This window comes from Chroicocephalus ridibundus, chromosome 6, assembly GCF_963924245.1.
Source record: "Chroicocephalus ridibundus chromosome 6, bChrRid1.1, whole genome shotgun sequence".
NCBI lineage: Eukaryota > Metazoa > Chordata > Aves > Charadriiformes > Laridae > Chroicocephalus > Chroicocephalus ridibundus.
In genome coordinates this window covers 36585022-36727834 of record NC_086289.1, presented here as the reverse complement: position 1 = coordinate 36727834, position 142813 = coordinate 36585022, and the positions used below count along the sequence as shown (strand labels likewise).

The 142813-nt window shown below is 49.2% G+C and overlaps 4 protein-coding genes across 4 annotated transcripts; 1 reads left to right on the top strand and 3 right to left on the bottom strand.

Moving 5' to 3' along the window:
• Positions 1-50735: 50735 nt before the first annotated feature.
• NEUROG3 (neurogenin 3) lies at positions 50736-51290 on the bottom strand. Its single transcript, XM_063340084.1, has one exon. The coding sequence runs from the start codon at positions 51288-51290 to the stop codon at positions 50736-50738; it is 555 nt and encodes a 184-aa protein (XP_063196154.1).
• A 13374-nt stretch (positions 51291-64664) lies between these two features.
• TSPAN15 (tetraspanin 15) lies at positions 64665-82443 on the bottom strand. Its single transcript, XM_063339680.1, has 8 exons — positions 82214-82443; positions 77323-77508; positions 75080-75154; positions 72563-72658; positions 70974-71090; positions 67683-67730; positions 66183-66299; positions 64665-65594 (listed from the first exon to the last, which is right to left on the bottom strand). The coding sequence occupies exons 1-8, from the start codon at positions 82307-82309 to the stop codon at positions 65442-65444; spliced, it is 888 nt and encodes a 295-aa protein (XP_063195750.1). The 5' UTR covers positions 82310-82443; the 3' UTR covers positions 64665-65441.
• A 5331-nt stretch (positions 82444-87774) lies between these two features.
• TACR2 (tachykinin receptor 2) lies at positions 87775-98670 on the top strand. Its single transcript, XM_063338692.1, is given in 6 exon segments — positions 87775-87882; positions 87885-88288; positions 91966-92160; positions 95334-95490; positions 95828-96024; positions 97542-98670. Coding segments are annotated over 6 exon segments (1257 nt in total). The 3' UTR covers positions 97738-98670.
• A 2927-nt stretch (positions 98671-101597) lies between these two features.
• On the bottom strand, positions 101598-139362 carry HK1 (hexokinase 1). Its single transcript, XM_063339935.1, has 18 exons — positions 139215-139362; positions 132277-132439; positions 127316-127464; positions 121980-122099; positions 119418-119513; positions 118093-118192; positions 117818-118001; positions 117492-117647; positions 115361-115594; positions 113466-113770; positions 112771-112919; positions 112548-112667; positions 111260-111355; positions 110158-110257; positions 107645-107828; positions 105371-105526; positions 104126-104359; positions 101598-103409 (listed from the first exon to the last, which is right to left on the bottom strand). Exons 1-18 carry the CDS (start codon positions 139275-139277, stop codon positions 103265-103267), a joined length of 2754 nt encoding a protein of 917 aa, XP_063196005.1. The 5' UTR covers positions 139278-139362; the 3' UTR covers positions 101598-103264.
• Between the last annotated feature and the right edge of the window lie 3451 nt (positions 139363-142813).

Here is a 142813-nt window from a genome sequence, read left to right as displayed (position 1 = left end):
GGTCCTGGGGGGAGCCATGCACCCCCTGTCAAAAGCTGCTTCGCCGACACCTTTCCAGCTCTTCTCCTCCAACATTCCCTCCCTGTCCTGAGAAACAATAAATAAATAAATAGAATAAATAAAGCCTCACTCCTACTCCAAGAAGCACAATCCAGAAGGCATAGAAAAAGAGCATCCAAGGGGATCCCAGTGCCAGCAAATGACAAATAACATCAATAGTGACAAAAGTGGACGGGGGGGGGGTCTTTAAAAAATAAAAACAAACCACACACACATAAAAGGGGTGCAGAAAAAAAGGATCCAACTGCAGCAAAGAGTAGAAGGAGGGGAAAAAAGTCTGATCAGGATTTTTCTTTTTTCCTCCTGTGTTTCAGTCTTTTGGTTTGCTGGTAGGATTTTCTTTCCTTCTAAGCTGCCAGTTTCAGTTCCTTCGCAGACCAGCCAGGAGCTCGCACATGAAAGTCCCCATTAGAGAGAGGTAGTTCTCGGCTGCTCCGGCGACGTTGTGCTCTGGCTGATTGTGGGTCCCCTGTAACATGACACACTCCCTGCGAACTACGGGGCTGGGATGAGCGAGCTGCGCGGCTTCCCAAAGTAACCTCCTCTGCTCACCCTCTCTCTCCACCTCTCCCTTGCTGCATGATTTATTTATTTATGCAAAGCACCGGGGTGGGATCCAGCAGTGGGACGCCCCTGTCCCGCTCAGTCCCCAAACCACATCTCTGCCGCCAGCCCTTCCCTTTGAAGTGACTCTCGACGAGGTTATTTATAGCGGCAGGAAAGAGATTGTAAAGCAGAGGCTGGGCTCACACCAGCCTGCATCTTTCTTTCCTCCCCGCAGCTGAAGAGCGCTTTATGGGATGGTACAAATGGGCTGTCGTGTCCCCCGCGCAGATCCCAGGGCAGCCCTGAGGCGGGGTATTTTTGATCCCGATATTTTGAGAAGAGCAGCCAGGCAGGGTGAGAACCAGAGGGAAACATCTGGAAACAAGAGCTGGCAGCTGAGGGCTCTGCAAAAAACAAGCAAAGGGCAGCAGGGAGCAACATCCCAGGCAGGCAAGCTGCAGTGCAAGGGGGGAACCTTTTGGGCTCGATTTGGGCGTACAACCCAGCCTGGGGGTCACTGAGGGCATTCAGAGGAATTAACTGCTGAGGCCCTCTAGTGAAGCAGAGTTTCCCATCACCTCCTCCGTGTCCCGCCAGACTCGGGGCACTGGATAGAAAACGCCCGTGGTGGGGAGCGGTCTCCCCAACACGTGCCAAAGGGCAGCTCTGAGCCACAGGTCTGGGAAACAAAGCCTCTTTCTGTTCTTCGGAAGCAAGGGAGGCCCACCTCTCCCATTTTTTCCGTGCATGACATACAATATTTTATCCTCCAGGGTGACACGCAGGCTCTGCTGAGCCCTTGCCCATCCGCCTGTCTATCCTTTGATCCCCTTCTTGAGCGCACACAGCAGCAAAACAGCACAGGGTCCGCTGTGGCGCACAGTCATTAAAACCAGGGCAGCAAATTGGTCTCTTAAAATCTGGCTCCCTTGTGGCTCTTTTGCTGTCATTTACACATTTTAAATGAAGATTTTGCATGCAGTCTGTGCTGGAAATTACTGGCAGAGAAAACTCATATTCATCTCTCGCCTAGTCTCCGTTTCAGGGGGCTGTAAGGAATAGACCTTCTGGGAGCAGGTTAAAGCAAGCACGAGCTGTTTCTTCTCCATCAGACAAATCCTTGGAGGGCCCAGTAGCACACAGCCCCAATTCTTTGAATGGCCTCATGCCTTTCACAGCCACTCGCTTCCCGAAATGGGGTTTTAGCGTCTGCGAGGCAGGAAATCCTTCCTTTATTTCTTTTAGCAGGTTTCTTGTCATCTTGCTGCTCAAATTCGCATTTCTGCTCCGGCGCACATGGAAAACACCCCTCTGATGGCTGCAGCCTTTCAACAGTTTCTCATATGAGCAGGGCAGAGCCATGTAACCCATAGACCCAGCGCTCGCAGGGTGTCTATTCGTTTGGGAGGTACAGGCACCCCCATCTCCTACCCCCTGCTTGCTCTCTTCCCAGCTATGCCTGTGTTAGCAGCCTATTTGGGAAAGAAAAGGGAGTCTGAGGCTGTGGCTCTGCCAGAGAGAAATGATGGTCTATGGAGTCACCTAAGATGCCATCTGCCATCACAGCAAATAAGCGGACAGTGAGAAACGAAGGCGAGATACTTAGAGGCTGATAATACAGTGTTTGGGAAGGGAAATAGCAGTTGGCAACTGGGATGCTGGGCATTCTAGGAGCTCTGAAGCACATTACTTAAAGGCTGAGGTTGAACTACTGATGACGGCAGCAACCTGCCCGCGTTATACGCGGCTTCTCTCTCTCCTTTATACCAGCCCAAGCACTAAAATCACAAAAATGCACCCTCTAAGCTGGAAACGGAAATCTGCTGGGTGTCTACATTTCATTTCCCCACAGTGGCTGGGGAGAGCTCTCTGCTTTTTTGCTCTGATTTGTGATAGAGATCCTGCTGTCCAGACACGAGCATCGCCTGAATGACTCTGTAAGTGCCTTTTCCTGCCTCCCCGCCAGCCCCTCTCCAGCTGATCCGTTCATTTAGGGGGTGTATCATAGCTGCTACAGGCTGGGGAGCTGCACTCAGCCAGGTTTCACGTGGAAGCCTCAGCTGCAGATGTGCAGGAGGGTGATTTTTCTATCCGTGAGGCATTAAGGAGCCCTGTCATCCTGTGCCAATACAAATGGACTAATTTAGCAACGAACCTGAGCCAACTGCGCATGTCAAGTCTGCAGCACTGCTCGCCAAATGAACTGCCTCCAGAGACGGGCCCCGGCATGTGGAGTCATCTCATCACTCCTTGCATTGAGTACATCAACCTTCATCTCTCGGCAGCCCCAGATGAGGTGGGTGCCAGCCTGAAACCAGTCCTCCTGCAAGTTTGTGACTCTCAAGGCTGGTCAAGTAGAAGGAGATGCTTGTTTGCAGTCAAAGGGAGTGATTTCACTGACCAGTGACTCTTAAAGCAGACTAGACTGCCTTCAATACACTGAGCTTGAGGCTATATCCCTCTCTCCTCAGGGAGGTTGATGCAATTCCTTACAAGGACAGCAACCACACACTTCCACAGCTTCTAACAGGTCCTCCAGGGTGGTTATGGACCTCAGCACAAACATGCAATGAAATCTGGAACAAATACAGAGCAATATATACCTCCCAAAGCCGTTGAACTCCTCTGTACAATGAAAGAAAGCGTTTCACATCTAGCATGTGGCACTGGGTCAATTGAGGCACTGGAGACAGTTATGTATGTGTATGCAAGCCTCCAGGTTTGTCAGTCTGTAGCTGGAACTGGCACTTTGTCCTTATCAGGGGGACTTGCACACGGGCAAAGTGTCTTACAGAGAGGTTGCCCAGTGCTGCTCTGCAACAGACAGACAGTGCTCACAAAGGGGCATGGACCACTCCACACCACAGGCCAGAAATAGAAAAACCAGGCGTGGATGAGGTTCTCACCTCTATGCGCATCATGCAAGCCAGCAAGTTATCTAACAGCAGGTCTTCATTTGGCCTGGAAAGGGGTGGGCTACAGCAGCAGGCCTTGCTCACTTTCCTTTGCTTTAACCAGAGCCTTTCATAAGGAAAAAATAAAATAAAAATAAAATGTGTCCTTCCTGACACTAACTGGAAGTTGAAGCCAACTGCATGGAGATGGCCATGCGCTCAGTCCCATCAGTAATCTCCAAAACTGCCTGAGGACAACTTCCCCTTTTCAGGACATTTACTAGGGAGAAAAACCCCACCCCAGTTCTCTTTTTCTTTCTGTTCTTTTTTTTTTTTTCTTTCTCTCAGGAAACGTGGGGGTCTTGGTGTGCTCGAACGAGCCATTAACTAGCAGCCGACATCTCCAGCTATTGTAAATATATTAACTCAAGGCCTTTCACTGCGTTTATTAGACTCAAGAACAACATCTGGAAACAGATGTTTTTTGAGCACAAAGGAGGGCGGGGGGGGGAACAAGGGGAGGGAAAAAAGGACTCTTGCAAGTGGAAGTGTACGGGTCTGCAGACCATCCCTTTGCAAAATGCTGCTCAGATGGACCATTGCGAGGGGCTGAGGTGAGTGCTCCTGTGCAAGGAAGCAAGAGCAAGATATCTCAGGGGTGCCTGTCTGAGAGAAACAGCGATGGGGGGGGATAGAAAAGCTCATGTCTGCATTCAGCACCCTTGTAAGGAATGGTCATAGCACTCTCACAAAAGTGGGGTATTTAAGGGGGGAGAGATTTGGGGTTTTTTTCGCTTCCTAGCCCTCAGTTGCTCTGTGTCCCACAGATTGCCAGGCTCGTGGCGGGGTAATGTCACCTCCCTGGCAACTTGGCAGCATCTGCCACAGGGACCCACAGAGTAGGCAAGGTCTGGGGCCCCCCATGGGACACCACCACAATGTCCCATCTGCCCCAGGCAGCCCTTCCTCAAAGGGTAAGCAGAGTGGAAACCTCCCATCACAAGGACTGTGAAGGACCAAGGGGTCCTGCTCTGACTTGACTCAAGTTTAGACAATATTTAGACAATGACACAGCATCGCTAGGGACAAAAAGCAAGCAGGCACATATGTACTTAAAAATATATCCCATGACATTATTGGTGAAACTCCATTCTCAACTAGGTACATCTTGGCTTAAGTACTAGGTATGCTTAAGGTATGATAGAGGTCTGAAATCAAAGCTTCCCTGCATTTCTTTTGACGAAAATGCAGTTGCACTCATACACATATACTTGCTTTTTATAAAAAAAGGGAAAAAACACAACGGGTATTTTGTCGTCTTTAACTCCAGGTTCACCTCTGACATCTCCAGCCCTGTGCCTGATATGCAGCTACGAATACTTTGCTGGTCAGGTCAGAGTATTGAGTATTACCTACCTAATTTGGCAGTTGTTTATAGGAAGTATTAAGTAGCCTATGGAGCAGAACAATTCCCGCCCGAAGAGCTGCTCTAACCCATTGTGGAGTTATAGAATAAAGTCACATTTGATCCTTTGGGAAAAGGGTTATGAAAATACATGGAAAAAATGTACTGTCCGCGCATAGTAACATCATGGCTGTTTTCAATCACTTGGTCTCCAACAAAACAAAAGGGCTCACTGCACAATATAAACTCCTAGCCTTAACAACAGCAAGGGCAGAAAGGAAGAAGCAAATCTAGTAGTATCTGGTTGGGGCTTTATATTTTCATAACCCTAAGATGCTCATGTTGCATCCCTCCCATCAAAGCCAAACCAGCTTCATGCAGCTGCAGTGGTGGGAACCCATCCCCGGAGCTGCGTTAACGGCACCCAAGCGGAGCTGGGCTGTGCTGGGGGAAGGAGCAAGAGCCCGGCCACCAGCAGCTCCTGCAGAGGTTGGGTCAAAGCCTCCAAGGGAGGATGAAGCAAACCCAGGTTTTGCATGAGTTTGGGGCCAACTCACCATAAAGGCTGACCACTCCTTCTCCCTCACCCCCTGCAGAGGGAAGGCTTTGCAGAAGAGCACCAAACAGCAAGTAGCGGACACACAGTTAAGCTGCCCACACTCCTCCTCCTCCTGTTTTCAACCAACCTTTCACCTTTTGTTCAGAACATGAGGGGAATGGCTCTGAGCAAACCAGGGTCTGCACCCTTCTTCATGGAGGAAGGAAATGTTCCCCCCTCAACAAAAGCATTTCATGGCCAAGTTTGGGGTGGGGAGAAGTTTTACTTCTTTTCAGCAGCAGTTTTCGTTTGATTTTTTCCCTCCTGGTCTGGAGCTGATTTTTAATGGGTCATGCTCAGTGCCATTGGAGTCTATAGAGATGGTCATCTCTGCTGGCCTGATTTTCACTGTTGTCTTGGTTCTTGCAGAGCCTAGGTGGGAAGAACACATTGCTACAGATAAGACCACAAAAAGTCTCCAGCCCTGCAGCGCTACTCCCCCATATCGTGCTAGCCTAAAAATACACACAGCAGCCTGTGGGAGATGGGTTTTGCTCAGGTCTGAGATATACCGAGCCCAGGAAAACTCCTTTGCAAACACTTATAGCATTGGTGAACCCGGAAGATCCCTGGTGCAGACCGTTACTACATGCTCTCAGCATGGCTAGAGCAGCGCAAAGCATTAGCCATAGCAAAGAGGCACTCAGACTGAACGCTCAAAATGTGCTCAAACAGATGGAAAAAAAAGGGTGAGATTTTCAGGCATGAAACCATCAGAGCCAGCTCCAAGGCTGTGGGGCAGCTATCCCTGGAACACAATGCTCTCCAGCAGAAGGCTGGAGCTCTGGGGAGTTCCTCAGTTCCCCACTGCAACTCCCCTCATCCCCTTGCCGAGCAGAAAACCCGCCTTTAATAAAGCCAAGCTCAGGCATTGCCTGCTCAGTTAGTTACTCATGCACCGAGCTGCTCGCCACGATGCATTGTCATGCATGGGACTGATAAGTCAGAGCACTGATTTGTGTTTGGATTTACCATTAAATAGTTTAGTGAGAAGCTACTGCTGAATGCCTTCAGCCTTGCTGCCCAGATGGGATATTGCATCCACCCCAAAGCCCATCCTAGTCCTGCCTCCCCCTCACCTCTGCCAAGCACAAGGTTCCTCTTCATCCTCCACTGCCTATTTACACACACGTGGCTAAGAAACGCCTTTCTCTTCACCTCTGGCATATGCAGATCAGGCTTGTGGCCAGGATGCCGGCAACCCAGGACAAACAGCTGGTCAACATATACGTGTTGGACATGCTATAGGGTGAGCTGGAAACCCCAAAAGGCCAGGGCCAGGCAGGCCTGCCCCAGGGAGACCTGGTACCACATGCACACCTGGAGGCAGGCAGAGCTCTGTCTAGGAAACCAAACCCTCCAGTGCTGGGGCAGGCGCATGTCCCTGTGCAAGCAGCTGGGGAACCTGCAGCAGCTTTGTACAGATTTTGAAGCTAACGAATCAGGGCTAGAAGGATTGGGAAATCCAGGCTAAGTGTCAACTGCAATGGGGGGAAGCAAAAATAATGAAGCAAGGCTCCCCCAGAAGACTGATTGTTTCAGAGTCCAGGAGTGAAGGGGAATGGATACAGCAAACTCAGGAAATTGAAAACAACTTTTGGTAAGTACTTCCTCTCACTCCAACACTTGGTCTTTTATCAAAGCTTGTTCAGACCCTGACAGCAGTGTGCAAAGTGACTCTGCTCCGTCATAATGCAAAAGACAGGCCCAGCGGCCAGGAGTTCAGCAGCTAGTGGAGCAGAGTTGGGTTCAATTTCCCTGGAAATTGCTCACAGAGGAAAGCTGTGAGATGAGGAGCACAGCTAACGTCCTTCAGTGATGCCACCACTTCCCCTGCACAGGGCAAAAACCTTGCTCGTGCCCTCTACCTCTCACACCACAGCTCCCCGCAGCTCGTTCCTGCACTCCAGCAAGGATGGAAAGCAAAGCAAAAGTGAAGCAGGAAGGACACGAGCCCCCATCCCTGGAGCGGATTGATGGTGTCAGAGAGCTGATCTCTTTTTAGCAGCATCACAAGGGGATTGTGGGAAGATGCTTTTCCACCCCAAAGGCATCCCCTGGCGAGGCCAGTTCACATGTTGGATGCGCAGGGCACACCCAGGGCTGCAGTATCCCATTGCAGCACTGCATCCCCATCAGGCTGGGCACCAAAGGGGCATGTCCAAAGCAGAGTGCCAAGAAAACAACTTGTTTTAAGAGAAAGGGCCCAATTCCTCTCACTTGGGACTCATTAAAGTCAATGGAAAAAAGCCCTTTTTAGCTTCCCTAGGCTTCACCACTTATGTCTCACGCCAGCCAGACGTCACTATAGTCACTCCAGATTTATGCTGGTTCAGAAAAAGGGAATCCGTTGTAATAGGTCCCAATGAGAAGAGGGGAGAGCTGGGTCCTCCAGACACAAAACTCAGTATCCATGTGGAGAAGCCAAGCCCCTCATTTATACCACAGGCATCTGAAACCGCCTCTTGCTGCATTATAGCATTCTCCCTCTTTCTCCTCAATAAATCAGTGCTATCCACTTCGTATGCACGAGAATAAAAATAACTGGAAGTTACACTTGAGCACTGGTACCTGATTCAAATTTGAGAGACCTGTTGCTGATTACAAACAGCGGGGAGTAATGTATATATACTTACTAGATCAATATTAAGAAGTAGTAAACACACCCTTGCAATTTCCCTGTAATGGTTCACATCCTTCAGGCTCAGGCTCAAAATACTTTTTTTTTTTTTTCACCCCAAATGCTGCTACCAATGCAGAAAGTAAAAACACACTTTTCTGTTTTAAGCAGGGAAGAAGAGTGAGAGCCCTCCCTTTGCAGGCACTGCTGCCCAGCACCCACCTTGGCAGACACCCATCCTGCTCACGTCAGGCAGCATCCTGCACAGGTAACGTACAGCACCGCAGACTTCGTGATGATCAGGGCAAAGCCATCATAACCCATCTCATCCGTGGAGGTTTGGTTTGCCTTTCTCGAGGGCTCTGCTGCATGTCAGCGAGAGGAGAGCTGCCTCCCACCGGTGACCCTCCTCGACAGCAGGGAACGGTACTTGGCTGCTTGCACAACTGTCCCTGCATATTTGGAGCGCAGGGGTTAGCGCAAAGGCTGAAATATCATGCCTATCAGTTAGGGCCCTGTGAACAGAAAATAGCAGAGGATCTGGTGGCAGTTTCCTTTCAAGACATACAGGAATAGCAGCAACATCTCTGCCGGATCATATGGACTGAATTCCTCAGCCCGAATCCTTCAGCTTTGAATTCTTCTGCAAACCATTTTTCCCCCCTTGGCTTGTTTGTTGTTTCAGGACCACTAAACTACCGAGAATAATTACCCTGTCCTTATTGCATTTCGGGGAGGAGACTCTGACAAACAGCCAGATCTAATTTGTACTTTAAATTGGCTTCTGGGCCAGATAGTCATGCCTTCCAGATGGAAAATCTAGTTGCACTCAACAGCAGATACCCCGGTGCATTCAGGTCCCAAATCAGCTTTGCCCAAAGCATGCTGTGGCATGCAATTTGTTTTTTTAGAGCCTAAGAGAAGCTGATGGTCACCGCAGCCCCTGGTGAGGCAGCATCGCTTTCCATCACCTGTACCAGTTCAGCTGTCAGCCCTGCCTTGCTGTCCTGTTGTTTTTCCTAGAAGCCTATCTGACAGCTGTAGCAGCTTTATAACTGCCAGGTTTGGGATTTATCTCCCTGGGAATGTCCTTTCAGGTTGCCTTTTCCAAGGATGACTCTCTGCTATGCTTGCTCAACCTGTTTAACGCTACCCCAAAACAAAATTAATGTTAAGAAAGCAAACACCATGCTTCTTTTCACACATGCAGAGACTGGGATCGCGCGGGATCCTCTTGTCTCCTGCCAAGGCAGAATCAAGGATACATTGAACCTTGGTTTAGGTTACAGGCAGGGCCTGGCCAGTGGCACATTATGCATGGGACACTAACATTGCTCACAGCCACAGAGTGTTAAAATGCTGCCATTGAAGTGTCAAGTCTGAGCTGTCATTTGCTTTGTTGAGGGCTAGCGAGGCGAGATGGCAACTGCCTTGAGGCAGCACCCAAACGTGGCTGGGAGCAGGTCTCTGAGCTGCCCTGTTCCACACGTCCAATTTGGGGACCTGGTGGGAACAGCAACCCAGCCTGAGACACACAAACTATATCTCAGGCAAGTGTGATGCCTGGCGCCGGCCACTTCCTTGTATTCCTCCACAGGGAAACAGCATTGGAAGATGCCCATCATCTGCACAGGAGACAGATATAAGCCTGGATCAAGGGTAAGCCTCAGATAGAGGCTCTGTGGCTTCCTCACAGTCCCTGTGAGTTTTTTGGGGTCTTTTTTGCCTTTCTCTCACAAGCCACATATAATTCTAGGGCTGTACGACCTGATAGGTAAACGAACAAAACTAACAACTTGGTCCTTTTCCCACCTCTGCCGCTCTTCTACTTGGTGGCCTTGGGCATGGCTTTCATTCTTCATGTCTTCATCCCTTTCCTCCACAGTGAAATGAGACCACTCTGTAAATTGCTTTAAGATAAACTGCTGACCAGGGTTATCATTCGAGGAAAAGAGATTAATACACTGCCAGCCGCAAAGCATTTCAAGCTGGAGTTATCAAACCCTTACCTTGCAAGTCCTGAATCTCATGCTGCCCATGAACACATCCTCCTCCTGGTCTGGAAAGACTCCTGTCACCAGGACATCATTTAAAAGCCTGGTCATGTTCATCTCACACCTCCAACAGACACATGCCATGTATCATCCAGGGAAAGGCAATGAGTGATGCTGAGGGAGACGTGGGAAATCCTTAGGGGCAGCACTGGGTGAGCCTCCCTCAGTCTTAATGCTTTGTCTGGTGCCAACAGAAGAACAACCATCCCATTGCAATCCCACTGTGTCCTTCCTGAGTTTCTCCATGTTTTCAGAGTCTTTGTCTGCCTAGCAACAGCAACATGCATGGGACTACAATGAGCTTTTTGGTGTTCAGCAACACACAGCAGCGACAGGCAGATCCGCTGCCAGGTCTCCTCACATAGCCTGAGTCTCCATCTCCCAGCACCTCTTGTAGGGACACACATTTAGCAAAGAAGTGTAAACCACCATCAAAATCTGAGTGGCTGCACTTTACAGCCACTTCTGCTCAGGCCCAAACAACCGCACAGAGTCCACAGTAGCGAAGAACAGGCCCGTGTATTATTTTAAAGGAGTAAGTTTGTTTTTGTTTTGGTTTCACTCCTCTGCCCACATCTCTCCGAAATTGCCCTCTGTTTGTTTGGGATATTCGCAGGCATGCAATGTTTTCCCGGCCAACTAAGTGAGGGACATTGTCGTCCTAACAGGCTCTCCCTTTGACTCCTGTGCTGCTGTGGCCAAGTCCTTGGACTCCTCTGCAGACTAAATCAAATGACATGTGCAAAAGCAGACATGAAAAAATAACATATGCAGAAGGACAAGCATGTTCAACTATGAGCAATACCTGCAGGTGTGCAAGAGAGCTCCAGGGCTGATGCTTATTGCTTCCCCGGATAAAAAAAAAAAAAGGTCTCAAGGACCAGAGAGCTACACAGCAGGATCCAAGTCAAACTCATGCAATTCTCCCTAGAAACTGGCATTTTGGAAAGTGGGGAAACTGCAGCACAGTGAAACCAAAACTGTTCCCAAACACTCTCAGGTTGTAAATAGCCTCGTCCCCCTCTCCCCAGCCCCTGCCCCTGTTTGATGCTCCCCTCGTGCAGCATCAGGGGGCCCAGCAGCAGGGACTAGTGAGAACTGGTTTCTGAAAAGTTGGAAAACAAGTTTCCTGAGGGAAAAGAAAAATCAGGTTTGTTTCACTTTGAAGGCTTGTTTGTTTGGCACCTTTGGAAAAAGGAAAGAAAACAGTGATGTTTCTGATAAAAAAAATAATGCACAAATGCCAGAAGAAATAATGAAAAATGAAATAAGACAGTTATGTCTTTTGACAAAAAAATGTTGGCCACCACACTGCTATGTATAAGTCAGACATGGCTCAGCATCGCTCAGCAGCAGCAAGGGCCCTCACAGACCATTGCTGGCAACTACCACTGCAAAATCCTGCCCCCTCCCGCTATTTATATTAATTGTCTGCAATCCGTGTGAATGGTGTGATCTTAGGAGCATACATCTTTCTCTACCTGTTAATGCTGTGCTGTTACCTGCTGCACACTAGGGTCACTGGGTCTCTCTTCTTGCTCTGCCTCCATAAAGACAGGGCTAGGTTTGCAGCAGCAGACTGATAGTTTTTTCTACTCCCGCCATACTGTACCAAAAAGCATCCATGCTGGATCAAGGCCTCTTTCCCTCACAGAACTTCTTTCATAAATACCTTCATAAGCTTGATTTCTTAGGGCTGCCCTTCCAAAGAGCCACGCGAGGGTTCTTATGGGAAGCTGGTTCTGGAAGAGCAGACAGTAAGCAGTTAAATATTGTTCCTGGTAAAAAGCTAGGGCTGCCCCATGCTCCCAGCCCCACTAGGACAAAACCATGAAAAAAGATCCAGAGAAGTAGTCCTCAATACTCCCGTTTAGTAGGAGCTAATCTCCATAGTCATACACAAAGTACATGTGATCCTACAATAAGCCAAAGGGAGGGATAACTTTCTTGGCATAGCTGTGTCTGAATTCACATCACAATAGCCATTAAATTACGTTATCTTCAGTTATCTTTGCACATATCTATCAGATGTCCCATAGTCAAAACAGGTTGTCTCATGAAATGCATTATCAGCTGCAAGTATCAAAGCAACTTTTCTTCTTCCTTACTTAGACAAAACATATTCTTGCCCCAGTGAATTAACACATTGTGGGGTTTCTTACACGATTATAGAAACCCAGGAGCTCTGGTGCCAAACCTGCGCAGCCCCGTATTCATCATCAAAACATCTCGTGGTCTGAAACTGAAAACCCACCCAAATGCTTCCCTTAACTGGCTTTCAACACAGCAAAGTAAAAGCCTTCTGTGGACTCAGCAACCTGAACTAGCGACTGCAGGGCTTGAGCCCACGCCTCACGGTCACGTAAATGAAACCCACGTTTCTGTGCTTGCTTTCCTCCTCTTTCTCGCATAAATAATGTGACCCAAGAGCAGACTGTGGTGGGTCAACCGTGTCCTTCTGCCTGTCGTCCACCCAGCTCCACTCACACACGCATGTCCCCTCGTCAGCAGGTTGGGGCGCGGGGAAACGGAAGAAGGTTGTGATCCCCCTCACCAGTCACTGTCTTAGGCAAAACAGACTCCACTTGGGGAAAATTAGTTGAATTCATTACCAATTAAAATAGATTTGGATGTTGAGAAACACAGGCAAAATTAAAACCGTTTTCCCAGCTGTGCACTCACACCACACACACACCCCCACACACGGCTGTTCCTCATTCCACCACCACCCCCACCACCCCCATTCCTCTCATTTTTCTAGCATTTTTTCCCCTTTCTTACCTCCATTTCCCCAAGGCATCACACCAATAGAGCTGAGGGGCTGGGCTCCATGTCGCTGACAGTACCTTCCGGAACTGGCCACACCCGGGGCAGCCCCTGCCTCTCCTCACGGAGCCCCCCTCAGCCCCACTGCTGCCCCTGGGCCCAGGCACCCATCCCCAGGCAGAGGGAAACCTGCCCAACCTCAATGGTCTGTAAATCCAGGATAAACTGGTGCTGGCGCCCATGGAGTAGCCCCCCCCTTTCCTCACAAGGGACCACCCGAGGGCTGCGGTGCTTCGCCTCCGGCCAAAGCTGCCATCTCTGAGGGCCTCATGGCCCCGTACGCACATGCACTCCTACACTCGACGCACCTTGGCCCACGTTTCCAGAGATGACAGCAATTAAGCTGTAAATGCTGTGCTTTCTTTCTCCCCGCCTCCATCTGTTTTCACTTAAACAGCAGAAATATTTCCTGGCAGCTGTCTTCAATTGAGGGCAGGGAGGAAGGTAAGCTGGTGGAGAGGAGAGACCTGCAGAAGGGACACACTCTTAGCCTTTTTGGAAGGGGAGAAAAAAAAAAAACAGGGGTCAAAGGAGGAGGAAAGGTGTCATTGCTCAGTTTTTCATGTCAATGAAAGCTGCAGAGGAGGCAGGGAGTGAGTACCTCGGGTCTCGGTGACAAAAACCTCACATCCATCATGCCCTGCGGAGAGCTGCCCCTGCTCTGAGCTGCAGCCTACCTCACCAGGGAAGGTGCCCGTGGCTTTGAAGCCCGGAGGTGCTTCGTAAAAGGTGGAGCGACTTTGCAGAAACCCATCCAGAGTAGCAACCCACTGGCAAATCCCTCCAAGATGCCCAATTGCAAGAAATGGAAATGCTGGGGAAAAAACAGCCCAAATCCATTCCTTCAGCCCCAGTGGCTGCAGCCATGGTGGTTTCATGCAGAAAAACTTCAGTTATCCTTTGCATTTTGTAAACCAGCCCCCTCCAGCTCCCCTGTCCTTTATAGCCCCTTGCATCAAGGGCTGTGGAAGGCAGGGCAGCACAGTGAGGATGGCTGAGCACCAGCTCTCTGCTCTTCCACCCAGTGGGGCGATCTGGGGACAGCAAACAAAGCTGGTGGGCAGCTGGCTTGGCATTGAAAAGAAAGAAGCCAGTCTTTACCCAAAGCACAGTCAAGCTGAGGGAAAATTGCCTTCACCACCAATGGCCAAAAGGGCACGATGGTTTGCTGTACCTTGGGAGTGAGGGGGCACTTTCACACACCACTTTCCAAGCCCTGGAAACCTGAAGTGTTCTCTGAAATGCCTCCTCAGGATTGACAGCCTCCTACATTAGATCTGTAGAGCCCATGGCATTGCTGGCAGCAAGGCGTGGAAGATGATGCCGTCTTGGCTTTATTCATGCTTTCTTGCAATAAGTTCACGTCTCTTCCAGGGATCTCTATTCACTTCTGGGTGTTGAGAAAAAGGTCCTTATCTTCGGTTATGTGCTTCCTTGCCTGAAATCAAACAAGGAGAATCCCTTCCAGAATTAGCACAGCAGATATCAGTGCAGAAGCCAAACCAGGAAGAGTAACATTAGCAAACACCGCGCTGGCCCCAGCACAACACTCCTGCATGGGAAAGCACAGAGGCACCACGTACATCCCCACTGCTGTGCACTCACAAGCAAGCTGCAGGGCCAGGAATTAACCTCCTTGGCCAAGACCAGGAGCAGAAAACAGGAGTCACAAGCTGAAAATCAGAGCTGGAAAAAATCAGAAACGACGGCAAGGTGGAGATCAGGATCCAAACCCGCTGCATGTTGGGGAGTGCTTGGAACTGGGTTCAGAAGCCAAGCCCTGGCCAAAAAGCTCGACAGCTCCTCTTCACTGGCAAAGACTGATGCCATCGTGTTGCTGGGCAGAGCTGCCCTGTGCCATGTGAACAATGTAAAACGGTGTGGTGAATTATTGCCTGTAAGCAGCTCTTACTCTTACAAGCTAATTTCACCTAACCTCCATTCGCTGCACGCACACACAGAGCTTTTTTTCCCCTCTTTCCATCTGCAGGACATGATGTTTTCTCTTCAATATTATAACCCTTCCAGCAGATCCACTTGTACTTTTTTTTTCATATGCTTGCTGGGATATATTGAAAAAAAAAGCTAATGCAAAGCTGTTTTCCATGGCATATCCTCCAGTCTGACCAGTTCCTTCCCACAGTCTCAGCCTTTCTCCCAAACCCACCTTGTACCAAAAACTAATGTTTATTTACACTTAAAACACGCTCCTGCTGTGTCGCCACCCCTATGTTGAAGTACCTGCCGCTTCCAGAGGGAAAGCCCAGTAATTAATGACTACCGCAGCCCCCCTAATCATTCTGCATGCGTTACCTTTGCACAGAAGCCAGAAAAGAAATAAAATCACCAGGGCCGGTGTGAACTACTGCATTGCCCAAAACATAATCACCTGCTGCTACGGTATTTCCATAAAACCCCATCCCCTCTCCTCCCAGCCCATTCCACCCCCACATTTATTTTGTTGCACCATGTCCTCAAAGGGCAAATGTCCTCATGCAGGTTTTGTCACATCCTAGGAAAACACCAGAATATCTTGACTAGGTACCTGCTTTTATTGTTCACCTCCATAGCCTGCAGAAAACCTGAAAAATGCTAAAATGAGCATCACAATTAGAAACCAGGCAAATATAGCCACATTCAGTGCTCAGAGCTCTGCCTTGCATAGAAATACCCAGAAAATCCTAATTTTGCAATATCCTCTTTACCGTTCAGGTTACTCTAGGTCCTCAGTCCCACAACGGGACAAGCTGAGCCCCACCTCTTGAAGAAACTGCTCCTCCTTAGCTCTTACAACCACGTGCTATCAGGAAGATTGCTCTTGCTGCCACGCTTCCAGGTGGTCTCAATTAATCCCATGGAGTACAGCACACAATCAGGAGCTTGCCCATGCAGTTGGCAACTGGGAACCTCAGACATGCTGTATTTATCTGTAAATCAAAGTGAAGCTAAGCAGCTCCCTGGCCCTAACAGCACTGGTGTGTCTCCCAGAACACATTACAAATGATATTTATGACATGCTATGTGTCTTTCCATGTTGGACAACATGTTTACTCAAGAGTTTCTTCCGAAAAAATGCCAGGGGCTGTGCACCGGGACCAGAATAAATTCAGGAGGATATGCTGTCCTGTTTTACTTTTTATCCATCAATAGCCATTGTGCTGTTTAAAGAACTCAGAAGAGTTTTGTTAGGGGAAAGCTTTTCAACGCTTTGATTTCTCCCCGCCCTTCTTTCTCTGCAAAACGCCACTTGCAACTCACCATTATTTTTTTCTCTGGGTGATTATGTTAAAATTTCTGCCCAAAGGCTTCTGGCCAAATTTTTCCCTCAGATATGTGTATTCAACTGCTGGTGAAATTAGTGGCTTCTTTGCGTGCAAGTTGGAGGAAGGAATTTGGCTCCAGCAGCAGCATTTTCCGAGCGGCCACAGAGTGCACGCACACCAATTGTTTGGACCCACGCTGCAGACACCATGGCCCAGGGGCAGCCAAATTTCCAGACTCCCGCAAATCACATACCAATATCTCCACGCTAGTGAGCTGCACAGGAAGCATACCTCGTCCCTCAGCACTGGAGAGGGGTGTAGCACACCCATGTGGCACACCAGAATGGGAGCTGGGTGCCGGCTTTGCTCTCCAGGACCTCTCCACCTTCTTGGCCACGACCCTGCTCAGCTGCAGATAGGGTCAGCATGGAGGACAATTGGTGTTACGCATTAAAAAAATGTGCATTGTCCATGCATTGAGAATCTCCCTGGGGTTCTGGTGGACCTCTGAGTGGTTCAGTTTATGTAGGACCTCACTTGCTCTGCACCAATTACAGAGGGAGATGGGCATCTCCATGCGCTGCCTGGAGTTATGTCACCAGACACCCACAGGCTCAAGTGTCGCATCCTATCTGCCACCCCACACACAGACAGGCTGCTGCCTGACGCAGATACTGCTGAAGCTCGGTCATGGGTTTAACACCTATGGGACATCTAGAGGGATGTTTGAGACAGGCTGGGTCCTCTGTAGCTCTTGCAGGGAAATCAGCTGCTTCCTGGTGGAGGGGAGTTTGCTTTCACCCTTCCTGGCATCTGGAGTGGTACAGCTACTCTTCCATCACCTGCTCCTCTTCAGGCTGGTACCTCCAATGTGTGGTGGCGGAACGAAGGAACCTCAAGGGTGGCTCCTCCAGCTCTTCTGATTGACCCTGGCAGAAAGGAACAGCAGGTCACAGAAGGGCTGTTTTCAGAACTGTAGCAGACTCAGATAATGACTCAACCAACGTTGTGCCCAAAAGTCAGACCTTTCCCCCAGACACATGTGCATTTAAATATGTGCATACGCATACATACAGGCAAACATGAAGTTAACATCTCTCAGCCTTTCTTGATTCTGGTAAAAAGGAATTATGATGGATGCTAGCCTTATGTTTTGGGATCCTAGCGTGACCAAGCTGTCTGAGAAAAAAACCCTGTTTTGGAGAAGTCTGGCTCCTTCTTTCCTCTGCCCACGTGTGTGTGCATGCGTGTGGTGGTCTCTGGGGGCAAATCTGACAGTATGGAGAAACTGGGACAGAGGAAGAAGTGCTGTGCGTGGCTGGTCCCCATGTTATTTCAGTTAGTGGCAGGGCAGTAATGAATTCCCAGATGGGTGGAGGGTGGAAGAACAAACCAGCCCAACATTAATCTCTCTTGTTCTAACTAGATTAGCTAACAGCATAATCTCCAAATGTCCACAGACTGTTCTTCCGAAAAAGAGGATAAAGAGCAAAGAATGTAACATGCCCACCACATTTCCAGCCCAAAGGCCTTTCTGGTATTTGTGTCTATCTCTGTTCCAGTCTTAAAAACCCTTCCTCCATGCTGAGACACATAGGGAGACAACAGCATCCCTGACCCAGAACCCAGCCAACATCCTTTAAAAAAGCGGTTATTACCTCTCTTGGGTTTTGGGAGCCAACATAAACACACATCAAACCAGGCTGTTCATAGAAATCTCCCAGACTGGCTGTTGAACTGAAGACAAATAAGGTATTTCCAGTCTACAGAAGCTACCTTTTTGTCAACGGGATTGCTTAACAGCTGTGGACCAGCACCTTCTTCCAGAAATGCGTAACAGTCTCCTGACGGTTAAAGGCTGCAAAAGCTTTCAGTCATTCAGTTGACTTTCTTGTCCCTTATCCTAAGGTTCGTGTTCTGCAACAGTCCCACTGACATCCGTGAAGCCGATCGTTGAACAAACACTCCTTGCCATCAACAAGAGCGTCGGGAGGTGACTGTGCGGGAACAGATGTGACTTACACACCTATTAGCATAGTGCAAGAGTTTCAGACCTTCTACCCAGACGGCACCCACAAGTGATGGGCTTCCAACAGCTTTGCTTTGATTTTTGACCTGGAATATTTCTAACCTTCAAAAGTCTCTGTACCTCAGTAAATGCGAGGGGTTTTTGGACTGAACCTTTTCTCCGGCATCCAAGTAGTCCCAGTGGGGCTGAACCAAAAAAAGCCCAATAAACTGCTCAACTAAAAGAACATGAATAATTGTCCCCAAAGGAAGAACCTCTCCAGTGTCTTGGCTACATAATGCAATGATAAACCTGAGTAAAAAAATAGTCTCGTTTTCAGTTGACTCCAGAGACCTGGACGGATTTTGTTGCCGTCACTTTGAACTGAAGGACACAAAAGACCTCATTTATTCTTCCTTCTTCATTCCTGACATAAAAGCCCAGGAAATGCAGTAATATGGCATTTCCAGTGCCGTTTCATTCACTTTGTGCCTGAATTATTTTTATTTCCCAAGTCAAACAGAGAAGTGAGACAAGCGTCTGTCCTTAATTCCAAATTTCCTGTCATTGACCAATTTAAACCATAGATCTAATGTTGTTAGGACAATATTTTCTTCTATATGTGTCTTAATAGTGATGTTAACCACTTACTGTTTATTTCCTACAGCAGCTGGGAACATGGAAACGTGTACTGAAAGGGCTGAGTCATCCCCCATTGTCTAATGTTAACTTTGCAACCTGGACACGACTCCGTAAGGACGTTCTTGCCTCTGAAACCAGGAGACCCCCATCAGGGTCGAGCACAGACCTTCAAAGAGGAGAAACAAGTAGCACGGCCGAAGTGGGAAAGGCCAGACAAACGGCAAGCAGGGATGGACGGTCAGACCTTAATCCCGCTAAATGGAAAGCGGGTAGCACTAAAGGGAGGGGAACTCCAGCTACTCTGTCTCACTGTCTGAACAGCCAGGATTTCAGCTCTTCATTTACACTTGCTGGCTGGAGGCGAGCCCCCAGCAGCAGCCCCTGGCACCAGCCTGGGGACCCCCCATGGACTCAGCTTGGGTTAATAACATCCGTCTTCCCTGGGAGCCAGGGATTTGTTGTGGAAATACTGCCAGAAGGACCTAACTTTGGCTCCTCTTCCCAAACATTTGTGGAAAAGCTGCAAAGCATCTGCTGGGACCCCAAGCTGAAGGGAAGCCAAAGGCAAGTGGGGAGAGATGCCCCATCGAGGCTGTGGTTCCTGCCAGAGACACGGTGCAACATCAGCCCCTGGCTCTCCAGGGCAGGGACAGGGAGAGGGTTCTCTCCTTCCTTTCTTCCTTGCCAAAATCATCTTCCAGAAAAACGGGGAAAAGCTGGATCTGAGGGACTCATTGGCACTGGGGTGAGAGCATGAGGGCACTCCACCTTTGCACCTCTCCATTGGTAAGGAAGGTGACATTTAGGAGATAAGCAGGGGTGCAAGAAAAAAAAACTGCCTTTCTACTTTTTTAGGAAAATAAACGAAAACAAAGATGGAGGACATGAGACTTCCAGCAGGAAACCAGGTCTTAGCAAAGTGAGGTGTAATTAACAGAAAACACCAGTCCATAGGGCGCTCTGCAGGGGACAGTTCCAACCATAATGGAGCCATCAAAAAAAAATTGTTTTCCTTGCAGTAACACCTCAAGCCCAACTTACTACAAAGAGGAGAGAGCTGTAAAAGAGTGGGAAGTCTCTTCATCCACTGCTGCTTCCCAGGCACTCCATGAGGACGGTTCAATTCGCACCTTTTATCACCCCTGCCTGCATTTCACTTGTTTGCAGGAACCTTCTCCCCAAGGCAATAAAATCAAAATTACTGCAGAAAGCAGGCCATGGAAACGGTTCGCCTGGAATTCAAAAGGGCTTTGCTGGGGCAAAAGCTGCCAAAAGACACTATCGGACCTCTCTGCCCCAGGGCACCCAGCAACCCTCGATCCAACCAGCTCCCTTCACAGAGCACCAGCTGCCCGTTCCCTGTGCTGAAGTGGTACAAGCCGAGCTCTCCCATTTCTGTGGATGCTCTCTCACCCATGCATTTCCTTCTACCTCCACTTGGAAGCCCCAGCCTGGTAGGAGCTGGAGACTGAGCCCACCAGCAAAGGAATACTTACCAGCTCTGCTCAATTTTTCAGCTTGCAAGCTTTCCCCCAGCTTGGCTGCTTGCTCCTGTCATGGAAATACAGATTGACCCTCCAAACTACAGCCCATTTTAGGGCCCAGCTGCTAACTATGAGAGCAGAAAGCCCATCTCAAAGTATTTTCCATAATTTTTTTTCTCCGTTTCCGGGAAATGAGGGTCCACGCAGGTCTCTGCCTCTGTACTGCTGTGGGGCCGCTGAGAACGAGAATTGCCTTGAGGAGCACTAAAACAAAAGGAGCTGGTGCAGGCACCAGTCAGGACACACAGCACCTGTGTGGAAAGGCAGCAATAGGGGAAATAAAGATTTTCCCAGGGGGGTTGATCAGGGAGGATGTTTAGGTGCCTAAATGCATTCAGATTCACGGGCAGCCAAGATCCTCACTGCTGCCAACCCCCAGTTTGCTCCAACCTGCAAAGGGCATCTTTACCCATCATCTGCGTGGCTCTGCATAGGCAAGAAATTGGAAATACAGGCAGCCCTGCTTTTGTGGGCTGATAATTGCTGTGAGCTGATAAACTGCAGCTCTTCTGCACAACTGCTGTGACCTGCCGAGAACCCCCTCCCGGACCCAGCCCTCCTCTCCCACTCAGCTTTGCTTTCAGGAAAAATTAGGCTGAGTTTCAAGCAAACCTGGGCCGAGCTTCAAGTGAGCTGGAGCCAACTCCTAATTTAAGCCGTCAGCATATTGTTTGGGGTCAAAACCATAAGATACATGGAGGCTTCGCCTTGTTTTTGCTCCAACCTGAAAGCACATCTGACACATCCTGGCTGCGTCTCGCTGCCGGGAGTCACCTGGATCACAGCACAGGGCAGGACTCATCTGGGAGCAAAAGGAGGCAGGTCTCAGAGGCCAGGCTGGAGCAAAGGGTTAACATGCAGGGTCCCAAGTCCGGCCCAGGCAGTTATTTCAGGGTCATGCTTCTGAGCGATAAATTCACAAAAACACATCTCGCTGCAGTGGAAGATGCTGTTACTCTTAATTAGGCAGAGCTGCATCTTAGCAAGTAACCCTTTGCGTGCAAGGGGGCTGTGCATGAGGTGACACGGGAAATAGGTTTCTGGAAGGTGCCAGGGGCAGCATGGCTGGACATCACCCCTGGCTATCAGGGTTCAGGGCCAGGGCATGAAGGGTAGGGCTCAACTAAGGAAATGCTCCTTCATTTAGGAACACCCCAGAGAATAATTTTATTTTATGGATGCTGGTGTACAGGGTAGGTCATCATACATGTCTGTCACTCTGCAGGCACAAGACACTGATGACATTTAGCTTTGCCCCCTTCTCTCTCATCCCAGCCTCTTTTGAAACATCGCCTCTCTCTGCGTCCCTTTTTCCAGGGCAGGAATGGGGAGACTTGCACTGGGCACGAGGGCCAGAAAAGCCACTGACCCATCTCCATAGCAAGGTGAGCATCACAAGCCAGGGGCACACATCCAGAGCCCCCCTGCTCCCCACATGCTGACTGAGACTACTCACACCACACCACCACTGCCAGAAAGGCAGCTCACAGTGCAGGAAAAAGGCTCACCTTGTAACAGATCTGCCAGGCAAACTGGAAGGTAGACTTTCTCCCCAGTCCTAACAGAGTCCTAACCTCACAGAGAAAGGTTTTGGCAGGTTAAGGCTTTGTCTGCACCCAAAAAAAAAAATCAAAATCACCTTGAATTAGCAAGGGGAGTGGTAAATCAAGTCAACATTGAGGTGCTGAGATGGGAGATTCCCCCCATTCCATGAGTTTTAGCAGCAACACTGGTGGAAAAGTTGGCCAAGCTTCACCAAGAGCCTTTACCCCACACAAAAACTCCCATATACATGTGGCATATAGGTATGACATACAAAGTGCGTACAAGCCACCTCTTGGTCTTGGCATCAACACAAGAGGCAGACCATGGTCTGCGGTGGCTAAGCAGAGGGTCTGTATTTGCTTTGATAGCAAATGTTGGCCTTGAAGCTGCCACTGAGATGACATAGAGGCCATCATCTCAGTGGAGGAGTACAGAGGAGCACAGCTCTTCTTCTCTGTGAGTTTTGCTCTCTCCTATGGGAAAGTTTAGTCTTGCTGGGAGACTACATTTATATTGTGGCTGAAGGAGTCACTCCAAACTGGAGACCAGTAAGTTAAACAACCTCCCCAGCTTGTCTTTGCGCTGCAAACACGTTCCACAGCACTTCAATAGTTTGGGCAATGGTGGGGCTGTGCATCATGTATTATTTCTGGCCATCTGGAACAAGCATTAACCACAAATAAGCAAATTTGCTTGTTCTTTACTGCAAAGAATGAAGAGCCTTGCCAGAGAGATGCTCATTTCCACCAATGACAGATGTTTTGGGCATGCTTGGGTACCGACTGCTGCATGTAAACCAGAAGCAGCCCTCCTCCACCCTGAGGAACCCTCAAGTTTTGTGGGCTGAGATTCTGAAAAACTAGAAAACAGGGGGGAAAAAGGGGAAGAAAAAAAAAAAAAACCACAAAACATTTTAGGTTGACTCAAGTTTACTTTTTCCCCTGGGTTTTTGACCCGGTGTCCCTGTGGAGTGAAGCGTACCCAGTGGCTCTCTGCTTCTCCTTGCCCTACCAATTTTTGCAACCCTGAGCAGCTTGCAGGCAAAGCGGCACAAGCTGCCCAGGACAGCCACGTGGTTGAGGACAGATAGGCACGTAGGGGCAGGGCCCCCCGTGGACCATCTGAACTGGCGCCTGGAAAAATCCCCAAACCTGGGGATCGCAAACTTCCTAAAGCACCAGCCCCACGCTCTCCGTATCCGTACACACACGCCTGCTCCCCTTCCCTCTCATATACACATGCACGCAGGCAGCTGCTGCCTTACTTTCAACCTCCCACATGAGCCAGAGGGACAAAATGAAATCAATAAATAACCACTGTTAGCTCCTGCATTTTCAAAGTAGTGCATGGGGATTTGAGTACATGTAACTTCCATTAACCTCATTTAGAGTCAAAAACGTAACACCCTGGCCCACCACTCTGCAAACGCTGAGACCGCTTCAAGCCACTAGTGCTGGCAAGCCCTCGCTGTTTCTTTGCCCAGACCGAGGTTGGGGTTTGGGAATTTATTTTTTTATTTTTATTTAAAAGAAGAGCAGCTGCTGTCCTGAAGTTCTCATTTTCTCCCTGTTACTGTTTTCAGTTGCTGGCATTACTCAGAGCAGGTCTGCGATCCAGGACCATCACATCCCCATATGTCAAGACTTCAGCAGCAGGCTGCCGAAGTGCGCTGCGCTTTACTGCTAACCTGCGGGTGCTTGGAAGAGGTGCCCAGGCGGTCCCCTTTCTTGCAGAAGTTGCCTTAAAATGCATTTGTCAGGAGATCCTGGCTCAATGCAGGAGAGGTTTTAAGTACACACTCTGCTTTCTCTTTCCAGGCTTATACATATGTGTATGTTTATTTCAGGATAGGGCCAGAAACCAGCAAGAAAATAAAACCTGCAGGAGGTTGAGGCCACCCCACTGGTGCTCAGAAGCCTCTGGGACACCCCACCATCAGTTCTGTTCTCCCGCCAGCCAGGAGCAGATACAGGCACATAAGCATCACAGTGCAGCTTTAGGAGGGCGCATCCCCTACATCATTCCACAAATCCGGAAGATTTCCGTGAAAAGCTGTAACACTGCAGAGCGCTGACAGCAAGCGCTGCCACCCAGAGCAGGGAGCCATATCCCGCACCCCTTTGGCAATCAAGACACCACTGCTGCATCCCAGTGTTGCAGGCATTTGTCATTCCTTTGATAAACAACCCTTTACACCAGGTAAAAACCAAAAACCAAAGGCTCGCTTGCTGCAAGAATTACTGTGGCCTGAGAGCAAGGGATATCTTATTTTTGTATTTTTCTAGCCTTGATAAGCAATGGATGTAACTCGCAAACTAAAGCGATTGCAGTCTTCCTTGCCTTTGCTCTGAGTAGCACCGAGCAATCCAAACTGTGGCGCAATAGCGCATTGCTGTGCCTTTACACCCCGATCAGCCCGGACCTTTGATTGTGTATTTTTAGAGAAGCCCTAGGAGACATAGCAATTGTCTTCCTTCTTAGGAAATCCTTTCCAGGAATACTAATTTCTAATCAGGGCTGGGCACAGAAGAAAATGTCCTTCCACAGGAAAGGGCCTTCAAAACGGCCTTCAAAATGTTCGGCAACAAGTTTGGGAGGCAGGTGAATTGTTGCAGGGTTTTGCTTTGTACTCCTTTTCTCTTTTTATCTACTGGAAAGAGGACAAAAAAAAAAAGTCTATCTTTTCTCTATGACAAAACTTAAACTTAAATATTTTTGTAAGAAAAATGGAAGAGAGAGGAACATGTACATTTAAATTTCATGTAACCGAAAACCCCATTTCAGGTAAAGACACTTCCATAAGTGTTTGCTTCCTATGAAAAAAAAAAAAATCCATTTGCAACACTCAAAATGTTTTTAAACAAATGCCTTTTGTTTAAAGAAATTCAGCTGCACCTCAAGCAGTTTAGCACATGTAAAGAAAGTGTACATGCTGCTGGCAGAGACATTTCTCCATCAGAGCATTTGCAAGGCTTTCTTATTAGAAAGAGCAGCTATGGGCTCTTTTCCTCTCCCTCAGCACCACCAGCGTGGATGAATTCATGAGCTGAGTAAGTAGAAAAAACATCATTATGTTGGCTAAAAAAAAAAAAAAAAAAAGCAATGCAAAGACTACTTTTGTTCAATGAGTGCCTTGTCTTCGGCTGCCTTTAAGCAAAGCTTTCAGGTCACGCCTGGAGACAAGCAATCAACCCCCGAAAAGCTGTATTTGTACACATGGATGCACTTCCATACACCTGGTCATAAAAGAACAAGTCCGTGTATGCAGAACCACTGGCACAGGAAGATACGTGCCATTGTACACAGCTGTGGAGTTTATGAAACCCCATTTACTTTCCTCTGACTTGGAGACTCTGGTGTCTGATATGAGCTGTGCTCAGACACAACCTTCCCCTCAAGCAGCACATGGAAAGATCTCGTTTGTTTGGTAGGGGTTTTTTTTCAACCTGTTTGCAAAGGCACCTATTTTCCCAAACACTAAAAAAAATTTAAAAACTCTGGGGACTTCTCCCTCCCTGCCCTTCTTTCAGGCTGAAGGTAGCCAGTGGGGAGGGCACACAGCAGACGCCTCTGCGCTGCAATCACATCCCACATCATTTCTGCAAGAAAGCTCAGCAGAATCAACTGTGTGTAAATACTGAGTCTCTGCTCAGTTACGCACCTTCACTCAGGCATGAAGCGGTATAAATGACAGTAGAAAACACTACCTGTGGTGCAGGAGTGCAGGTGAGGTCTGCCTAGAGGCACACACAAGTGTCCCCACACACCCCTCTCTCTCCATCAGCTTTCCCCTTGGATAGCCCGGGATCTGCCACCCTAAAAATAGGCAGCTGGCCGACAGCTGATCCCCACACAAAAGACCCTCCGTATCCCAGGAATTTCACATGGCCGACAGACAGGGGAGTAGTCCTGCTTTGTGCTCCCAGCCCTGAAATACTGCCATCAGCCCGTTTGTCCATCCCTAGGCCCGCAGCATCCTCACAGCTGAGCTCACTGCAAGCCCCAGCAGCCCCATGCACGCCCCCACAGATGCCTCTCCTCATGGATTTACACTGGGATATACAGACCCGGGCTTTTCTTATTCTTGCAGGCTGGGCTGATTTTCCATCATGTGGATTTTGTGATGGGTCTTTCCACTCATTACCCTTCCTCAGCCTAAATCTGTTCTTTTCACCCTATTGTTGCCAAGTTCTCACAATCTTTATGGTAGCGCTTTACAGAGCCCATGCAAGCTGCTCAGGGCAGGACACACACGTCATGGGAGCCAAAACCTGCCAGCCCCAGCAGCAAACTACGAAACAAACCCAGACCCAAAAAGCTGTCGGAAAGACATTGGCAGAGTGCTGCCACAGGTAATGCTCTGAAAAGTGTGGTGGTTTTGAAAACGGTCAGCAAGGAGAGGATTAACTGCCTACCGATACACCACTCTTGGTATTTTAAGAGACAGCAGTTTTCCCCCCATACCTTTGGTGTTGCTATGGCAAAACCAACATTGCATCAACCCATCGTAACTCTATCACTGTTAGCCTGGCAGCTTTGTTCACGCCCTGACAAGGGGTGAGGAAGTGGGGTAGGGGGAAACACAGCCCAGCCAGGAGGGCACAGGACAGGAAAAGCCCAGGTGAACCTGGAGGCTGCCCAGCAGGACAAACCAACCCCCGGCACAGAGGCCAGGCACCCTGCAGGAGCAGTGTTTAGAGCTGGATAAGCTCAGACATGGGGCAGCACATGGCAGGTGTCACTGTAAATTACCAGGGATAGAGCTGGGAGAAGCAGAGCACCTTTTTAGGACGGCAACAGCCTCGTGTAGGAGAAGCCTGGGCAGGCGAGACAGGAGCCAGTGGCTCCAGGCTCTGGCTGGAGGGTTAGCAGACATGAGGACCATCCAAGTGCACCTGCTATGGCCAGTCAGTGTCACAGGGCAAGCCCGCTGCAGATGGACAGAGGACCATAACAGGCTGATAAATCTTGTCATTACATTATCCATATGCGCATAAATCCCAGAGCAGATTTCACTGGCTCAGCTCAGCTGCATTTCCCTGCTCACGCCTGTCAAGCTGGGCAGCAGGAAGGTGCAAGTGCTGCTCTGACACTAAATCCCTTTGTTGTCTATTTATACCCTGTTCTCTGGAAGCAGCTCGCTAGCGGCTGTCACTTGGCATCTTATCTCTCCTCACTTTGCAAACTGTCTCCTGGCAGCCCCACTGCACCCCTGCCACCTCTTGGGACGCTGCTGCCATCCCACTAGCTCTTTTCTTTTAAAAAAATAATAATAATAACAATAAAAAAGGACTGTAAGGCACCCAGATTGCACTGTTTGGTTAAAAGGCAGGGCTTTCTCTCCTTTTCAAAGGCATAAGGATTTGCCGACGATACCAAGATGCAAACCATAACCTTAATTTTTGTTCCTGGCATGCAGAAGTTAATGCCTCCTGTTGCACAAGTGGGTACAAAAGGTGCTGAATGATATTCATTACAAACTGTAACAGTCCCCCTACTTACAGAGCCTTAGATCTCAAAACCCTTTAAAAGAATTTCCATATCATTATCCTGATTTTGCAAAAGGGATAACAGGGGCACAGAGGAATTAAATGACTGCACACGTACACCCAAAAGCCACAACCCCAAATCTTTTGAGCTTGTAAGACATGGAGAGCACCAGGCCAGCAGTGATCAACCCATGGATATCTTTCCCTTCATGTCCATCTCTGTCAGCATTTGAGGCTTATTCTATTCACATCTGCTGGGATTTAAAAAAAAAAAAAAAACCAAAAAAAAACCCACTAAAACATATTGCCCAACCACGATCGCTCCAGACAGTTTCCCATTAAACCACATGCCCATGAGGCCTTCACCCCCCATGGACCTAGGGCAGAGTGGATGGAGGAACTTACCTCCCCCCAACTCTTTCCGAAAGCCACCATGGGTAGCACCACAAGCTCTCCTTGCTGTGGTGCAAACACAAATCCGAGGAGCTCTCTACCCTCCATCATAGCAAATGCTCAAGGGCAGGGAGGGGGTGGGCTCAGGGTCACGCCGGCTCCTGGACCATCTCTTTACAAAGCATTGTAAACCAAGGTCAAGAAGGATAGTCTAGCAGTTGCGAGAAGATACTGGTCTCTGGCTGGTGAGGCCAACCTCCCCCACACAAGAAGCCCCATCCCAGCCCCACATGGGGATATACCCTGGGGAAGGACTATAGTGCACCCAGCAGGGATGCTCTGGGCACCCTGCTGGAGACCAACCCCCTGTTCATCTCCAATTTTTCCCTACTCTGAGAGACAGGGCAGCAGACAGACCCCCAGGCAGCAGGAGTAACAGACAGGGTTTATTTATGAGCAGTGCATGTCTCTGCAGCCCAGGGAGCTTCCAGCTGTCCCTAGAGCCACTCACAAAGCCATCAGGCCAGAAAGTGTCAGCTGGGACTGGAGAAGCCCTCCCTCCCCAGGTCCTGTTGCACAGTCAACTGGTGGGGACAGAGGAGGGCACCCATGGGAAGCAACAGGTCTGTTGGCACCTGCTTGTCACAAAAAAAAAAAAAAAAAAAAAAAAAAAAAAAGCAAAAGCAAAACAGCCAATGCATGGAGCAAGCAGGAGCAAAGCAAAGCTGGGCTCTCCAGCCCAGATGAAGGGAAGGCAATGGAGTGCCAGAGATGCACAACCCCACCACAGTGGCAGGGATGGGCATGACAAACGGGGGCACTTCACAGGAGGCTTGGGGAGAATGAGAGCCTGCAGACACCATAGCATTCAGCAGAGGACAGTCCCACAAACGGGTTTTGTAGGTTATGTCCCAGCAACGGCTTGTAGGGGGCAGCCTTTCTGCAGAAGGAGCACTTCTGTGTCTGGAGGCAGACTGCAATTTTCAGGGAGGGGATGATTTGGCTGGACTATACACATACCAAATGAGCTTAAAATCAGGCTGTAGAGGCTTCAAGATGCAGCAAACTTCACCTCCACAAAAGCCTGTGAAGACCAAAGTGCTGTCTATAAGTCATCTCAGACCACCTTACACCCTGAAACACAGCTGAGTTGTTTGCCATGTGCAAGAGCTCCTTATTTAGCCGAGGCCACATCTGTCCCAGCAACAAATTCCTCCTGCCAGGAGGAGCCCAGTGACAGCAAACTCCAGTCACTATGACCAATGTCCAAAGCATTTTCCATTTGCTCTCACAAAACCCCATTGCCTTGTGCTGGTCGGCTTTGGGGCAGCCTTAGAAGCTTTCTGCCTAGGGCTAGATGGGGTTTTCACTCAGTCTCCTTCAAATTAATCCAAAGCACTGGTGAAGCTCCGAGTGCTGCATTGTTTCCTAAAACGTTGGTCCTCTGGCCCAGAAGGGCTCATGAGAATGAAGGAAGCAAGCACTGCCTTCTGCTTGCAAACAGATTGCTTCCTGGTACCAAAAGCTAAAAGAAATCACTGCAAAATGCAATCCTGTGCTTTTTGTGCTTTTCTCTTTAACATTTTCCCTGGAACTGGGGGGAAGTTGGTTTGTGCAGAAGCTTTGCATTTCAGCTCTTCTCAGCAGCCCAAATTTGTCCCAAAGCCGGGATTTGCTGAGCTCTCTGAAGAAGGATGGCCCATAACTGGACTCCCTCTCCCACCCCTGGGCTAGTTTTTGGGCAAAGCTTAAGCACCATCCTCCCAGCAGGCCTGGGGTCTGACAGCTCGCCTGCTGACATGCTTTTTCCCCAGCTAGAAGAGAAGCTATAACTCTTTCCCTCCCTTAATAGCCACATGACAGCTTGGTCAGAAGATCAGAGCATTCATCCCTCCACTCCTACACCTTTATGAAGGTGCTTATGTGCCTCAGGGGCCGATAGGGACCTCTCAGGCAGCACTCGCCATTGCACAAAAAATTGCTGCCCTATAAAGTTTCCAAATAGTTCATGCGCACAAAAATACAGAAGCAAAATCATCTCATAAAGATGTTCAGCTCAGGCAGAAATCAATCCAGGCTGTAAAAAAAAAAAACAAAAAAAAAACCACACAAACAAAAAATCCCAAAAAACAACTGCAAGCTTTAATGATGTCTCCTGTGAGACAGAAGCCTGGAAAAGACACGTTAGAGCCCCAGGAGCATTGCTGGGGACAGGCTCACCACCAGCCCAGGTTGCCCGCTGCCACAACAGTGGCTCCCCAAGCACCCTCCCCATTTCACCCAGCCAGGTCTTCTGTCCTTTTTATTCCTCCTGCCTCCCAGCTGCCGTCTCTCAGAAATGGGCTGGAAACACAGTCCCAGCTCTGAAAAGCTGCTGCCATCTCCTGGAAAGAGGCTCCTTCCCTGGAGAGAGGCAAGAGCGTGCAGGGGGCGTGGGACGGGTGCCAGAGGGGACCTGTGGCCACCAGGCACCTGCTACTCTGGGGATGGCCTAATCCTCCCCCATGATGTCATACCTGTCACCCTGATGACAGAGGGTTATATAGGAAAACAGGATTACGGGCTTGTACTGCAGAAAGCAGGTGGGGTCCGTGGGGACGAGGTCTGGGGCCACCCTTGATTTCAGCACAGGCTTTCCACAGGCAGGAGCACGGTCCTTCCCAATACCTTTTTAACCAGCGTGGGCAACACTTGGGCTTTGGGGCTGCTTTCTCCCCCTCCCGATTGCAAAACTAGAGCCTTCTCTGGAAGGAAACTGCGGGGGATGGCTCCCCGGCATCAGGACCCCATCACCATCAGGAGGCTGGGGGGGGCGGGGAAGAAATTGTAACACTGCAATTCTCCTTCCATCTGCAGCTACCACACAGCTGCCCAAAATATAACCTGCCACTGCCATAGGTCCACACAGAGATAACTTGCAGTCCTAGGAGCCTGTCTCTGGCACCGATACACACTTTCGTAAACACACCTGTCAAACAGGGTTGGGGTGGATTTCCCCCCCCCCCCCCCCCCCCAAAAAATAAAGAAATCTTAACCATCTCTCCCTGATGCTGCAAGAGTGAGGGGTTCAAATTGCCTTCCCTGCATGGCCATGCCTGCCAAGGCACAGCTGATGGCCCCGCAGCAGGCTGCGCGTCACCCATGAGCCGGCCTGTGTGAGCGTCACAGCAGTATTTATATCCTTTTATTATGCTTTAAACCACTGGGGAGAAACAGGTGCAGAGTTGTCTGTGAAGGAGTGGCCAGCAACGTTCCCCCAAGCCTCAAGCTGTTATATACACCAGCATGGACATGCACATGCAGGAGGACAAAGTCGGACCTTTTAAATCCCCACCGAGTGCCGAAGTCGTGGATAAAAATCAGTCCTGGAGGAGCACCCACGCCAAAGCACAGTGAAGATCTGATGGGTAGATTAAACCCTCACAGGCAATTCCTCTGATAATGACACCCTGCTTCAGCTGATAGAGCCATTCAGAGGGGGCACAGCCGGCTGGGGACACCCCCATGCACCCTGGGGAGCTCTTTCTGGCTACTTCAGCAAATAAATCACTGCTGCCCTTCAGCCGCTACCCCAGGATCACAGCCTTAGCAGGAGCTGCTCTCCCAAAGGTACCTAGAGCAGGATGCGCAGCTATGAGGCTGCATAAAGGCCATTTGCGATGTATGTTCGTCTTGGACTGTGCCTCTTACCTTGTTTCTCTGATTGCAGTTGCAGGGGAGATGTGCTGTGATGCATCTGTGTCCTCCGTGGTGAGGAGGTGTTGTCTTCTTCAGAGAAAACCAACTCTTCTGGACACAGACCAGGCTCTGCCCACTCGAGATCCTCCAAAAACTCCCCATCTTCTTCATTACGAGCAGGTTGGTTGGCACCTTTCCTGGGAGGATCCCCCAAAGAAATCTCCTTTTACAACCTGGAGTGGAGCCACGGTATCCTCCAGCAAACCAGAAGAGAAGCGTGGCCTGGGGTGGGTTTTTTGCCCTCACTGCAGGCAGGGTGTCACCATCTAATCAGGGATGAACATGAACCAAACTTTCCCAAGGCAAAAATCAAGTGACAGCAGGAATACACCAGCAGCTTTATAGGCCCAGGTCAGCTAAAGCAAGACAAGTGTCCTCCCCAAGCAGGTCAGAGGTTCCGCTACCTGGGCTGTTCAGGGACACCTCCCAGCCCTGTCCAGCCACATAACACCTCAGGATAAACCCCATGCAATGGCTTCAGGTTCACAGCTGGCTAGCAACAACCCCTCACTTCTCCTTAAAACAGGTGGAGGATATTAGGGTTAGCAACGTACTTCCCCAGTGCCTTGAGCTCACCTGTCCCGGGGCAGCAGGTTTGAGTCAAACCTCACCAATGCAACTTGCATCAGGACATGCCTGGTCTTCATGGGAAGGAGGCAGGAAGCCTTGGGTTGATTGATACAGCATTGACACTTCACTGCTAGAAATCAAAGCTGAGTTTAGCTTCAAAACCTGTCTTTTGTGGGTGGATGCATCACCTGGGGCTGCATCATACTGTATTACCCCAGACCAGGATAAAGCCAGCTGCCACGGTCACAACTGCTATTCAGCCTTTACCAAAAGTGAACCCTTTTCCTTCCTTTCCTTCCCAAGCAGGGGAGGAGCAGAGGCAATCGGTGTCAGTGTCCCCTGCAGTCGAGCACCTCATAAATCTCCCCTTTGGAAACACAGGGCAGCCCTGCTCTGCTCCTGGGGAAGAAAGCGGGTATTGTTCAGCCTCGGGCTCAGGTACACCACAGGGAGCATCTGCACTGAAACCCAAACGCATGTGCTGTGGGATGGGCTGCTGCGACAGCCAGGACAACCCAGGCTGATAAAAGACCACAGATTTCCTCCCCACCAGGCTCCAGAGAACAGCGCTTCCAATTTTTACATCGCTTCGAAGAATAATGGTGCACTTTATAATGTACGAAATGGAAATACTGAGATCAGGTTCGCCTCCACTGCTCCTCCCACACACGTGCTGGGGGTACGTGTTGCTGGATGAAGCTGGGAGGTTTCTGTTTCCCCCAGTACCATCCCCCAGCAGCACAGAGCAAAGCTTTCATAGCCCGTTTGCCAGCATTCTTCGCTTTGCCTTCAAGGCAAAGCTCTGGGCTCCTTTCCCCACTGACAGTCTGGGTTTGCGGATCTACATAACATCTGGCTCTGCAAGGGGAGACCCCCGTCCTCCGTGTCACTGCCATGGGGAAAACGCTTCCTCTCCCTCCACACACCTACCCTGGGAAACCAAAGGTCGGGGAGCCAGAGGGAAATTTATGGGCTTCCCCTCCTAAAAGACTTCTCCAGATGGGTCTCCAACACTGGGTTTTTTTCCAGGTGAAGGGAGAGGGGAGGAAGGAAGGAGAGGAGGGGAGATGGGTAAGGGCAAGACTGCAGGTCACATTTTTCTGCTCACAGCAAATGCATCGGGCAGAGGGGCCAGCGGGTGGCCAGGCCGCTACTCCTGCTCGAGCTGCAACAGCATCAGATGATGTCAGGCTCAACAGGGAGCACGAAGCCAGCTCAAGCTCCGAGTTCCCAACTGGTACCCGACCAACAGCAAAAATCTCCATAATAGCAGCCAGCAGCTAGAGCAGCCCCCTGGAAAAGCTCCCTGTGCAAAACCATGATATTTTGGTAATTTGATGCAATAGCCCACACTGGGGGCAATAGCCCACAGTATTTTAAGGGGAAGAGGCATGGCAGATATTGTGCAACACCCTGCCACCCCATTTTGGCCAGACCTGCAAGCACCAACCTCACCAAATCCCAGTGCCGCCTTGGGCAGCAGGGTCAGGGGTGTGACATTATTTCAGTGTCCCTGCTTTTCATACCAGTCACCTGTGGGCAGGCAGACGGTACAGCAGGACCACTGGCATCATCCAGCCTCCCCAGACCGCCTGTCAGGAAGAGGAAATGCCGCACGTTTTCCAGCTGCTTGTACCCACGCCAAGTCTAAATGCCACCCCTAAAAATACCAGCAGGAAGGAGAGGCACACCACCGGCCGCTCACCCCCCGAGCCAGGCCACCACAGCCACCCAGTTATTTTTGAATGAGGCAGCAACATGAAGCAGCTGAGCGAGACCCAGCCTGCACTTTTATACCTCCCCAGGCGGGTCAGAGGGTGACAGCCCGGTGTCACCCACCACAAGGCAGCAGCAGAGCCATAATAGCGCACACAAAGTGGCCGTGTGCAGGGGTCAGCATCCCGGGAGCTGCTCTCAGCATCCACTTCAGGGCTTCAGACATCGCTCCCAACAAAATTAAGCTCCTGCGATGCTTCTGTCTGATCAGCAGCCTGTCCCACGTGGCTTTAGCTCAAGCAATTTTGATCCCAAAAAGCATCCTTTAGCCCTGGACAAGTGCACCCAGCAAACCACAAGGCCCCAGTCACAGCCTGACTGGAGCAGCTCTCCTGATTTATTGTTTTGTTTGTTTTTTTTTTTTTTAATTGAACAGTGTCTTATTTCAAGGTCTGACTTATTCTGGGTAAATCAGGCTGAAACCATCCAGCCACTGAGAATTACCTTCCAGTTTCCCACTGCTTTCCTGCCACTAACAAGCAGGAGGGGGTGGATGGGACAGTTCGGGGAGGCATGAGACACCCCAATGCCTCATGGCTCTGCAGCCCAAACCATTCCTCTGGGGGATTTGCACCTCCCAAAAACTGGCATGGTCCAAGGGCTATCGCATTGCTGGCGCTGGGCAGGGACAGCTCGGCAGCATCTCTCACCTCCCCATCAAAACACCTCCCTGCAGCCGATGGCGCCCACGCAATCCTCCCCAACATCTGCCTGAAACCAGGGGGGAAATTATACTGTTTGCTGTTAAAGAGCTGCCACCTCCCACCCCAGCTCCACATGCATTCCAGGGTGCAATGCTTCAATGGCACCCACACACAGCGCGATGGGCAGACGACCCTGGGAGTCCTTCTGAGGGCAAGAAATGCAGCAGCTTCAGCTCTGCAACCCCTTTGAAGGCATCAATCTGCAGAGCCCACCTCTGCCTGCACCCAAACCGTAGAATAGAAACAACTTTCCTGCCAAATTTATATAGACAATTTGCTTAAATATCAGGCTGGCTAAGCAGGACTCCATGGTGCTTATTTGGAGCTTGTTTGGATTGTGATTTCTTTCTGTGCAATGCACTCTGATCACCTCTTTGAAGCCACCCCAAGCTCTGCTTAGACATCTGGACCGGGCAGATCCACCTGATGCCTGTGAGCATCCCAGGACAAAAGGCCTCTGTGAGGATGAGGCGGTTGTCCAGGGTGGGAGCACAGAGGCCACCAGCGGCACAAGTGCAGCTGCCCCAGATCTGAAGGGATGCACCGGCACGGCAAGGAAAATTGATGATGATGAGGGAAGTCCATCAGGCCGCACGCTGGCCCCACAGATTGATGGCCTCCACAATGAGCCATGCATAATGGCCAAGTTCAGGCTATGGTGAACAGGAGCTGAAAGGCAATGGCCATAAATAAGCTGGGGAAAAGAGGGAAGACAAAAGGCTGGCAGGGATAAATAAATACTCGCACTGCAGCAGGGCTGGGGGAGGCACGAGGAGAGGGGCTGCAGCACCAGGATCGAATGTAGCCCACATTGGGATGGAGATGTTGCCCCAAAGGTGGCTGCTTTAGGGTGAGAGAGCTTCCCATTCAATAACACTGAGCTGTTTTCCCCCAAAACCATCTTCCCACCTTAAAACCATGGCCAGCTACTAGGAGGGCCATGTCACACATCCTCTCCCAAAATACACCAGGAGGACAATAGTAACTAAAGAGGCTTGGTACGGGGGATCTTAGGGTTATAATCCCACCATTACCAAAGATCCAGCTCACTCTGATGCTTCCCCCACAGGACCTTTACACCTCAGCAGGTTTCTCCATGACCAACCTGGCCAGCTGGGCTTCCCTCATCACCTTCCTCAGCCAAAAGTACCAACCTCGCCAAAAGTACCAACCCTTAGGCTTTTTCCTCTTTCAGTTCTTGGACACCGAGGATTAGGGGAGACAGGGGGACCGGAGGGCACAGAGCTGGAGGTTTCCCTCATTGTCCCCCATCTGCTTCATTCAGGCCAGTTACTCTTCTCCGGCTTAAATAAGTCCTTTGCATTTTGTTGTGGTCTCTTCTCTTTTTCTCGCCTCCACTGTTTTGTCAAGAAAAACCTTGCCCAAAGAGACACTATGATTTACTGCGGCGTTAACAAATGTCAGAGCTTGGGAGCCTTGTAGGAACCGCTCGCTGGCAGCCTGCCTGGACAAACATACTAAAAGTCAACCCTGGCATGGATACTTGAGGAATTAGTGTCCATACAAAGATGCATTAAATACAGGGAGAAAGACGGGGATTTTTACAACGGAGGCTTGAAAGCTTCCTCGGGGCTGTTTAACATATGGCGCTTCTCCTCTGCACCTGCCCCACAGCCCCTCACCAGAGCAGCTCCTGTGTCCCCATCCTTGTCACCGGACCCAAATGCCACTGGAGTTATAGTTCCCAATGGGTGCTGCTTGCCTGGCAGGGGCTGAGCCCACCTGCAAGGTGGTGTTTTGTGCACGTATGTTTTAACAGTTAGTTTTTCCCCCAACCCTCTCTGTCAGAAGGTCTTTGCTGGTGGTGTGCACATCACAGAGCAACCCCTGCTTGGCCAGGCAGGGTTCCCCGCTTGCTACCAAAAATGTATTTTTAAAACGCAGTAAGTTGGAGGGGGAAAAGAAAAAAAGCCATAAATCCAATTTTTTGCTCATGAAGTCCTTACATCCAGCTCAGCCACAGGGGAACACATCAGATCCAGGGCACCCAGGCAGGAAGAATCATCGGGAAACCAGAGACACACTGGTCAATATCATGATTTTTAAAAACTCTCAGTGTTTCCTCGGTGGCTGCCAGCAGCTCCCCAGCCCTGCCTGCGTTGGCTAGACCGTTGCTGCAGGCAGGCCAGGCCGGCCATACATCCCACACAGCCCCACTGTTCTGCTATTGTCGTTTGCCCCGATCCCAAACGCTGCGTTAGGGAGGAATATTTCACACATGCGTTATGTGTGTTTTAAAGGTTAATTCCTCCTCCAGCACCTTCTGCTCAACAGATTTGTCCAGCATTGTCCGCACCATAGAAAGCGGCCCTGTGCCAGAGAGGCACGCTCAGCCTTGCAAAGCGCAGCCAGGCAATGTTCCTCCGCCGATGCCAAATCTCAAAAAAACCCAAAAACAGAATATAGAAAAATATCACGTCCTAAAATAAAAAAAATGAAATAAAAAAATAAATACCCCCAGGAGCTCTCAATACAACAAAACATTTTTCCCAAGCAAATCCATTCCCATATATGCACCGCCTGCCTCTGAGGAGGGTTAGATGGGGAAGGCTCCGGAAAGGCAGTTATGTGAACTGATGCACTGTAAATCTCCTGCATTAAAGGGGATATCATAACCCATGGTAATTTAGCAACTTAAGAATCATTGTGTTGACCCAGCTGACATGGCATTACTACAGTTCACCTCTACGTCCTTCTTCCCAAGCGCAGCTCCTCACTCATCAGGCAAAACCCACAGGAACACACCAGGGACCGAGGGATGAGCTGCTGGAAACCTCTCCCGGGTATTTATGTAGATGGAGGAAACAAAAGGAAATTTGGAGGCCACCAGCCAAGCGGTACCTTGGCAAAACCACCTCTCAGGGGAATGCCTGGGGTCCCTACCCATCCCGAGAAGAGCTTTCCCGTCTTCAGTGATCATGGTGGAAATGCAGCAGCACACCAGATCAGGAGGGAGAAAGGCTGCCCAGCCCAGCCGCCCAGCGCTTCGCCCCACAGAAGACTCCCCAGGGACCTTCCTCCTTTTAGGGCTGCAAACGCATGACCCGCTCGTGTTCCTCAGTGCAAGGAGCAGGCAGACCCTTTGCCAAGCAGGGTTGGGGAGGGAATGGAAAAAACAGAATTTCCCCTCCCCACCCCATCCTCACTGAGCAGGGCCAGCAGAAGTAGAGCCATCCTGCTTCAAGCCTGCGCCTCGTGTCCTCACCCCAGAGGTTTGCCTGCACAGCCACAGCCAGGAGCAGGAAGATCCAGTCAGAGGGTCCCTCCTGCCTGGTCCCACAAGCCACTGGCCTCACATTAGGCACAGCTCAACTTTCCCCAAAATGCATCTGCTGGAAAAAACCCTTCCCTTTGCCCCCCGCCCCCCACCTCCACGATGACTTTTCCCTACCCAGCCTCTCCCTACCAAAAAGCTGTTCCTCCACCACATGGCTGCCAAGGACCCAGGAAGAGGCTTTAATCTTCAAAACAGACAGGCTGTAGGAGGCAGAGGGGCCTCACAGAACGCTCTTTTGGCACAGTAGCTGACCCACCTCTGAGCAGCAGGAACGAGGGACTGCTCAGCTCTCTTCCCAGACTTCCACCCTTCCACACCAAACCAGAAGCAATAAAAAGATAACAACCCCAGGCTGGGCTTAAATAGACCCAGCCTATGGATGTAGGGAAGCCCCAGGTGAGGCTGTTCAGGGCCACTAAGGCCAATTAGTGCCCTCAAGGCACACACAGGGATACGCAACTAATAACTAATCCAGGGGCCTTGTCCCTGTTGGGGCTTGTCCCTGGTGGGAGGGGGGGTGCTCACAGTACCATCTATCCCCGTGCTGTGCATACCCACTGCACTTATTTCACCGTGCCCTGGTTAATCCTGCACCCAGAGTTAAATCCAGTACAGGATTAGTGCACACAGCCTTTCTTCGCCCATGCACAAAGCATAGCCCAAAACTCATCCTTGCACCGCAGCATCCTTGCACCGCAGCCTGAGCCTGTTGCAGTAACCGCAGGGCAGGGACTCAAAGCAAAAGGCCTCATTTTTTCACCCTGCCAGGCAAATAAAGTTTGGCTTGGTTATGAGCTGAGTCCCGAAGCACAGGGAAAGCGGCTTCCTGCCACAGGAAACTCTGACACCACCACAGGGCCACCAGCTCTTCCATCATCCGCTGCCGATTCAGTGGATACGAAGCCCGGTCCCAGCTGGATCCAGCACATCCCACCATCCCTGAAGATGCCTCTCCACCCAGCCCGGGCTGCGGCACCTGCAACAAAGCCCAGCCTGTTCCTCACCTTTCCACTGGTGCCGCGTATATCACCAGGCTCCCCTCTCGGCTTTGCCGTAGAAGACGGCCCTGCAATGAATGGGTCCCTGTTTCACCCTTGTTGTGGGACGAGCAGGAGGGTTTCAGCCTCCACAGCACTTCGTAACTCGGGATTTTATTAGCCCCTGGCCACTCTGATTCCGAGAAGTTCTAAAAAGCGACTTTGATTTCCAGGGTCTGTTTTTTTCTTTGGGAATTAAAATACTTTTCATCCTTGCAAACAGCACAGCAGAGTTACAGAAAAAGGGTGGGGAGGAAAATTAAAGTAATTGGGGGGAATTACTGGAATGCATGGGGCCTCTCCGAGCTCATCCTCCCCCCCTAGGAAAGGAGCTTTCACCCTATCTTGGCAGGGCAGGAAAAGTCTCCGTAAGCATTTCTCAGCCTTTTGGGCACACAGTGAAGCCCCTCTGCGTGAACCCAAGGCAGAGGTGCAATAGGGAGCCCTTGGCAGAGGTTTGGTGCAGCCTGCCGTGGGGTGCTCAGCCCTGAAACCCAGCCAATTGGCTTGTGAGAGCCTTTACAAGCCCCCAGACTCCCACAGAACAGGAGCAGAGCCATTTACTGCAGGTGAAATCATTTTTCTGTTGAAAAAGTAAGAAAAAAAAAAGGTGCTTAAGAATGCTGACTGGAGTTAATAAAGTCAAGAAAGTCATATGAAGAGTAATAAGAGTTGAGAAAGGGCTCTTTAACTTCTATTTTAATACAAATACTAGATCAAATGTGTGTTGCTGTGCATTATTGGCTGAAGTACACCCATCTTACTGATTTCTTCTTTCAAAACCATGAAGGTTTTAAAGACCTGCCCGGCTGGCCTAGGGAGCTCTGCTGTGGTGGGAACCCATCCCACGTTGCTCTGGTGAAGCCCACACAGTTTGGCCCCGGAGAGCTGGGTCCCATGGCCAAGACCTTTTTTTTTATTATTATTTTTTTATGTATATATAAAGATCTGGGAAAACAATCTGGCTTCTAGAAATATGAAAATGCTGGGCCAGCCCCTGCCTGGCCGGTGCCTCTCCAAAGTGCCCTACGTAGCAGGGCTGTGCCAGCGTATCCTGGAGGAGCGCAGGGGTTCAAGGATGGAAACGGCGCGTCACTGCAGAATGCCCTATAGCAAAAACCCCTATAGACACTGCTCTCTGACCCCACTTCAAGCCTTGCCAAACCCTGTTTCCACCAGCAAGGTTTTCCTGCAAGGGGTTACACCAACAGTAATCAAGAAGCCGCAGGGATCCCCTGTCTGTGTTTTACGGGGATGACCTTGCCGGGGTGAAAAGTACATGGGGAACAGCAGGGAAGGCAACACAACCCCCTCCCCTCCTGCCTGCTCGTAGTTTTAATTTGTTTTGTGCAAATCCCTGCTTCTGCAGCAAAGCTGGGACGTCGCCACGGCCTTACCGAGAGGCCAGTGGTTTGGGTACGACAACGGAAAATGAGAGTTGGGGAAGAGTTGGTGGCAGAGGTGCCCCACGGCAGACACTGGGGGGACAAGGGCAGGGCTTCAACCACTGCAGCCCCATCGCTGGTCACCCGCATGGCATTTGCAGGTGAATGCAAAAGGGTCTCGGATAAAGGCTGAGCATAACGTATTCTTCTCCTGGTTTTCTGCAGTCTTTAAGGAGAAGATCAGGCGAGGGGCCAGATACACTGCTCTCCCGCAGGAGTCCCCAGGTAAAGCCAAGCTCAGGCGAGTGGCCATGGGAGAAAAATTTGGCCAGTGCTATAAGAAATGCATCATTTTTTCCCCACTCCAGGCACCTCTCCAGGTTTTTCTCCCTCTCCAGTAGTGGAGCTCATTTCCCTGTATGGGCCAGGCTGCTTGGAAATAGCATGAATGCAAAAAAGCAAACAACCTGCTGAAATAATAAATAACTGGCACATAAGTAGCTTAAGAAGCACGCAGGGAGCTACAAATGCTCTCACTCGGCCCCTCCAGAGACGGGTACAACCACGACAGCCACAGCCATGCTGTGGCACGGACCTTCAGGCCAGGAAACAGCCTAAATCAAGCTTCTCCCCTGCAGTATCCCAGGCTGCTTCCTGAGATATTATTGTTTTCCTTTGCTTTGCTGTCTTGATATATTGTCCTGTAGCATATTCGGGGTTTCCCAGAGTGTGCCAAGAAACCACTGACTGTGTGACTCATCAGCCTGTTTGTAGGTTGCCGGCAGCAGCCTAAAAAGGTGGAGGAGTGGGTTCCCCCACCTTCTGCTCCAGGGGAACCAGATGCATTCATTTTTAACACAGTTAAGGGATGGGAAAAAACAACAATCTGGGGGAAAGAGGATGATGAGCAGCGTCTCTGTGGATTGCACGGAGCTGTCTGCAGAGCAGAGCCCATCACGCCGCTCCAAAACGTAAGCTGTCCCCTGCTTTTTCCTGCATCCAGCCAAATAAAGCAGCGAGGGGAAGGAAAAAAAAAAAACGACCAGGCCACACCTTTCCTCAGCCTGGTTCCCAGGCAATAAAAATATCCCGGAGTGGGAGCCCCGGCTTTGCAGCTCGACCACTGATGCAATCGGGTTGTGGGCCAAGGCAGCAGGGAGCTTACCTGCATTGCTTGGCTTTGCTTTTCCGTGGGGTGGTTTTTGGGGACCCCAGTTCCCAAGCAGCATTGGCAGCAGCTATTTGAGTATGGAAATTAATGGCCTGCCCTTCCTGACGCTCCCTTCTCCTCCTCCTCCTTGCAGTGGTGAGCCCCTGCAAACTTGGAAAGCTCCCCTGGGGACCCCACGCCCTGGGCCACGTTTTTCCAAGCATCTCTCCAAATATATATGTCAGCAGCAGAGAGGGGAAAAAACATTTTGCAAGTATCCGTCTGCTTGCAGATCATTAATTCTCCCTGGGGAGTCCCAGAGCTCTTTCATCTGCTTTTCGCTAAGTTTAGGTTAGGGAGGGCTTTGGGTGCAAGCGGGGTTGGGGAAAGGCAAAGCTGCCCTGAGCTTTAGCAGATCACTGAGGAGGAATTTGGGCAGGCAACAGGAAAGCTCTTTCCCCGGCTGGGAGACATCCAGTCAGGACAGAAACAATCCTGGACACTTTACACTCACACGCTGAACATTTTTATAAAAGTAAGAAGAATGGATGTTTACTCACAGGAAAGCGAAGAACGGAAAAAGTTATCAACACCATTGTTTGCCGCAAATAATTTCACCTTCTCTAGTCATATGGTATATGCAAAAAATACCACTCTTTCGTATTTAATGCTGCATACTGGGGACTACATAGCACCTACGTAGCTGGGCTCGCCCCCAGCTGGCCCTGAGGGCTCAGCTCAAGCCCACTTCACAGCAGAGTCCGTTTCCCGTCACGTCTACATCACTTTCTCACTCCCAACGCCTTGTGGCCAAGAAGACCTGACCCGAGCCCCACTTTGAGAGCTGAGCTGCCACTCTGCGGCTGCATTTATGGGGCTGACAGCTCTTTAATCACCTTTTATGAAACACCCTGCCGCAGCTCAGAGCACAAAAGCTCAGCTAACAAACCATCTCTAACCTATGCTGGCCACAACACGGTTTGCCCAGGGTGTCCCTCCCCAGCCACCCCAGTGGGGTTTGGGGCTTCACAGGCTTAGGCATAGTCAGAGCAGCAAAGGACACAAAATCTCCTCAAAATATTGCTCTTTAGGAATAAGTTGTGGTTTGTTCTTCCAGCGACTGCTCTGCATTTTTGTTCGAGTCCTCTTACTTTTGGAAAAACCAGAAGCATCCCACAGATGCCCTGCATGAGGTTGGCTTGTTTCTGCAGGCAATTTGCGGGGACCAGAGTCAAAATCAGCCGTGTTTCAGAGGTAACGAAATGCTGCAGGCTTTTGTTGTGATTTCACAAAAGGTGTGCAAGGAGGATGCTGGAGTCACACCCCCAGGCACCAGGAACAGGGCATGCTTCTCACGGGGAAGGATCCTTCCCGGTGTGACCCATGGCTCCCTGGTTTTCCATCTTGACCTTACCAGACATGATCTAGCGTCGCCTTCCCCACTCTCGCTGCCCCTGGCAGCCCCCCACAACTGACAGCTCCCTGGAAAACCCAGCATGCCTGAAGCCCGGCATCCTGGCCTGTGTCCAGCCAAGGCCAAGGGCGCGGGATCCCAGCACCACCTCCTGGCAATGCACTGCCGTGCATAGCCCACACACCAGCAGTGGCAAAAAATCCCCCAGCGAGCCATGGGGACCACCCAGAGAGAGAAACCGGGGGCCATGCGGACCCCAGCCCCTCTTGTGTCATTCCAAGCCCAGGTATTTTCCCCTTTCCCAAGGGTGGCTGCAGGTGCAGGACCCGCAGTCACATCCCCCGGTGAGCAGCAGCTGCCTGCTGCAGGGTGATTAGCGGCGTGGCTCGCGCGAGAGGCGACTGAATTTAATTCGAGCTGAATGGGCACCTTCCTGCCACCCATGACATTTTCACTGCAGGCTAACAAGGGGAGAAAAATCCAGTTAGGTGACAAAGAGGGTCCCTAATCAGCCATGCAGCCCAGCATGGGGCAGCCAGGATGGCGCGGAATCCCGCGGGAGAGCACGGGAAAACAGGAAAACCCTCCAAAAAGCTCCTCTTGCAAAGGCCAAACTGCAGGATGGCAAGGCTGCTGAAGTGCACCCAAAAAAATGTATTAATAAATAAATACGGTTACTATTTGCACCTTCAGGGTCCCACCCATAAGTCTCCCAGACCGCTGAGATAAAGCTAAAGTGGCTCAAAGCAAGCCAAGCAGGGCAGGAGCACCTCCCAGCAGGATAAATACCCTGCAGCCACAAGCACGCTGCTCCTGATAGAAAATACTAATAAAATTTGGCAGACTCCTTCTGAGGCACCCACCCACCCCCAAATATTCAACAAAATCCGTTTCCAGGAGCAGGTGAGGATGAACCGCATCAGGGTTTATTACCAGAGGAGCTTTTTCAAACCACAAAAGATTTCTGATAATCCTGCATTGCATTTTTTCCAGCAACAGGTGCCCTTTCATAGCTTTAACATGCGCAGCCGGAGTTACCATTTGTCTCCAAGCCCTGACGCCTAAAGCAAGGGGGGGGGGATTGATGGTGGGTCACCCTTGGGCACAAAACCCCCTCCTGCCCAACTGTGGGGACATTGGGGCATCACAGGATGCAGCAAGGGCATAAAAGCACACTGGGAAATGTGAGGGGGGGGGCACACATATGAATAACTGCTGGGTTTTTAAGGAAGGGTGATAAATGGGAACGCCGTGCTCCCTTGGGAATTATTAACAGTGGGGGAGGTTGAAACCTTGGCTTTGCCCCGGGAGGAGCCAAGCTGTGCCGTGAAAGCTGGTGGGCGGGAGCAGGTAGGGGGAGCAGATGGCCAGGGGAGGTCAGGGTCCGGCTGGGAGCTGGGGCTCCCTGCTGGCACAGCACAGGGGGCTGTGGCAGGGTATGGAGGCTGCATGTCCCATGGGACACAACTGGATGACGTGAGGGGAAGGACCACCAAGGTCGTCTTCTCCCTGGAGCCCCTCAGGTGGCTCCAGCCACAGCTCCAGGTGGCCACCGCTGAGTATTGACCCAGCATTATCTCAGCTCCCACCTTATCAGGGCAAGGGCCAGCTCTGGGCACCAGCACCTGCCCCATTAATCTTCCTCCTGTCCCATGGGTGCGAGGTCTCGGCGGCTGAAACAACCTGCCCGAAGAAGGGAGCGGGAGGGCCACTGGTGCCTGGGGATGATAGATTGGTACCCAGGAGGTGACGGGGTTTTTCTTCTTCCCTTTAGCTCCTGCGAGTGCCTCTGCCTTGGGGAGGGGAGGGTGGGAAGGCAGGTGCCTTTATACCCGGCTATATCAGTGGCCATGTTTTCCACTGAAATTTGGGTAGACTTAGAGATGTGGTGCCCTGAGGAGGAGAGGAAACAAGCTTCACTTGCATACACAGGGTGGGTAGGGGAGGGAGAGATAATTTCCCTGCAATTGCTATCTGAAATAACGAGCTGAGGCTGGGTGAGGAGCCCAAGCTTCACCCACATCCTTCAGGGTGAAGATGGAGATGTGATTCCTCCACGCTGGGACCTGCTCCAGGCAGAGCTGCACAAAGACCAGGCAAAAATCACATCTGAGGCCCAAGAAAAATGAGGTAAAACCTCGCAGCTCCAGCTGAAATGAAAGCAAAAGGCTTCGCAGCATCTTCATGGCTGCAGCTATGCAACTCCTGGCTGTAGGGGTCAAACGCAATCAAAAACGTCCATGGGAACCATTAAGCACAAAAACCTGCGTGCGTCCGTCAGGGAGGGAAGCCCCATATTTGACCAGGACAGGGGACCCAGTGATGATGGGGGAAGCTGAGACGGTCCCAGATGCCTCATCCCAGATGCCGTGCCCTGGCGGGCACCACTAGGAGGGTGCATGGAGCTGCGAAGGGGCCAGCAAGCACACGGGGGAAAACTCATGTCTCCTGCTTGCCCTAATATAGGTTTTCTAGTAGCAGCCAAGGAGGCAGGATAACCCGAGCAAAAACAACACAGAGCTTTTGCCATAAAACCGACCTTAGGACACTGTGTGTCTGGGAATGAAGACGGATGCCGTGGATGTTATCGTGCTCCTTTTCCTCCAGGGAGGCAGATCATCACTAAACGGTCTAAGCTGGGAAGACTTTAACTTTGCCAGCCAGGGACTTAGATTCAAAAGCAGATAGGACCTGCTCAGAGATTAGTTAGCACGATCTACCCCAGTTCTAAATACAAATACACATTGATGTATCCTTTTCTTCTGCACTATGAAGCTCACAGCTCCAAAGGGGAGATGTGCACCAGGTCGGTCTTGTTAGAAAGCAGGACTGCCCCATCAATCACATGCGGAAAGCCCCTGAGTGGAGGAGAGGACGCTGTGGGGAGAGAAGCCATGCTGGTGGCTGCCCCTCAAAGGAGCTCACTGCTTGGGTGATACTTTTGCTCTCTCCTTAAAAGCCCCTTAAACCCTAAGGTTATGTTTCCTTTGACACAGAGAGGCCCAACTCTTTTGGCAAAGGTGCCACGTGAAACCCCGGCAGGCCTTGAAGGCAGCTTGGGGGCACTGGCACCCAGCGCCGTCCCCCCCTCCCGCCCTCTCCATCTGGGCAGCATGTGCAGACCGGGGACCAGACAGGACAGAGTTTCCCCTTTCCTTACACAAACTTGGGATCTCCTTTCAGCTATTGCTTTTTTTGTATTGATTTTTAAAAGGGGGCACTGCGGCTTTAAAGAGCTTCCCAGACTTGCCTTTGTGACCGGAGGAGAGGGTGGAGTGGTGGCGGAGGTGCGGACCCAGAAGAATGAAATAAAGAGAAGTACAACAAAAAGAAGTTAAAAGTGTGAGTGACAAGTTTTCGGCAACAGGCTTCAGCCCCTGTGGGGTCGTTTGGGCGAAGAATGGCAACAAATGAACAAATGAGCTGGATTTTCATGCTTGGTGGACAGTGAATGAATAAGCATCTTTTAAAACCCTATCAGGAACTCTTTGGATTGTCATTATAGCTGGGAGGAGTGGGGGGGGGGGAGGGAGGCAGACTTTTGAGGGCTGACCATGTGAAAGAATTCCGATTCTTCGCCTTTTCTCCGCCAGCGAGTGCAGCTACACCGAAACGTGCGGGAGGACGGGCGTGCAGCCGCAGACGAGCATCCTGCCACGGGCCAGTGGAGGAGCACCTCTGGGGGACACGGGGGCACCCCGATCCACGTTGGAAGAGGCGAGAGGGTCTGCTGCGCTTGCAGGATCCCCCGCTGATTCCCAGCAGCACAGAGGGGAAAGGCAGCCCCAGCTTCCTCCTCTGCCAGGAGACCTGACTGCAGTGTCAGACGCAGACAATGTGAGAGGACAGGAGGCAACTCACTTAAAGCCATACTTAGAGTGCAGAGTGGAGACCTGAGGTCAAAGGAATTGCCCTGGGTTTATGGGAGTCACCTTCATTTTCTCATTAGCCTTCAGACACAAGGAGCGGTCCAGGAGCAAGGAGGAGGTGGACAAGTCTGTCGTTGAGGAAAGGACCCTAGTGTTTCCCCTTTCCTAGCCCTGGCAATGAGCCTGGCCTCTCTGAGCCATGCAAATAATTTACAGGCTCTGTTTTCAACTGTTTGTTACCCTCAGTCCCCGATTTTAACCTTGAGCAGAACAGAGCATTGTTGAGGAGGAGACTGTGCTTTGGAGGCACAGACAGAGTTTGCTGAATATCCCTACAACCAGAGTTCAGCAGTAAAATGCAGCTACAAGGAGAGGGAAGGTTCAGGAGGAGACAGATTTAAAGCCTTTTTATTTCTGTAATAGAGGATAATATCACATACTCAAAAATTTTCTTGTTGAAACAGAAAGAGACCTAAAACTTTTTGGGGTCTGAAAACGTCATCTTGTAGCTATGGGGTCTCCCCTGTCTGCAAAAATAAAAGTCGAGTCTGCTTTGCGTGGGATTTCAGCAAACAAACCTGGCAGCGCCCGGGCTAAATTTGTTTCCAACCCATCGCCTGCAAGTACGCGAGGGCACAAGCCTGCATCTCTGAAACGGTCATGGTCCCAGTGGCCACCTGTTTCTTCCATATCAAAAAGTCTGGAGGCCATTACAGCAGCCGTGGTTATAAAGGCCAGGCGCTGGCGCTGGGACAGCCCCATCAAGAGAAATGAGACCATCATGCACTAAACATAGAGAAAAGATAAATGGAAAAAGAGTCTTTCAGTCTTCATTATCAAGTTTCCATGGGTTTGCCAAAACCATAGCAACCAGTTCAAGCAATGATTAACCTAATAATGTGGAGGCAAAGAAAAAAAAATGCATTCAAGCCCCTAAAGAAGTCACTAGTTCTCCAGAGGTAGTAAATCCGCCCGCCTCCCCCAACGTATAGCCCCACGGCTGGAAGACCAGAGGCATCCTAAGTTTCCAGATAAAAGAATCTGCAATGCGGTAAAACCCACTAAACTGACCACTTTCCGAAAATTCAGCTGTATAGACATCATTGGGGACTTTTGTAGTACGTGCTCTTCATGGGACTCTGGGGCTTTTCTTGCCCTTTTTCTTGCCTGTATAGACCTTGAGCTCCCTTTTGCAATTTTTTTTTGCTAAAAATGCTACTTTTGCAGACAAAGTGAGTGTGTTGTTATCCTCTTCAGTCCTGCAGCACACGCAGATAGCTAGGGTGAGGTGACACCTCCCGTGGAGAGATATCAGAGTGGACCTGGGCTAGCAGGGAAAACATTAAATGATTTTATCACCCAAATAATCATGGTGTTTCGCCTGTGGCCACACACGAAGGCCTTGGAGCACTTTGCAGACTGTTAGAGTACGAAAACAATACACAATTCAGCCAGAAAGGGGGGAAGGGGGTGGAATACTATTAGGTCTTTCATTCTGCCTATCTGATCTACGACGCAGATAGATCACGTCCAGGACTATAACAGTACACACAGAGATAGCACACACAGCCTTTTCCTAGCCCTCAACCTTGCCCCATGGCCTGCATTTCTCCAGAAATGTGGATATTGCTTCTCAAAGCAATGAACAGGCAAAGTAGTGGGGCTCTGCGTGGATGAACAGGTCCCAGCAGGCAGCAGAAAAAGCAGATCTCCAAAAAAGCTCAAGTAGGAAGTGAGTGCTGCTCGCCTTGCTTGTCAGCACTGGCACCGTGGTGCCCTCACTCCCTTCTCCTCGGTCCATGGGCCACCTGTGGCAAGGTTTGTTGACCAAGGCTGGATCAAATGCAGAGGAAGAGATCACTGGTTCTCCAAACTCCACCAAGCCCCGTGTGTTTTCTGAGCTGCAAAGAGTCCTGTTAGCACTGGGGCCAAGCCGTCCTCTCCTTTCTCTTCAGGACTGGGTGATGTTGCCCACAGCCCACCTGAAGGCACAGCTCTCCGCTGTGCCTGGGGCTGAGTCCAGCAAAGCCCCAGGAGAGACGCACCGGGCAGGGGGGCTTCCACACCAGGACGGATTCCCCACAACCCCGTGCCTAGCCAGGGCAGACCCCAAAGGCCGAACGCCGGCGTGGAGAAGGGGGCCGAGAGACCTGGGGCGGGGGGGAGCGCCGCGCCGCGCCCCCGTCCCTCCCCGGGCCCGGCCGCCGCCTTCAGCACCATGGCCAGGGCCCGCGGCGCCGCTGCGGGACGGGGCGCGGGAGACGCTCCGCGCATCGCTACGCGCAACCGCCACCCCCCGACCCCCTCCCCACCCCGCTGGGTCTCCCCCTCCCCAGCCCGCCCCACGGCTCCCGGGAAGCGGGAGCATCGCAGAGTGAGGGGGAATAGGGGAGGATGGGGGGGATGGAGGGGGATGCCCCCCCGGCCCGTCGGTAGGACGGGGAGGGGCGCTGCGGGGCAAGCCCCCGGGATCCCGTACCCGGTCAGGTTTCACTCTCTCCTCTTTTGTTGCGGTGCGGGAGAGGTAGGGGGTGTTGCGGGGAGGTGGGGGGGGAGGGGTGTTTGTGCGTGCGTCTTTGTTTCCAGTAACCAAATTTCTTTTGTTCTACAAATTGCCTCAATAGCGTCTCTTTGCCGCGGGCAAACGGGCTCAGCTGAGAACAATTAGCATCACAATGGGCTTTTGGCCTCGCGGGCCGCTTTGTCTAGTGACTGCCGCCCCGCTGGGGCAGCGCGGAGAGGGGAGGCGGCCCGGCCGTAAATCTACCGGCTACAAATTGAGTTCCCTGGGAGGAGAGGGCCGGGAAGGGCTCGCGGGATTCATGTGGCTTCTCTTCTCTTCTCTTCTCCTCTCTTGCCGTGGCGTGGGAGGTGTTGCTTTTCCCACCTGCCCGTTTTTAACCGGCTTGACGCCCCCCCACACTTCCAGCCCCGGCTCAGGGCTGCAGGGGGCCGAATGCGGACACTGCCCCCCAGAGCCCCGCGCCTGCCCCGGCTAAACCCTCCCTCGGGGAGGATGGATGGGGTCGGCCTGGGGTAGCGGTGCCCCGGGGACCCGCACCGCCCCAGGAGCTGGAGCTCTGCGCCCCGGGGAACATCCCCAGAATAGCCCCAGGGACGAGCCCGGGCGCTGGAAGTCCACCTGCGTTGGGGAGGGCTGCAGCCGGGCGCACCTTGCCGGGATGCAGCGGGCAGAGCAGGGCGGAGGGACAGAGTATCACACGGACCGGTCGCAGCCCTGCGGGAACAGGGCGTCGGCAAAGAAAGGCCGGTTTTAAATCCTTGCGTGGGCCCCGACGGGCACACGCCGGCGTGCGCACAGGGGCAGGACTCCACTGCGCCGCTCGCCATCGCCGCTCTTCCCCACGCAGGGGAGCCCCCCCCCGCGCCAGACACACCGTCCCCGCACCGGACACATTGTTCCCGCACCGGACAAGTCCCCGCAGGGCCGGTGCTGCCCTCCCCGGCGCGGGTTGCGCGCGATTTTGAAACCCCCCGGCAGCTCTCGATGGAAAAAACACGGCGAAGCACAGGTCTGACCGCGACACACTTTATTCTACTCCTCTTCTTCAAAAAACCCCCAAAATACAGCCGCGGCTCCCCTCCCCGGTACAAACAGCTGGATCACCGCTGCCAAAAATACTCTTATATACAAAATATATATTTGTTACGAAATATAATCAATAAATACCGATAGCGACAAATTAATATAATTTACCGTTTCCGAGTACAAAACCGTGATTTGTTTTTGTCCGCCCGCTCCCGCTGTGCTTCAGCCGAGGGGGACGGGGCAAAGAGGGGAGAGGGGCGCCCGCCGCCCCCCGGCGCGCAGCGCGGGGAGCCCCCCCTCGGCTCCGCCGGTTATTTGAAGGCCAAAAGCAGGGGGGAAAGCAGGCGGGCGGCGGGCTCAGAGGAAGGCGGGGAAGGCGGCGGGGCCGCGGCGCAGGGCGGCGGGCGGCGGGGCGGCGGGGCAGGGGGAGTCCCAAGGCCCGGGGGAGGCGGTGGTGGCGGCGGCGGCGGGGGGTGGCGGCGGGATAGGGGACTCGGGCAGACCCTGCTCGGCCAGGCGGAGGCTCTGGGTGAGCGCCCAGATGTAGTTGTGGGCGAAGCGGAGCGTCTCGATTTTGGTGAGCTTGGCGTCGTCGGGGAAGGTGGGCAGGACGCTGCGGAGCGCGTCCAGGGCGGAGTTGAGATGGTGCATGCGGTTCCTCTCCCGGTCGTTGGCCTTCATGCGCCGACTCCTCTTCTGCTTGCTGAGCAGCCCCTCACTCCGCGCCTTGCCGCGGCCCCGCCGCGCTTTCCCCTTCCTGCGGGCCGCCGCCTCCCGCGGGGCCAGGGCGCTGCGGGCCGGCGAGGCGCCCTGGCTGCCCGCCGAGCCGCCGCCGGCTGCGGAGGGGGGGTCCTCGGCGCCGCCGAAATAGGGCTGCCCTTCGCCCGGCGAGCGGTCGCTCTGCGGGGCCATCCTGCAAAGCCAAGCGGGAGCGGTGCGGTGGCCGGCCCGGGGGAGTCCTCTCCCCCGCGGCTGTACCTGCTGAGCCCCTGCGAGGCTGTGGGGCAGGAGAGCAGCTCTCGCTCCGCTGTCCGCCACCCCCCGTCGCCGGTCCCCCCTCCCCGCTTTCCCTCGAATGCGGGCAGGAAAGGTTGCGCGTCCGGCACACGACTGCCGTTTAGCCCCTATATATATAGGGCCGCCAGACAATGGGGATTTCCCGGCCGGGCGGCGTGTGCGCCCCCCCGCCCGCACCCACCCCTTGGCACGCTTTTATCTTATCAGCCCGGCGGGAGCGTGCCGGGACCGGCACCGCCCGCCGCCCTGGCCCCGCCACCCGGGACCCCGCCGGCTCCCACGCCGTGCCGGGACCCCCCGCCACTGCCCGCCCCCTCTCTCTGTCCCGGACCCCGCCCGCCATCCCCCGGTACGGGACCCCCGGGCCGAGCCGCCGACCCCGACAAGCGGGGAGGGCTGCACCTCGGCCGGAGCGGCCGCGCACGCCGGAGCTCCGCGGGGGGCTACGAAGTGGATCGGGGCGGGCGGTCCTGGAGGTGACAGGGGGCTCCCGAGAACACGGTTGCGCAAAGCGGGGCAGCGGCGGGCCCGGCGCCCCGGCATATCCAGGGACGTACCGCCGGGCCCGGCGGGGTTCCCCCTGGTGCCAACTTTTGGGGATCCCCCTGCCCCGCTCCGGCTCCGCTCGCTTCGGCAGAGCCACGACCACCTCCCGCCGCCTCGGCGCTGCGGGGCGCTCCCAGGACCCCCCGGGAGGAGCGAGGGGGCCCCCCCCGCCTCGGGTGGTCCCTTTCCTCGCCCCCGCAGCGCCGGGGACAGCCCCGCGCCCCCCGGGCACCGACCGGCGGAGCTGCGGATGCTGCCCTGCGGGCGGCGAGCGCCGGCACCGGTGTGGGGAGGGGGCACGCCGTTCCCTTGCCCCCCCGCGCCGTGTCTTTGCTCCCCGCAGGGAAACGAGCGCTGGGTCCCACGGGGGAAGGGCCTCCCCTCACCCCCCGGCCACCCTCGCCCCGCCAGCCCGGCGCTGGGCCCGGGGAGGACGGCTCCGCCACCAGCACTCAGTGCGCAAAACGTGTCGGGGACTTTTGCGCACCGGCTGCGGCGGGCGGCGGGGACCAGCCCGGCCCCGGGGCACCTTTACCCGGCGGCGGGCGAGGGGGCCGGGGACGGCGGGGTCGGATCTCCCCCTGCACGGCCCGGCGCTCCCGGGGATGCGGGCAGGGCCGCCGGGAGGGCGCAGCCTCGGCGGGGCGGGAGCCCCCCGCTCCTTCACCAAAGCGGCGCGGCGGACCCCGGACGGGGATACCGGCACCGGGAGCGGTCGGATCGTCCCGCTCGGGGCCCTGCGGTGCGGGGAGCATCTCCCCCGGCCCGGCCCGAGCCCCGAGCCCCGCAGGGCGGCCGCGGTGAGGGGCGGTGCGGTGCGCGCTGGCTCGCCGGGGAGCGCGGCGGGCGGGCAGCCCCGCTCCCCCGCGGCGGCGGCGGCGCTGGGAGGGCGGGGGGAGCGGGGCCGGCCACGGCGGCGGCTCGGGCGCCCCTTCTCGAGGGCCGGCTCGGAGGGCAGGGGAGGATGAATAGGAAGGGCCCGGCGGGGTTTGTTGGGTGTTTTTTGTGTGTTTTTTTTTGTGCCTGTGCAATTGGATGACAAAAAAATCTGGCGAGCGAGTTTCCAAGCCTCAGACTGCCCACTTCAAACGTCCTTCAAACAAAAGCTGAAGAGGAAAAGAAAGCCCCACCTGGTACCGCTGTTTGCTAAAATAATAATAAATAGATTTCGTTTAATAAATAATTACAAGAGATTGTAAAGTGGAGTGCTTTGGGAAGCATTAATCATGGGTCTGGGGGCAGACATCACCTGCTGGCAAACAAGACAACTTTATTGTTAAATCACCTTCCCACTGCCACTTTCCGATAACTCCCTCCCGTCGCCTCAAAGCCCGGCCGGGTATGTTTACCCATAGTTAGCATAACAAGCACCATATTACCACAAACGTGATAAAAATCTCCGGGGGCACCGCGGCGGGCTCCCACTCACACCTGGCCGGGCCGCCCCGGCGCGGAGCTGGCACCCAACCGCCCTTCCAGGAGGGGCCCTTCTGCCGTTTACATTGGCCTACTTTATGCTCCTTTATAACAGGTTTACTGCAATCCCTATCTCCCGGCCCTATTTGTCTTATTTTATTGAAAACATATGGTAACCAGCCCAGCCCCGGCGCATCTCTCGCCTGCCAGGCGTCGGGGACGTTTTGCGAACCGGGGCTCGGCCGCAGCTCGCCTGCCCGCCTGGGGCTGTTGCTCGGGAGAGGGGAGGGTAGATAAGGCCGGGCCCGCTCCCGAACCCTTCTGCCCCCATGGGCCGGGGGACCACCGGCGGCTCCGCTCCCTCCGCCCGCCCCGGGGACCGCCGGTGCGCGCGGTGGCGGGGGGCGCACGGCGGTGGCACCTGCGGCGGGGGCCTCCCCGCTTTTCCCCTCTCCCCCCGCGGCCGGGGGCTGCTCAGGAGGTACCGTGATTTGCGGTGCCATATGTCGAGCGGCTCAGAGCCGGAGCAGCTGCTGGCCCGGGCCCTACCTACCCGGCGCATAATACCTGGGAGCCGCAAGCCCCGCGTCCCCACCCCCCCACCCCTTCCCCGCCCCCGCCCCCCCCGCTTTTGAGAGGGCAAACGCGGCTGGACCGGCTCCGCGCCTCTGTTTTCTGACTTTATTGTGGCGCCCAACAGATGCACGCCTGCCCCTCCTGCCCCTCGCCCCAGTGCGAGCGCGCTGCTCGGGACACAAGGAGCACAGATGCCAGGCGCAAGGTGCACCAGATGCCCCGCTTTGTGAATTCAAACAATATTTCTCCCTTCCTCCACTCCCCCCCCTTCTTCCTCTTCCGACAAGAGGGAGAGGACAAGGGGCCGAAAAAGAAAAATATATTTAAAAAAAAAAAAAAAGAGGAGAAGGAAGGAAAAGCCCCGGCAAGCGGCGCCGGGAGCGCGTCCGCTGGAGCCGCCCGACGGGGCGCACGGCCGGGCGCAGCGCGGCGGCCCCGGACAGGAAAGCGGCACCGGGCAGGGAGAGCGCAGCGCCGCGGGGACACGGCGGAGCATCCCCGGGAAATCATTCATTACCCGGGGAGCTCTGAGGAAGCGTCCCCCCGGGATCGGGAACGGGCGGAGAGGCAAAGGCTGTTCGGGAAAAGGAGGGAAAAGCCCGTTTCGCCACCGTAAACCTTCCCGGCTTTTGTGACCGGGGTCCGGCGCAAAAGAAAGAGTCCAGGGCAACAGGTACACGCACTGAGGGCTCGGCTAGCAACATCTCTCCCTGGTATGGGGCCAGGGCCACTGGAAAATACGTTCCTCCCTTGGGTGTCCCTCTCTGCAAAGTGAGTTCTGGTCAAGGCTGTTTAAGGAGAAACATGTCCCTAAGGTTAGAGCCCCTTTCTGCACTTCCTGCACAAATCCCACCAGCTGCAAAAACCAATCCTGTCCATAACCATCTGGCAGCCCTCTCCCTCTCTGTGCTGCAGAAATCTTGCTCAAAAGCCCAATCCATGCCAGAGCTGGTGGGTTTTCCTCTAGTCCCACTGGGAGCTAAGCTTGCATCTCACAGGCTCCAACTTACTAGAGCTGGGGGCTAATGCTACGCAGGGGCAGGAATAACCCAATGGAGCCCTGGGATGAGGGTTGCCATCACTGCACCAGAGGAGGAGAAGCCCTGATAGCCCACAGGGAAAGAAAACCCAAGAGTTTCCAGTGCACAATCCCGCTTTACGATAAGCCTCTTTCCATGCTTATGTGCTCTTAAAACAGCCTGGCAGGAGACAGCTTCATAAGGCTGCAAGAGCAGACAGCTGTTCTGAGACCAAAATGTATTTTGGGTCAGAATGCAACACTCTCAAGTAGAGCAAAAACCTGGATTATCTCTGGATAGCACAGAGGAAAGGAAAAGAAACACCACAGAAGTGAAAGGCAGGGAACAAACACCAAATCCAAAAGGGTCAGTTGGATAGTGGGCTGTGATGCCTGCAGGTGGGTGCTTTGAAACCTCTTACCTTAAAGTCAACTATCCAAGTATCTCAACTCAAGTACTCAACTATACAAGTATCTGCGCAGGTAGGGAAGGATGGTCCTCACCTCTCTGTGAGTCAGTTGCCTCCCACCATTCCCAGTTCTGCCAGGCTTGCTCCCTTCTCCACTTGTGGCAGGTGGTTCTTCACCCTCAACCCATTTCACCTGCCAGAAAGAGGGTTTCTCCTTTACCCTGATGACAGCCTGGGCAGACAGGATGGGTTACACATCCAGCACACTCTCTCATTCAGGTTGTCCAAGTGCTTTAATCTTTAGAACAAGTTTCTGGCGAGATCTCGCAGAAGCCACCGCCACCACGTTCCTCTGATGGTTGAATGAAACACAATGGGGGCTTAACAAGTGTTCAAGCGCACCTCCATCTTTAACTTATCAGCAGCCCCAGTGGCCCAGAGTAAGCCCGTACTTGTGTATCTGCCTGCACCGAAAGCTCAAAGAATAACTGTAATTAGAAATTTCCTGTCTCCACAGCTACAATTCAACAGGACGAAAGTTCATGGCAGGATATCTCCAGCACTCAGACTTTGCCAGCTGGCAGGGGTCGTCTTCAGGTAGCAGTTGGACAACACAGATTGAGGCCTCAGTATTTATTTGCATCAGCCCTCCTTTAGCCATCAATAAATAGCCGAGGATATACTGATCTCAGACTACCATCTTCCTGATTGGCACTTCTCTCCTGTAAGGGCAAAAATCTAACTTCTAGCATTTTGATGCCCAGTGAGATTCTAAGCACAGTGTGGACTGGCCATATTAGCGCCCTCTGAAACTCCTCACCTCCCAGCTGCCCAGCAGATAGACAGCACTTCCCAACCTCCAAAAATAACGTGCTTTCCTCTCTGACTTAGAGGCTCCACCGGTCAAACTTTGAACAAGCCAGAAGGCACCAGCGCTGGCTTTTGAAAAGTGAAAATGTTACTAAAAGCCAGGAGTCTGAAAGGAAATATCCTGGAAGCAAGGGCAGAGGTGCCCTGAGGGACACACACACACCACTAACACCTCTCCGGATTTTCATCGAAGCCCTCAACGCGAGAGGAAGCAAGGCGTGGGCACTTTGACGTTTCCTTTGCAAACCGACATTACTGCCACTGCGATGTGCCCAGCATGGTGCTGGGGTCACCGCTCCAGCTGGACCACTGCTAGCAGAAGGGATGTGATGTGACCCATAAAGGTGTGGTGTGAATATTTTGCCTGCTGTCCCAGTGACTTGCCCAGAACCAGCTCATGCTCCTCCCAGTGCCATTCCCAGCTGTGCCATACACATCTGGCACCCTTCAGTGCTGTGATGACAACTCTGGTACTGACCGTCCCAGGGGGCTGAATGCAGTTGCAGCCCCACACAAACCCAAACAACACCAGCTGCATAGCTCACCTGCCCACACCCCCAGTGCATGACCCCATCCCCTACTTGACCATCCCTGTACCAGCCCAGTCTCTTCCCATCTCCTTCCAGTCTCAGGAAGAAGCATGCCTCCTCACCCACCTTCCTCCGTCCCAGCCTCGCCATCCCCTCAGTCCCATCCCTGCATCTTCGTGCCCCTCTCCTAGCATGCCTTGCGCTGGTGTCCCTGCCGGGCAGCCTTGTCACCTCCTTCCAGCTTTCCCGAGCTATCCCTGCCTATCTGCACACACCCCACCCTGCCTCCTGATGCTGATACCCCTCTCCCAACCCTTCATCCAGCATTGGAGTCCATCTGCTGAGTCCCTGACTTTGAATCAGAGCCTTCTCCTGCCCATTACTGCAGCACTGAGAAGACAAATTTAAATACAGAAAGGATCATTTTATCCTCCGAGTTGAGGCGTATAACAAACCTGGGGAGCCCGTGAGTGGCACAGCCTCTCCTGCCAGCCTATGCCAGGACCTCTGGGAAGGTGAGCAGCAAGCCTGACTTCTGTACCTCCATGAGAAATGATGTATTTTCAACAAAAAGGAAAAAAACCCTCTGGATATTTTCACACAGAACACTGAGCGATCATAACACATCCTTTTAGCTGCAGCCCAGCTCTGCAAGGCAAGTTGTGACCAACCTGTACCAATCCATGGCAACGCAATTTTGTTGAGCCAGGACCAAACCTCATGGGGACAGGTTGTAGCAATGGGAGCAGTGATCTCATGGCAGGTAGCATCAAGGAAACCTCAAAACACTCTACCCACCTGGATGCATCCAGAGCATTTTAGCCATTTGTGTGGCAACACCAGCCCCCATCTGCAGGGAGGGGAGCACCAGCTTATTGCTGGCCATGCCAGAAAAGCCAGGCTTAAGCCCAAGGCAGGGAGGGATGCTCCTGCCCAGAGCCCAAAAGGCAGCCTGCAGGGATGGGGCTCTCGCCCACAAAACCCCTCAGGGATGGAGACCATGCCCAGCCACCTCGTGAAGCTCTGCCAACTCCTTTGAAGTCCCGTGAGGGTCTGAGCTGGGTCCCACAGTGCTGGCACTGTAGACATTGGGGGCACTGGGCTGCCATCCTCGCCATGAATGCACAGGTTCGGGGTCCCAGCAGCTTCCTGGGTTTTGTCAGCACCTTTATCAGTTTCCTTCAGGACAACATTTCTTCAAACCTACTACAGCTCTTTTGGACACCCTGCCCCAGCCACGCCCGGCAGCTCCCGGGTACTGGCACCTTTCAGGGGTCTCTGGCTCCAAGCAAAGTCCCCATGGTCAGGGACACATCATCCCACATCCCCTTATCATCCAATATCCCCCTGCCTGGGGGCTATGCCTCCCTCCCCCAGCTCTTCACCACAATCCCCACCATTTTTCACCATCATTTAAGTTTCTGAAGTAATTTCTTTTTTCTTTTTTGTCCTCTTTTTTTTTTTTTTAAAAAGCAAACCATCTACCATATGTTCTCCCCTGAAAGGGGTAATTGTTAACAGATCATTAAAACACCGTGGCGAGTGCTCTGAGATTCCTTCCCTCCATCTTACGCATTATCCCATCTCTGTCACCCTTTCAATGCGGCTTTGAGGGCTCTGCTTTTCTAACTTCCTTCTCGAGGCGGGGGGGGGGGGGGGGGGGGGGGCGGGAAAAAAAAAAGAAAAAAAAAAGAGAGAAAGAGCCACTAAAGTGACCCTCTTCACAGCTCTCCTCCTTGCTTTTCAATGTCTTTTTCGACACCCAACAATAATCAGGGTGGGGGGCTGGCATGCCGCCGCTGCTGCCACTGGGCTGGGCACAGCAGAGACACATCCTGCCCCTTTCATGGGATGCCAGGGTTGGGAAGGCAGAGTGAGGTGCCGCAGGGGTGCTTCAGCCGCCCCATGGGCATCTACGGCCCCTCCTTCCACTGCTGGGCAATGGGGCTGCTTGCCATGGGATGCTCGAAAGGTGCATCCCATCCGTCCCAGTGCCTTTGTCCCCACTCCTGGGGCTGCAGGATGACCCCATGACACACACATGCATCCCTGGCTGAGACAGAGAGTATTTCTTAAAAAGCTCATTTCCTCGGGTGGATTGGATGCTTTTGGTGGCACAAATACATTTTATATGGAAATAAGCTAACAGCTGGCCAGGAACTGAACTAAGCCCAGAGATGGAAGTGTTTTGGGGGGGCTTGGACATGTCATCTCCCTTTCCTGGAGGACAAACACTATTTTAAGAAACACCAAATGCCAGGGACCATCAGGGCACAGACCGCTTTTATCTGAGCCACTGTCTCAGCTGAGGTGAGCACAGGCACACCACCAGCATCTGTCCCCTTTGCTGGGACAAGAACCTTCCCAGAGCTGTGCCCATGCGTCTCCCAACCCCACATACAGGGAGAGGGACCCTGGGAGGGCTGTGAACACCACTAGCAACAGCAGTCCTTTTAGCGCCATGTTCAACAATGTCATTTTACAAGGAAAGCGAGCCAGCAAAGCTACAACAAGTCTAGGATATGTCTGATGCTGTGGCAAGCCAGGGGACTGAAAATCATTGCCATCATCTCGGTTGCCCTGAGATGAACCAGGAGGGCTTGCAGCTGCACAGCCCCTCACCACTGAGAGAAGGGCAAGGAGAAGACCGAGGAGAGGCAAAGACGTGTGCCAACAGTGGCATTACACATGTTCGATTCCAGAGTGATAGCTGCCAAACTCACATGAGCACCACCAGCAAAGGCTGAGGGACACCTCATCACAGTCTCCCTACTCTTGTGATTGGAAAGGTTGAGGCTTTCAGAGCTCACTTGTGTTCCTTACCTGCATCTTCTCCCCTTCTAACACGGACTTGACCATTCCCCCAGAGGACTCTGTTCCCCGACTCACCACAGCCTGCAGCCGAGCTTCAGGCATGGTTTGCACTGCTCCTTCGGCGCAGGCACCTTTCCCAGCACCGACATGAAGCCCTTTGAATTTGCATTTCACCATCCCAGCAAAGGAGCGTGCTGCATTGACCTGAACTGGTTTGAGCGACACGGGACTAATTTATCTTCTAATGCTAGGGAAAACTGCACTTTTAAAAGACTCTAGTGCCTGAATTTGTGAAAATACTTACTTTATAGCCAGCTATGGTACACGGGTTTGAAGGTCTCAGTGTTTTCAAGTTGGCCGGGTGCGGGTATGAGGAGGAGCGAGACCCGGGCACTTGACCCAAGCTGGCCAACAGGATTATTTCACACCACGAACGTCACTTTCAAGGTAAATCAGAAAGGTTGCTGAGGAGTTCTCGCTCTTCCATGGTGGCTGCCATCCTGAAAACTTCTTGCCCCTGTGCCAGAGCCCTGAGCCCTTCCCTTCCTCCTAAAGCCACAGCGCTCGCAGTGTCCCACATCGGCTGTCCACTGCCAGGAGCGCACGGCTTCCTGCTGATAGAATGGGCTGAGTATAATTCTGTATTGGTATTGGGATCAACACTGGTTCTTCAGTATCGTTAATGTTAATTATTTAGTCTTATTTTATTAAATCTGTTTATATCTCAACCCTTGGGTTTCCTTATTTTTTTCCCCCCGATTCCCCTTCCCAGCTGTAAATGTCTAAATGAAGAAAAAAAAAAAAAACACAGAAAATTCAAGGCCCTGCATGCAAACTGCTCCAGGAGACAATAATCTCCAGCAGCTCAATGGCTTTGCCAGTGTCCGCGCGTAGCTCCAGGGACCTCACAGAGAGCTCCTTCTTCGGTCTGAGCTGCCAGCCTGACACACCAGCCCGTTACCCCCCTGGCTTTTGCCCTTCAGGAGCAGGTTTGTCCCAGAACCCCCCAAACACCCTCCCCCAGGGCATCGTTATGCTCATTTAACCCAGCAAGCTGTAGTCTCAAGTGGGAGAAGATGCTCTGCCGAGGGATCAGCCCCATGCGGTTCCCACCGCGGGGTCACTGAGCATCCCAGGAGCACTCAGACGGTGCCGGCAGCTCCATGTGCTTCTCCAGGCAAAGCCTTCCCATCCCCAAAACCTGCTGCAGGCAGTAACACCCTCACCTACGGCACTGACCCACAAGAAATCTCCGGGGAGGGCTGAGCACCGTGAAGGGGTGCAAGCTGCAAACCAGAACCCGACGTGGTTTTGCCCTGTTGTACACATCCAGGCAGATCGGCTCTTCTCCATCTCTCCTTTCCAGGATGGCAGCTTTCACCTACCTTTCATCTCTTCATCGAGGAAAAAAACTTCCCATGGAAGAAAAAGTACCTCCTGCAAGGGGGCAGGATACCCGCTTTCCCAGAAGGATTTAACAGCCGTCTTTGCTCAGGGCTCTTGTCGCTGCTGTGAGGCAAAATTTTAGTCCTTACAGCTGCAGAGGCAGACTTCAGGCCAGGAGCTGAATCTAAACAAAAGCAGTACTCCCACTCCAAGTGCAAAACTAGTCCAGGATTGGGTCAGTTTTAAGAAGCACGACGAACTGAACATAATTTTGGCAAGCTAAAGAGCAGCGCTGCTCTTACCACCACAGATGAAGATGCTGCCCTCTCTCCCCACCCCCCAGAAAGGCGTAGACATCAAACAAGGATGCCAACACAAAGCAACTTCACGTGCCACCAGTGTGCTCAGGGTCGAGCTGATCTCCCTGGCCCAGTAGAGCCCAGAGGATCCCGGGCAGCGGGAGAACCTGCACTCTGCATCTGAAAGACCCACCAGGTTATTTCTTACCTGAAACCACCCAAGCACCTTTTGATAATCAGCTTGTGCAGAAAATCATGAGTGCTGCGAAGCCCTGGTGAAGCAAAGGGCCTTAGGAATACAAATCTGCAAAACAACTTCTAGCTAAATGGTTTTTAGGTCTTCAACACCGAGGTTTTTTCCCCATCAGTAGGAAATTAGCTCACCCCACCTCCGAGGATCGTTTTCCAGGCCAGGTTGTAATGAGCAGCCATATCCCGAGCGTCCCGCTCTGCCTCATGAACAAATGCTAATTGCTGCAGAGGTTTGGGGCTAACGAGGGATTTCCAGCTTGCGGGGGGGTGGGGGACACACACAAATCCCACACGAGGGGGCTTCTGGAAGCAGGGCCTGGGGACAGGGCCACCAGAGAAACGCTGGTGCCGTATGGCCATGCTGAGCGGAGATTTAATTCACAGCCAGCAGAGATTTAATTAGTGCCTCATGATATGGCATACCCACACCACCAGAGGGAGAGCTGCTTGGCGTTTCTCCTCTGGAACTGCACTAATGAAAGATTTTTATTGCGTAACATCACTGTACAGCATCAACCGTGCATGATGCTCCAGCCAGACCCTAAGTTCACCTTAGCGTGCATCGCCCGAGTGCTGTGCCAAGGCCATGCCTGGATGGCCTGTAATTATTTGAAATATAGAGGCAAATATCTATTTCTAGCTGAATGGTGCATGGTTCTCAGTGAAAAAACCCTCCACGTTGCTGGAGCACAAACAGCTGCCCAACGTCCACAGAGGGCAGGGAAAGCAGGAGCACACAGAGGATGAACCATAGGAAGATTGCAGTTGTTGGAGCACTTTAAAATTACACACACACATAAAAAAAAATCCATAATAGTTCTGGGATTTTGGGGAGTTGCCTCAGTTGTTTAAACAGCAGGCAAGGAACATTTCCTAAAGCAGATTAAGGATGCATCTGTGAGGATGAGGAGTGTGGCTGCTCCCGCCAGGAAGGCAGGGATTGAAATAGACCAGCATTCTTCACCCGTTTTAAAATCAACTTTCGTGTCAGCTGTCTAGAAAAGCCCAGATGACCTTTGCTAGTACGTCTGCAGTGGTTTTCACTTAGAGCCAAATGCAAAAATCAGACCAGGACAACATTTTGAGTGCAGCCCTTTGCGTTCTTCCAGTCGAGTTGTTTGCAGACACAGGGACATGCATATATAAAAAGAAAATGCTGGCAGTGGGGTCAGTGACACCTGTGGAGCACCAGCTGGAGAGGAGCTGCAGATTGACTAACACTGCCACCACGTCCCCTCCAGACCTGGCTGCTGCTGCTGAACCGGGCAGGACGGAGCGCATCCCTGCAGGGTCAGCAGCTCAGGATAAAAACAGCTATTTGTAAGCACACGAGACACCTTGTGCACATACAAACCCACTCAAAAATCAATCTACAAACGGGACACAGCATGGCACACTGAGAAGAGCCAAGCCTCATGCTTAAGAGTAAATTCACACAGCCCCATCGCGGTCTCTCCATCATGCCCCACAGCTCAGGCAGCTGAGCAGAGGCCCGCTGTGTCCCTCTCCTCCAGCTAACTCCTGATCAGCATCATCCTTCCCTCTGGTCACCACGCGCCTGGGAAGCCAAGAGGTAATTTCTTCAGATCCGAGGGAACAGGAAGGATCGACAGTGTTTGCATCAATCATTTATTAAACAGTCACACAGGCTTAGTCCATGATTGAAAGGTAACTCCCCCCCGAAACACTGCGTACAACAGAGAGCACTGAGGTTGGCTGAAAATTCAGTACAGCCCACAAATTTCCTTGCTAAAGGAGTTTCTCCTGGTATCCCCAAATACTCTCCCCTGCTCCGTTTAAACTACCCAAATTTTAGCCATGCTTCCATCATCTCCTCCTTTCCCAAGTATCTTGTACTTCAAACCACCATCACATTTACAAGACACTATTAGTAAAGAAAGAAAAATTGCCTTTGTCATCAAAGAAAAATTACCTTTGTCATTCCCTCCTTCACATTTTATTACACCCTTCCTGCCACCTCAAATTCGAGCATTAGTCCCCTCTTGCTGAAGGCCAGGGCACGGCTCTGCATCCGATGATACCTCAAGCTCCTGATGCCTTCAGCTCCCACCTCCCCACCTCGCCCTCCACAATAAACTAGTTTTGGCTTCAATTTTCCTATCCTTCACCAGCAGTCATCCCGGTCCTCTGAAGCTGCCCCCTTCCTCTTCCCCTTCCTCCCTTTGTACATGAATCCACCCTTAAAATACACCTTTGCTTCTTAACTTACCACAACACATTATTCAGGACAGAGATGAGGAAAATCTAGGCGACGGCGATATGGAACAATTAAATACGTAACCATGTTCGGTACCCAACGCTAGAGTGTGCTGTGTAGGAAATAACCTCGCACTGCGGACGATGGCCTTGGTAATGATGCGGGATCTCTCTCTCCAGACACTGTCAGAAACACTGAAGAACTGGATCAGTCATTGTTTTTGGCTCCTGGAAACGCATGAAGCTTCCTCAGAAATCCTTGGTGAGGGCGGAGAGCTAAGCAGCAAACACAGAGTTTTGAAGAAAGCATTGAAGAAAGGACAAGACACGTCCAGGACAAGGAAATTAAACAAAAAACAACAACAGCAAAAACAAACAAACAAACAAAACCCCCACCCCACCACAAAACAAACAAACAATAAAAAAAAAGCAGAAGAAAAGCAGCAAGGAGAGAATTATATCAGATGTTCCTCTGTGTGACTCAGTGGAGTGTCAGAAGAGACGGGATTCACAAAGGCAGGATACAAACCAAACCCGCTTTATTCTCCTCCTCCTGAATTTGTTTATTTGAAGCATCGTGATAATCAGGTCGTGCATTTTGCCTGCCAGGCCTGGCTGGGGGCTGGAAATACCGCAGAGAAAGGCTCAGGACAAAGCAACGACAACAAAAACCCTAGAGCTCTCAGCGACTTCCCAAGAATTGTCTCTGATTCCCTCAGAGAAGGAAGCAAGGCACAGACCTTCAGGGTCTGTCCTAAACCCCAGGCAAGTCAGCACCCACACCAGAACCACAGCTCAACGTATTTCTACCTCTTGATGCAGCGTTTCAGCGACAGGCTTAACTTAGATAAGAAAATAAAAAGCATTTTAAACAAAACCTTCGTGCTTTTTTTTTAAAAAAAAAAAAAACAAACTTGTTTTTATTTTGACAAGAACAAAATTTAGAAACACCTCAACATACAGAACTCAAAAAAAAAAGAAAATCATAAACTTCCTAATTAATTTACTAAATAGGAAAAATACAGTACATACAAGACTCAAACATCCTGTAAGTTTATACAAAAGCCAGACAGTAACAAATTGCATTAAAAATATATCAACCATTACCTGACTGATTCGACATCGGCATTTGCCCCATTATTAAAAGGCATAAAAGACTGAGCAATGAAAGTGTTCAGCATCACATCCATTATTGTCAGTAAATTCATCAAGATTAGCATAAAAAAGTCTATTAAACACACGTTTAATATTCACCATGTAGATCAGTAAGAAATCATTTTTGGAAAGAGTAAGAAAATAAAATCGGAAAAGACAAACATTTAAATACGACATCCCAAGGCGCAAAGGCTCTTCCTAGAAATCTACCTTTAAGTCTTCCCAGAATCATTTTGCCAGCTGCGTTATCACTCAGCAATCATTTAAAAAAAAAAAAAAAAAAACCGAAACAAAAAAACCCCCAAGATTTAATGATCCACCAGCCCACCTTCCAGCAGCGTCATGATAGCGCAGCAGCATCACCAGCGGCCCAGAGCCCTCCTGGCATGTCTTTGGCTGCAGACACACCGAGAGCAATGAGGCTACGGGGGTATCGGCCCGTCTCCTGGCCAATGCATTACACCCCCAGTCTGTAATAGCCAGCACAAACCGCAACAGGGGGATTTGCCTTTTTTTTTTTTTTCTTTTTTTTTTAACCATATCTGAGGTTTCTGAATTCACCCCGGGTAACACATGCAGCAGCCGGCTCCAGTGAACTCAGGGGCAGATCTCTGCCCCACGTCTTCAAACAGTCTTTCGCTCAGTTTGTGCTCGGTGATGATGTCTTCCACCCGAGTTATGTACAGCAAGGACAACAACACCCCCAGGAACTGTGAAAGGAAAAGGGGAATCTCTTGTCAGGGATCAAATACTGCTTAACTTGCGCTTCTCGCAGCAGTTGTTACAAATTATGTATACGTACGTGGGACATACGGGCAGGCATGCCATATATATACAGACGGAAACTCACATTGTTATTCTTCTTTGCATACAGGGGAATAAACGGACCGTTTTTGTGAAGAGCTAATACAGCAGAATTACCACCCCTGTGCCTTGGAGCATTGGAAAGTCTTTGTGGATGCAGCTCAGGGGAGGAGAGGACTCAAAAAAACCCCAAGCAAAACGAAATCAACACACTAAACCCTGTAATATATCACAGTAATGCTACTAAAATAGCAGAATGCCACCTCAGCTTATCGGTATGTTAAATTTAAATTAAAAATTATAATTAAATATAGTCAGATGGGATTTCGCATCTCGCTGCACCTGGTCCAGTGGGAGGTGTCCCTGCCCATGGCAGGGGGGTTGGAACGAGATGATCTTCAAGGTCCCTGCCAACCTAAACCATTCTATGATTCTATATTGTAGTGACAAATCAAATCCTCCCTTTAACGGAGAATGAGCTGGCCCCTCCTTACCTGGGGTAGCAATATGCCGAGCAGCACGCCAGCCATGATGCTGTAGTTGTCCAAAAACCAAATGAGCACCGCATTCGTGCATCCACGGACATATATAATATTCTGAACACTCAAGCGCTGCAAAATAGCAAAGCAGACACTCAAACAGGCAGTCGCACTGACGTATGATACAGTTAACACGTGGTAATTTCAGGGAGGCAAATTTGGTTCTCCTTCCCATCTCTTTAAACCCACTGAATTTGACACAAACCTCATCACTAATTCTTCTGTCTGTTTTTAAGTTGTTCCCCACCCAAACAAGTTATTTCATTTTTTAAACCTTTTTTTTTTTTTTTTTTTTTTTTTTTCAACTACTTTTCTAAAAGAAATGCATCCCATTCTCATTTTAGGCCACTTGGAAAGTAGAGAAGTCTCCCCTTGGCTTCTACCTCCGCTTCCAAGTTGAAAGTACAGCAGTGGAAAAAACACAAATCAGGGACAATGCAACAGACTCTAAAAAGGGCAGGAACAAGAGGATTTCAGATTCAGTCCTGCAAGCTGCGCTGCACCGTGACCCCAACCCATAATACAGAAAGCACTTGAGGCTGCGAAGGGTCCTAAGCAGATGAATGGGGTAAAATTAAGCATATGCTTAAGTGCTTTGGGCGTTAGAGCCAGGCTGGAGAGTTGAGGTGATTAAGCCATAAATCAATGAATCTGAATGAAGGCAGGTCATATGTAAAGATAACCAGTAATCCCCAAAACCAACAACCCAAGCCGGCATTGTGTGCCAAGTGCCTCAAACGACCTGGGAGAGGGGCTTTTTTTAGACCAACTGCCCGCACCAGCACTCCAATGCCAGGAGTGGAGAACTTAGAGCGGATCCAATTACTGATTTCCCCGCTTAATCACTCTGCAATTAGTGCCTTGAGCCGTCAGTCTCTACTCTGGAGTCACTGGGCTTTTCCCAAGAGGGAAAACCAGAGGAAAAGGAGGCCCCGTCCCGCTCCAGGAGGGAGGAGAGGGCTGCCAACACAACCTGGGAAGTCCCACTCCTCTTCCAGGAATAATTAACAGGCTTAAAAATAAAACACCCACTACTGGGATATAAAATACTTAGAAACAGCTAAGTTGGCTTTAGCGAAACCAATTTTACTCAGTGAGAAATTTGGGCTTTTTGGTATTAAAAGCTTTCCCCAAGTCAAGTTGCCACTTAAAAGTATTAGAGCATCTTTCTTTTTATTAACTGTGCAATTAGCTTAAGTGGGGAGGAGCTTCGGGAAGAAACGTTTCATACACGTCAAACAAGGCATCATGGAAGATACCAGGAAGGGAAGATACCACAATCAAACAAGATTAATTTTTTTAATATATGAAAGCTACTCCAGATAAAATAATTTTAATTGCTGGTTTAACTGTCTGGTAGATTTAAGTACGCAGAAGACAGTTTTATAGCTGACCAAAAAGAATGCAGAGAAGCACAACCTTTTGCCCCGACAGGATGGATGCCGGTTACTTTACCTCTTTGTCAATGGTTTTGTATCCGCACATAGTGTTGATGATGTCTGTCTGAAAGGAAAACAACAAATATAAACCACAGCAGAAAACAAAAATCACAAAAGAAATTATTTTTACTCTTCTTGTGTTCCCTTTAGTTCATCTAAAAGCAACAACAGGGGATTACTCGCCAGCCCAACACCGATTTCTTCTCAGCAGCCCCAGGGTCAGACGTAGACACAGCTCGACGTGATTTTAGAGAAATTAGTCCTGCCAGTGTGTCACAACACAAGACTGTATTTGAACTATATCTATCCAGCAAGACCAACGCGGCACCAGAAACCAATGCCAGCTGCAACAGAGCTCTACGCCACAGCTGTTTCCACGGAACAAACAGCTGAGTTCAATTTTACGGCCTTAGTAACTTAACACATTAAGAAAACCAGGGATGAACGCAGCCATCATACCATCACGATGACAAATTTAAGCTCAGAAGTATCTGAAACCCAAATAACAGCCAACACTACAAATGCTTACAGGAAAATTTTACAAGACTAAATTTATTATGATATATTTTTATATGCCATAATATATATGAATATAAAATTCTTATATTTAAAAAAAAAGCCACTGAGCGCTTGCATTTATCACAGATTAATAATGCTTTTTCGGTGGCCATTTTAATATTTTGCTTGCATCCCGAAGCTCTGCCTGGCCTGGCAAAGCTAACGTGGAAATACCGTCCTTCACTTGCAAGTCGACCAACGTAAAGCCCAGCAGCATCAAAGGAAGCCAAAGACACGGAGGAAAACGAGAATACGCACATGAGGAAAACAAGGCAGAGGAAACTCCTGTTTATTGATATACCCTCCTACTAAATTAAGACAAGATGTAGAGACGTTTCATTTACATTTTATTTTTTTTTTTTTGCTAAGGGGACATCGTGGCACAAGAAAACATACACAACAGAGAGAAATGCACTAGAAACAGAGGTTTATAAGCATTTGGAGACGGATTTTTATCTGCTACGCTAGAGTAAGTGTTGGATGAATACTTGGACTTGAAAATAGTCCCTTCAGAGCCTCCCTCAGAATGAGCCTGGCTCGTCTTAGCACAGGGCTTTTTAAGAGGATCAAGATCCAACCTCCAACATTAGCGGGAGTTTTCCATGACTACAAAGCGAATGAGTAATCACAAACCATATCTGTAGTTTTCCAGGACAGAAACCAGCCTGTATTTGGAAGCATTTGTCAAACATAGAAGATTTATGCGTCTTCTGGTTGGGTTTTTTTTTCCATACAGCCAGGGTGTTAGTGCCATCCTGCCAAGTACGCATCCATGCCGCTTGGATGTCACAGGGCACACCGATGGCATCCCGGGGTGGCAAAGCCACAAGCCCTAATGTACTGCAGCTTCTCGCCAAACAGCCCACCCTTAAATCAGAAGTTTGCTTGTTATTTGCTGATAGGATGAGGGGTAACGGTTTTAAACTGAAAGAGGGGAGATTTAGATTAGGTAACAGGAAAAAAATTCTTTACTGTGAGGGTGGTGAGCCCCTGGCCCAGGTTGCCCAGAGAAGCTGTGGCTGCCCCATCCCTGGAGGGGTTCAAGGCCAGGTTGGACGGGGCTTGGAGCAGCCTGGTCTGGTGGGAGGTGTCCCTGCCCAGGGCAGGGGGTGGCACTGGGTGGGCTTTAAGGTCCCTTCCAACCCAAACCATTCTACAATTCTATGACTTTAGGGCTTCTCCCCGCCTTTTGATTAACTTCCCTGAGCTCAACACTTTGCCAAGCCACCTTTAGGCTGCAAGTATTCTCATCTCCCCCTCCCCAGTTCCCAGTGCAGCATACGGAGAATATACTCCCCGTTTTCCTCAGAGTAGTTTTTATTTTAGCACTTTCCCGCCTGACAGGTTGCACTTGAAACCCACAATGTGTTTGATTATTTGTGCCACCGCTGCACAGGCACCTGGCATTAGTCGTCACTGGTTATTGCAGCGCTTCGCCTTCACAGTACCGCTGTATTTCCACACACATCAACTAACCTTTTTAAAACAAGACTTCAGCAGAGAAACCAGGGCTACAGAAAAACAAGCAGTACTTTGAATGACAACTAAAAAGCCAGATTGCTCTATCTTCCTTTACCATCAAAAGAGCGCAAAATCCTGAGCTCTTCTGCTCAGTGCAGCTGTGGATCAGCAGACACTATTTTCATATCCACGGTTTTCTTATTCTCAAACACCTAAGGCTTAAAGAATAACTGTTTAACTTTGGTTTCTGAGAATAAATCAAAGCTCAGCGTAGATTTAAACAGTCTTTCTCAAACACAAAAAATGTGTAAGCATACGTAATAAACACCTTCCTATTATACACATTTCTCAGCAGGATTACCGACACAACTATTGCATTTATTTTTTTTAATTAAACAGCCTTTTTTATAACTAAACAGCCATGCTCCAGGTAGAGCAGCACATAACAGGCACCAGTTGGCTATCCGCCACAATTTCTACTGTGTCTGCTTTTACACATACTCAATTTCTCTGTCTCATGTTCAAGACCAAAGACCAAAACCCAGTGAGGTGGGGACTGCCAATACTGGTTTTAAGGTGAAGGAATAGTTCTTTATCAAAATCAGCATTACGTCCATCCCTCAAGTGAAGAGCCACGACTTAAAACTGCCAAAATTTATATAAAGCACGTTTACATGGAACTTAATGCCTGCTCCTAGTGCTGCCAGCATCAGTTAATACCAGTTCATTGTAGGCTGAGAAACTGGTCCAGACTCCAGCTGACAGGTTGTCCCTTCCAGGGAGGATTTTAGCGGGTGGCAAGGCAGGCAATTTTCAGGGATGGGTTAAGGGCAGAGCAGCAGCTCCGGTCTAGACCTGCACCCACAAAGATGCACCAAGCCTGAGGTCACTTGCCGACATTTCTGGATTTCTCTGGGTGACAAGGTTGTTCTGTTCAGTTTTTAATTTCCTTTTCAGTACGTCCAGGCTTCCTGGCAAAGCAGGAGCAGCAAACCCTGGGGGAAACACCAGCAAGACTTAACTTTCAGCAGCCCTGGTCCAGGTAAGCCAAGAGGTTAGAGGAGCTCCCAGAACCCTTCTGCATAGTGGGACAGTAACATGGACCAAAACCAATTCATTATTTTCTCCTTTTCAAGCTGTCAAGACCCCACGGATCCATAGCTCCTGTTATCAGGAGGGACCCATTTTCCTTCGCTTCTTCCCCCAGAATTTTCTAAAGTGAGGTACCTTTATAAGTGAAAGCTGGTGACCCAGCAGAGAGCAGCGATGCCGAGATGCTGGGACTTACCTTATTTGTGACACAGCAAGAGTAGGGCACCCCACAGGCCAGCGGTCCCGGCGCCGCACAGTTGTGGTATACGTTTTGTGACCAATCTCTGTAATCTTCCCCACCGCAGCACTTAAACTGGAAAAAAAGGACACAAAAGGCAAAGGAAAAAAAAAATTAGTATCTTAACAGAAATTCTTCTAAGAAGTAGAAAACAAAGTAAGAATAAAATAAAACAAAGTTAGACTGATGGTTGGACTAGATGATCTGAAAGGTCCCTTTTCCGAGTTGAAAAATTATCTTTTCAGGTCTGGACATCATTAAGTAATGTTTTTACATCCACTTCATCTCCAGCTGTAATATACTACTTCAATTTTTTTTTTTAAGGATTGTGACTGCACTTCTAAATGTAGTCTAAAAACCAAAAGTGTTGCTTTAAGGCACAAAAAAAAAATCTCACCAAAACATTTTGTGTGTAATTTAGTAGAACTGAGATCTGGCAAACAAATACCGTAAGTTTACACTGACTTAATACAAATATTCACTTTATATATTAATGAAGGGAAAAGAAGCAGCTTATTTAATCATTAAAATGTATATTCGCTGTAGGTATACATAATATTGGGCAGTGCATGGAAACTTTAAAGCATTATGAGGTCTAATGACAGAATTTCCTCAGGATGGTTTGCTTTTGACAGACTTTCCATGCTAACTTTGTTTTTCAAAGCAGGCTGCCATCTCCATAACGATGTCATAAAATATACATGACACTTCCTCAGTTAAATTATTTTTTTTGAATCATTATTTGTCATGGTCACTGACATCACACGGGCCCTCACATCACATTTCTGAACGTTTTTTGCTTCTTCTTTCGTCTCTAAACTGCACAGCAGAACTCTTCAACAATCCAATAAACTTTTCAACACACCAGCCTTAAAAAAAAAATAAGGCTGTGAGTCAACTACACGTGCCATTAAGTAATGCTCAGCTGGGCTCAACACAATTTCTGAATTTTAATTACAGGTATATACACTTCCACAGGCATTTTCTTTGAATAACCACCTTGTTAAAAGAGCTTGCTAGGTGCCCTCAAGTGAAAATACAACAGCCCAGGTTCAAACAGCCTAATCACCGCCTAATTTCTCTTTATCCCATGCCTCCCGTTAATGAGACACTTTTGAATGTCTTGGACTAGCCAGCAGAAATGCTGAGCACAAGAACTTGGGTGGCATTTAGGCTGAATTTGTCTGTGTGCAGCTGTGGGGCCCCTATAAGCCTACATGTTCGCAGGATCTGGCCCTGAGCATCCGAATCACACCCGCCAAGGCAAAAAGCTGCATTTTGCACCCCCACTTCTTGCAATGATTTAGAGGGCTTCAAATGCCAGCTGGGATGCTGGAGGAGCCCTGCCCACAGCATGACGCATGATATCTCATCCTCCTCATCAATAAGAATTTGATTATCACATCACTGAATAAATAAATAAATAACTAAATAACTAACTAACTAACTAAATAAATAAATAAATATCAAAGGTGTCGCCCAGGACCTACCACACCTCAGCACTGAATTAGTCCCGGAAAAAAAAAAAAACAAAAACAAAAACAAACCCGCTTTTGAACAGAATCCATGATGTTCTTGAAGTCTAAATCATCGTAGTAATTCGCAATTCCTCTTCTTATATTGTCGTTCAAAAATTTGATTGTCTAGAAGGCGGCAGTAAAACAAGACGCATGGGTTACACACTCCCAAAGAGAATTAAAAGAACAGGTTCAAGTGACAAGTTTAATTGATAAGCACAAGGGGAAAGGTTTTCTTTTGTTTTAAAGAAAAAAAACACCCAGTTAAAAATCAATCATAGCACAATCCTGCAGGGACTGACCCTCCATTCTCTTTTTAGGAAGCAGCCTCACTGCTGGCTTTGTGCTGAGAAGTGCTAACAGCGTGACATCTCTCCAGCGAGCTCCTACTTCTCTCGGACCCTCCAAGCTTCTCCCAGAGAGAGTCCTGTTGTCTCCCAGGCTGAGAACTGGAAGGCAGGATCCCTCCCACTGGGCACTGGGGATCCCCATCGTTTTTTGGGTGACAGAATGGTAGGTTTGGGTGGTGGGTCTTGGCACGGTGGTCTGCACCATGCCCCGGGCGACGAGAGCTGACTGTCTCCCTGCTCACCATCTTCCATGAATTTCATTTTCCTTGAATTTCATTTTTCGAGGAATCCATAATTGCCAGATAATAAGATTTATTCCACCTTAAGCAGAAAAAAAGTGGAAAAGATCTCATATCTGTATGTTTTACAGTCATGGTTTTGAGAAATATGGCAGTGGAGTGGTGGCGGATATAAAACGGTACCTCCTCAGCTTGGCATATTAGAAATTAAATCAACAAAACCCTTTTAAAGCTTAGAAGATGAGGCAAAAAAAAAAAAAAGTATTTAGTTTTCAACATCCAGCACCATCATAGCATAGCAAAAAATTGAGACTGAACATAACCAGACTGTAACAATTTCCCTTTCAACCCAGCTGCTAAAATGATCAAAGCTAAATCCTTGCCAGGTCAGAAAGAAACCTGAAATATGCCTACTCATTTTCTCAGTATTAGAAACCGGAACACTTAAAAACAAAGCAGAATAAAAACCATTATCAAATTCAGCAATTAAAAATTAGAAAGGATTTTGCAGGACTATCCTAATTTCAAGAAGGAACAGCAGCACATGCCAACTACTCTCGCGCTGCCTGTATCACACCTCGGACTCGACAGATTTGAGACGGAAATAGAGAAAGAAATGGGAAAAACCAGTGAGACATGCAAAACAATCAGCATTTAAATGGAGGCTATTACCCTAAGCTTTTATTTAATACTTCCTTCTCCTCCCCATACTAACCCCAACTTCTCCATTAACCTCATAAAACAACCAACCAAACCTGTCCCTATGCGTAGCTGCCCTGCTCAGACAGCCAATACACGTGTCAGCAAAACACTTACTGCCCCAAAACCACAACAATACATTTTCTTTGTCCAAAAGTCAACAGCAATTCTTCCTCGCCCTCTCAGCAAATACCATCTTTGGCATCTACTTAATTTTCGGTCAACCACATTCTTTGCATCCCATAATGCCCACACTCCAATGCCAGGCAGGCTGATCTGCTTCCTTCAGATGAGCCTGGCGCTCACACCACAATTCGGAATAAATCCTTGCGTGGGGCCAAGGCGAGACCTACGGCAACGGCTGACGACAGCTTATAGAAATGAAGATACCTCATCCCCTGCTCCTACAAGTCAAGTTCATGACTCTGGTCCAGCACGGAGTAAGAAGAAAATACTAGTGAGAGAGAATAATCAGTTGCTTTTTTTTTTTAAAAAAATCTTTTTTAAGGGTTTGTTGTTTTTTTTAATAATGTATGTAACATATTAGGTATGACTTCTTTTTGTGGAAACGAGATGGGTAGGATTGGGGTGGGGAAAGAAGAGGTCTTATTATTTAGCATCTCTTTTTACTGTTTTGCCAGATTAGGAAAAAAGAAAATATCAAAGCATAGAAATCTAGTACTTGCCATAGTAAACACATGTATGTTTTAAAACTTTTCTAGCAGAAAAAAAAGTCTGCTGCTTTCTGTTTAGAAAAAATAATGTTTTTATATAGTTATAGCACTCTTGTAAATGATGAGGTCTCCTACCGAAATTACTTCTGTTCCTTATGGGTGTGGGCATGGAAGCGCTGTCCTTTAGGTAAGGTAAAACATTTTAGCCACTAAAAAAAAAACAGAGTCTCCGAATCCATCTGGAAAATTCCCAATTTGGCAGTCAGAGTCCCAGAAGGCAAACGAGAAGAAAGCACTTTTTAATACACGAAGAGCTGGAAACTTGTTTTACCTGTATTACACATTCTTAGTTACCACATTTTCTCCCAATTCTTTAGTCTGGAATTCATCTCCAGAACAGGTGGCCAATCCCACACATGCCTGAACCTGAAACGTCCTGAAAAGCCTGGACTTGCCTTCAGACCTCCATCAATTAGCGTTCAGGTGACAATTTTAACACCTTTTACTTGGTCAGTAGCGTAGCCATAACTGCAAGGATTGTAAGTCACGTTCTTAGTGAGCAAAACCTAAACGCAAGCAGCTCACCTGGTTTCTGAAGATCAGGGCCACCACTCCACCAGTCAGCTCAATCAGCAAGCAGATACCAAGAATGTACATGAACTGCACAAAAACAATTGCAAGTGAGACATTAAACAGAACAAATCCCAATTACTCTTTCAATTAAAGGCCTTAAGTCTGTAACATCCAACTGCCAGCATACTTGGCTTTCTGCACGTGAGACGTCATTCTAAAGAAAGACAGAAAATTATGGCTTTGTTCTGATAAAACCGTTCATGTCACGAGAAAGCCTGTTCTCCTCACTTGAGTCATTCTGGGTTTTGCCCAATTGGCAAACGCGGTTTTTTTCTGCTTTGAACGGACCCAAAACCGATAAATGCATTTATCGTGCCAAGATCCTTCTCTCCATAACAGCATCCCAGAAAAGCACATTAATGGACTGCTACTGGACAGTGTGGACAAACCACACTGAACATTGTGTTTTAATGCTTCCTACAAAGACAGTACTTACCTGCTGCGTTTCATTTCTTGGGTAAAGCACTGCTTTAACACAATCCAAACCACCTCCTACTAAATTGCCAGTGTTAAATCAACGCAAAAATCTGGGCTGGGTACCTTTTAGTGTGTTGCTTTGGAAGAGGGAACCGAGCCGTCCTGCATTACCGAGGCTGCACTACGGGCGCTAACGGGACTCACTATGCTCAACGCTAAGAAAAATTATACCTCTTAGCTCTCTATTTATTTATGTATTCATCTCTGTATGTATATACATGCACTCACACACAACCACAGCGGATGCATCTGTGACCACTTATCAAAGCACACGCAAAATACAAATAAGGTGAAGAAATCCAGAGCAACACCATGAGATAATTGCAATGTGCCGGTACTTGAAATGTTCTTCCAACCCAAATAATTCTTTAAGTATAAAAGATGGCTGTTATGGGAATTTAGGTCTGGTTCTTAACAGCAAAATTCAACAGGAAAGAAGTTTTAGGATCTCTCATCTGAAAATAATCTCTAATGCTCTGCCCTGAATGCTGGTTTAATTTCTGTCCTGGTATCAGTGTCACAAATTCACCGGGCAGGTATCTTTTCTCCTGCTAAATCGGGAAACAGCCTGAGAAGCAGACATCAGGGGCTTTCTTCGTTTAGATACCCTACTGGGTTTGCTACTGCAAAGGGAACCGAAAACATCCTCGGCATCAGGTGAGGACACACCACCACGCTCAGAGTGAAAGAAGCCACCACTGCCCAAGGACAGGCTCTCAGTAAAATTCCAACCTAATTCCAAAATCCACAGTCACCTCTTGCTTTGTCCTATGTAATATACCACATATTTAGCATTTCTTTACATTGAACTGACATGAAAGTCAAAATTATGTTTTCGTGCTCTATTTTTAATTAGTCGTATGTGCAACTTCCATCTGCAACCACAGCGTTCTATAGGAATCCCCCTAAAATTTGCCCTTTCATGGGCACTGCAGAGAAAAACTGCGTCCCTGTCACTTCCTCCTTATGGCCCACCTTTCAAAGCCCTCTGGCGCTACACAGCTAACGTCGTAACACGCGTTTCTCCCCTCTATATTCCACTTCTCAGCTGAAGGCAGGCAGACAGACAGACTCCAGCCACCACCAGCCTGATGGACATCAGCCTGACCTGGGCTTTCTTTCTCCAGCAGTTTCCTCCGAGAAGCGTCTGAAGAGCCATCAGAGACCGCAACTCATCTCTGCGCGTAACGTAAGCTTTAGGAAATCCCCTCGAACTGATGGGGAAAAGCTGCAGCCGAGACTTCGCCTTTTCCATCGGCCGAGGGGCAGCACTGGTTCCTCCTCTCCGTCCCAGCAGGGCACAGCCAGGCCAGAGAAGGAGCAGGCACCGTGGTGCCAGGCTAGCGTCAAACAGTATGTCAACAGCTGAGTTTGCACAAGATCCACGCTGGCTGATAATAATTCACATTCCTGGTTATTTTCCATAAAGCCCTTAACTACTGGAAAGCTGGATTTCTCAGCGCTGGGTTCTCGCCTGTCCTGTCGCTGGCAAGGTGAAACACTGCTGCTCCCTGAAGGAGGGACGTCCACAGACCACATTTAGGGGATTAGAGCCATAAAGCAGTTTCAGATATAATTAAAATTAAAAGAAAAAAAAAAAAAGCAGCTTTATTAAAGTATTTTTCAGTGCAGACAATTATGGGTTTGAATTCGGGTGACACTGGAAAGTAAAAGCAATAAGCCTTAAAAATTAAGAACCAAAAAACCCCAACACTTACTGCTTGAAGAAGGCATAAATTGTCTCTTAAAGAAGCCAGTACACCCACAAAAGATACCAGGAACATTATAATGCCCAAAAGTATTAAAATAATTGCTGGGGCTAGAAAGGCACTTTCTAGAGTTTTGTACTTCTGTCTTTCAACTTCAGCATAAATCCCGACCGCGAGGACAAGGGCTCCGATCACCTGAAAAAGAAAGAGAGAATCATAGAATCATCTTCATGGTTGGAAAGGACCTTTGAGATCATCGAGTCCAACCATACGCACACCAAAAGAAAACCCCAGAAGAGCACAGATGTTACCCTTTCTCCCAGTAAACACAGAGGTGACGTTTTGTGAGTACGCGTGAACCTGTGACTACTCACTTTAGAATTAATTATAAACAACGAAAAACTCAAATCAGAAGTTTTGATTAAAACAAACAAACAAACAAACAAACAAACAAACCAACTCAAAGAGTGAAGCAGAAAAACACTGAGTTGTTAGGAAAAAACCTGAGTTTTGTTCATTTCAAAGATATATTTAATAATGTTTTAACATTCTGGAAGTTAAACAAATTGAAACACACGTCACTGGTTGAAATGTAATTTATTACTCATCTGAGATCACATATATTACACACACTACCAAATACCATGGCATTAATATTCCTCCTTTGCGTGTCTGTCGGTCCTTCCCTCTCTGTGTGTGCATGTGTGTATGTGTATGTGTGTGTGTATATATATATGCCCCTAACACAACACCGTTTCTAAACCTGCCTGCAATCAACAGCTTATATGTCCCTTTCTATCGGCTCCTATTGTATTTAGGCTCAGTAAATCTGGCCATCCTATACCTCCAGACCTCCTGCCATCAGAGGAAACGCACCACGTTAAAAAGAAAAAAAAAAAAAAGCCAAACCAGCAAGTTTGAAATTACGCCACTTTCTTGAGCAACTATCTGATAAAGGTGACAAATGAAGCAAGAAGCGATGCATTTCATTTAACAAAGTAAAGATATTTCAATCAAAATAATCACGGTTAAGTCAAAACCATTTCAGTTTGGTATTAAGCCTACGGCATGCTGCAAGTTGCTTTGAATTACGCTGAATTTGAAAAAAGAACAATAGCCCACAACACTCAGTCATGAAAACTGCAGTGGAAAAACTTTCTGCCGACTCCCAGCAGCCAGGCACATCCTCAGGGAAGAGCCCAGATTTGAACCAATCATTTCGGCAATCTGATAAACAGCATTCCCCTCTTCTGACCCCACATTTCTGCAGTAACCCCAAGTCTGCTCCCCACACGCCAATGGCAAGGAGAGCGCATTTCTTAAATATACGAAGCTTTCTGGTCTCACGAGGTATATCCCACGCAAAGGTCCAGACGGACACGACATACTTAGTTGCAAGATCGTGAGTCCAACAGTTGAAATATTCTTTAGTTACGGGATATCTTAAAACAAGTAACAATGTGCTGGGAACTCTTGATTTTTATATAGGGAAGAATAAAAGACCCGAAGGACATTATGTGAGGAATGCCACCAAGTTGTCGCTTAAAAAAGAGAAATCTCAGAAGGGTTTACCCATAAAAATAAATATACCAAAGCTATTTAAAAAGCAACTTAAAACTTCACATGGCCAAATTCAAAGTAACTCCCCCTCCGACAAATTCAGAAATCGTACTGATTATAGCAGGCAAAAAAAAAAAAAAAAAACAACCAAAAACACAGAAACAAAAAATACCCACACGCTGGACAAATAACAGGTAGCTAAATTTACCATTTATATGCTTTTACTGCAAAACTGTAGTTAGGTTTTTTATTACTAAATGGTCAATTTGCAGTGTTAGCTTTATTCTTTAAAAAAACTCAACGCTTTGGGTAATAAATTATAAATTTATTTTCCAGCAGAAAGCAATATAAACAAATCAGGTTGACATTTTTAAATACGTCCGTAACAGTTGAGGAAAGAGACTTAAACCAATTACAGAATATAAAATTAGTGACTGTATGCGTATGTGTGATTCAGGAGTTCTAGTACTGCTATTATTTAAAAAAAAAAAAGAAAACAAACAAAAAAAAACACAAAATGAAGCAACAAACTAAAAACCTGGTACGTTTGTGTCCAGGCCACATTTACCCTGGCAGTAAAACTACGTCACTCCTCAGGAAGAGGGCTACAAAATACCCCTCTAATGGAACTCCCTCGAGCAATCCTAAATTAACAGTTCGGCAAACCGTGCCATACAGAGGGCACCTGTCGTGGGGAGGCTGCCTTCAGCAGCACCGCTGCTATGCCAGGGGAAAAGCATTAAAAAAAAATAAAAACCTCAGGCTGAGCTATCGTATAATAGACATACACACACATTTTATACAGATTTTGAAGCATAAAAACTATTGAGGGGGGGCGGGGGGAGAAGCTCACCTAAGCACGGCAATTAAAATCCTCACTCCTTACGAGCAGGATTTATGCTTTTAACATCTTCCTTTTTTTTTTTTTTTAAGCATTTAATAAAAATCTTTTAAACCTTTAACATGGTCAAACCAGCAGCAGCAATTATTTACGCCAAGCAGATCGTAGCAATCATCCCACCCGTGTCTTCTCCGGGGCTGCGCTCTCCTTTCCTGTGACCAGGGGTGGAAACGCCACTTTTCCGTAGGTAGCCCACCAATACACAGACTGTTTACATCCTGCATCCTCCACAACAGCTCCCGATCTGGCAATTCACTCCACGTCCGCAGGAAAAATTAGCTGGCCTTGACTCAAGTTAAAGGAGTCCCGCAAATATCAGGGGCTTTCTCTGGGGCTTGTGCATGCACTGAAGTTGCTTTCCCCCGAGAAGGAGAAAGGAAAAGCACTTATTTCTAAGTAGCGGTTTTAATCCTGTATTTTCAAAACATTCTTAAATAAAGAGCCCACTCAAACAGCGCCTTCCCTTTAAAATGCTGGATGTTGTTTCAGCCAGGTGACAAAAACGACCTTACAGCCTCACTCACCAGCAAAACAGTTGCCTGGAAAAGTTACAGTGCCGACTACTTTTTAAAAAAGCCCCCGGGTGACGTGGGAAGGAAGACACAGCAGGGACAGGGCCTGAAGCAAACGTCCCCTCTGACATTCCCACGATGCTTCCATTTCCTTTCTGCTTTTGGATAAGGCTGATGTTTAGTTCCTGGTGTTTTTAAGCAATCCTGGGGCGTTCATCGCTCGCAAACGTACCGGAGGAACAGCAACAGCAGGGAGGAAATCGAATGGCCTCAGCATCCCATACCTCAAAGTCCCAAAAAGCAGCAAAAGAACACATATACCCCAAAATTTAAGCAAACCAGTACTCCGCAGCCAATCTTTACTCCCATTTACACCACTTTAAGAAAAAAAAGGAAAAAAAAAAAAGTCAGGAGGACTAACACGCCTGAAAAAAGAATCAGATCGCTGATATTTACGGCTAATGAGATCTGCTTCACTAAACTAGAATAAAAGACAATTTCGAGGGAAGCCCACGTGCCGTGCCTCACGGAATCTGGCGTGTGCTCAGCCCAAACCAGCCTTCCCAAGAGCAAACGTCAGCAGCCCCCATCCTTCCCCCTTCCTTTTCCTCTTCCCCTCTCCCTTCTCGCAGCCCCCACCACCCTCCCTCCTGGAGCAAACCATCACCCCGGCAGAGGACTGAAGCACTTGGTCATAAACAAGGGCAGAGTGTTGAAAATCCAGAGCAAGCAACTGCAGAGAGTAAATAAAATCCTCAGGCTGCCTGAAAGAGACTTTGTCCTTCTGGGGGACGCTCAGAGAAACATTTCAGAAGGGCCCTTTTTCTGCTACCAGATTAATTTTTACACCCCACCAGCCAGGGCCCTGTCTGCCAATGGAAAATGTGGAGTTGACAACACGCATGATCCTTCCTGAAGGGCATGCTACAAAAAAAAAAAAAGGGGGGGGGGGCATTGTTGAAGAATAAACACAATGAACTTCCCTCTTCTGAAAATGGCACCTGCGGAATAGCTGCTGTGGAGTAACGCAGGGAACGTCAGGGGTCAAAACCCAAGGGTTTTCCTTGGTGGGTTTGTTTGCTAAGAAAGCCAAAAGACATCCAGGATCCCAAAGAGTCCGAATTACACCCAAACGCTTTGCATTTCAATTTTTTTGTTCATCCTTAAATCGCAGCTTTAATCAGATGCTTGTTATCAAACTTGGCGGATCTAAACCTCTCCTCCCAGGCAACACGCCAAAAGCGTTAGGCTCCCCCCTTGTAAATACCACATCTACTGCGGCAGAAACACAGGCTGGCAAAACAAGAGCTTAAGCAGCTTTTGAACTGAAAGAGCCAGAAAGAAACCCTGCCTCAGCATCTCCTACATCAGTACAGCCCGGAGCCAGCACCGCATCACCCCAGCGTTCCCAGAGCCTGGAAAAGCACCTTTAAAAATCACAATGGTCTGGGCGAATTTGCCACACTTGAGAAGTCGGTGGGAATTATCCGGAACCCAAAGGCTGGGGACTTTCACCACTTTCAGGAGCCAGCACGTGGGTTCTACCTGACACATGGCCGAGGTGTTACCCCTTTAAGTTCTACAGCTTCACAGTATCAGCTAGCCAAGGCGCATAATTTTCCTACATACCGACTGCGTAGGGCAAAGGCTTTATCTGCCCAGCTCCCCTCGGGGAAAGAGCAGTATTTTAACAGATGCGTACACGATTTTTATCCGCCGAAACCAGTCTGTCCGTCCCTGGGGAACTACACCCACAGGTGTGCCGGCGGAAGCACGAAATTATTGCCAAACCCCGCTGTCTTGCCCGGGAGGGACCCCCGCTTCCCGGGAAAACAAGGGAATACGGGACCCCGACGACATGTCCCCGGGGACGGCTGATGCGCGATGCGTTGCCGCTGCCCGCCCGCCCGCCCAGGCGTGGGCTCACCCAGAAGGTGGTGGAGTAGGTGATGAGGGTGAGCTTGAGGCAGAGGTAGGAGAACCTCCCGCAGTACCGCACTTGCTCCGCGTCCCCGGCCGCCATCCTCGCACCTGCCGCCGCCCCCGCCGCTCCCGGCCCCGGCCCTCCCCTTCCCGGCGGCCCGCGGAGGGAGCGGCCGGCTCCGGCTCCGGGGGCGCCGCCGCTGCTGCTGCTGCTTCCGCTCCGGCAGCAGGAGCGGGACCGGCCCCGGGGAGGAGGGGGGTTGGAGCGGGGAGGGTCACCCGAAGGCGTGCCCTGGGGTGGGGGGAGAGGAGACACGAGCGTGGGAGAGTCATCGGAGTGGGTCCCCGGGGGGGAGGAGAGGGGAGGGTCACCCGAGTGGGTGCCCTGGGGGAGGGGGTGTGTGGGTGGGTGGGGGGGTGTCACCCGAGTGGGTGCCCGAGTAGGGGAGGGGGGGGTGGAGCGGGGAGGGTCACCCGAGTGGGTGCCCTAGGGGAGGGGGATGGGGTGGGTGGGTGTCACCCGAGTGGGTGCCCGAGTCGGGGGGGGCGGGTAATGGAGCGAGGGTCACCCGAGTGGCTTTCGCACGGTGGCGAAACACGAATAGCACGGGAGGGTTAAAAAATACCAGAATCGAAATGGAAAGCTCTGAAACGCTCCCAGCTGCAGCTCATCTTTTTTTTTTTTTTTTTGTGCAGTTCCCTTTGCAAATACATGCCTGCCGAGGAGTTGCCAGGTCAGGAGCTAGCCTCGCAGCTGGAGAAGTCCGGGGAAAAATAAAAAATAAAAAGTATCGCTCCTCAACCAGCCATCTACCACCACCTGCCCTGGCCCAGAGCAACGCACGTATCCACAAACCTCTGCAATTGCGATTTAAGATGGCGCGGTGGACCAAAATACATAAATGCAAAGCTGCGGCTTGGGTGCTGGGTTTTTTGGTTAAGCGTACATAAACATCGCAAAGCAGAATCCCTGCGCTCTGCTGCTTTACACGCTGTTGCACAATTAAGCAATACCAGAGCTTTTACCTTTCATTACAACACCCAGATGATTGCACGTGCCAAAAAAAAAAAAAAAAAAAGGCCCCGTCCTGCAAATAACAGGGCGTAAGTGCAACAGTTAATGGGCATATTGCTCCGGCCACGTTTTCCGCCCACACCAGTCCATCCACGTCCTGCTGCCGTGACAGTGGGTCAGTGTTGGGTCTTACACAGTGATCATGAACTGCAAACGCCATTCATGCCTACGAGATGAAATAAGCCCTTTCAAAGCCGGCAGTGCTGCGCTCCTGTCCCACAAAGGACTATTTTCCTCCAGGGAAAAAAAAAAAAGCCTCATTCAAAGCGGCAGACAACGGTCACGGAGTTGGTTGTCGCATCCTGGCCCAGAGTAGAGACAGGCAGCATTGAAATCAGCGTCTGGTATCAGAGAAGATGAAGTGCAGCAGCGTTTATTCTTAAGTTATCTAGCAAAGAGACTGGAAAACCTCTGAGCTGTGCATCTAAAACCACTTAAGTGGTCGGTACATACAATAAACCAGTAGTTGCTACCAAAACCTAAAAAATATTCCTGGGTAATTCTATTCTAAAATGGGTCATTGCTTCTGGGAAACAAGTAATCCAGCCTGGGTCCCTGCCAGCAACAGAACAGCTCATCACCTCTTACACTTCTCACAATAATACATAATACAACGTCCTAGAGCATTCATCTTCTAAAATATCAATGACTTCAGTTTTCAGACAAATTTGCAAATACCCCTGACACACACCAATGGTGTGCAGGCTGGAAATCGCATCACGTCTTGAATAAGCATTGGGAATTAGAGTCCACCACAGGTTCTTCATGTCTCACGGGCATTGTTCACATCCAAACGTGTTCCTGTCACTTATGCATTTTCCTTGCTTATGTATTTAACTAAGTAGTTTTGGTTTGACTTTCCTAACTCCTTACCTTGTCATTCCGCAAATAAAATTTCAGGGCACGACCAGCTGGATGAGGAAGCCGATTAAAAGGAGCGTCCATTTTCCTGTTGTTTTCAGTCTGAACTGAGCCAAGACATCAAAACAGGTTTGTGTTACAAACCCTGTATGAAAATAATTGAATAATGCTTTTCTTTATCTGAATCCCAGGCTTCGTCTAGACAATGAAACAGCAAGATTTCTGGACCCAATTAAGATAGTTTAGCATCAAACGGTGGTTTAAAGTAAGATATTATGAATCGCCTGGGGTGCTGAGGGTCCTTCTGGGTTGTGCTCTCTCCACCTCAGCCCGACGTAGTGCAGAGCCGCAGTTTTCCAACCGAGAGCTTTCCATCCCTGCCAGCTTCAAGGCAGATCGTGCATTGCAGCATCTGCTCCCAAGGCCATCCGACGGCCCACCTGGTGGTGGGTTTGTTCGTGTTAAGGATCAGTAATTTACACATTTCCTCGCCCGGCTTCAGGACTACCAGGGTTGTTGCAAGCGTGAACAGGGCATGGTAGATCCCGTGAATGGCCTTCAGAAACAATGGTCTGCAGCATGTTTGAACCCGGGCTTTAGGAGATCTGCAGAAAAGGGAATTGAACTGACAGCTAGTCCTGCACTGGTTCAGAAAGACCCTAAGCTTTTCAAAGCTCCCAGCGGCATTTCTGCTGCTTTCTTCCAGCCCAAGCCTGGATGATAACGCTGCAGTCCGGCTGCACCTTTCCCTAGCCAAGGTGGATGCTCATGGCCCTGCTCTCAGAGCTGTTGCCTGGACAAAGGTCCTTCCTTCCTCCCAGAGCTGGGTCTAACATGCAATTCAATTAAAGCCTCCACTGCCTTGTATTACCTTGTATTATTTTTTCCAAAAGACATAATGCACCTTATTCACCCTTCCAGACCCGCATCTTTTGTTTGCATCTCTCACCCTTTGCTCAGGCCTAGGATCGGTGACTCAGCAACGTTTGACCTCGAACAATCCTGCCCATAATAAAAACAACAGTGAAACCAGCCCAACCCAAACCCCTGCTCTCAGACAGTCCCCTTTCCTGGTGTAACTCCAGAATCATTTGAGAGGAGGGTTTTGCCTATAGTCCCAGGCAAGCACAACTTTCCCAAGGAATTTGGAGCCTGCCTGTGTAAAAAAAATCGCTCCAGTTGGCAAGTCAAAAGGCCAATAGCACACACTCTGCATCACTGGCCAGGCTCCAGGGCAATAACCTCATCAATGCACAACCAGCAAACGAATATAAGGTGTGGGCGTGTGTAAACGAAAGCAAGTCCCTGCTGACTCCTATGATGAAATGTTGACCAAAGGGTGGCAGCTCCCCGATTATCACCCAAGTAACAGATCAGGGACCAGGGCAGATGGTTCAGAAGAAGGTTCCTAGGAAATGCTGGCACCCTGACCATCTTCAAATTCAAAGGCAGCTGAGAGAAGTTTTGAGTTCACCAATGAAACATGAAAAAGTACAGTCCTTTTTCCAAGGGCTTTCTTATGTTCTGCTATCTATAACAAAGACTGATGAAGCACTTTAGCTTCGCGCTCGGATAAACTTATGGAGGTTCATGTTCATATTCTCTTTGGGATTTGAAGAGATAAGCAAGCCAAAGGAAATAAATGTGAAGAACACTATTAGCTGTTGAATTCATGTTGCCAAATCATGAAAAGCCCTCCTGGATGGCATACGGAAAGCGGAAGATTCACAAGCTGTTTAGTGAGGCATCAGTGGAAGACTTTCAAGATGAGCCTGGAACAGCTTTGGAATGCCCATGAGAAGACATGCAGAAGTGTATTTCTGCAGTTTCTGCGTAAGGCACCGAGTGGGATTACCTGCAGGGAAGCCCATCATGAGGAGAAGGAGATATTACATGTAGTACTGCAAGTATTAATTTCTAAAAAACACCACTTGGGTAACACCACATCAGAGAAGACGTGCTTTAAAGAGTTGCTGTGGTTAGTTGATGGGTTAAACTGAAGGCTGCCTCCAGAAATTAGTGAAGCAAGGGAAGAGTCCAGGCTGACCTGGTGGAAAGGATCCTGAACCGATAAATACAGCCCTGATACAGGGGAGCCTGGCATGGCTGCAGCTCCAGGAGCTCCAGGGGAGCTGGAAAACCACTGCCATCCCTGTGCCACATGCACGGGGGCAGTTTTTCCTCTGCTTTACTTGTCGGGAGCTTTCTGGATCCTGAAAACAGCTTTTAATATCTGAAAACAGGTTTTAACACCTGAAACGCTTTGAGCTCCCAGCAGAGCAGGCATGAGCCGGTGCCAAGTTCTCTTGGAAATCTCAGCCTCAACGGGCTGCTTATGTTTCTGTCACTTACTGCAAAGCCGAGTGCGAGCAAGAGCGCTGCGCTCCCAGCAGAGAGGGGAGTCAGGGGTTCTCCTGTCCTAGGAGGACCAGATACTGCTCCTTGCACACGCGAGGGCAGTAAGTTTCTGCAGCGCACACCTGGAAAGGGGAGGCAGCAGTCCGAAGAGGGAATGTCCCTCGTTCAGCCCCTCAACATGGCAGAGCGTGGAGCTGAGGATCCTTTGGATGTTTCTATGCTAGAGAGGACCCTGGGTCCCAGCTTCCCACTGAAACCTTATCAGAAGTCCCAATTCAGGTCTGGCCTTGACAAATGCTTCTCTCCTAGAAGTATTCACCAGCAACCTTTCAAGCGCCAACAGCGCTTGTTTCTCTAATCTAAATAAATTAAATCATACCAAATCTACTAAATACGGCTGGTTGAGCAGTATGGTATTGGGCCGTCACCATTAAGCAAAATGTATTAAAAATGCTTGGTAAGCCTCCGAATAGTTGCAGAGAGCAGGAACACCTTGCTAAAATCGTGCTGAATATATTCTGTTTTGCTATGAGAGCTTGCAGGGAACTGGGGAGGGTCCTGGAAACGCGAGGATTGCAGGACTGGTAAATCCAGCAAAGTAGCTACCCTTGCATTTAAGCCTGTAAATCCTGATGTAGCAGCATGTCCATTTCAGAGGTTATTTCAAAACACATGGGGAGGGGAGAAAAAAAAGTTTCAAGTACCACTTTGCCACGTTTCATTTGATGTCAAACTGGCTGTTTAGTTTTTGCCTGCAAGAGACTCCACCTCCTTTCAAAGTCCCCTTAAGCTCTGTAGAGAATTTATCCCAGTACGGCTCCTGCATCGCACTTAACAGTTACGCAGGCGAAGAAAGCCAAATGTCCTTAGTCCCATGCAGAGGATACGGATACCTGCTGCCTCGGAAAACTGCTGCCCTGAAAAAGAAGGATTTCCACTTGGATTGAAGTGTTTTCTGGCTTGATAATTCCATTTATATTTTCTTGTCCCTAAAAATAATCTAAAGGAAGACATTGCCTGTCACTAACCTGGAAAACACCTCCCCTCCTCCCCCCGGCTTTTTTTTTTCCTCTTCCTTTTTTCTTTCTTTTTTAGAGGAAAAAGAAACTCAAGGGGGAGAGCTGTTCTTCAGTTTTTGCTCTTCGAGCGTAGGCTAAAATGCCAGGCAAGGAGGAGGCCCTTGGTATCGCTCATCTCCTCCTGGAACTGCATTGCATCGCTTGGAAAACAGGACGAGAGGACATGAGGCATCTCATCCCGATGTCTTTTTAATGGCACTTAGTCATATGCACGGGAATTCACGGCACCAGCATCTACTGCAAGAAAATGAGCAGATGCCAGAAGATTTTATTTTACTCTTAGCCGAGGAAAAAAAAAAAACATGAGCACATTTTCTGTTTTAAATACTAGCAACGTTTCGCAGGCTGACTCCCTCGAGGACGGCGGCAACTGGACGGCAGTAACCCAGTTTACCCAGCCGGGATGGCAAATTGCTTTGTGGGCTATCACCTATTCCTTCATCGTTATCACATCCATTGTTGGCAACGTTACCATCATCTGGATCATTCTTGCACACAGGAGAATGAGGACTGCTACTAATTACTTTATTGTTAACTTGGCTCTTTCGGATTTGCTGATGTCTGCTTTCAATACCATCTTCAATTTTATTTATGCCAGTCACAACGTCTGGTATTTTGGTGAGGAATTCTGCAGGTTTCAGAACTGGTTCCCCATCACCGCAATGTTTGTGAGCATTTACTCCATGACAGCCGTGGCTGCAGAGAGGTAAGAGGCGAATGGAGAAGATAAGGTCCGAAAAATTAACTGTTAAGCTATAAAACATTATCGCAATACTTTGTGCAATTGGCCCCCACCTACCGTGTCAGGTGCCTTATCAGCAAAGTGGGAGGAGTGCCAGGCAAATAGACTACGGGCTTAGATGCTAGTTATGGCAGGAAAGGAAGGCTCTTCTCTCTGTGGAAGCGGCTGGTATTTTATTGTTCCCATGTTACTGATCATAAATTGTTTCCCAGTCATCCCGCAAACCCTTGCATCCGCAGTCCCGTTTGTGAGTCCAGCAAACCACCAGAAATAATGGGAATTGAATCAGAAAGGGCAGAGTCTGCTCCAATAGTTCGCAAGAATGACTTATTCCAAGAGGGAGGAAAGTAATTACAGTGATTTTGTTTGACTTGTGAGGTAATTTGGTATTTTCATAATACTCTCTTCCATTTGCCAAGTCTCTTTCACTCGAGTTTAAATTTGTGGCGTCTAAATGTGTTTATAGCTTATTGTTAAGTAGCGTGACGGTGTTTTTCTTTTTACTAGAAAGTGGCCAAAAGTCCATGGGAATTTTCTTTCTTAAAGGCAATGACACATAAAAGAAGTAGATGAGGTTCAGCTCCCTTCTATGCTCTTTGCTCTCCTTCCCTCCGTTACTTCCATCCTCTGCCTGGCGCTGGGAACTTCTGTATCTTTTCCATCCTATGTCCCTGACAACCCCACGGCGAAGGTCTTCCCCTGGGCAGCCAGACCTGGCATCCAGAAATATCTGGCGCTCCATTATCAAGCCCTCCTGTTGACTTTGCCCTTTCCTTCAGGTTTCCTCCATTCCTTATCAAGTGCGCGTACCCACCAAGGGCCCTTCCAGCTCCCTCGGGAGCAGAGCCAGCATCCCTCGGGAGCCATTCGAAAAGCCTTGCTCCATGAGTCATCAGGGTCGCTTTCGTAATTCCCGCCCCTGCTCCCAACCCCATTCACCCCGGCACACCCAGGGAAGCAAGCGACAGGACAAATCAAACCAGACAAATGAACTGGCAGGAGAAGAAGGAAGGCTTGTGCATGGAACGCCTGCTGAAACCCCCACCTTGAGTTGGGGATGTGGCCCGGATTGACACAGTGGCCCCGGCGGTCGTCGGAAGGATGGCTAGTGAGCACAGGGATGAGCGATGCGTTTGTCAGCCTGCAGTTGTCCAGATGAAAGCAAATCCCTATTTAGAAGTAACGGCAGCTCAGTTTTAGACTCGAATATTCTTTTGCTCTTCCTGGCTTCAAATCAAGGGCTGTTGGTAGCTGCTGTTTTATACATGTGGTCTGCCAGAGGATATTATAGCTTTAAAAATAAATCCATTTCTGCCTGTCCTCAGGTCTCCCTAATCTCATTCCTCGAGGACTTTTGGTGAAAGTACCTATACAGCCAAAATCTCTTTAGTCACATGGCACAGATCAGAAAGAAAAGTTGGCACCTCACTGCAAACCATATTTAGCTATTCTTTGCTTAACCTTAAAATAGATCCTGACACTGTCTCCTGGAAACTTGTGGCTTTCATTTATTGTTATGAGAACTTGCGTCCACTTGGGCTCCGTTGTTTAGCTTTGATAGAACCATGTCTTTTGAAGTGGTTTATTGTAAGGAAGGAGGCTAAGAAGTGACAGTTCTATAAGTCACCTTTGTCTGCCCTGGTGATGTTGCTTACCGTCGGGTTTAGGATCACTCTGTTTCCCCATCCCATGCTGTTTCCACTGCATGCTTCCCGCAGCACTCCAGGCAGAAATGCAATATATCAGCTCAATCTTCCCGCTCCAGTTAGCAAAAGTCTCCTAGGCCCTCTTCGGAAAGCGTGCAGGAGTGTCCGAAACTCAGCTTGTTTTGTCTGTGTGGGATGAGGACCAGAGGAAGGGTGTTGGGAGCGCAGTCCCAGCATCCTGGGATGCCACAGGGAGCAGGGCATGGAGAGAGGGCACAGGGAGCAGGGGGACAAAGGCAGCCCTGCCACATAGCAAACAGGGACCGGGAAATCTCAGCAGTTGGGGTAAAAATCTCCCAACTTGCTGGAGCTTGCCTAAAATCGCAGCTCACCCCTGGCTGAGTGGGAAAGCCTCCACCTAGCAGCCTTGTAATCCCTTCGGTACCCACAACGCAGGATGCTGCCATCAGGCTTCATCACGTATACCTGGGACTTGCCGTTCATCAAGAGCCACGGATCAGCAGTTTGGGCACTTCCGTGGGCAAATATTTTGGAGAATATTCGCCACTTGATTCCACTCTGACCACATTCGAGCGTTGTACACTTCTGCCTACAGTGAGCTAAAGAAAAATGAGGTGACATGAAAATTTTATAGCTAAATAAGGTCTGGCTTACTGTGCTGTCTGCCCGTGCAGCCACCCGCTCTGTGTCCTGCAGCAGCAGCTGGGCTGAGCTCCCTCCCAACAGCCTGTCCAAGAGACAGCACAGTTTGTCAGATTTTTGCTATGAAAACCAGGAGGCAATTGGCATTTTCCACTCTATTTTGCTTTCGTAACAACCGTGACAGAGAGTATGGAAAGCACGACAAGAAATGCATAATTGATTATGTACTCATTACGATACCACGCGTTTCTACATGGGGAATTTAAAACCGGAGAGCGCCCCGGACTTGCAAGTAATCTAATAGTCAGATGTGCCGTGAGGGCTCTGAGCAGGTGTGGGATGAAAGGGTCAGAGGTGGATGGCACATGAGCTTTCCATGGCTAAAAGATCAGTGGGGAAAAATTCAGGGTAAAAGATACTCGAGACCCCCAATCTGCTGTGGTGGTAACACGGGGCATCAGAGGAGACTGACATAATTAGGGAGGAAGAGGGTGTTTAGGCTTTTTTTTTGGTAGAGGAAGGAGAGAAGGGCATGGTATTAAATAGTGCATAACTCCAAACTAACACAAACAGTTCACAGCATGAAATTTCAGACCAAAAACATAAAGTACTTAAAAATGAATTAAAAAAAAAAAAGAGGAAAAAAAATAAAAATTCTAAGTAAGCAGAATACTTGCAAAGACCATATGCAGAAGGCACAGATAACTGCTTCCTCCTCACACCAGAAACATAGAACGGTTAGGGTTGGAAGGGACCTTAAAGATCATCTAGTTCCAACCCCCCTGCCCTGAGCAGGGACACCTCCCACCAGACCAGGCTGCTCCAAGCCCCATCCAGCCCGGCCTTGAACACCCCCAGGGATGGGGCAGCCACAGCTTCTCTGGGCAACATGTTCTGGTGCCTCACCACCCTCAGAGTGAAGAATTTCTTTCTAATATCTAGTCTTAATCTCCCCTCTTCCAGTTTGAAGCTATTACCCCTCATCCTATCAACAGACGCCCTTGTAAAAAGTCCCTCCCCAGCTTTCCTGGAGCCTCTTTAGGTACTGGAAGGGGCTATAAGGTCTCCCTGGGCCTCCTCTTCTCCACGCTGAACAACCCCCAACTCTCTCTGCACCCATCCACACGAGTTTAATATATTCTGCCTTAAGACTTGAAATCATTGTCCTCAGAACGGATTTAACTCCTTCTAATTATTTATAGCCTGAAACCTATCAAAATGTCTTTAAAAATAAATCCCACTCTACCATCTGTGTGAGTTTTTACACCCCTGCTACATTTGTTGTATAATTTACCAATGCAACTGTAAAAGCATTACCTATTTTTCCTGCAGGTACGTGGCGATAATTCACCCCTTCAAGCCCAGGCTCTCTGCTGGAAGCACCAGAGTCATCATAGGGATCATCTGGCTGGTGGCATTTGGGCTCGCCTTCCCGCAGTGCTTCTACGCCGAGATCACGACAGACAACGGAACGACAAAATGCATTGTTGTCTGGCCAGATGACGTCGGATCCAAGCACCAGCTCACGTAAGAGAAACAAAAAAAACCTCCCAATTCGTGCAAAAGTTAACTATGAAATTAATTTAATCTCCAAACTGTTGGCCAGGGGAGCTACGCAGCTGGGGAGTACGAGTCAGGGGCAGCCCATCTAAGCTCAATTTAAGCCAGCTGTGCATAAAGCTGCTAGGTGATCTCGGCTCAGGGTAAAGAAGGGGGTTTTGCGCCATCCTCCGCTGCTTTGAGAAGGTGTTATAAGGTCTAGAAGCCCTAGACACAGAGCTTGGATTTAAGAGAAACCAGGGTGAAAAGTCTTTCAACAGGCAATAAATCCTGGTTCTGAAGATTTTTGGATTTTCTCCCTCCATCAGGCAGGAAGGAACCAGATATTGTTAATGCTGAGAAGCCACATAATTAGCTAAAAATTATGCTGCTCTTTGGAGGGGGAGGAAGAGGAAAGAGGAGCATGTTTCAAACATCCTAAGGTTTTATAGACTGACTTATCTGGGCACGCATCTGCGCTCCGAATTCTCACAGCAATTTCCTCCTGCTTTAAAGCATGATTGTTCAGACAGATGAAACAAGCCATACCCCCACATTTAGGGGATCTGCTGTGATTAATCACTATTGGAAGCACATGATACACAGAGCAGTTTGAGAAATTTATCAAGCAAAACATATTTATACGAAGGAGTAATGGAAGAACTGCAGAAAAGGAACAAATTGCTTAACAAAATGGGAACAATTTTTCAAACCAAAACCAAGTGCTAAACCCATTCACCCATCCATTCTTCGCTGTGAATACTTTCGCCCAGCTACGTGCACCGGGGACGTTTTCCCTTTCTCAGTTTTCAACTCTGGCAGACAGCTGGGTGCCTCCTGCGGTCAGTTATTATCCAAACTAACTGTTTTTTGCACTAGTTATGTGCCAAGTTCCAAGGAGCTTCGTGTAAGTTTGGCTGAGTTGCAGCATATTCAGGCATTGGCGGTCAATTGTCCCCAGCCTCCAGTGTCACAGGGGAGGAAAAGAGTAAAATCAGGCTCACATTGCATTGGGTGGTGTTCCTCCTGGGGCTTCTTGGCTGGTACCCCATGGCACATGCTGGGCAGCACAAGATGCCAGCCTCCTGCCGGTTAAGAAGGAGGGATAGTAGATACTCCCTTATTAATAAGTCACTGATGACTATTTCGTTCCGATGAAAAACGTGAAGTTTATTTCTGCTGCATCGACAGTTTGGGAAGGATTGAAACAAGAGTTTCCCAGCATGCCAACAAGATCTCCACAGGCTGGAAAGGTTGGTCTGGAACGCAGCAAATAACAGGGCAGGTTCTTTCTGGGATCCCCAGCTGAAGAGCAGCAGCTCCCAAACACAATAAATCACTTTGTACACCAGCTCGCTCTCCCTGAGCAGCCTCAGATCTGCAGGTTTCAGTAGCTCTCCTAGAAAGGAAGTTGGAAGCAGTGCTCCCCAGAAATCATCTTGAGTGATGGATCTGTTGGGACAAACGCCTGCCATACAGACCAGGGAGAAAAAGCCACGTGCAGCCACTCATGTGCTAGTCCAAATACTGAGGAAAAGAAATACTAAGAAACCCAAAGGAAAAAAAACAAAGAAATGGAGAACTGCGTTCCTCTGTTGACCGTGGGTCCTCCAAATCCTTCGTAGCAGAGTAAAACCAGCCTTCAAGATTTCTAGACTTCAGAACAAAGGAAAATCCCTTTCTGCAGGAAAAATGTGCATAATTATGGTAGAAACACATCTAAAAAAACTCAAACAATGCCCACTACTGTGACTGCCAGTGCCTGAGAAATCTTGAATGTGAAGGGACTAAACTCGTATAAGTTTAACCAAAATCAAGAACCTTAACCACAGAGAATTTTAACCTGGTGACAGATTAACTTTGCAGCAAAGTAGCAAAACTACAAGACTAAAAGTTTCTTTTTGCCACATGCTCGGGCTTAGGCTCCCATCCTCTCTTCCTCCTCCCAGGATGGGCACTCTAAAAGGGCTTTGCTGCACTCTACACGCGGTATCAGACCTTCAAAAGAGATATCACTCAGAGGACAATTGGGAAAGGCGGAAAACAGACAGGGGCAAAACTTGCCACCTTTCACAAATATATTTTTCTGTATGTAGCCACTGGCCTGATATTTGCCACCACCCCAAGGAGCAAACACCACCGAGCGCCCCAGCACCCGTTTCGATGCTCATCAAAGCTGTTGACCCCGCTCGCTAATGGGGAAAGTAACTCCAGAGCCTTGTCATGCTGAGAAAGACCATTTGCACCCTGCCTTTCCTGGTCATTGCCAGCAGCATGTGCCAGAGCCCTCCTGCCTAATCCTGGTTTTTACACTGTTTATGTTAATTTGACAGCCGCTCTCACCAAGTAGTACGCAGGTTGTTCCCTCCCCATAAATGGTGGTTGCTTAAAATAATCAAACCCCAGCATGAGGGAACCAGCAGCATCTTGTGGGATAACATGGAAAGCTGGGAAGGGCCAAGCTAAAATACATCCAGAGGAGATGCCAGCGCTTTCAGTAACCGAGCAGCCTGTGGGTGATATATAGTCGCGCGTGCACTCAGATAAAAACAGCCAGCAAGACAAATGCAGCAATGACTGCCATTCACTTTCTGCATGCTATAAGCAAGCAATACCCCTTCCTCACTATCTGCAGCATCTTCCCTGCCGAATCCGTGCACCCTATTAGCAGCCAGCTACTTTTTGAAGTCCCTGATCCATGTTTTTTTCGTGGTTGCTGGAATTAAGCTCTTGGCACTATTGCATTCGTCAACTTATTCTGCAGTTTTTGAAATATTCCTTTTCCATATCTGTGATTTAAAGGTTCCTGTTTTTACAGCCACAAGTTTCAGACGTCTCTCCTGACTGCAGTGGGACAGCAAAATTCAAGGCAGGTGGCCATGGACTGTAACCCTCTGATAAAAGATAAATTATATTAATATTACCCTGTCTTGAAAGAGCAGTGAATCCAGTCCAAGGACTAATCATCACAACACAAGAGATATGAGCTTTTGCTATTTACAGAAGTCCCTGTAACAATGTTTGTAGGTGAAATTCCTGCTTCTTTATGCTTTGGGCTTGAAGTTAATGGGAGCCAGATACACATGTCCAAAAGACAATTTCTGAAAGAGCCCTTCAAGAGACATACTGACTATGAAAACGTGCTTGTTCTTCTTTTTCAGGTATCACATCGCAGTGATCGTGTTGATTTATTTACTGCCTTTAATGGTGATGTTTGTTGCATACAGCGTTATAGGAATTACTCTGTGGAGCAGCGCGGTTCCAGGCAACCACCTGAACAGAGTCCGCTACGAACACCAAGTTAATGCAAAAAAAAAGGTCAGAAGCGAAACTTAAAAATAATTACCCTCAGTGCACCAGCCTTGCTGGCGCCAATTCCAAAACGGAGCTTGCATTTGATACAAAATCTTGTGAGACTGGGCATGAAAGGTCGACAAAATATTTTGGGCTAGGGGCAAAGGGCACCACCTAGCAATATGAAAAAAAATGGGGATTTACATGCACCAGCCAGCCTCCAAGGAAGAAAGACACATGTTGGTAAGCAGTTGAGCCACTTCCCAGCAGTCCTTAGAGAGTAAAAACCTGGTGTCCGGTGAATCTGCACTTTGCAGGATAAACCAGACCCAGGAATAACACAATGGTTCTGTGTTTCCAGTTTGTGAAGACCATGGTCGTAGTTGTCATCATCTTTGCTGTCTGCTGGCTGCCCTATCATATATACTTCATCCTGGGGAGCTTCAAGGAAGACATCTACCAGCAGAAGTACATTCAGCAGGTTTATCTTGCGATCTTTCTCCTTGCCATGAGTTCGACGATGTACAACCCCATCATATACTGCTGTCTTAACCAAAGGTGAGTGGTGCACACACGTTTGCAGAGAAAACGAAAATCTCAATCTGAAAAACTGTAAATCTCTGGAGCTGAGAACAACTGTGATTTTCGACTGCAGTCCACTGGCCGGGTAGACAAGTTAATTTATGCTCTGCTAATAATGTAAGATTAGCCACACTGTGCGAGTGAGATTTTAACTCAACCCTTAAGAATTCCCACCTCCGAATAAAGCATGGGCAGCAGGTGTATGGTCAGCAGGGCCACATCTGCACCAGCTTCCACACGCAGACTACCTTACATCTACCCATTTTTTAAATCCCTCCAGGGATGGTGACTCCACCACTTCCCTGGTCAGCCTGTTCCAGTGCTTGACAACCTTTTCAGTGAAGAAAATTTTCCTAATATCCAATCTAAACCGTCCCTGGCGCAACTTGAGGCCACTTCCTCTTGTCCTATTGCTTGTTACTTGGGAGAAGAGATCGACCCCTACCTGGCTACAACCTCCTTTCAGGTAGCCGTAGAGAGCGAGGTCTCCCCTGTAGCAGTAACTTGGCAGTGATAGGTTAATGGTTGGACTTGATGATCTTAAAGGTCTCTTCCAACCATTCTATGATTTCCAAGGAAGGAAGGACTCCGTAATTTCTGCAATGCATCTGCTGATCTATTACCGAGCTGCCTTAACCACCCCGCTCCTCCTGCGCCACCACCCCGCAAGCACAGCCCTGAACCCCCTCCATGCAGGCGCAGGGCTCATCCCTGTGGGGGAGAGTCAGAGCAGCCCACGGGTGACCTGCCAAGACTCCCGCCCAGGCACTCCCCCTGACGGGCATGACCTCGTGGTGCCAAGAGATGTCTCTCTTGCTCCGCGCTGAGAACAGACTGCTCTTGGGACACTGGTGTGGCAGGACGCCGAGCGTGGGAGAAATAGTTATCAGCACACCTCTTCCAGCACCTCCAGTGCTGTCTCACTGGAAGCCCACCAGCAAAACACCTAACTCCAGAGCGATGCTAGGAGGCTCCCTCCTTGAGAGGGTTTCAAACGGCATCCTGCCCCAAAGTTCGCAAAAGAAGGCAGCTTTGCAGCCCATTCAGCCAATCTGCGTTTAATGTGAAACACCCAAACACATCCTCCTTCTCCTCCCTCAGAAAGCAGACAGCTTCCTCCCTCATTTAATTATTCATGTTTTTTTAAAAAGTTTCCAGCGGGTAAAGACATCCGCTGGAAGACACCGTGTTTTCCTCAGATGCTCTGCTTCTCACCGAATGCTCTAATCAGCATGGTGAGCACCCTCTACCGAGCACATCAAACATCCTGCCATTTATCTGATCTTATATATTTACTTAAAATATAAGGGAATCTGATCATAAACTCCTATTGCTCTTCCCTCCATTTAGCTCTGCAACTAGCTCCTTTAATTTCAATAGAAAGCCGTTATTTCCATGGTCATTCAGAGGTAGAACCAAGTAATGTATTTGTTCTTTCTCTGTGCAATTGAAAAGATCATTTTACCATTTAATTTCTTTTCTTACATTTACAGATTTCGTTCTGGCTTCAAATTAGCCTTCCGGTGGTGTCCATGCATAAAAGCAACTGAGAAAGACAAACTTAAACTTACATCCCCATCTCTTTACCAGACAACCCGCAGGAAGTCAGGAACAACAAGTTTCAACACAGAAACGCAACTGAATGAGAAAGAGAAGACATCGTTTACCCTCACCCAGCTGACACTTTGATTTTCTCCTCCCGGTTCTGGCTCTATCCTAATAACACCATTTTCAAGGCAGCGGATTTGTGGAAGCCCGAGGCAGGTCTTTGTTCTGAAGCAACCATTTTCTATGGGACACTTTCAGGTGCCTTCAGCATTGAAAGCAACCCGCTGATAATACTTATACCCATGTAGGTCCAAATATCACCCAGGTATAGATGCAAGTTCAGCCCTCTCTTACACCAACAACTGCAATACAGAACAGAGGTCAAAAAAGCAGCAAAGCAGACCTCAGGCAGTGCCAATCAGCAGAATATCAATTATTCTCTTCCAGATAGTGATGCCCTGCCTTCTGTTCCACCAAGACGCTTACATCTGGAAAAGAGGTGATGGAGCAGGAAGGCTGGGGCACACCTGGCTCAGCTCGGATGGGCCCTCGGGGCTGCATGGGCAGTGAAGGCCCATGGCTCAGCAGCGCCAAGGCAGAGGAGACCGTGGAGCAGAGCTTGCTTACAACAAAGGCAAATATTAATGCGTCCAGACTGAAAAGCCTGCCTTGAATTTTTTCTGAATTCCAGTATTTTCAGACCTGCAATTTCACCAGCATCATCCCTCATCAATTGAAAGTGAGAAACAGTTCCTTAAGATGTTGTCATTGCATGGATTTCGATAACCTCGTACCAAAACACAATGTCATCTTCCTGTTAAACTGCCCAAGTGATCCCTCTGACTTCACATAGTTAATTGTGGTGCCTAATTTGGAGAGCGAGGCTCTCTGAAGAGTCAGTGGCCAGGTGTGGGATGCTCAGTGGCTTGGTCAGGGCTCATGGATCCGGTCTGAATCCACCTCCTTTACCTCCTCTTAGTCCTAACTGCAGTGTGACCCATCGGGTTTTTTTCCCAGATAGTCCCTTCATCTTCCCTTTCCAGACTTACTCCATGTTTATTATGGCTGTTCTTCTCTTCTCAGCCATGAAAATAAAGGCTGCAATATGTCATCTTCAAAGCCTGAGGCATTATGTGCAGGCATGCAAAGCAGGAAAAGCTGAAATACAAACGTTATATAAAAGTAACACAGCGTTAAATACTGGTGTGATAAGTAGCACCTCACAATCACCTTCACCTTTCATGACAGGTTTGTATATAATATCACAGAGCCATACCTTCACATACAAAAAGCTCCTACAGTGTTGACAAGATCCAGTTACTTGAAACATTCCCCTTTGCTCTGCGAAAACAAAACTACAAACTGTTGCCAGGCTTAAATTCTGCAGTAAATTCAGAGAAAAGATGCGTGGCTTAGACTGAAAGAGTACTCAGGGGTACAATTCTCCCAAGTCTGTTTCAATACAGGATCCAGCAGATATATCTTCCTTCTCCACTCAGTCTTCTTCCCCTCTCTGGCTGCTGTAGAGAACAATTACGTTACACAGAGGCCCAACAAACTTGTCCCGCTATTGGGACAACAGAGCATAGGGCTGTATGCCCTTCTTAAAAAGTTAATTATTTTAAATCATTCAGCAGGTAGTTTCTATTCTAGATATTACCTGTCCAGCCTTCTTAACTGGCCAGCCTGCTCTTCCCGATACCACACCGCTGGGGTGTCTGCAGGGCAGAGCAATAAGAAGCATTTACCGACAGCCACCACCAAGTCTTTCTTCCGAAGGGATGCAAAACCATTTGGGAGGGACGTTCTGCAAGGCACGCATCTCTGGGATCCTACTAGAGGCTGCAAAGACTCTTGCTCCGAGGAACTGAAGGACACCTACACGCAGAGTTCACTATTTCATATACATAGGCTGTATCTCTCCCACACTCAGCCAATGTGACTGTAAGGCCTTTAAACCCTTTAAATCCCGCAGCTTTCTAATGCAGAACTTTTTAGACCAAACAGGCCTCTCTTGAGCATCCCATCTTCCACCTCATCGTAACAGCCAGCCAAAGCCTGTTTCAGACGCCCCAGTGTCACGCACGTGCTGGCATTGTCTCCCCTCTGCAGTCCCCGGCAGACGCCGACGTTTTTCTGACAGCGCGTGGCATCTCTCTCTCTCGTGTTTGTGTGCAGAAAGCAGAGGATGATTTCTTCAGGTTGCAAGCAAAACTCCCCGTGTGCCCCGAAGGGCTCACACTGCAGATGCCGAGAAGTTTCTCCGCTAGAAACAGCAACAGTCAAGAGAGCAGAGACGCTCCGACCCCTCGCTAGATACTGGAAGAAAAGGCATGCCAAGGCAGACTACATTATTTCCTGTGATATATGAGCTAACAGGAACACCACGCTCCACAGTAAATCCATGCAATTCTTCATATAAATATAGACATGATTAAATAGCACGCAGCAGTAAAACCCCTCCAGGTCAGCAATAAATCCCTCCTCTGCACGGTTAACTCACGCTCTCAGCAGCAACAGAGACCCTGCAGTCAGTAAAGAAAAACGTTTGAAGAATCTCTTTCTTATGGCAAAGGAATGAACAAAAAGCACAGAGCAGGGTTCAGAAGTTCAGAAACACTTTATTTTTCCTTCTGCTATTTTCTTAAGAAAACAAAACAAAGTCTGCTTGTTTTAAAACCCATTCAAAAGGCTTCTGAGAGAACCCCCAGAGGAGTAAGGAGCGGATGACATTACAACAGTGGTATGCAAATGGTCTTTTCCCCAGGAAATATAAGATTTTAGTGTTCATATTGCAGTAATTACAGCTTAACAATTAAGAGGACTATGATTTTATCCACCAAGCCTAAAAGCTTTAAGTAAGACATCCCAGTCATTGCTTGGATAACATTGGAGACATTTCTTCAGACAGTTATAGCTTGTGATTCACTTGGAACAGTTTCCTAGGGGTAAAAAGTATTCTGGAAATGGCAATCGCACCAGGTCTCCCTTTGGAAAAGAACTGCTGTGTCTTATCCAGTACGTCACCTATGGTCCACAGTAGGAAAAGCTGCGCTGTTAGAAACACAATCTCACTCCCTATTTGTTATGAGCTGGATCCAATAAACAAAACGACCTATGCCAGCATCTCCAAAATCCACAGTCACCCTGAGACCAAGTTTAACTTCCACTTCTCATTCATCCTCTATCCTGCACTGAGCCTAGCCCTCAGATGCTAAAGAGCTCCGAATTCAGGTTCCCAGGCACATCTCACACCACCCCTACAGCACTGCCGACGGATGGCAGGCATAAGATTCGCAAACCTTCAAGCAATTAATATGCAATGCGTCCCCTGTGCCCAAAAACTTTCTCACCTTCTTCTGTCTCCTATTTGGGGTCATAGCTGCACGTCAAGGGTGTCAGAGACCATTCAAGCTGTAACGTAAGATGGGTTATTGGAGAAGCCCAACTTTAGTGTATGCAAAAAAGGGCTTTCATATACAACTCCAACACAGGATGCGCAAACCCAACGGTGTAAGAGCACCTGACACTGTGATTCCGCAAACATTAACCCTATGCACACAGGGAGATTACGGGACTCTGACAGGCATCAGAGTTCGGCAGGGACACAGCGACTGTAACGTACCCATCGCTGTGTATCTGGCAAAGCCTAGCTAAATCACACTGGCTTTGACGCAGCGGGCCGAGGTTCTCCTGCACTGCAGATGCCCCCACATGAGCCAGGGCGCAACACGCACCCGGACAAACTACACGCGCCCCAAGGTTTGGGTGTTGTCAGCTCTGTGCCTCTGCTGAACTGCATTAGGAAACACGAGGCATGGGGACCTGGGTGAAATCCACCCTGTCTGAATCTGACCCCGAATGCCCGGGAATAAAAACACACACACAAAACGCAGGCACCACTGGGATTAGGTTGCAGCTCTCCCTACACAATAGCTCTTCCCAAAGCACTAAGCCACCAGCCAACAGCACCTCTTCCAGAAAGAACCACTAAACACCAGTTAACGCACATCAAAAAAAGTTTAATATTTTCACAAGTATCACGTAACACTAGTATCAGAGCTACTAGTGTGCAAAGTAAAAAGACTCTCTACCTTTGCAAAACCAGTTAGGCATGCAATTTTTTCAGGTAGACACACAATTAAAGCTGCAATGACTGTTTGTGACTCACATGTTACTTCACAACATTCACTCACAGTGCACCATAATGCATATTGAAATGTTATCGATAGGTAGGGCAATCCAAATCTTAGGGGAGTGGAACGAGGACAAAGAGGAGTAGCCTGCGAATTTCCATCTACTTTCTGCAGGAAAAGGCAGCAGGGAAAACCATGCAGACATCTCAAATTCATTTTTGGTAGAAGAGCGTGAATTAAGGACTACTCTGTGGCCTCCCTCTTTGCAGAAAGTGCCGTGACTTGCAAATGTTATTCAACGTTTGCCTTCCTAACTGCTTCTCAATTTAAGTAATGCAACTGGTATGCAAATAATGGCATCAATTCGACAGAGGACAGGATACACCAAGTTTATAAGTGCCTATGATCTTTGCTGTTGCTTTAGTCCTTGGAATAAGCTGGGTCCGATTTTGGCTTTGTGGTGTGTTTAGTTTATGCACCCGGGTCCTCAAAGGCAAGATCAAAATCAAACCCTCGTATTCCTCTCTGATCACTAACTCTGGCTGAGTGTTTGTGTTTTGAGTGGCTGCTTAACAGTATTAAAGCAAATACCCATTTAAGGCGAGAGACGGAAGTATACACATCTGAGTGAGGCTGTCTAGCTGCAGATTTGGTAGAAGGTCTAGGCTGATCCAGACTAACAAGAACAATAAGAGATGGAAAATACTTTTAGTAAGAACTCTTAAACAGAAGAATACAGCACAGCCTGCCTAGGGACCATATATCTACCAACTTCCCGGGTCTGGAGATTTGGATTACCCCAATCACCAACCACTTTGTTTGACTCTTTAGGGATTTCTTGCCAAAACATGACAGATTTTGCCCAGAAACACAACACTATTCACAGAAGCAATGGGAAATACCAGTGGAACCAGATCCGTGGGACAAGGGCATTTACTTTTACCATGACAAAACAGGAATCAAGGAAGCAAGTAAGTCGCATTGTCAAGTCCCACTATAGAGTTACGTGTGTGCACAGTGCTGACACACCATAATGTTTCCACAACCGCTTTATATGAAACAACAGCAGGTAGATATGCAGGAGGGAGCTGTTGCTTCCCTTTTGCTAAAAGCATCAACACCCGGGTCTGGTGGTCAGTGTGCTGGCAGTGCGCTTAACAGGGATGCTGCAAAGAACACATTTGGTACGATGCGACGGTAGCTCTCAACGCACATCACTTGGGGGCAATTTCATCTCAGACAACAACTGATTTTTGACAGCTGCAGAAATTATAGACTGATTTTTCCATGACCTACAGATGGGGAAGGTACCAACAAGGTGAATAAGAAACATGCAGATTGGGGTCCAGAAACAGGAGATATTATTAACAGCACACATTCTATCTTGTATCCTATTTTTTATGTCATTAGTTGTATTTTTTTTTTCCCCCCGATAAAGCAGTGAGTTCTGGGTTTTTACCAGTTCTGACTACGCAGTCGCTGCTTTATGAGAAAGTGCTCACAAGACAGAATCGGGGCTGGGATTGTGGAGTTCAGTTCTGCTCGGCATCACGAAGCCTGCATCCCACCGCCGTGATGAGCGCTGCCCCTTTCCCGCTCCCGTCCTCTGACAGCAGGAAGGTCACGTCGCAGTTGGGTGCCAGGTCTTTGACTGTTTGGTGCATGATCCTCGAAAAGCTGTGGAAGGGAACAACAGCAGTGAGTGAGGTGGGGGGGGGGTGTCCCACAGCACCTGCAGAGCGTAGCGCTGCCACAGGCCTTTGCGGTGCTCCCACTTTCCCTGGGGAAAGAACTAAAACGCTGAAACTAGGGTGGACTTGAGGACTGGGAGTCAAAGGAAAAAAAGCACTTGCGTCCCATCCCTGCCTGTGTGTGGCTAATGCGTATTGCTGGTACCAAAGCAAAGGGGAGAGAAGAGACCACGTACAGTCATCTCCTTCCCACTCATCTCCCTCCACGCACACCACAGATGGGCACTAGGTCCTCTCCTCCTCCTGCCACCAGCTCTTTTAGACTCCTGCCCTTGCCTGCTATTGCTTCGCAGCAGCCCATCTCCTCTGCACACTGAACAGAAGCATCCTCCAAAGGGGCACCCAGCATTTCAGCACAGCGCTCTCGTTGCCTTTCCATAAGCAAGAGATCCTTACCTTGCTGTGCAGCTTCCTACTTGTATGGCAAGCTGCGTCCCCCTTCAGTTCATCATTGCCCCAAGAGTCCTTTTGGATCCTCTTGTTGCCCTTTAGAAAGCCCTAACCACCCCTGATTAAGACTTCTTTTACCTGGCTCTTACCCTAGCAAGTAAGAGATACCAGTTTGGTGCCTCAAAAGGACGTACAAGCAACGCGCTACAGATCGCAGGCAAGTAAATGCTGAGAAGGTGAATGAATACTCACTGTGGATGTAGTTTGTACAGAGTCCCATCCACACCAACCGTTATCTCCAGGTGCTCTAATCCTCTGTTCTCCCTAATTTTATCTACAACTGCAGCCATTCCAGCACCGCACAACTGAGCTGCTCGCCTCGACACCGCTCCGCACACAGTCTTGACAATGATGCTGTCGTCGCAGGTGCTGTTGAGCCCCAGCTGCTGGAGGATGGTGCGCACCTGCAGCAAGGCTAACCTGTCACTGCAGAAGCAGAAGAGCGCAGTGTTAAATTAAAGGTTTCCCTCAGTCAAGCCACGGCCACGCCACTGCACTGATGGCTGCATCCACACCAGGCGGCAGCCTTGCCTGCCAGCACAAGAGACCTCAGGGAACACAGATTCATTCACCCCTGCACTGCGCTGGGGTCGTTCATCCTGGCGGAAAGGATGCTGAGGGGAGACCTTATCACCCTCTACAATTACCTGAAAGGAGGTTGTAGAGAGGTGGGGGTCGATCTCTTCTCCCAAGTAACAGGCAACAGGACAAGAGGAAACGGCCTCAAGTTGTGCCAGGGGAGGTTTAGATTGGATATTAGGAAAAATTTCTTCGCTGAAAGGGTTGTCAAGCACTGGAACAGGCTGCCCAGGGAAGTGGTGGAATCGCCATCCCTGGAGGTATTGGCTGATGGTTGGACTCGATGATCTTAAAGGTCCCTTCCAACCTAGATGATTCTGTGATGCTACGCTGCAGTGCAGGAGAGGGGCGCAGGCGGCAAGGGAGGCTCTGAGTCCAGCTCTGCATTGTCTCCCCTTCTCTTTTCTTACCAAAGGGCATTTCAGGAAAATGTGACCAGCTTGGGGTTTTTCCCCCCTCCACAAAGACTCAACAGCCTTGAGATTACTTTAAAACACAGAGTCCAAGCAATAAAGACACAAAAATATCCAGTAAAGAAGTGCCCGTTCAGCTAGTGTTCCTTCAGTTCAACAATTACAGCTAGACACACACAAGGGCCACAGGAAAATGGCTTGATTTCCAAGCAAGCAAACAAAATGTTACAGGAAGGGAATCCTTGACAGCCCTTCCCATGATTTAGCAGTGACTACTGCTAGAAATTCATATGATGTTGTAAAGAGTCCTTCTGCACATGCGCAGGCTCTTGCTGAAACCAAAATTATCTCTGGAGAACCAAGTAATGCTCTCCAGCTGTCCCTCCCCTCCAGCAGTGTCACCAGAGTATTTCACCCTGAACTGCCTGCCGTGCAGTGCTCTTACCTCTCAATCTGAGAAAGGAACTTGGTTTCAAAGATATGTCTGGTCTTTAGCGTCTCTGAAATCTGGCCTCTGAAGAGGAAGCCCCGTTTGGTGAAGTCGATCAAAATGTTGCGGACTATTTCCCCCAGGTACATCCCGCTGATCATTTTCTCGTACCTGCAATGAAGGAGAGCGGCACAGTTCAGAGGGATTGCTGCTCGCACTTGCAAAGGCAGCATCGCAGCTGCGTTCTCACAGCCAGGTGTCCTGCCCACACACATTGGGGACATGAAATAGGCAACCCAATTTAGACAGAATGGCCGTTTACTAGAAAAATTGGGCAAGAAAAAGCATGAAGACTCAGCAGGAAGCCTTGTGAGCCCATCTATAAACACTTCATCTATTCCTCACTGCCATGCTCCCCCAGCCAGGCTGTTGTTAATGACGGATGGTGTTTCTCCCAAATGGAAGAAACAAAAACCTGTCGCCAGTGAGCAGAATGGTGCCCAAGTGAAAGCCAGCATCCCCCAGTGCAGCATCCCCCAGTGACAGCCCTGAGTGGATCCCAGGAAAAACTTGTCTCCACTGCACAACACTTGGGAGCCCTCTTGAAGCACAGTTGAGACCTTCATCAGGAAAAGTTCAGTGGCTCCGTGCAGCAAAATTACAGGAAAACCACAAGGTACAGTCACTGCGAGTGCAGTGTTTTTAAGGGAGTCCTGTGCTGCAAAACCCTGTGAAAGATAAAAGATGTGAAAAGGTATGTCCAACATGTTTGCAGGATCACTGACCTGTAAACCAGCAAGCTGGGGGGACAGGGTTGGTTTATACTTTTCCGCTAATCCCAGCACCTGGTTTCCAGAAGGGAACCAGTGGTCCAAAAACCACAGGGAGGAACCAAGCTGTCTTGAACCCCTCTTTTCCCTAACTTTGCAGACAGGACGTGGGTTTCCCACTTGCAGGCCTGCCCCCAGGGAACAGAGGGAATAGCTTTCGCCTGCAGACCTCTTCCCGGCACACGACAAGGAGCAGTCTACGAGCAATGCTTGGCACTGGTACAGGGCAGCCCTGGTGCTGAGGAGGGCCAGGAGGTCTGCTGTGCGCTCCTTCCCCTCCAGCATCATTCTGGTTTGAAGTGAGCGTATTGGGGTCCGTGAGCTGTGCCCTCACCAATAAGAACTGAACACTTTTCCCCATTTATTGAAAAGCGCATTCAGTGACGCATCCTTTGTTTCATGTCCTTAAGCTCTAAAGCAGGGTTTCTGCCCTGGATTGAGCGGAGCCCAGCACGCCATCCTGCTGGAAGCAGGCCATGCAGTCCATTTAATACTATGAGCTCTCTCAGGCTTGTACCCAGCAAGTGTCCTCCCTCTTGAGTGCCTAACTCTCTGGATTAAATTATTCCCCCTGGCTACTGCCTTTGTCTGCTTACTCCATGCCAACTCTGCCGCTGCATCAAGGCTCGCTCAGCGCCTGCCTCTCGGGGTCTGTTCGAGCCTTAACTTCCGCAGAGCTTCCCAGCGGACTTGCCAACTTTTCTGCATCCCCCAGATTTTCAGGCAGATTTACTCTAGTCACAAAATCTTTTTAAAAGCTCCTGGCATCACCACGTTGCTGCAGAGAAATTATGAAAAATTGTGGCCTGAGCATGCAGAAGTCTCAGACAGTTTAATCAGCACTGGATACATCTCCTTGTCAGCCCTTTCCTGAATGGGGCAGGGAAGCACTTGCCCAAACAAGCGCTGGAGCCCCAAAATGGGATCCAACCTCCAGGGCCAAGAAAGGCAGGTCCTCTAACATGACATATTTCATCCAGAAAATCGCCTGAAATCAAACCTGGATGCAACTGCTAGAAAGCTCCTGACTGCTTTACAGTGAGCAGCTGCGAGCTCCAACCATACTGGCCGGTCTAGGCTGAGGAATTCAAGAGGCAGAGCCCGCCATAAAGAGAATTTAGCTAAAAGAGATTAAACTGAGACTGAGAGCAAAAGAATGACAAGCCATCTTAAACCCCTCAGTACAACATGGGATGAGAAAAAAACGGGTCTCTTAGTAATTTCAAGACTCACGAAGTTCTCACCAAAAACCCCACTGCAGTCCCATGGCAGCAAATAAGCCGCAAAAAAAACAGGGACCAGGAAAAGCACAGAAGAGGGAGATCCCACAGGACAGCAGAGCCGCAGTCATTTTCTACGCCTAACCTCTCCCTTCTCTGACTGGGAAAAATCCAATTCCCTCTTAAAAGCATTTAAGGCAGCCTGGGTTATGTTTAGCACACCATTTATCCCGCAATACCTTTGCTTTCCAGCATTTAGTGAATAGTCATCAACTGCTTTGTCATATACTGTCCTGATATCGTCCAGGCATCCATTATCCCCGAACGCTCCCCACTCCGTGTTCACGCACATCCGTCCTTGCTCACCATCCACCATCTCTATGTTTCTCATCTCTTCCATGTAACAGGCATTGCTGCCAGTTCCTGCAAGAAAATAAATACTGAAATTACTCTTTGTTTGGAACAAGGCAAGACTAGAATAAGCACAACAGCCCTGACAAAACCTTCTGGGGCACCTTGAATGTGCTTTTTCTGAATGATTAAGGCAATCATTATTTGAAATATCACAAAAAAAACCCACTCTTCGATAATCCTGAATTGAGGGACGATATTGCCACTGTGGTGCACCTCTCAGAGCGGCTCGGAGAAGAAGAGGCTCACCAAGGCCAGCGGGTGAGGGCCCCCCGCTACAGGGAGGAGCAGCAGTACAGCACTTTTGGCGTGCCAACCCTCCTGTGCTTCTGAACCCAAAACCGCAGTAAGCAACCAGGTGGATTTTGAAGTTAGGAACCACCTTCCACAAAGCCCAGGCACCCACAAAATCTGGGGGGGAAATTTGCCAAACTGAAAACCTCAGCGAGTTCTGAGGCATCAGGCAAAGAAAAACCCAGGGGTTTTACCAGCTAATTGCAGGGTATTTTTGAGTTCTTGCTGGTTTTTTTTTTTTCTGATTCAAATTGCTTAAATAGTTTCCCTGGCAGGAAGGTTGCTTCCATGTTGAAATGGTGCCATATCTGATTCTGCTTAAAGGGGATCCTAAGGACCATGGCAATTACAAAGTGCTCCACGTACACAGAGGCCCCAGGGAGCAAAGCTTTATTAGCAAATAGAGGCAGCTTTTGCTGCTACCTGGGGCTAAAGTTTTCTATAATTTGCCTACCGAACTCTCATTTAACAATGCATCACAGATTCTGCACCGATTATTTCAGCAAGTCTGTTTTCCTTTGCCATTTTTTTTTAGGATACTATATCAATAAAGTCGGAGCAAAAATATATCTTCCCACAGTACGCCCCTGCTGCAGGAGAGCTGAGCCACAGCACAGGGTTTAGGGGTGGAAATCTGGGCTTCCAGACCAAGACCCACATTTGCAGGACCAAACCAGAGCAAAACCAGTTGTGGACCATCAGCACTGGCCAACCTCCCAACAATGCCAAGTCTCGTCATCCAGAACAAGATAAGTACGGGCTACCTGAATATGCAGACACCTGTTAAATACAGGCTGTTGGACTGACAGGCTTTTAGATGATCTCCTGTTGCCACCAGATGAAAAGCAGAGACCTGGTCTCATCAGCAGCAGTTTCCAAAGCATTCAGCAGTGGAGGCTCAAAGCATTGACTCTCCTGGGCAGGAGAGGTGGCACTGAGCAGAGACAGGGCACCAGCGTGATGTGAGCTCGCCCTTGCAAGAATATTTTTCCCTGCCAAGCAACAGCGTGAAATTTCACCCACCTGCCTGCACTGGGGAGAGCAGGGTGACTGCTGGCTCACGCAGGCTCCTCAGCAAGTGCCATCAGCCTGGCCAAGGCTATTCAGAGCCCCAGGGCTTTTGCTCTCATTAGCCCAGATGTGCCCAGGCCACCTCCGACCCCCTGCTCTGCACGCAGAGAGGCTGGATGGAGAGGGTATCTTGCAGGATGCTCTCAGCACACCCAAGGACACGCTGCCCTTCCTGCAGGGAACTCTGTCCCTGACAACACACCACCGACGGAGCTGCACAGACACGGCTTCCTACCCACACTGCACAGTGCTGACTCATCCTGGACATTTTCCAGCTGTCTGGAGGAGAAATCGGTGGCATTTTATTTTCCTACAACGACCTCGCAACCGAAACTGTCCTTAAAGCTTGCAGGTGCCTCATCCCCTTCTCTCCCAGTGAAAACTCATTTCTCTGGAGAGCTTTAGGAATTCATGGCACCTTGTGCCACAGGCAACCCCAGCGTGGCATGTGCAAAGGCATCGGCAGTCGCCTGTGGAATTATCTCAGCTGTCTCACTGCTGGGAAGGGAGCTGTCAGTCGCCGCGCTTTGTCTATCAGAGCTTTCCATCACACGCCGTTCAGGAATCACGGCTGTGCTTCACAAATTTATTCTGAGATACCACATGCTCAAGGGAAGCTGTGGGCTACCTGAACATCCCAGCAGGGAAACTCTGATAGGCTAAACCAACAGATACTCCAGGAGCTGGTGAAGCTACCTGAGCCCACAGTTGCTCGCTTCCCAGTTAAAATAGGCAGGATTTGTTCAGCATTACGGCCTGTGCTTATCTCAGCTGATCACGCACAGAACTGGCTGTTAAATGTTGCTCTTAATTCCTTCACACAGCTTGCTTCTGTTAGCCTCGAAATCTTCCACTCCTGGACACCCTAGCTCTATTTTCAGTTAAACACAGGGATGTCTCCACGAGAATACAGACAGATGTGTCGACGTACTCTTTAATAAAAAAGTGCCAAATAACAAGCGGCTGTAACACGTACCCACAATGAGTCCAATTTCACAGTTTGGGTCTTCATAAGCACAAGTCATCATTGTGCCTACTGTGTCATTCACCACGGCCACCACATCCAAGTCAAACTCCTTTGGAAGAGAGCAATAAAACAGTGAGAACTCTGGGTTTGGGACAACCCCTGACACCAAAGGTAACACAAAAGGAGTTACACCATTGGGAACTCTGTCAAAGCACACTGGAAACCAACAACGAAAGTACTGGCCTGATTTTACACATGCAGAAATAGGAACTTAATCTACTAGCGAGTAGCTAAGGCTCCTCGCATGCTTTACCTACAACAGACTACGTCTTCAGAAGAAAGGATATTCCTGGCTGTTCTCTTTGCCTTAGATATATTTAAGTGCAGATCTTGTATACAGGTATATGGTAGAGGGCTATTGCCATTCTGTATTACAGCAGTGTGGTAGCAACTCCAGTAGCAAAGGTTTTTAAGATTCTTTTTTCACTTGCTGATAAAACTCTGCTAAAATTAATGCTCTCCTCAGGCTATTTTTCTTCCTTTCCCAGAAAGATTCAGCTAAGCTGCTTGAGGCTTTTCCAAGAACAGGGGCTGGGAGGGGGAAAGCTGTCATTTAGGGTGCACTGAGGTGGATTCCTGCAATCACTGCGTTGAAACTCCCTGCCTTCTCCATGCTCTGATGCAGTGAAAATTGCCCCAGGGCTTGAAAGAAGCCTTGAAAGTTCCGCCAAATTTAGCAAGTTAGAAGTCTCTGGGGAAAAAAAAAAAAAAAACAAAACAAAAAAACCCCAATGAAACAAAATCCCCAGCATGGCTCACTTTGAGTAGCAATTTTGGTTTGGTGGCTGAACTCTCCCACTGCCTGTAGACCACCCTATGTGACAGTCAGGCTATATGCCAGCACAGCCACACAGTGTGGGCGGCTGCTGCATCTGGACCTGCTGCAAGGCAAACTCCTTCTGTGCAGGACAGGAGGCACAGCCTGTTTCCTCAAGGTGCACAAACCCTGCAAGAGGGAACCTGCCTGATCTATGAGGTCTGTGAAGTCTGGAGGGGAAGGAGAAGTAGGAGGAGAAAATGAAAATAAAACCAGAAGAAAAAAAAAAATCACCTCTCTTCTTTTAATTCCTTCTCTAAGCAAATACACCACATCTTCTCCCTCGCAGTCTGTAGCTTTGAAGCCTTTTGTCCAATTGAGAAGGATACCCTAAAAAGAAAGAAAATAGGTTATCAAGTTTCCTGGTGCGCTTCAGATCACCCCAAAAATCCTACAACCCTCTAAGGGACAATCACTGAGCACAGTCTGATAACTTCCCTGCATTTGCTCACCTCCTCAGCCCATAAATTATTTATGGCCAGTCGGTACATGGACTCATAGAAGCCCTCAGCTGAAGGAGGAGGGTCACCAGTATTCACCAATACGGGTACCACATTTTGCTGAACAACCTGTCTTCTCTCTCAGTCACACTCCAAAGTCTCCCTGGCTTGACCAAGCCTCCTATCATCAGCAAGATGACAGCTTTTTAGAGCTGGACATTTGAATGCCACTCCTAACATCACTGCCTAATTTCCTCATATATGAATGCTCATCTTATTTTTGCTAAGACTCAAGTGTTACTGTACACTTGACATTTCAAATGCTTTAGTGTGAGGTTATACGGAAGAGTCTCTATGAAAAGGAGTATCTCTTCATATATGTGGAATTTGCTTCTAAAACTACTAACCATGCTTGGTCTACAAATTTCCAGAGCAATGCAACAGACTCAAAAAAAAAAAAGAAAAGCACGACAAGAAACAACAAACTCAAAAAAAAATAAAGATTTGTCAGAAAATATGTCTTTCTTCAAAAAAAGTGCTAAGTAGACAGGAAACTATTAACAGCTAGACAGGTGGAGTTTGTGGAAGTATGTGGCAGTGAGGAAGTCAAATATGAAAGCGAAAAGAAAAAGAGTACACACGGCAGGGACACACTGCAGGCTACACTGTCACCTGCAGGGTGACATAGCTGAGCAGGCCCTGGTCCATCTGCTCCATCCGGGGAGACCAGACCAGCTGGGGGACAGGAGCTGGCAGTAGGGACGGACTTTTGCTTACTGCTTGCAAAACCCGGGAAGTACCACAGTCCAGCAGCTTTATACAATTGGAAAAAACACAATGCCTTAAAAAAGGGACACCACCACCACAGAATGCTCTTATCTGTCACAGCCACGGGCTGAGCAGCATTTGCACTGCTACCTTTAAAGGAACTATTTATAGGAGCGGCTGCAGTGGTCAGGGTCAGAGCATGAAGCCTCCCCTTGTACAACCTCCCTGTAAGTGTCACGCAGATGGTATGAAGGCAGAGAAATCAGGCCTAGCATAAGCACAAAAACAGATTCAAAAGATACTAAGGAACTTACAGCATCCAGACTGGTCTGCTTGCAAGGGAAGGAAAACGTGAAGCCAAGAGGAAGACGTGCACCTTTTATCCCCATATAATCCAGGAAATCAGAAATGCAGGTAACGATGTGATCAAACAGCTTTAAAGAGAAAAGTCACACATATGAAGTTGTACACGTTACACACTCTTAAGAAGGTACTGAAAAAGTTGCAGACCTGCAAAAGAGAAACACAAATACCCACCTCTTCTCCTGTTCCCTGCATCACCTCTATAGGAATGGCATAGATCTTGTTGTGCATCTCAACTGTTCTCCTTTTACCACTGCGGATTTTCACCAGCAAAACTCTAAAGTTTGTCCCTCCAAGGTCAAGTGCCAGAAAGTCTCCGTTCTCTGTAAAAGAGTATATGTGTATATTTAAAGAACCATAAACAAAATCTGAGGAAGTGCTAAGATTTTAAGATTTTAATAAGTGCTACGAAAGCACTTTGATATAAAATCTCTTAGAAGCTCTCAGTTGGGAAGTTAAACTCATCAAAGGAGAATTTCAGATGTTGTTCTGAATATTCCAGCCCTTTTTTCTTGTGGTTTTGTTTTGTTGCAAACCAACAAGGGAAAGGGAACCCCCACAACTGTTCCCTGAGAGAAAACAGAAATTTGGCCAGCCACCCTGAAATGTAAAGAACTACTCAGGTTGTGCAGACAGAGTTCAGATGGGTTTGGGTTATGGGTTTTCTCCCTCCAGGTCCTGGCTTGATTGCATCCTGGGGCAAGGACACAGGGCCGGGCTGACAGCAACCGGCACAAGGGCAGCACAGGCTGCCCTGCCTGCGGCTGGGATTCCCTCCTTTGGACGGCTCAGGAGGCTCCTCCTTCCATTGCACCAGATCTGCTCACCCTCCACCAAACCCAAACTCCATCGCCCAGATATGCCTCTACCTGTCCCATCCGGCGTGCTGCGGACAAAGGTGGGCAGCATCTTCACTTTGGCAGTCTCATGCGTCTTCTTCTTCAGCCCCGCTTCCATCTCGGCCCTCATCCTCTTCTTCACCTGCAGCAGCTGCTCGTGGGTGAGCTTGAACTCGGCCAGCGTCTCATCGATGAGCCGGTGCTGTTCCGACAGCCGGTAGGCCACCGCCGTCACCATCGCCGCTCCCTTCCCGCTGCCGCTCTCCGACAGCAGGAACCGCACTTCAGAGTCAGGCACCAAGCGCCGGGTGGTTTTGTGCAAGCGCCGGGCGTACCTGCGGGGAGGGGACGCTGCAAGCCCACCACCTGCCTTGCCTCCCCCACCACCCCCCAAAATCTACACTGCTGACACGGACCGACCGCAAAGGGGAGCGAGGAGCATCATCACACCCAAACTAGTTACAGCCTCCCAAGGAGGAAAACTGCCAGGGGAGAGCAGTTCTTCCCTACGGCCTCTTTTCTCCTGAATTTCTAAGAAAGGCCAGCAAAAAGCAGGAGGGAGCATCAGAGTCTCATCCCCTGACCCAAGATGGGAGAAAGCCCATGGCTCCAAGGCTGCTCCCATCTCCTTTCCTGGGGCCATCAGGCTGTCCTGAACTCACCGGGTTAGATTGTGTGGGGAAACAGTTCAGAAAAAAAAAGTTGCCCATGTATGTTATCTTAACACACCCCAGACCTCCCCATCTGGAAGAGCCAGCCAAAATGGCATTCTTGGAAATTTTTTTGTTTGCCAAAAATTTTGTTGTTCTTTAACTAAGAAAAATATATTCTTTTTTTTCAACAAAATAATGAGAAAATGAAACGTAAAACATCCTTCTCCTTTCAAAAGCTTCCTCATAAATGACACTCAGCCCTCCCAGACAGCTCCAGTGCCACAGTATGTCCTGTACGCTGGGCTTCTGCTCCCCTTCGGTCCCCACAGGTAAATCCCAGAGCCCAGACTGGAAACTGACTTGTTATCCCCAGTTACTATTTACTAAGTAAAAGCCTTTTACCATGTGTGCATAAGCCACACCTCCACACTGCATAGTTCTTTATTCCGAACTTGGAAACCCTTACGCAGGTGCTGCTGCTCTCCCAGTGCACAGATTCACTCCCAAACACCCGCAGCACTGGGGCTTGGGCACTGGGGTTATTTTTGACACTAAGACTCACGCCAAACCCTGTTACCAGGACGAGGTACACCCACGGCAAAAAGAGCTCAACTTCCTCTCCGATTTCTACATAAATCTAAACAGCTGTTCGATTAAAAATGTGACTTTCAAGGCAGGGAAAAACAAGACAAAGCCCATTTTTAAAAGGCCACGGAAATGTAAGCACCAATTTTTTCCCCCTGGTTTCCAAGTATATCTTCACAAAAGACTTGAAAAAAATAGGGTTCAGCACATTTTCAAAACAACCGAGCTTAAGTTGAAAACGGAGATCAAGATGCATTAATGCAGGTCTCCTCAAAGCCCAAGCCATGGGCACAAAGTAATATTTTGTACCAAGAAACTCTCCTTCCAAGAGGTCTATTGAGATCCCTTAAGGTATGTACTCAAACCACCATAGTTTTCACTGATACTGCAGTATCCAGTTACTCAGGGGTTTGATTCTTTTCTTTGTGGTTTTGTTGTTTTGTTTGGTTTTTTTGTTGCTTGTTTTTTTTTTTTTTTATAATCTCACCCTACTTCTTGAGTTTAGGACATCTCTCCTTTCCACCGAGCTCCCCATCTCAGACCAAACCCCACACCCATGGTTTGGGTACCTCATCTCACACCCAAACCACGTGCCTGGGTGACATCTTGGGATTACACGCTCGACCCTTTCCAAACCAGAAGCCATGGCAGATGAAGAGTATTAACAGCAGGAGCAGAGGGACTCACTGCGGATGCATCTTGTAGAGGGAACCATCGACCCCCACGGTGGTCCGGAGGCGGCCAACCCCTTTGTTATCCCGCAGCTGGTTGAGGATGGCACCCAGTGTGGAGGCTACCAGGTTGGCCGAGCGGAAGGACACAATGGTGCAGACATGCTGGACGGCGATGCAGTCCTCATGGGATGGCTCCACCCCGAGGCGGGTTAAAATTTCTTTGGCTTTGTTCAAACCTTCTTTGCTCCTACAAAGAGAGAGCAATAAAGGGTACTCCTTAATGGAAGAGCTATAAAATGCAGGACAGAGGCACATCCAACCATGGGTGTCCCTGCCTGGGGTTTGAGAAAGGGATTAGAAAGAAAATTTCTTAGAGATCTGGACTGGGAAGCTCCATGAGGCTTGAATTGAAATGCTATAAATATGCATTCATTCACAGACAGAAACAGCTTTCCATTAAAGCCCGGTACAAACATGCCACCTACAAACCACGCAATTCAAGGTACTATAGCAGCCACCCTACGGGCAGGACGACTACTCCCATGTGTACCCAAGAGCCTGCCATCCTTCAAGTTCATTTCCCACAAGGCAAGAGGTACACCATGCCGTTGGAAACCTGTCCAACAATAACCTCTCCAACGCTGCCCACATTTTCGTTGTGTCAGATGGTCAGACCAAGTCTCATACTTCAAAAGCAGAAGCATCCCCCACGTAGCTCAGGCTGCAGTTGGTGCAACAGCACGGGACCCATGACAGCTCCTTCAGCGCACCCCCAAGAAAGGTAGCAACTTCCAAGCACTTTTACAGACCTGGAGGAATTAAAATGCTTTTTCATCACCCTGATGCTTTAGACTCCAAACAGCTTGTCCTCTCTGGAGCAAGACACGCCAGCCGCACAATTCAGCACAGGTCTGTGCACACTCCTAATCCCACGCTCGCTTGCTCATATGTCTCCATAAATTAAACCCAGTCTGAAAAACCCTAAGTGAAGGTTGTCCAAGTGATTTCATCCTGATGGCTCCCTTTTCAGACTTTTACAACCTCACTGAATTTCTGCCTCTTGTGCTGCATTTTCCCACATCAGCACCCAGCCTGAGAGCAAAGTCTCTGGCAAAACTTATCCAACATCCACCTCGGTCATCTCCCAGACAAAAACAAAAGGAGTATATCTTGTCATTACTAACTGCACTCCATACATCTTTTTAAGGACTCCTGCATCCTGCTAGCATCAGCTAGAAATTTGAAGCTGCACAGGGATGTGCTCCCCACTTATAATCAAAGTGCTCTTCAGGGAGTGAGGTGGGATTTCAGGGCGAATTTTGCGGAATTTCTCCATAACTGCATTTTTCTCATTGTTGTTCAACATTACGTTGGTCCATGACATGGACCTCTGTGGTTAAGACGAATGAACACACACATTTCATGGAAAGCTGTTCAGATAGGATGGTCTGCAGGGACAGGAATGAAACGGGGCCGGGGGCAACAGGCATTGGAGAAGTTACTGGCTGTTCCCTTGGCATTGTGCTCGCAATCAACAATACATGTGCACCAAAGTCAGCAGCACTTCGAAAAGAAAAAGCCAGCCCAATGACTACAGTACAAACTATCCCAGTGATGTGAATTTTAAAAACATGGGGGGGGGGAAGAGCCGGTAAGTACTGACCAAAGGGGTGATGACACCATAAGAAACCAACTGGCGCATAGCTCAGAGGTCACCGTGTAGCACCCGGCACTGCCTACGAGACTGAATGCTCTGCCTTGTCACGCTTGTTTTCTTTCTGCCCAGCGATCCCGTGGATACAGCAAGGAGCGACGCAAGTATTTGCTAGGAGGCACCAAGCCAATTCACTCCTGCGTTCAGCTGCAGGGTAGCAGCTTCTGAGTTTTTGTGAGGAGGGTGAGAGGTAGCACAGTCTGGTAGGCTTTTTCATAGCTCCTCCCAGCACAGAAAAAGGAAGAAATCTCAGGGAGAAGGGCACAGGCCGTCTGCTGAGGGTCCCTACGTGCTGGCTCTGCACCTGCACTGGAAGATAGCAGCCACCCCCAGCACAACACATCTCCCCAGAAAATGAAGAGAGATGCTGGAAAATCAACATTCAGAGTCCCTGTGATCCCCAGGGGGGTGAAAAAGGAGAGGTACTCACTTTTCTATGGCAGAAACATGCTTCGTCTCAAACTTTCCTTTGGTGAGAAGCTCAGGGGTGATTCTCCCCTCAAAGAGCAGCCCCTCCTTGGCCATCTTCACCAGGATAAGCCTCACCAGCTCCCCCATGTACAGCCCACTGACCATCTTCTCAAACCTGCAGGAGAGGACAGCAGCGGTCACCCAGCTGTGCCACTGCACCATCCGGCCCAGCCTGCAGTTTGCCTCACCGTGGGCAAAGCTGAACTGATGAATTCATAACACAAGTGGAAAAGGGAGCACGGAGCGGAAAATAAAAGCAGCAAAGCTTGTAACTGCCTCACTCACAGCTGCTTCCCAGGATTAAGGGATCCACGGTCGATCTCTCGATCAAACTCGGTCCTGATGTCTTCCAGTGAGCCATCATCTCCGAAGGCCCCCCACTCCGTGTTAATGCACATCCTGCCCTCGTCCCCTTCCACCAGGTCAATGTGCCGCATCTCCTCCATGTAACAAGCGTTGGTGCCAGTGCCTTTAGGGAAAGGACATCAGAAGGTGCTAACCAAACAGGCCAGGCAAAGGGAGAAAAGCCACGTGCATGCTGCAGCAGCAATGTGCATTACCAATGATCAAGCCAACTTCACAACGCTGGTCATCAAAACCACAGGTCATCATCGTCCCAACGGTGTCGTTCACAACAGCCATGATATCTGCATCGTAGTCCTGATGGAGAAAAAAATATGTTACTCGAGCCATATGGCTTCTTTGGAAAACACTGCTTGTGTTTATCACCGGTTTGCTTATATCAACTAATTTCACAAGGAACAGGAGACAAGTAATTTGCCTGAATACCACAGCTCATCTTTTTAAATATCACCAATTCCATCTGCCAGATCCCAATCCCACACACCCAAGGAGACAACGAGACCAGACTAATGCACCAGGCAAGCGACAAAACAGCAGTAGCGTAATTCTAGAGAGCAAAGACCTGCTCTCACATAAGCACCCTTAGGCAGGAAAGAAGAGGGCTATACATGAGGGAGGGAAGAACTCTGCAGTTAAACGTCATGGAGTAATTTGATGCAGTTGCTTGAGAAGGCAATCTAGAAAATATTCCCAGTTTACTTATTTCTCATAGAATTCACTTAAAACGTCTAGGAGTTTTATTTCAAGTGAAGATTTGAATATAAAAATATAAACAAATAATGCAATTAAGCAAGCTATCCAAATGACATGCACTCATTCCTTTCCAGCTTCTTCAGTGTTTTATTCTACCTGATATCAAGTCTGATGATAGTAACTGACTAAAGTAATGTTGTTCGGTGACAGTAAAACTCAGGTTTGCGTAAGAGTCCACAACCACCCAAACAGACCAAATACTGCCCAGTTTCCGATGAATTTGGATGCTGAGTAAACAACACATCACCTGGCTGCAAGCATTATGCAAACCCAGATTCATTCCATCTCACGCTCAGTGCCTTTTTATTTAAATCAGCAACCTGGTCACCTTCACCCTCTATAAAATCAGCAGTGAGAAACTCACTGAGCCTGAAACCCCCCTTTCTCTTCTACCCTGCTCCTCTCCTGCTCCCAAGCAGGGCAGTTGCACAACGCAGCTGAGCCCAGACCAAAAGCTGTGGCACGGACACACAGCACTTTCTCAGTTTTTGGAGAGTGATAAAACTGCTGAAGGTTGCCAGCGACAAACCACAAGACAGTAACTCAGTCATGAGCTACGAGGAAAATCACAACTTCCACATCACGACTCTGACATCACTCCATCTTCCCAGCAAACGGCGAAACTGCACATCTTCATGCAAAAAAGCAGAGCTGCGCCATCACTCAGATCACACACTCAACTCAGTGATGCGAAGGGTGGTCTCTGATAAAGAAACGCCAGTTTGCTGCTCTGATACAGAGTTAAAAAAAAGAACGAAGTACAATTTACCCCACGTTTCTTGATGGCCCTGTTGAGCAGCCTCACAACATCTGCTCCCTCCACTCCACTTGCTTTGAAGCGCTTCGTCCAGGTTATCAGAATACCCTGATAAAACAAGAAAGCAATATTCAACAGGATGCCACACGACACAAATTGATTTTTTTTTTCCTTAAAAACAAGATTTTATACTCCAAATGCCTCTTCAGGTCTCTTTTGTACGACCTAACAACCCAACCTGCGACAACTGGAGGTCTTTGATTCTCATTACAGTAAGCTGAAAGACGGGACATTGTTTTCCCCTCCCTTGTTAGAAACTGGCTGGTTTGCAGTTTGTATTTTCAGCCCACTCTTCTCCCTGCTACTCCTCGACAGTTTTTCTTGGAAAACCATTTAATCCTTTTGGGCCATGGAAATTGACTGCTTTCAGAAAAAGCTGACTGCGCGGGACTGGCCAAAGAGCAGGGATGTGATGTTTGTACACCCGGGACTCAGCTGCAGCGGGGATCAGGCTGCTGCACATTTGCTGCCTGCGTCCCAACTGTCTGGGCTTGTTTCAGTGGGGGATCACGTTCTTGGGTCAAGGCAAATGGAAATACTGGAAACGTAGCAATGTGCGTCCCCAACTTACAGCGTGGACAAAAAAGGAAACCCTGGTATTGAATTCTTTGCCTGCAAACTGTCATAAAGAGCCTGCAAAATCCCCCAAGGTGATAAGTACATCTGATTTTTTTTTCTACTTGGCTAATGCCTAGCTGATTCAGAGCATTCCGTATATAAGTAAATAATAGTAAAAAAAGAAAAGCGCATTCACAGTAGTCAACAGGAAAAAAGACTCAAATCAGCTCAGCTTTTCATACCCATCACGATATTCACATCTATCACAACAAGAGTCCAAGAAGCTAAAAACCAGAAAAGCTGAAGCCTATAGACACAAGCAGCCATTGCCGAGGTGTACCTTTGCCCGTATCTCAGCTTAAAAGTCAACCACATGTCTTGTGCACATTCACCCTCCCAACTGCGATAGCATTTAGCCCTGAAGCTATGGGGGACAGAGGGACTAGGGCAGCTCTTTCCAGACAGGAGGTATTCCTACCACTAAACCACAGTTTGCGTAAGTTTTGCCCCTGTGCCATCCTCATTAGCGTCATTTTGAAATCCAGCAAAGCCCTGTGGTGCTGCGCAGGAAAACCATGGGCCAAGCCCACTCTGTGGGCATAGCTTTAATGGTCAAAAAGGCCCCTCGGTCCACGGAACTTTTATCATTCAGGAAACGGGTCAAACCACGCTGGCAAAGAGCGGCTCTTCTCAGTGTGAGCAGCCACTTGTGCCAGGAAGATTTTTTCTTCTCCAGCAAGGCCTCGGCACACAGGGAAGAGTCCTTGGAGTGCAGCAGGGTTGAGCGGGACCCAACCACGCAGTGGCCACCTCGTCACTCTCGGAAAAACCAGTGACCCCCTGCCTCCTTCTGCTCACCAAGCATGAGAAACCAGCACTCCGGCAAGCACAGCCCTGCAGGAGCAGCAATCCAGGAACAAATCTGTCCCGCAGAATCCCAAGAGAACATATTTTTCAAATGCCCAAAATACCACAAAACCTCTCAGAAAGAAAGTCCACTCTGCCACTGCTCATCCCCATGTCTCTACAGGTGTCCCCAGCCCATCCCACACGCTACCTGCCTGCCCAGACTGGAAAGCCGCACCAAAATCAACTCTTCTCAACTGATTGAGAAAAAGGCAGCCCTCTCGTTCTCAGCTACATTCAGACCCTGAGTTAGTAAGCCCCCTTGGTTTCAGCTCTCCGCTTGCTCAAAAAGTATGAAATGTAATAAAAACCGTGTCTCGCCTGGCCCTCCTCAGCACCAACACCTGGGGAGCTGTCGCAGCAGGCTAACCTAGAGACCTGCAAGCTAGAAAAGGAGGTCGCGCTTTAACACTCTTAGCGTTTTGTGCGGATTTAACTTTCCTGCGTTAATTTGCTACGCCAGTGCCACAGCAACGCTGTACCAGGAGGCTGCCAAGTCATTTGTGATATAATGAGCAAAAAGGAAGAAAATATCATAGCATCCTTGCCACGGGGATCTCACCAGTCACTTCATACAATGCTGGTTATTTCCATCCCTTTTTTAAGCACGTCGCTTCCAGGTGCCAGCGGCACAGCTCAGCACTGCTGCTCAGGAGGGAGATCCTGATCTCCATCAGCACGTTCGGCAAAACCGTGAAATTCAGCAAAATCTGAGCAAACATTGTTGGGCTGGGTCCTTCCCAGTTATGCCCCATGGAGAGGTGGAAAAGGCCGCACAGGAGGCAGGCAAAACCCCTGCCGTGTTTACACAATAAACCATAATACCGAGGAGCTCAGGCAGAGGCAGAACGAAACATCGGTTGGCTCTTCCTCGTCTGTTAACCAGGTCTTTCAGACAGAAACATAAACACAAAAATGAAATCTGACAGTGAAATATAAAGCACTCATTTATCCCAAAAATGAGACCTGTCTGGGACACTGCTTTCATAGCAGCATTTTCGCAACACGGTAGCTCTTCTGCGTATTAAGAAAATTGTGAAATCTTCTTACCTCGTCTAGCTTGGATTGTCGACATGGGAAAGAAAACGTAAACCCTACTGGCAATTTCTTGTCTTTGATTTGTTGTTTCTCCATGAAGTCTCCCAGGCATTCAGCAACATGATCAAAAAGCTGTAAGAAAATAAAAAGTGTAAAACCACCATGATTAGAGATACAGTTTCAGGGAGAAGATATTTCCAGCAGCGTATGAAAACCATATGGGGTGAGGGGAAAGGGGAAAACATCTGCTCCAAATTTTTAAAGATATATAAATGACATAGCTATGAAAATACTCTCAGGCAATGTATATTAATATCTTAATAATTAATAAATTATGAAATACATTGTCCTTTTATGCATCTAATTCTGCATGGAATCTTTTACACCCATATAAAAATGCTTTTCCTGAAACAATCAGCATGTGTCTCTTAAGCCTGCCATAACCCTTCTACTTAACATTTGATGAGAACAAAAATCTTCTTCTAACCTTTCACTGACAGGAAGGAGCATCTCAAAAGAGCATTTGGGATCCAGCCCCACATGAGGTTGAGCACTCCTACAGCTATGCAGAGAAGATCAACATCTGCTTCACTCAAGCGCTGCTGAGACCAAGAGAGCCAGCACTTTGCAGAAGCCACCCAAAAGGACAAAAACTCAAACCTATTCCTAAAGCACACAACAAGCAAACAAAAAGGAGACCCAGGGGATTTTTCTAAATATTTCACATGTTCTGAGAAACAACCTGAAATGGCAACGTTTTCTGCATTTTTTTTATAATGCTGAACTATGCAGGCAGCCTGCAGGTACCAATTCCCACCCAGCCACCTCAATGGCATCCCTCGGCGCTGCCCTGCGACAATGGTGCCATGTGTGCCCCACAGCCGGGCCAGGTGCCAGGCACGCCAGGGAGTGCAGGGGCTCGAAGGCAAGGGATGTCTCTCTCACCAAACTATTTGGAAAGCCCCTCAGGGAGATTTGCAACACTCACAGCCAAAATCAAGCCTTGGCGATTGAAGCAACAGAAATACACATTTGTATCTAGCAGGACCAAAAAGCCAGACATGCCTTGAACTGACCCATACCAGAAATGGATGTCAAACCTATTAACAAGTCATCACCTGCCCCAGAAGATAACTGTGCTTCACATTTTAACTCCCTGGAAAAAAAAAAAAAAAAAACCAAAAAAAAACAAAAACCCACATCCCTATCTGCAGCACTGGTGGGATAAGGCCAGGAAAACTGCCCAGAAGATCAAGGATAATAGGGAGGGAGTACAAAAAGATATCTGTTGGTTGCAATTAGCCTGCACGGCTTTATTAAGAACAATTTACAGAGCCTTGGAGAGATGGGAAAGCACTATAGACAGGCTGCAGCAATTACAAAAAATGAAGAGGAATATTTGCCGTTCGAAGCAGACCGAGAAGCGGTATCTGTAACATTCCAATTGAACAGAAGACCTTGAACTCACTCCCTAAAATGGGGTCAGATTTGATTAAGCAGAAGTACAGTAGTTTCCAGGGAAAAAGTTGCCATTCATTGTCCCAGGCAAATCAAGGCCATTTCACCGAGCGCAGGCAGTGAAACAGCATGGGAAAGCAACCCACGCTGCTGCGCTCCTGTAAGACTACTTTCAGCTGTCCAGATGAGGGGGAAAGAAAAAGGAGTTATGAAAAGAAGAAATACAGTTAAGTAAGAAAATATGGCAACTTCTCCATGGGAAACACAGAAATAACAGGAGCGCACGTTTTTATTATTCTTTCCATGCGAAAGTATCTTGCTAAATGTTAAAGGAGACATCCCTCAACACTAAATACTCAATCCTACTAAACTTTCAACTGCTCCCAGGATTACAAACGATAACCAGTGGCCAACCTCAAACCCCGCAGGAATTCAGAGAGCAGGAAGCAGAAATATTGACTGTAGATTTTGCTACAAAAATCCCTGGGCATTCCCAATGGACTCCAGACGTGCCGAAGCTTGCCTCCGTGAGCTGTCGCAGCACGCTCGCTGCAAGCAATGCACGCCGTGAGGTGTTAGGGCTCCAGGCTGGCAGCGGGGCACGCAACCGGAACCTGTCCCGCAAATGCGGTTAACTATTAGCCACGTTCTTGACACCACAGTAGCAGTGTGTAGTCAGTGGTGCACGGTCTGGCTGTGCTACTGTTTTTAATAAAGCACAGAGGGGAGGCGTTACTCAAAAGGAAAAAAGAAAAAGAGGAGGCATTTATTTGATTTTGCTACCATTGATGGTCGTAAGATTTTTCCTAAGGAGACTGGAGGAAGCATCTGTATGTGCCAGCGCCCAGATTAACATCCAAACCTTACAAATGCCAAATAACTTGCACACGACAGTAGAGGCATGTGGATTTCACTAAAGTAGGGCAGGTGAATTGAGGAAAAACCTGAATTCCCATCCACCCACAGGTGTACGGTAGGGAACAGTACGAGCCCAATAGCTTATCAAATGTCAAAGAGATAGACAGTGCAAATGCCACTGCCAAGAGGAAACGACCAGTCAGATTTTACACCTTTATAGACCTGAAGCTACGCAACCACGAGACACTGAGCAATGTGATATTGGGCTTCATTACTTCCTCTGGCCGTGAAGTTGCCTGCTCAGGTCGGGCTCCAAGGAGTCTCCACAAGGACGCATTTGGCTGGCAGGCAGCAGACTTTGGCGAGCAACTGCAGATCTGAGCTCAAGCTCAAGCCCCTGAACAGGAAAGATGTAAGGAGCAAGGAAACCACAGCTTCAGGTTCGGAGAACCTACACAACCTACCTCCAGTGGAGGCAGAACACAAAAAGCAGCGCCAAAATCAAGCCTCAGGCACACTCCCATTTGCTGAGCTGACACGGAAAACAGGCTTCTTACAAATTTTAGACCTGCTATTACACTGATGAAGTCAAGGAATTTTGCTCTTGACTTTGACAGGGAACCGTCTCTGACTGGCAAAGCTGTCAGCCCACGCCCGATAGATGGGCAAAAACAGGCGTTTGAATGCAATGAACTAGAAAATATCAAAACAAACCCTGCTAGTGAGGCATGAAGCCATAAATCACAATTCCTTCAATAACCTGATTATATATTAGGCTTTAAGAGTATAACTCACTGAAGTTAATGACACAGCTTGCTGAAAAACATATTAGCAGCCTACCTCACGCCGGCAGTTCAGTCCAAGCATTCCACTAATCTGGCTCAGAGATTTCAGAGAACCTCAACCGTATGCATCAGTCATAAGCACCAAATCATCACCTGCCCGCGCAGCTCCCGGGCATCCCCCATGCTTCCCTGTGAAGTCTCACAACAAGCGTTTTAGTCATGGCTGGGTATTGTCATGGGGCAACTCCGAACCCAGATGCAGTTCTGATGATGATTCCGGTTCTCCTCTTCTTTTCCTGGTACTTACCAAATACCCAAAGCGACTGTCCCCCCAGGCTCCGTGGAAGCCTGGCAAAGCCTGTCAGTCTGAGCTCCATGCTGCTGGTTTCCGACAGCCAAATGGCCTTCGGATACTTAAAAATTAAAACATAAACGCAACAAAGCCCTGGAAAAAATGCAGGCCTGATGTCTCCTTTCCTGGGTTCTCCTTACTACCTTTACCCTGTCTCCATTGAGTCTCACCTTTAAGTCAGCCCGCCTTGCCTTCCCGGGACAGACACGTGTGGGCAACCCTACTGCTTGTGGGTCTCCAGCTCCCGACACCCCTTGTCGATGGACAAACAACAAGACTCCAAACCTGCCTCCAGACAGCCCACCCGACCCCCTGCCTCCCTCCCCCAGCAACAGGCAGCTCAGCTCAGCTCCCCTCCAAAACCGTTCTGTGGGAAAGCTGCTTTTTGCCAGAAAGGGAAAGCCCTTTTGGCCAGATAAAGTAATAATGTTGGCAAAAGTCTTTACAAGAAAGGTATTTTATTGCTGTGATTCAGATACCACAGCAATGCTTATATCGGAGCTACTTATAAGCCATGATCATAGAACAGTTTATCACAGAATCACGGTTTGGGTTGGAAGGGATCTTCAAGACCATCTAGTTCCAGCCCCCCTGCCCTGGGCAGGGACACCTCCCACCAGACCAGGTTGCTCCAAGCCCCGTCCAACCTGGCCTTGAACACCTCCAGGGATGGGGCAGTCACAGCTTCTCTGGGCAACCTGGGCCAGGGGCTCACCACCCTCACAGCAAACAGTTTCTTCCTAGTATCTAATCTAAATCTACCCTCTTTTAGTTTAACGCCATCACCCCTTGTCCTATCACAACAGGCCCTTTTCAAGAGTCCCTCCCCATCTTTCCTGGAGCCCCTTTAGGTACTGGAAGGGGCGATAGGGTCTCCCCGGAGCCTTCTCTTCTCCAGGCTGAACAACCCCAACCCTCTCAGCCTGTCTTCATAGGAGAGATGCTCTTACACTCACTATTGCATAAGAATGCAGCAGCAGTTATTAGATACATATGTTAAGGGTATTCAAGTTGACTACAGAAAATATATTAAGGGTAGAAATATTGTTTGCACAGTTTTTCTTTTTTTCCTCTTTTATTTATTCTTCTGAAACAAGCTATAAGTTTCCCACAGGTCTCTCATACTGCTAAACGGCACCTCATTCTAGTAAAAAGTGTAAAAAACTTGCTTTTTCCAATGATGAAAATTACCTGCTTTGTCTTACACTGGCATGGAGACAAATCTGTCAGTAAAATATTCATTGCAATCAACTTCCTGATCATAAAAAGAAAAGAAATTCTTCCAAAAATCCCAATTTGAAATCCAAGTAAATGGATCCAAACTTTTTTCTATTTTTTGGAACATGGGAGACTTAAAAAAAAAAACAAACCTCTATCATTTATTCAGCAAAAATTAAGTTGAAGTTGTGCCAAAACAGTCTGTCAGCTTCCTGTAATTTTTCTAATGTACTTGTACTTTTCACGAATGCTGAGTTGCTCAGACTGCCAGGACAGATATGTGGCTGTCATGGGTATTTCTATCCCTCATCTAACATTACAATTGCAGGGTTGGCCATGCTCATAGCTTACAAAGACTAAGTTGTTTTCCTGCTCTCCGTTCCTATCCGTGGAAAGTAACTTTACTATAAAAATCAGAATTTTTACTCCTAGGCCTTTTTTCCCCTAAGTCAGCCAAACTCTGCTACACAATGACAGCAGATTTGCAGCACTCATGCATGCTCTATTACGCTAACTACTGTTTATTTATTTTCAGTATCAACAAAGAGCTGTAGTTGAGTCCGTGCACACTGGAGGTGCGACTGTTAAGATGCTAAGGTCATTCTTGTGTTTTTCTGAAACGGCACCATGAAAGCAGCTAATCTTTAGAGAGACATCCTAAGGAAGAGGGTGCTTACCCGTGTTCCACTGCCATGCATGATATCTTCGGGCGTATTATAAATTTCGCTCTCCATTTGTACGGTCTGCTTTTTTTCATGCGATACCTTCACCCGGAGAATTCGGAAATAAGAACCACCAAGATCCAGTGCAATGAAATCTCCTTTCTCTATGTGGAAAACAAGACACGAGCAATTAAAAAACATACACAACACAAATCTGGGAAACATCAAGCTGTGTTAAGTATAATGCATAGGCAAACGCCCAGTGCCTACAGCAAGGAAGTTCTAGCTGCAGGGCGTCTGTCAACCTGATTCCCTGCAATTTAACATGAAGTTGGTGCAATGGCAACGTCAACCACCATTGGTACACAGGCAACTGCAGTGGGGGTTTATCCAAAAAGAATGGACTAACAGTGGGCAGCCTGTATCCAGATCTCACGATGAAGCTGGCAGAGCAAAGATCTCAGGAGAAAACCAAAAAGATGTTGAAAACAGAGACAGTGCAATGAAGGGATGCCAGACCACTGATGAGCAGTCTTTTGCTGTAAATGAACCTGTGTCATTTTGGCAAATAACAGTGAATGGTGGCTGGATTGTGCACTACCCTAAAATCAACAAATTACACACATTATTTCACCCCCTGAAGCTGAGATTCACAGCAAACTGCAGTCAGGTAACAGAAGTCAGAAAAACTGCAGCGAAAAATCACGAGGCGGCCCTGCACTGCTGCAGGAGTTATTCAGAAGTTACCATCCCTTGCACAGAGCTCCTAAATAACTCCCTGGGAGCCAGGGAAAGAGTTAGGACACCTCCGTGTCCCTCTGTGGTAGAGAGGGATATGGATTTCAAGGTCTGAAGCCACATCCACTACCTCCCCACCTCCACAGACTTCAGGGTGCAAGTCAGGCATCAGGGACGCATGTTCTGGCTATCTGAGGAATGACACTTCCAGCACCCCCTGGAGAGCAAGGCAAATAAACATATTTGACTGAACGGCTTATGCTATCTCGCCTTATCAAAGAGGGTGCAAACAAAGACCGTGATCGTTAAAGTCCGCAAAAAGGTAACGTTCAGGGAAGCAGCACGCACACCTTATCACACAGGAGAGCGTGCCTAGGCTGAAGTTAATTGCCGAGGCTCCGTGCAAGCATCCCTGTCTGCGCACAGCATCCCCGGGGCTGCTCGGAGGGCAGTGAAGCAGAGGCGCATGGCGCTTTCTCACCCCAGTTTTCTCATCGATTTGTACTTTTCTGCGGTGTCAGAAGTGCCCCAAGGCCACATCAGAACAAGCTGCCTCTCCAGCGATGCGTATTGCCAGTCCCATCCTGCGGCTCTCTGGCCTCTTTTCATTCTGCCTTCCAACCTTAAAGTATGACTTTGGGAAGGCCATTCCCAACATCGCCATCTTTCCATTTCTACTTAAATTCAACGTGGAAAGACCTCTAGCGGTTGGGAAGACCTCAAACTTCAACTCAACTCTCAGAGCTCTCCGACCCCACACTATCACCAAAGTATCGGGTACGCAATTAATCCACAAGGACTTCCAGACCCAGACTTACCCCTGAGGTTACCCTGCCCAATCTCAGACGAAAACTCCTGAAGTCTGGCTTAGTGAGCCGCTCCTCCTCACTACCCCAAGCACCACCAGGAGCCCCATCCTGCTCAGAAAAGGCCGTGAGCTGCACAGGGCACCCCTCAGGGCAGGAGCTCTAGCAGGAACAGCCTAAGAGAGGCAAAGACGCCGCAAAAGCCCTTATGGTTTTTCAAGGTTGCAGTGTAATACAGAAACAAAACGCGGTCACGCAAGAAATCACAGAGAACCTCCGTACAGAAAAACGTAGCTAAATGACAGTGGGAGCCCCCAACTAACAATCCTCCTAATTTTACTGCACGGCAATGCAACTTTTCCTTCTTGCTGGGTGAGACATGGGGAAACTCCGAGTTTGCCGAAATACAGATCTAGCAGCGCTTCCCTGCCTGTTTCTGAGCAGCATCACTTTAAACGTCGCTTTGTTCCAATACAAATGTTATTTAAAACGTGAACATACCCAACCTGTAGATGCAGTTCCCTTTGTCGGGTTCAGCATAACAAATTCTGTAATTCATAACCCCCTTCACCACAACAAGACCGAAAGCAAAACACCTATCACAAGTGTCTCATTAAGCCAAACACTGGAATAAGCTTCATCATCCGAGTATCACTTGTCGAATGCAAACCATTACCTCCAATAAATAATGGAAAAATCAACACTGGACCAGATGGCCCTTTTTCAAGCCTAAACGCACCTTGGTACATACCTCAAACAAATACTGCACTTCAGAAATATCTTCCCTGGCAGTAAATTAACAGATTAGCTTGTTTGATTTTCAGCACGATCAAGCTCATTGCAAGACAAAATTTATTAAGAATTATCCTTTTCAGTTAAAAAAAGAATGAACTCTGGATTAGAATGCAAAGCTTTCTGTACGCAAAGTAGCAGTTTTCTTTCAGTGTATTTCAGGAATTAAACCCAAGTTTTAAATTAACCCAAATGTGAATTAAACCAAGCAGCACTTAATCTATGCTTTATAACACCAAGATGCAATCAAACTTGCTATAAATTAATCTAGGAAGATCCTTTGAAAGCATTTTGAGTTAGCTTGAGATACCGTTCTGGGCACTCTGGACAAAAAAAAAAAACTTGTGGCTTTCGTAAATTAAGCAACTCTGAACGAAGCAAAAAAACCTTGCTAACAGCAACATCTCCAGAGTCTCTAAAATTATCACTCAATAGCTCCTTGTTAATAAACTACACAAGCACAGGTCTGAAACTAAACAACAGTATTTTCCTGAACAGTCAGCTCTCATAATAATAACCAGACTCAGAGGAAAGAGCTTACAAGGCAGTAATCGGAGAGGGGCGAGAGAAAAGGGCAGGCTTTCAGCCTCTGGCTTTTACGGAGGGACAGCTGAAGGCAGAAACTGCTGTCGGCCAGGAGCCGAACCCATGTTTTGGGCACAGCAACACGGACGCGTCCGCGAGGGGCCCCCCAGAGCCTTGCGGGAACGGCTGAGCCAGACGTAGCAGGCACATGCAGGTGAGTCAGGGAAAGAAATGCCACGACACTCACCCACAGCAAATATTGCTCATATCTGGGGTCAGAACATGCCTTTCCTAGGCAAATGATGGCATGGTTTTGCCTGCATTTCCAACAGCCATCCAAAGAGACACTTGCAGCACGTACATACAGACGATTATGGTGCTATACAGGAACTGCCCCGGGCAGAGCACTGCCTTGCTCTCATCCATGCTGCACAGACCCAGAGAGGCCAGCAGGAGCCAAGTGGGCACACAATCAAGAACCGAGCACCCCGCGCACACCACACGGGGTTGCTTTTTTAAGTAGGTGTGTAACGCGTGATCTGAAATGAAAGCCTTGACAGACAGGCATACGCTCCGACCAGGGTCACCCACCACCCTGGCTCACGCTCGGTCCCAGCAGCATCCAGCAATCTCTCTCGCCTCTCCTGGCCAGATCCGCTTTTCCCCTTGCCATATTGCATCTCCCCAGTTTGTGCCACGGAACAATTCGCAAAATTATTTGACTCGCCGCAAGCAGCTCAGATTTGCAAACCTGCAGTGCCTGACAAGAGCAAGGTCCTGGGGACAGGTCTGTATTCAACTGAACTCAAACATGCAGGATGGAAAAAACGGGGATTTTGGAGTCAGTAAAAATGCTGGGATTCCACGCAAAATCTCCCAAGCCACCTCACCTGCAAACCCTCAGAGCAACCTCTGCCTGTGACCCCGCTGTGTGCGGCAGCTTCTGGCTTTCTCAACAGGCTGCAAATTTCAACACAACATTTCAACATAACAGCCAGGAGCGCTAAATTAAGGGAAACACAGGATTCAAGCTTGTTCTCCCTTTCATTTTTTTTAGACGGAGAATCACATTTCAACTAAAAAGCTTAAGGTGGCGGAAAGCAACAGCAAAGCAGAACTATCAAAGATTTCCACCTGCCAGACAGCACCAAGTAACACAAAGCACCAGGCTTCACGTTCTTTCCCCCTATAAATTCTTGATTTTTAACTCAAAAAAGCCTCAAAACAGGTAACCGCATTATGCAGTTGTTGCAACTGTGCAATTTCTGCACACAGGGACATAATTGGTGGTAGGCACCAAACTACAGTTAACCAACCAATGCTACAGGAGAAGGAAATCCAGTGTCACCACTGAATAATAAACACTATTATATACTGTTTATAAACACATTTATGTACTCTATATATAGTAATTATTTTTTTATAAACACTAAAATAAGTAAAAGGGGCAATCTTGGTTTCAAATACCAACGCAACACCTTTTTGCTCTCTGATAGCTCTCCGTGCCACTTTTATCAGGTACAGCGAGCACGGAAAAACCGAGTCCTACCTCTGGGTGTAAAAAAGCTCAGTACACCCAAGCAGCAGCTTTGGAGCCACACGCTGCAGCCTCCTTGAGTTCTGCAAGTTTGCCCTAGACCAGCCTGCGAGAGGTAGCTACGAAACGCAAAACGAGTGTCAGGAAACTCAAGTTCAGCATATAAGGGTTCACATTCCCACTGGGGAAAAATAAGGGAGAGAAGCGATGTTGCATCAAAGAACAGGTGATTAAAAGGCACTGTACTTGTTAAGACTCTGGATCACATGAATATGAATTGCATAAATCAAAAATCTTCCTACATAAAGTATTGATTGTTGGCAGACTAATCTCAGCATAGATGTATTGACTGTTGCTGGAAGGACTGCTAGGAAGGGCTCTTCCTTTGGCATCAAGGCGGGTTTGACACAGGAAACACAAAATCCTGCATCACCTGTGGGATCAGACGGGCACACAAAGGGGAGGTTGTCTTTGAAACGTTGCCTGGGCTTGTCAGAAAGCAAGTTGCTCTTGGTTTTGGTGAATTTCTAAACAAGCGCACCTTGTTTAATACGGAAAACAAATACTCAGCTCCTTACCTGAACCATCAGGAATGGACCTCACAAATGTCGGAAGCATCTTCACTGTAGCTGTTGGGTTAAAATCTCTGGAGAGGCCGTTCTTCATCTCTCTCCTGAAGCGAGCCATAATGTCTATCAGCGTTTCGTCAGAGAGCCGCATGGCGTAAAGGTATTTATCAATCTGGGGAAAAAGAGAAACACCACCGCGGAGTGAAAGACTGCCCTGAGGTGCCCACGCGGGGCCACACCTCTCATTGCAAGAATAGCGTATAGCCCCAGCTTGGCCCCCGGGCTCTGGCCAAGCTGACAACACAGCCGTACACTTCGTGCCCTTGTCTTTGACTCAAAATCAAGGAAAATGTGGCAAGTGAGCTGAGGCCCACCCCATCTTACTGCCTTCCCAAGGCAAGACTCAGTCCCACATCACTGCCCCCTCTTTTCCTCCCAGAACAGTTTGCCCACAGCCTCGCACCGCTACGTCCAGCCCTCGTCCCACTTCTCAGCTCTGCTGACTGCCCATGAGCTGAACGGCTGAAGGTAAAAATCCCTCTTTTAGCGCCTTGTCCCCACTGGGGTGACGTGGGTGTTGCTGCAGTCCACAGAGGTGCCTTGTATTTAAAGTCTTTCCCTGCGAAGGACTTGCCACAGCGGTTTTGGGGCTGAGAAAAGCCCTTCTGTGTAACAGACCATTTTCCCTGTCCCACTCCAAAGTTATCACAACCAGAGGGCCAGGAGAGGCAGAACTCGGCTGTGGGCAGGTAGCATCTTCCTCCTCAAGGTAAAACATCAAATTGAAAGTTGTTGACTTCTCCCTTGTGGCTTCTCAAGACAGGAACTTTCTTTACCTCCCTGGAAAAAGGAGGCAGTTCCAGTTTTCCAATAGTGTTGTTTTCCATAATATTACGCGCATCTTCATCATCAGGAAGAGTGAGAGATGCTTTGATGCCTCAAAAATACATCTTGGCCTTGGGGGGTTCTTGCTAAACACACGTCCCACCCCTTTTACCTCAGCTGCCAGTCTGTTCTTGCCTTGTTTCATTATCTGCCTTGGAAATTTGGCTCTGCAAACAGTTCAGACTGAAGCCACACCTTTGGGATCACTTTTGCTTCCAGCTTAGCAGGACCAAGAAAATAACACCCTGCCCATGTTTTCTGTCCTCAGCAAAACTGGAAAAGTCACCTCATTTTAAACCCCAGGCCATCTCTGTGACAAGGCCACCCGCGTTTCTTGAGAGCCACGTGCCTCGAGAGCAGCTCATCTCTCAGCTGGCGTTACATCCTAACAGGACCAATGCCCCCATAAAACAGCCCACGTGAAACGTCTGTTTGCAAGTGCTCCATATACTGGGGACTTTGAGACAGGAAGCGATGAATAATGCCATTCGCGAGGGAAACGCAGACAATCAAAATGTAATTAAACCCTAATCTGACTGTAAAAACAAGCGCCAGTTTAATTGCTTCTGCAGAAAGTACTTCTGTCCACACGTAGTCGAGGTCTGCACCAAAGATAGTGTATCTCCCTGAGCCAGGCGCCCTCCCACCGTGACCAAGCGTTTACAGAGCTGGGGGAGGAAGGCATGGGTGGAGGGTGGCTACCCGGCCTGATCCTGAGCCACCAGTCCGGGGACCAGGCAAGCCGAACCACAGGGGCCACCACTGGAGGCTGCACAAGCTGTGAAGTGTTCGGTGCCGTTGCTTGGATAGGAAGAGCAAAAGACTCATCAGACAGACGCTAAGTGCAGCAATATGAAATGATGCACCACGCATTTGCTCCACGAAGCGGTGGAGCGGCGGTGCAGGCACGTAGCTAAAGGGCAGAAGAAGAGCTGAGCCCAGGTTCTCTGCGACAGAGGCCAAGTGCAAGGCCCCAGGGCAACATCCCCACATCCCAGTTGTGGCCTCTGCCGCCCTGGTGGGCTGACAGCCCCCTCACAGCGAGCCAGTCACCGGAGTCATTTCACTCCTAGAACAAAAACCTGGATGAGATGCACCCTCTCTGCAGCCCCAGGCGCTGAGGGGATGAATGCAGAGACTGGTGTCGGGCTGAGCACAAAGCTCTCTCCTCCGTGGCAAACCTTGCCATAGTTTGGGGTTTTTTTTTAGCAGAGAGTGTCAAGCCAATGATGTCAGAGCATCAGGTTATTCCCTTTTAAAGGCAGGGGGGAGCCCTCTTATTAAGGCTGAGCTTTCAGCAGCCCACGCAGCCACTCAGGCCCAATTCCCCAAATCCCCCAGTGAAAGCTAGGCTAACACCTCGTTCGCACAGTCAGGGTTCACTGTCCAATTAAAATACCCCTCCACAAAGCCCCGCTGCCACATCCTCCTCCCAAAAACAGGGATGAAGGATCCCCCAGCCCCGCAAAATGCCCCGCTGTGAACACAGGTTTTGGCATTTGCGTCGTCAGGACCAGACAAGCCCGTTCCCCCCACCTCTGCCCCCGTGCTGCCCTCGGCATGGAGGGGAAAACGGGAGGGAGGGCTCTTTTTCCTCCTGTGAAGAAACCAATGAGCGCCGGCCAGCGCCCTTACATAATTGGGCTGGACCCTCCTGCGCGCGGGGAGCATCGCCTCGCGTTGCATTGCGTTGCGTCGCCGTCGCATCATCACGTTGAGGCCATCTTCACCGCTGAGACTCACGGGGCGGCGGGGGGGAGGGAGGGAGGGGGAGATGGGGACTAAACCTCGGTTTGAAACAAGATCACTCCTGCGTGTTAACAATTCCCAAAATTTTTAATTTTTTTAAAAAAGCGGGGTTTTTTTCCTCCCAGGCAGGAGAAGTTTGGTTTTTTTCTCCCAGGCAGCTACGTTGCAAGGGGCAAAGCGCTGCTCTCCTGCGCTGGCAGCACAGGCAGCACTCTGAGGGCAAAACCTCAGCAAATAGCCATAAATAACTTGGGGGGGGGCGGGGGAGAACTGGTGGCTGGATTACAGGATGGAGGTTTAATAACTCCCTGCTCTGCCCGCAATAAAAGCCGATCAGAAAGCAAATCTCAGCCTTATCCGAAGGAAAGCGGTGGAGGGGCCAGCAGGGACAGAGATGGGGGCAGACCCACCAAGGCTCCCATGGCTGCAGCCCCATGGGAGATGGGTGCCAGCCCTTCCTGGGAGATGATGGAGAGCAGGAGCAATTTCAGGCAGGCGGTTATGTGGGCAAGGAGCAGAAAACGCTCCTTTCTTTAAGCTGCCATCTCAGAGCCACCCCCCCACCCCACCCCCACCCTGAGGAAGGGCATCTTCCCAGAGTGCCACTATGGGAGCACTGCAAGAGCTCCATCACTTTTCTCTTTTTCTTCGTTTTTTCCTTAAAAAAAACCCAGCCAGACAGAATCCGTGAGCGATTTTTTTGAAACAGGATTTCATAATCCAAGACATATGCACCTAATTTTTCTTAGTCACATAGGAAAGACTCTTTTTGTCCTTGGGGAAAAGAAGTTTCTGAAATTCCAGCAATTGCAGCAGCCTCCTCGGGAAGTTGTGAATAATTGCAAGTGCATAATGAAACAGGCAGCACTAAAGGCCATTCCTTAAAAACACGCCTCGGTCCCCGGACACTGACAACAGTCAATGGTATCCAGGAACAGAGCACTCCCGCAACAATTTCAGAAATCATTAGCACCTGTTTTACTGACACAGCCTTTGCACGAAAACCCTTCAGCATGTGAACATTCTTCCGCAGAGCTAATCACACTCCATGCTCCTTTCAGCGTCAGGAAGATGCATCAGGAGCTCCGGCACGTTAAAACAGGTAGTTTAGACACGCTGAAACTGTTCGTGTTTACTTATGATTTATCAGATTGGTTCCTAAAAAGCCTTTACAGTGGCAGGTCACCACTACTACTTGATGCCAGTTGCTACATTTTACACCCCATTTCATGACGTTCTCTTCAAGGTTAAACGTTATTTAAGTGTCACTCTTAGATCGCAATTTTTTTTTCTTCTTTTGTCAGGTAATACGACAAAAAGGCATTGTCCCCCTGACAGACAGAAACCAGGCAACACCTAGAGGCTCCCTTTGCTGGGGCCAGCTACCGCAGGTACAAACCTGTTGGAAGCAAAAGGTACTCCAAGGCGGTTTTACAAAAGCTCCCCTGCGCACGGGCCAGCGGCACAGACGCCAGGGACGCTGCATGACGCCAATATCCCTGAGGATGGGAGTCCGCCTTTTTGGAGAAACTGGGGCCCCGGTTTGGGTTGTGCAAAGTCCTTTGTCACAGCCAGGATGCTGCTGAGCTCCTGCTGCTGCCCCCCCAGAGGACCACAAACATTCCAGGAAGAGAAGTTTTCAAAAACACCCGGATAATTTATCCTGCTTGGAGTAAAACCTCAGGCGTATTTACACAGTACAGGGCATCGTACATTGCTGGCTTGCTTCTGCACAGTAGGGTCACGTGCAAGTGCACGTACACGTGATTTCATGGGAAAATGCCCCGTGAAAATTGCAGGGGCTGCAGGGCCACAGGGCTGCCAGCCTGCGATGAACAACCCACACCTTCAACACTACACATCCACCCTGCCTATTCCCCCTGCTTGCCACGACTCATCTCAAACAATGCTCCAGAAACTGCAAATTTGGTGAAAAAAAAAAAAAAAGTAAAATTACTCTCAAACTTCAGGGGCTTATAAAATCCAGCAAAACCAGTAGGGAAGCACTAGTTCTTAGACCCAGGGTATCCTGAGGGCCTGAAACCACCAGCCCCATCTGTGCCCCTCGGGGGGTTCCCACCATAGAAAGGCCGCGCTGAGCATCAGTGCCATGGCAGGGATGGGAACCAAAAAAAAAAAGAAGGAAAAGGGTCACAAGGGAAGAATTACATTCAACCTCAGAGCAGCGGAGACCTGGTAACAAATCCATTCCCAAATTCACCTTGTTGGTACTTTTAATCCTCTCCCACCCCTCCTGCGACCCACAGCAGCATCCTCAAGGTGGATGTGCCACCAAACGCTGAGCCGATCGCTGCCATGGACCAGCAAGGCAGCGGAGCAGCTGCCGTGGCTAGGAGCCCCAGGGGGCAGAGTGGCAAACAGGGACAACGCCTCAGCCGGCAGCCCCCCGGCCGCAAACACGTACCAGCAGCAAGTGCTGCTTTTCCGGAAGCAGAGGAGAGGGAGGGACCTGAAATGAAGCCATGCAGGCACGTATTCCCATAAGCGGCACGCCGAAATGAAGCACAAACCCCTTTGCCCTTCAGGGAACCAGGGAGTGGAGCCCACCGGCACCCAGCAGCCATGGGGCAGCAGAGCAGTGGGGCAGAGCCTCTGACTGCCACAGAAACCCTCCCTGCAGGACAGCCAAGAGCAAGGGGGCCCAATATCTGTTCCAAAAGGATATAAACAGGAAAAAGATGTCTCACATCCTCCCAAACCAGGAGCCTGTTTTTGTTTGTGGGTTTGGGGTTTGTTTTTTTTTGTAATTGGATTTTTTATTTTATTTTATTTTTATGACAAAACCAGATTGAGCCATAAGAATCCTTTACAGCTCCCTGGCCGTCAGACAATAGCCGCCTCATGGTGCCAAACCAGCCTGCAATAAATAACCCCCGGGAACACCACAGAGTTTCCCCCCCTTTGCCTGTATGCTCCCACTGCGCCTTCCCCACACAGCCCTTTGCTGCTCCCCGGCCAGCGTGCACCCTTCTGCTTATCTTGGGTTTCTAAATATAACAGGCCCAGCAAAACAGAGAAGGCCTTACCCAGGCATGCCTGCCTGGCGCCAGCGGCAGCACTTACAAATCCTCCAGGAAAAGGAAAATAAGGGGCCTGGGGAAAAGGGAGAGCCGCGTACGTGGGGACGGAAGATGCAGGGAGCTGCAGGCTGCGCACAGCCTTCAGCTCCTCGCGAGAACCACCGGGCGGAAAAAGCAAAAGACCTAAACCATGGAAGGAGACGTGGAAAATATGTGGTGCTGTCTCGGGTTTTATCCAACAGAGGAGCGGGCACGAGTGAGCATGCCTTGAGCGGGGCACGATGGGTCACCCACACACAGGAGCCGAGGTCTCCCCAGGCACAGCCGGCCACCCAAAGGGAAGAGATGCTCTCCTCCCGCTGGGGACGAGCCCCGAGACCACTACAAATCAGCCCTGCTGATGCTGAGGCTTCCCCAAAATATTCTCGGGATGCCTTCAGCAGGCGCTCAGCCCTGCGCCGAGGTGGGTCACGCAGCACCGCCGGAGGAGGTGGCGGGGGGGAAGCCTCTCCTTCCTGACGTCAGCCCGACTCGGCGATATTTGCAATTATTTTCCCAATTTGTGTCCCTGCATCCCTAGCCCCAGGCTCCCCGCTCCCTACAGCTCTGCAATATGTTCAGCCGGGACCCAACTGCCATGTTTTTATTTATCCTGCGCTCTGCACCCGTTTCCTTTGTGGCAGCGCTAAATCCCAGGGCTACACCAACATACAGCAGCAGTCACCTAACGCTAAAGGAAAAGAAAAGACGCCCATCGAAATACTTCTTCTTTTTAAGCACAACCGACAACTACTTCCTGTAAATTCAGAAGCCGCAGTGACACATCATTCAAAAACTACCTGCTCATCACCCCTGTGCTGGAGTGACAGATGCCCGCAGGCACCCTGGGGAAGAAGGGGAAGTCCCCTCTCCAGGGATGCTGGAAAAGCCTGGTCACCATCACCACCACCTCATCGCCAAAGCCCCAGGCTGCGGACGCAAATCCTTCGCCCAGCTGGGCTTCCGCGGCCTGAGCGGCAGCGGGGCATCACCCGCGCCCGACACCGAGAGACCCCGCTCCGCTCCGCTCCGCTCCCAACCGGGGATGCTTTGCGGGGACCATCCGGCTGGGCTTAAAAACGGGGTTTATCCCCTTTTCTCCCGCAGCAGGGTCGCTACGGGGCCAAAGCAAAAAAACCAGCAGGAAGGAAAAAAAAAAAAAAAAAAATATATATATATATATAAAAATGTAAAAAGCGGTCTGGCAGCCTTCCGGCTGGGATTTCAATCTACCTTTTTGACCTGGTCCTCCTTCAGCTCCGTGAAGTAGTAGGCCAGGAGCTGGGCGGCGATCATCCTGCCGGCTGCAGCGGGCGGCTCCGCGCACGCAGCGATGCGGCGCCCGAGGATGGCCGCGCCGCCGCCCGGCGCCTCCCCTTCCTCCTCCTCCTCCTCCTCCGGCCCTCCCCGGCCCCGCCCGCAGCCCCGGTCCCCCGGCCGGCCAGGGATGTGGCGGCACGGAGCCCTCTCGGGGCTGTTTTTGGCATGCAGGGTTGGGGGGGGGAGAAGGAGGGGGGGGAGGAGGAGGGGGGGGAGGAGGAGGAGGAGGGAAGGGGCGGGGGGGGGGGGTAATGCCCGGCCGTACCCCCTAAGGGTCTTCATACAGGAGCCTTGGGGACAGACTGCTGAAGGCTGTCCACCGCTCTGCTGTGGTACGGGAAGAGCAAACCAAAAAAAACCAAAAAAACAACCAAACCCCACCAAAAAAAACCCTAAACCAAAGGTGTTTTCAGAAGGGCCTTTACGCTCAGGAATCTCCGAGAAAATAGGAAAACTGCAGGAACCTCCACTAACACCCAACATCCCCCATCCAGGTGCGTTGCCTCCTCCGCAGCGAGCAGGACGCAGCCTGGACACCCCTGGGCTGTGGGGTGAGCTGCTGGGAGACCTGTAGAGGCACCCTGGAAAGCGGATAATTGCTTCGACTCTTGTACTCTTGGGGATCCCACATTCATATTCCACCAGCAAAATCCACACTGATGGACAGGACCTCCCATCCCCACGTGTGATGCCCGTGTTTTTGCCATGTCAGGGTGCATTCCTCAGCACCCCAAGGAGGCATCCACCACTGTGAAGCCTCTGAGGGCCCCACATCCACTAAAGCGAAGAGACTCGACGCCCCTCTGAGGGCCAATTGCAGACGCCAAGGTGACACGTGTCAGCAGCCCACAAGGTTTCTGCCTGCACCCTGTCCGTCTGCAGGGACAGGAACACACACCCATGCAAACAGCGGTGATGCTGCAGGCGTGATTTGCATAGAGATTGTCTACCAAAGTCCAAGTGATTAAAAACCTGTTTCTTGAGTTTCCGGCTTCCCTTTCAGTGCTACTTTAATTAAATGGTTGCACCGGCCAAAATCAGGAGCTGCTTTGGCAGACACATCCTCATTTAGACTGCCCTAGCCACTGCAGGCAGGGTGGGCAGGATTTCCTCCTCCACCTCACCGCGTTAGCTTTAAGCTCATTCCCAGTGAGATTTTCATCAAGCCTTTTCACGGATCTGCATGTGTTACTCCAGCTCGTTTGTTTGGTGAGCTAACGAGCAGACATGCCTGCACTCCCCGGGGTGCAGCAGCGTCGCCCTGTGACCTGGTGCAGTTGGAGCTTGTGGGTGGCACAGAAACGTGGGGCTGAGTGGTCACATCGTCCCGACGGCATCTGGCAACGTCACTCAATCCCTTACACAGGCTGACCAAGCTCTCACTCAGATGTAATTCACTATTCAGCCACGCTCCTCCTCTTCTGCTGGTTAGAGAATATCTTTCATTCCCAATCCTGGCTCGCTCCTGTTTTCAATCCATCTGTCATCTGCTAAACCTTGTCTTTCAGCTGAAATTGCTCTCCTCTCTCTTGGGTGTTGGCTTTCTATAAATACAGAGGAAAGTAACCGCATGCATCTTAAGCTTTTGCTTCACTAGGCAAGACAGACCTGGCTCTTTTTTGGTCTCCTTTCACTGAAAAGCCTAGGCTGGTTTAGCAGCCTTTTTCCACACTTGCTCCAGCCTGAACTCGTCTCTATCGAACACGGCAGCTAAAGTCAACTAAGCTATTCTGAAGGCCAAAACTCCTGTGCTGACATTCTCAGTTCTCCTACTGGAAATATGTCACCAAACCCCTTTCCATTAACAACCACAAACCCTGAGGCTCCTGAGTTTAATCGGGATACCAAGATCGCCCCCCACCCCATCAGCCACCGCTCCCAAGAGAGAGCAGACCTTTCACCCCACACCAAAACACACCCCTGTTCCTGCTTCCCCAGTGTGGCCAGTGGAGTCCTGGCTGCTGCAGATGTCCTCGCCGACAAGCTGCCCTGCAGCAGCCCAGGTAAAAAGTCAGAAGGAAAAAGTTGCTTTTCTGGATGCGTGCATTTACATTTGCTGTATGAACACAGCCTGGCACACTTTAGCTTTGTGTCCAGTTCTGGGCACCTCAATATGAGAGAGATATCGAGGTGCTGGGGCGAGTGCAGAGGAGAGCAACGAAGCTGGTGAAGGGCCTGGAGAATAAATCTTACGAGGAGCAATTGAAGGAGCTGGGACTGTTTAGTTTGAGGAAGAGGAGGCTGAGGGGAGACCTCATCACTCTCTACAACTACTTGAAAGGACATTGTAGAGAGGTTGGTGCTGGTCTCTTCTCACAGGTAATTAGTGATAGAACAAGAGGGAATGGCTTCAAGCTGCAGCAGGGTAGGTTTAGGCTGGACATTAGGAAAAAATTCTTCACAGAAAGAGTGGTCAGACACTGGAATAGGCTGCCCAGGGAGGTGGTGGAGTCACCATCCCTGGATGTGTTTAAGACTCATTTAGATGTGGTGTTAATGGATATGGTGTAAGGGAGAACTTTGTCGAGTGGCGTTGATGGTTGGACTCGATGATCCCAAGGGTCTTTTCCAACCTAAATGATTCTATGATTATGATTCTATGCTCAGTTCCTGCCATGTCTGTGTTCACTGAGCTGCCTCTACACAAGGTTTACAAGCCCTAGTCTCTATCCCCTCCAGCTCAGATACCTAAACACCACCTAAATACAGAATACTCACCTCAGTTACCTTGCTGCAGGAATGCTTACTCAGTTAGAATGCTTGGACACAAGCTCCAGTTGTTTTCAACTAATCTTTCATCAAGTGAAAGCAATTCAAACCATCTCCTCTGGCTCTCAAGGAATTTCAATCAGCCAGCTAAAAGTCTGGGAAGTCCGAGATATTCAAAGTACTTATGAATAAGAATGATCTTCTCTTTAACAGAACACCTGTCTTAAGAATGTGCAAGAGGAAGACAAGTTTGGTTTTTTTCATCTGCCAAAATTGTGACTTAGAAGCAAATTGAAAATGTCACAGATAATTAAGGCGGGTTTTGGCTCCACTGACCATTCGTATTACGGCGTATTTCAGAACTCACCAGAAACAACTGCCTCAGGTTTCCTTTAAGCTACAAAAACCAAGAAGTTCAAAACACCACTACTTTGAAGCCCTCTTGGTTCTATGCAATGAAAATAAAACACACACACATTGCAAACCCCCAAATACGCTTAAGTAGAAGGTGGTTTGTGTGACAAAGAATAAAATATACATCTAAGCAGGAGATGGTTCATGTGACAAAGTCGAAAGCAATTAGGGGATGGTTAAACAAGTATTGCAAATAATTTGGTTTGTCTTCAGTTGCTGAGCATGGCATTCAGGAAATAATGAATTCTACAACATAAAAGCCATTAGAGAAAAAGTAACAGTCCATCCAAGGCAAAACGGCTGCGCTGTTTAAACATTTAGTATTTTTAAACAGCTCCTTGCAAGGATAAGTAAGAGCGCGTGACCAGCTTGGATGCTGTAACCAGCGC

Coding starts and splice junctions, on each gene's coding strand:
- NEUROG3 (XM_063340084.1), bottom strand. CDS start 51,290: ATGGCCCCGCAGAGCGACCGCTCGCCGGGCGAAGGGCAGCCCTATTTC.
- TSPAN15 (XM_063339680.1), bottom strand. CDS start 82,309: ATGGCGGCCGGGGACGCGGAGCAAGTGCGGTACTGCGGGAGGTTCTCC. Junction 66,300..67,682: donor ACAAAACCATTGACAAAGAG/GTAAAGTAACCG, acceptor GCTATTTTGCAG/CGCTTGAGTGTTCAGAATAT. Junction 65,595..66,182: donor TCGGCATATTGCTACCCCAG/GTAAGGAGGGGC, acceptor TTCCTTTCACAG/TTCCTGGGGGTGTTGTTGTC.
- HK1 (XM_063339935.1), bottom strand. CDS start 139,277: ATGATCGCCGCCCAGCTCCTGGCCTACTACTTCACGGAGCTGAAGGAG. Junction 132,440..139,214: donor AGGAGGACCAGGTCAAAAAG/GTAGATTGAAAT, acceptor CTTTTTCCCCAG/ATTGATAAATACCTTTACGC. Junction 113,771..115,360: donor CTCTACAAGATGCATCCGCA/GTGAGTCCCTCT, acceptor CCCTCCCCGCAG/GTACGCCCGGCGCTTGCACA.